Genomic DNA, 124,452 nt, shown 5'->3' with positions numbered 1-124,452 from the left:
GGGTAGCTTTTGCTCCGCGGTGACCTCCAACCGGAGTGTCGTGGGCGTAGGCAAGCATCACTCCTCTGTGGTCGAGTGGAACAACCCAGCGAGGCGGGCGGTGATCATCACGCATGTAAACTAACAAATCGTTTTGTAGTTTCAGGTGCGTGAGTTGACGATGCAGGTTTACCAAATCTTGGCTTGCACCAATAGGTGGTGATGGTTGTTTAGACATCGGGCCCTTTTGGAGAAGCTCGCGGATGAGCTTCAGGTCAGGATCTTGTTCCTGCATGGTGACTAGGTCCGCGTCATGTGGTTGTCTGCCTAGAAACACGGGTACCCCAATGTTCTGAGGTTCGTCTGCCTGTTTAGCATGGCGACGAGTAATCGCACAGACCTCGTGAACGGCCTTGGGAGGAAGCCACTCGTCTTTGAATTCCCAGCAGGTTCCCTGGTCAGCACCGAGCTTAGCAAGGTGGTCAGCTTCGTCATTACCATCTTTCTCCGGACCTATGGTCCTGGAGTGACCTTTGACCTTTTTCCAGTAGACCATTATGCCTTTCTCAGTGGTGAGCAGATCACACGCTAGGAATAACTCAGAGTGTTTCACGTCTCTGTTCCTGGCGTTTTTCATGTGATTCTCCTTCCACATGGGGAAGTGAGAGATGAAGCTGTGTCTAGCGTAGTTTGAATCAGAGCAAAGGACGATTTGAGTGATGTCCAAGGCTGCCGCCTGCTGGAGGGTTATCAACACTGCAGCAATTTCGGCGTACTGACTAGACTTTTGGCCCAACCGGTAGTGATTTGGTTGCTTAGTGTCACAGTCCACCCAAACGACTCCAACCCCGGCACGGAGCTGGCCTTCGTGAAGGTAGGCGCATCCGTCAGTGTAAACTTTCGGAAGCCCTTGGCAAACATTCTCATCAAAGTAGCGATGATTGGATGCGGTTGGGTAGACTGCGGCAGGTGTGTCCAGGGGGCCCATGACGGAGTCAGAGTCACAGTGCTGGCAGCCTGCTAGCCCTTGTCCTAGCGCTAGCTTGGTGTTCTGACCATACTTGACCTCAATGTTGTATCCTTGGAGCACCATCATCCACGTCGCAATGCGGCTGTTTAACACTCTTCCTTCGCGCAGACGCTGGCTGTTTAGGAAGGTGACAGGCTGATGACACGTTTCAATGATCACTTTCTGTCCACCAATGTAACTACGAAAGTGTTCGACGGCCCAGACTGTAGAGAGGAGAGCTCTCTCGCAGTCTGAGAACTGGAGTTCCACCTTGCTCAGAGGCTTGCTGGCGTATGCCACAACTCTCATGTCCTGATCGTGTTTCTGCTTCAAAGCAGCGCTCAGGCAGTGAGAGGAGAAAGTAGCCTCTATGTAGAACTCTTTATCCTTGTCTGGGTAAGCCAGACAGGGTGCGGACGCCAACTTCTGTTTTAGGAACTGGAAGGAGAGTTCTTGGGGTCTGTCCCACACGAAAGGTGTGTCGTTCCGAAGCAGCTCAGTGAGGGGCCTCGCTGTTTCAGCGTACTCCTCAATGAACTGCCTGGAGTAGTTGCAGACTCCGAGGAAGCTCCTGAGTTCAGTCAGATTAGCTGGGGCTTTGATGTCCTGAATGGCTCTAATGCGTCCCGCTTGGGGCTCGACTCCATTAGGGCCAACCAGCAGTCCAACATACTCCACTTTGGTTCGACACCACTGTCCCTTGAGAATCGCCAATTTAGCTCCGGCGTCAGCGAGCTGTTGCAGCACGTGACGGAGTTCGGCCAGGTGCTCCTCGAAGGTTCGACTCCTCATCAAGATGTCATCGACATATATGAGGTTCCCTCTAGAAGCAGCATCTGACATGGCTTTGTGGAGGAAGATGTTGAACTCTGCAGGTGAGTTAGAGTAGCCAAAGGGGCAGCGGTTCCAAGTATATTGGCGATTTCCAAAGGAGAAAGCCAGTTTATACTGGTCCGCCGGCTCAACCTTCATGGTCCAGAAGCCGTTGGCTACGTCAACCGTAGAGAAGAAACGAGCATCTCTGACTCTGGCTAGCTCCTGATCTAAATGGATCATAGGCCACCTGGAGAGAGGTACTTGTTTGTTCAGTGCACGATAGTCTATGGTGAGACGCCATTTCCCAGTCGGTTTCAGAACCGGCCAGATGGGAGAGTTGTGTTGAGGGTCTGACCTCATGAGGAAATTACTATGCAGTGATTTTCTCCAAAATGACTGTGCTTAAATTGCTCTGAAAAGCAAATAATCACATCAGCGCCAAGAAACTTCATTTCCCATGATGCTTTGCACACGGAAGCATTGTGATGACGTCACCGCCTAATACCAGAAACACGATCTGCGGGAGGCGGGAGCTTGGAGCTTTCCCGCGACTTCAAAGACTATAAATCATGAATGAGACAAAGAAACCTCGTTCTTTTGCCCAGGATACCTGGCGGTGAGGACACGCTTGTCGAACGCTCCGACTTCTTTGAGCACGCGGAAGCTCTAAGTGCCAAGTTGAGCCCACGGAACTGCTGGAAACTAAACTGCAAGCCCATCAGATCTGCTCGTTTCTGCTCCCCTCCAGCTGATGTTTGAGGACACAGAACTGCGGAGCCCGTGGAGAAACACTCGTGAACGCCAAACAACGGAGAAAGCATCAAACCGACGGATGACGCTGGAAACTGCGGAGAAAAACGGAGAACCGTCAAGTCATAACAGCGGGGGACGCCTTGCTGCTTTGGTGATCAGAAAACTCATTTTTTTCTCTCCTTTTCTTCTCCCGTTTCCTCTATAGTCTCGAATAAGCAATAAACCGCGTCTATTGCTTAAAAAGTAGCTTCGTGCTTTCCTCTTTCGTCCCAAACACGTCAGTCGGGTCATTTTGAAGAATAAACTGCTTATTGATCATTGTTTGGTATCTTAAAATGGTTTCTGTCATGGCCAGGCTGAAACTAAAAGATATTAATTTGTGATTAATCTTTTGTGTTGTTTCATGATCTTTTGAAATGTTTTGAGTGATTTAAGGTTAAGTTACTACTGATTCTAAGTGCTTTGGAAGTTAAAGTGCAAGTTGCCACCCACACTTTAGCCAGACAAAGGGGTCAGCCATCTTGTATTCAAGACTCCATTTTGAATCCATACACACGCACACACACACACACACACACACACACATACACACTACTCCTTTGTGAGAACAAAGGACCCCATTCATACATCCTCCATCACATGCAAACACATCCATCTTCAATCATATCACACGGTTATTATTCATCTATTCCACTGTTTATTCATTTGACAAATTGTTAATTAAATGTTATAAAATTCAGATTTTTGTGTCCAGTAGCTTTGTTGTGTCGAAGAGAAGTCTCTGCTCCAAGGATTCTACGAACTTCAAGAAAGACTGATAAGAGTTTTGGATTCAATTTTTCCCCGGAAAAAGGGGAATGGTGCCCCGTATATCTAAGAATATCTTAATTAATTAATAAATCAGTAAATATTCCCATATTTACAGAATTTATTGAAGAATCCAAAAGTAAGTTGAAGCTTACTAATTGTTCGCTCCTAATAACCCCAACATTTTATTGGTGCGGCCGTGTGAGGCTTGGATACACAGAGATTTCTATCCGGCACAAACAAACAAATAAATCCAAAGAGCTTGAATTAAAAATAATCAGTTGTTCAGCCTTGAACCAGCAACAGAGTGGTGCTGATTTCGCTGAGCAGGAAGCTGCATCGAACTCTCACCAGTAACTCAGTGCTTCTTTAAAGGTGCAACGTGTAAATTAATTCTGGTTGACCTTTTAGGTTAAAAATTAAGTTTTCCTTAAAGGTGCAACGTGTAATTAATTCTGGCTAACCTTTTAGGTTAAAATTCAGCTTTTCCTTAAAGGTGCAACGTGTAATTAATTCTGGCTAACCTTTTAGGTTAAAATTCAGTTTTCCTTAAAGGTGCAACGTGTAATTAATTCTGGCTAACCTTTTAGGTTAAAATTCAGTTCCTCATTAAAGGTGCAGCGTGTAAGTAATTCTGACTAACCCTTTTAGGCTAAAATTAACTGCTAATTTAGCGACTTTAACTCACAGTGGCTATTGTAACTAACTGAAACCTTCACTCAAAGACTGATAACACCTTGTTTGCTAATATTCTGAAGGAATAACTAGCATATTTAACACTGCAAGTGTTGTAAGACGTTGCTACGGCAACGCACCAGCTTTTGCTAAAATACTGAAAGGAATAGTATTTTAAGCGTCAGTCACGGCATTCCGTGCAATCTTAAAACGCTAAAACCTGTGCGCACAAAGGTTAATTTAGTGTTTTTCTGCTACAAAGCTAGCAGTTGCTGCCCAAAAGGTGCAGCTTGAGCTATCTGCAGAAGCTCTACTAGGCTATTTTGGTTCGGTTGTTAAAAATGGAGGGACAGAGTAGTGAACTGACCAACTCCCAGCAACCAGGTGGCGCTGCGGCCCACGACTATGAACCTGGCCTACTTTCTGGACAAATATTGTCCAAACTGGTCGCGGTTGCTCGAGAACCCGACTACCCTTCTAGGGATTTCACTGAAGAACAGCGTAGCGACGAGCTAGAAGCTGTAATCGATCAAATAGAAAACCCGGATGGTACAAAACCAATCCAGGTTCACTTAGCTAAGTTAGCCTTGATCCTCTATCAGAGAGAACTCCAACATGATCAAGAGATCATGAAGCTCCAGAGCATGCTAGCTGAAAGGCAGCAAAATGGAAGGCAGAAGGATGACGAGGAGGAAGACAACACCGATTCTGGGGAAGATGGGGAGGAGACCCCGCCCCCTTCTGCTGATGACAACAGACAGTGGGAAGGGGGGAAACACCAGGACTCTCTGGACGGACGCACGCCGCAGGGGAGAGATGAAGCTTATCTGTCCCAACCTTCGGCCCCGTTCCCTACACACACTATAGGGCATTCAGGACCACCTAGGGGCCGAGGGCAATTCGCCCTCGAACCCCAGGTTGGACCACCACCCTCATCTTCACGGCCTTCTCAATCTGTGAGAAGTCGACCAGCTGAGCGGCACCTCTATTTAGACCGCTCCCCCAGTCCACGAAGGGTGCAAGGTGCCGGCTGGGGTTATGCACAAGCCCAAGCTGCACCTCAACCATCCACCCATCCTAGCTACTCCGGTATTCGGCATGCCGATAACCAGCTGCATGACCAAGCATCATACGCCAGTCCGTACCCGGACAGAGCGTATTACGCAGAAGCCCCAGTTGAAAGACGCAGGCTGCACTACGCAGACGTGCTCCGGGAGGAGGACCTCCCAAGACACCCACGTGACGTGCCAGCAGCCTGCCACAACATGCCGAACCCCGATTTGGGCCCCAGGAGTCAACATTGGGAGCCCAGAGCACACCAGCGATATCCAGCGCACTCTGAGACAGACCGTGGGTCAGAGTCAGAGGATGACGCGCCGTACCGTGAGTCAGGGCTCCGTGTACGTCAAATTGAATCGCTAGCTAAAGACATAGAACGCTTTGATCCTAACACCAATGAATCCAACGTCGACGATTATCTCAGGGAGATAGAACGTTGTCTGCTTGATCTTCCAGCACCCTCTTCAAGGGAAAAGCTCAAGCTAATTTGGAAACCACATCTAGAACGGTGCACGGTTTCATGGAAACTCTACCACCTGACATTCGTGATCGGTACTCCTCGCTCTGCCGAGCGTTGAGAGATGAATACGCCACGTATGCAGACTCTGCGTCAGCTACAATGGGGGCCTTCTCCATCAAACACGGGAGGAACGAACCCCCCAGAGAGTATTATCGCCGACTCAAAAGTGCTTATTTCCAAGGTCGAAACGGCCCTGGGCTCGAGGAAGACCCTGCCTTCAGATCCCTGTTCATTCACAACCTGCACGAGTGTGTTCGCTCCGAAGTCTCAATGTATTGTCGGATGAAAAAACTGACAACTCAGGAGATTAGGAGATACGCTCAACAGGCTTGGGAAGCCGGCGGAAAGCCCCAAAAGCCTGACGCACATCACCGCGTCATGCACCTAGCTCCCAACGCCGAGCCGCGTTTGGAGCTTGAAGGCACAGAAGCTCCACCCACTAAGCCAAAATCTGCTAAACCTAGACCTGTTAAACCGCGAGAGCAGTCCCAATCTCCTCAACAGGGGAAGGGGGGTGCTGATTGGCCGCCTAGGTCTGGACAATCAGACAGGAAGTGGCCCAACCAAAACCAACGGCAGGCAGGTCGGAACAGTGGAAGGTTTAAGGAGCGCCGCCCACAGGTAAGTCCCGAACGCAAGTCTGCAGGTGAGTACTTGACCAAAGCCGACCTCCAGGAGATGTTTCAGCAGTTCCTAGCTAAACAGAAGGAACAGCTGAGATCTGCAGATGAGACCCCTGCACCAAAGTCTGCTTCTAAGAAGCCAGACCCAGAGCCAACGTCCGCATGACTAGGCGTGGCTCAACCTCCCAGCGTGGCCAGGACCTACCTGATCAGCTGGGGGAACACTACTGGTAGATCACAGGAGTCTCCTGAAATCTACCCCCCAGAGAAACCTGATACTAAATTTCTGAAGTTCCTTGGTGACTTAACAAACCATGATCATGCTCGCCGTTTGTACTGTAGCACCAACGTAGGTGGATGCATACAGGTTGATGCTCTGCTGGATACCGGCTCAGAAATCACCCTGATGTGCTCCACACTGTTCCATCGCGTGTCTGACACCATGCGGTCGCTCGGGAAACCAGTCCAGGTAGAACCCTGTGACCTGAAAATCACCAGCTACACCCAGACCCGGGAGTGTATCACTCACCGGGCGTGGCTGGACATCACCTTCCAAGACATGACTCTGGTTCACCCGTTTTATGTCTGCCAGCTAGACACTGAACCACTTCTCATTGGTCAGGACCTGCTTGAACGTCTAGCTCCCCTCATCGACTGCCAGAAGGGTCAACTGTGGGCCCAGGTGGAAACACCTAAGCCCTGGAACCCGGATAGCAGCCGACCATCCTCCATTCTTGAAGTCAGCATAAGTGAGCCGCAAAACCCTTGTTCCAAGGTCATGCCCCTCCCTACAGCTCCCACAGACGATGTCCGCCTGCAAAGGCATGAAACCGCTCCTGGAACTCCGTTCCGCACACATTCATCTTTTCTCTGCTCGCTGAAGAACGTCAGCCTGCAGCCATATGCACCACACATAGTTGGTGGTCTTACCATCAACTGCACCCACATCTCAGATGCTCGCCTTGCTCTTTGGTCTGAAAAGTCAGCCATCAGCCAGCAGACGTTTGAACACCTGCGTCAGAAGGACCCCCTTCTGGTCAGTGTGACACGTAGCCATCGGCTCTTGTCACCTACTTGGCCGCAGAGGCTCCTGAAAGCGCCAGAGGTCTGCTCTCTGACTATCCAACTTGGAGCAAGACAGCTCACACATACATTCAGCATCATACCACAGCTTGATCCACCTGCACTCATTGGAGCAGATCTGCTGGTTCGACTAGGTGCCCAGCTGGACACTTGCAATCAAGTCCTTTGGGCCCGGGCCACACCTTCCTCTGAGCCTCGCTCAGAAGGCCGTGAACACTTGCTGTCCGGACAGACCATTCCACAGGCCTGCCGTGCAGTGGTTGAGGCCAGCACGGTTCTGCCCCCACAGGTCAAAGGAGTGCCTGTTCGTCTGACTCTGATGAAGCATCAGAAGCTGCCAGGCACACAGGCCTTCTTCCAGCCATCACCACACTTCTTGGAGCTCAACTTAGCCGTCTGTGGCACGCCACTCTTGGAGCTGAACAATCGTTCTGCCTACTTGTTGGTCGAAAATCCGACCCGGAGTCCTATCCACATGCCGGCAGGAAAGCCCTTGGGCATGCTGATAGATAGCTCATTCCATGACTTCGAACTGTCAGTCCCCGTGATCGGACAACTTCCGTTGTTCTTGAACGACAGACAGGTTGGTGTAGACACATTCAGTACTTTCCCTTCACAAATGATTACCATCAAGCGACATGAAGCCCTTCCTGAGGAACCCATTTGCAGTGCAACCTTAGATACTGACAGCGGTCAGTGTCTAACGGTTTTTGCAATAAATACTCAACCCTCTGAGTCACCGGTTGAAAGCCCGGAACACCAGAGACCCTCCTCCTCTGAACCTTATGACGGCTTCGAGGCCGAAGTCAGCCAGCAGCTTGACAAAGCGGATGCGCTGGAGTCAGAGGAGCAGAGAGCAGAGCTTAGAAGCCTGTTCTATGAGTTTCAGTCCGTCTTATCCAGGGACTCCATGGACTGTGGACTCACAAACCTGCACACGGTTCGCATTCCAACGAACCCGAATGCCCCTCCTACTTTTGTACGTCAGTACAAGATTCCCCTCGCTGCTTATGAGTCGATCCAAGAGATCCTCGATCAGCTGAAGGAGAAAAACATCATCAGAGAGTGTAACTCCACTTACAACTCTCCCATCTGGCCGGTTCTGAAACCGACTGGGAAATGGCGTCTCACCATAGACTATCGTGCACTGAACAAACAAGTACCTCTCTCCAGGTGGCCTATGATCCATTTAGATCAGGAGCTAGCCAGAGTCAGAGATGCTCGTTTCTTCTCTACGGTTGACGTAGCCAACGGCTTCTGGACCATGAAGGTTGAGCCGGCGGACCAGTATAAACTGGCTTTCTCCTTTGGAAATCGCCAATATACTTGGATTCGCTGCCCCTTTGGCTACTCTAACTCACCTGCCGAGTTCAACATCTTCCTCCACAAAGCCATGTCAGATGCTGCTTCCAGAGGGAACCTCATATATGTCGATGACATCTTGATGAGGAGTCGAACCTTCGAGGAGCACCTGGCCGAACTCCGTCACGTGCTGCAACAGCTCGCTGACGCCGGAGCTAAATTGGCGATTCTCAAGGGACAGTGGTGTCGAACCAAAGTGGAGTATGTTGGACTGCTGGTTGGCCCTAATGGAGTCGAGCCCCAAGCGGGACGCATTAGAGCCATTCAGGACATCAAAGCCCCAGCTAATCTGACCGAACTCAGGAGCTTCCTCGGAGTCTGCAACTACTCCAGGCAGTTCATTGAGGAGTACGCTGAAACAGCGAGGCCCCTCACTGAGCTGCTTCGGAACGACACACCTTTCGTGTGGGACAGACCCCAAGAACTCTCCTTCCAGTTCCTAAAACAGAAGTTGGCGTCCGCACCCTGTCTGGCTTACCCAGACAAGGATAAAGAGTTCTACATAGAGGCGACTTTCTCCTCTCACTGCCTGAGCGCTGCTTTGAAGCAGAAACACGACCAGGACATGAGAGTTGTGGCATACGCCAGCAAGCCTCTGAGCAAGGTGGAACTCCAGTTCTCAGACTGTGAGAGAGCCCTCCTCTCTACAGTCTGGGCTGTCGAACACTTTCGTAGTTACATCGGTGGACAGAAAGTGATCATTGAAACGTGTCATCAGCCTGTCACCTTCCTAAACAGCCAGCGTCTGCGCGAAGGAAGAGTGTCAAACAGCCGCATTGCGACGTGGATGATGGTGCTCCAAGGATATAACATTGAGGTCAAGTATGGTCAGAACACCAAGCTAGCGCTAGGACAAGGGCTAGCAGGCTGCCAGCACTGTGACTCTGACTCCGTCATGGGCCCCCTGGACACACCTGCCGCAGTCTACCCAACCGCATCCAATCATCGCTACTTTGATGAGAATGTTTGCCAAGGGCTTCCGAAAGTTTACACTGATGGATGCTCCTACCTTCACGAAGGCCAGCTCCGTGCCGGGGTTGGAGTCGTTTGGGTGGACTGTGACACTAAGCAACCAAATCACTACCTGTTGGGCCAAAAGTCTAGTCAGTACGCCGAAATTGCTGCAGTGTTGATAACCCTCCAGCAGGCGGCAGCCTTGGACATCACTCAAATCGTCCTTTGCTCTGATTCAAACTACGCTAGACACAGCTTCATTTCTCACTTCCCCATGTGGAAGGAGAACCACATGAAAAACGCCAGGAACAGAGACGTGAAACACTCGGAGTTATTCCTAGCGTGTGATCTGCTCACCACTGAGAAAGGCATAATGGTCTACTGGAAAAAGGTCAAAGGTCACTCCAGGACCCTAGGTCCAGAGAAAGATGGTAATGACGAAGCGGACCGCCTTGCTAAGCTCGGTGCTGACCAGGGAACCTGCTGGGAATTCAAAGACGAGTGGCTTCCACCCAAGGCCGTTCACGAGGTCTGCGCGATTACTCGTCGCCATGCTAGCCAGGCAGACGAACCTCAGAACATTGGGGTACCCGTGTTTCTAGGCAGACGACCACATGACGCGGACCTAGTCACCATGCAGGAACAAGATCCTGACCTGAAGCTCATCCGCGAGCTTCTCCAAAAGGGCCCGATGTCCAAACAACCGTCACCACCTACTGGCGCAAGCCGAGATTTGGTAACCCTGCATCGTCAACTCGCGCATCTGGAACTACAAAACGATTTGTTAGTTTACATACGTGACGATCACAGCCCGCCGCGCTGGGTTGTTCCACTCGACCACAGAGGAGTGATGCTTGCCTACGCCCACGACACTCCGGTTGGAGGTCACCGCGGAGCAAAAGCTACCCTCGCGTCACTGACAGAAGTAGCATATTGGCCGTCGATGTCCAAGGACGTACACAGCTATGTCCAAGGCTGCCTCATCTGTGCCCAGTTTCAACCCTCCCAGCCGCTTGCTAGAGCACCACTGCAACGCAGGGGAATAACCTTCCCTTGGTCCCACCTGCAGATCGACTGGGTTGGACCGGTTCCCAAATCGGCAAGAGGAAACAAATATATGCTAACTGTAACTTGCAGTTTCACAAAGTGGGTTGAGTGCCTTCCAGCGCCAAACGATACAGCCGTCACAACCGCTGTACTGCTGATTAACCACGTTTTCAGTCGATGGGGACTTCCACTCTGCATTGACTCTGACCGAGGAACTCATTTCACATCCAGTGTAATGACGTCCCTGTTTGAACTTCTGGGAGTGGAAGTGAGATTCCACCTCCCCTATCACCCACAGTCATCCGGACAGGTCGAACGGATGAACCGCACGGTCGTCCCCATGCTCAAAAAGTACGTCTGCTCCACTGGGAAGGACTGGGACGTCAAGCTCCCTCTGGTCCTGATGGCCATACGGTCCACTCCACAGCGATCCACGGGGGTTACGCCCTTTGAGATGATGACCGGCAGACTGATGACTCTACCACTGCACCTCCTGTATCACCCAGAGGATGTCAGTGTTGCCACTGCCTATACCGCTCATCAGTATGTGGCAGACTTGAAAACACACCTCAGAGCTACGTTCGCGCACGCTCAGAAGAAACTGGAGACCAACGTAGAAGGCGCTAAGGCCTACTACGACCAAAAGACAACCAGCCGCGAATACGAGGTGGGTGACAAAGTATTCTACTTTCGGTTCGCCCAACCGGCACGCAAAGCTAAGAAGTTCCTGCCCTGCTGGTCAGGACCATTTGAGATCGTGGCAAAACTCTCTCCAGTTGCATACAGGTTACGCATCACCAAAGCGAGACAGGAGCCTGTCTACAAATGGGTGCATGCAAACCAAATCAAACCCTACGTCAAACCGTCCCCGCGGGTACAGAGACCAGACTCCCCGCAGGAGGTAGACGTAGTCGCTATATAGTTCTATGCATGGAAATGGAAAAGGGGGGGAAGTGCACGTTTAACCCACTAACATGTACTAACCGACAAAGAACCAAGCCCCCCCCCGCCGTTCTTTTCACTAACCACGAGTCTCTCCATTACAGGATGGAGTTCCTCTGGATCTTCTGCATCCTCTTTGGATCAACGGCAGCCACTCCATCAGCCATCATTAAACCGGGACCACCAACCGGGATGGTCCTCCAAGACAACCCCGGATTGTTGATCACACACTGCCGCATTCATACGCAACGTATCGTTGTCCGTTTGGACCCGTGGGACGTCTATCACAAACACGTGATACCGGCCCCTCCTCCTCACAAGTCCATTATTGGTACTGTTCAACATGCCAAGCGCACCACCGCTTACATGTTGGCACAACTTCAAAAATTTATAGTCACTGAAGATGACCTCGGAGAAAATAACCGCCCAAAAAGGTTTCTAGGTGGACTCATCGCTGCGGTGTCCGCGGTGGGTTCCCTCTTTTCAGTTGGACTTTCGGCGGCTAACACAATTAGTCTTAAGACTGTCCAACGACACATTGCCGAACTCCAGGATGAGATGCCAGAGATCCAGGGGAACCTCCTCCTCCTAGACCGCAAACAGGAAGCTCTTACTAAAACCTTACAGGGTACTCTTGTAACGGTCAACCTACATTCTGCTCTGATTAATGAATCTCTACGTGCAATCAAGACTTTGTCTGACACCATACATCAGGATATTGTGTACACACGAGTGGTGAGAGATTTGATGCAGGACCTGCTCAGGGAAATTGGTTCTACTCTGGACAGCCTGGTTGAAGGTCGCATTCCTGCGTATTTGGTACCAATGGATCTGCTCAAAGATGTTTTGACTGCTGCTACTCCCTCCACTGTACACACTTCACAAATCCACCTAGCGTACAGCCTAGGCAGTGCAATTCCCATTCACGTTGATGCAGAAAAATTAGAACTCGGTTTCCTGTTAAATGTTCCCATAATTGAGACACCTCACATCTATAGGCTTAAGTCCATGCTAAACGTTGGTTTTTGGAAAAACGGTAAACATTTCCACCTTAAAACTCCGAGCTTCCTTGCTTACCAAGATGCTGATAGCAAACTCTATCTAACTCCTAACTTAGATTTATGCACAAAAACCAAAGATATTCACTGGGTGTGTCTTGGTAACCCATTTGTCCGAGACGTTGCCAATTATCAATGCGGCCTCAGGAGCGATGCGCCCCTGCAGAATTGCCAAGCTACGGTCACGTTAAAAGATGTTGACATGGATACCAGAGTGGAACGTGCAGGCGACAGATGGCTTATCAGCACCCCAGTAGACTCGGCCCTTGTAACTTATGACCAGCATAACGTTGCCACTGAGTTACAACTGCCGAACCAAACCTTTTTCCTCTCAGTTCCGCCAGGTGCAATTGTACACCTGGAAAACCTGGCACTCCATCACCTCAACCTCGAACAGCATGATTCGGAGATTGAGATCATGGACGCTTTCCAGGGTTATAACTTTACCATCGATTTAGAAATTGACCAACAATTACTGATTGAAGGAACCAAACTTGTTAAGTTCACACAAACCCCGCGTGAACTTACTTTGACGCCCATGAATAGATACCCAAGACGCTACATTGACACAGATTATACCACCTTAATCTGCACATTGGTCGCCCTGGGGATGGGATGGCTCATCACGGCCGTGATAGCTTATTCCGCCTACAGGCGTGTTAAGAAACTCCAAGATAAGATGCACTTGCTCACCTACGGTGTGCCTCGTGACCGCGTTCGGGGAGAATCCAAGCGTGAATGTACCACACCTGTCTAAAGGGGGTGAGCAACATTTTCTTTATTATTTTGTAACCCTAAGAGTAGTTCTCATTTTAGTCTACCTCACATATTTATCTGAGTGTTGCAGTATGTCACATTCTTTATAAGCTACACACTGAATGTATGACCTAAGAATGTATTTTATGAGACCTCAAGGTTGCTATGAATTTTCTTGGATGTTATATGTTTTTTTTTTTTTTTTTTGGGTTTTCTGTATTTTTGTTTCTTACTTGGTCACATATTGACTAGTGGTTATGTGCCGGCCCAGCTCAGTCTGTCAATGACTCTGTCTGACACACCAGCACATTGTAGTACCTCTTAGTTTTATGGTCCTTGTTTTAGCCCAAAGACTGTCCTGATCCACCCTTTGGACCAAAAAGGGGGGAATCTTGGGACCACATAGGTCAATGCGCGTTTGCGAACTATGGACCTCGTACATCACCGCGTGCTCCATAAACTGAACTGTATGGCCGGCGGTGAGATGCCTTTGTGTCCACTCGTGGAGTTAACCGCCCACCGACCTTCCTCCTTCTACACTACTACCTCTCGCATGGACGACATCATCATTGCGTACCACTTGCGTGAGTGGCTTCTTCTCGTTATGCGCGTTGGGGACTATCCCGTTTCCTATCCTCTTTGTGCCTGACCAGGATCAAAGACCAAAGGCGCCAGGATCCAAGACAAAGACCAAAGACAAAGGCGTCCAAGGAGACCAACGTCCTAAGGGACAAACCCACCTGTGCTTCCGACAATCAAGTCGACCTACGTTCATGAGGAACAAACCCATCTGTGCTTCCGACGATCGAGCTTTGGGCGCGATTCCCGAAACCAAAAGGGGGAATGTTGAGGGTCTGACCTCATGAGGAAATTACTATGCAGTGATTTTCTCCAAAATGACTGTGCTTAAATTGCTCTGAAAAGCAAATAATCACATCAGCGCCAAGAAACTTCATTTCCCATGATGCTTTGCACACGGAAGCATTGTGATGACGTCACCGCCTAATACCAGAAACACGATCTGCGGGAGGCGGGAGCTTGGAGCTTTCCCGCGACTTCAAAGACTATAAATCATGAATGAGACAAAGAAACCTCGTTCTTTTGCCCAGGATACCTGGCGGTGAGGACACGCTTGTCGAACGCTCCGACTTCTTTGAGCACGCGGAAGCTCTAAGTGCCAAGTTGAGCCCACGGAACTGCTGGAAACTAAACTGCAAGCCCATCAGATCTGCTCGTTTCTGCTCCCCTCCAGCTGATGTTTGAGGACACAGAACTGCGGAGCCCGTGGAGAAACACTCGTGAACGCCAAACAACGGAGAAAGCATCAAACCGACGGATGACGCTGGAAACTGCGGAGAAAAACGGAGAACCGTCAAGTCATAACAGCGGGGGACGCCTTGCTGCTTTGGTGATCAGAAAACTCATTTTTTTCTCTCCTTTTCTTCTCCCGTTTCCTCTATAGTCTCGAATAAGCAATAAACCGCGTCTATTGCTTAAAAAGTAGCTTCGTGCTTTCCTCTTTCGTCCCAAACACGTCAGTCGGGTCATTTTGAAGAATAAACTGCTTATTGATCATTGTTTGGTATCTTAAAATGGTTTCTGTCATGGCCAGGCTGAAACTAAAAGATATTAATTTGTGATTAATCTTTTGTGTTGTTTCATGATCTTTTGAAATGTTTTGAGTGATTTAAGGTTAAGTTACTACTGATTCTAAGTGCTTTGGAAGTTAAAGTGCAAGTTGCCACCCACACTTTAGCCAGACAAAGGGGTCAGCCATCTTGTATTCAAGACTCCATTTTGAATCCATACACACGCACACACACACACACACACACACACACATACACACTACTCCTTTGTGAGAACAAAGGACCCCATTCATACATCCTCCATCACATGCAAACACATCCATCTTCAATCATATCACACGGTTATTATTCATCTATTCCACTGTTTATTCATTTGACAAATTGTTAATTAAATGTTATAAAATTCAGATTTTTGTGTCCAGTAGCTTTGTTGTGTCGAAGAGAAGTCTCTGCTCCAAGGATTCTACGAACTTCAAGAAAGACTGATAAGAGTTTTGGATTCAATTTTTCCCCGGAAAAAGGGGAATGGTGCCCCGTATATCTAAGAATATCTTAATTAATTAATAAATCAGTAAATATTCCCATATTTACAGAATTTATTGAAGAATCCAAAAGTAAGTTGAAGCTTACTAATTGTTCGCTCCTAATAACCCCAACAGTTGTAAGTGGAGTTACACTCTCTGATGATGTTTTTCTCCTTCAGCTGATCGAGGATCTCCTGGATCGACTCATACGCAGCGAGGGGAATCTTGTACTGACGTACAAAAGTAGGAGGGGCATTTGGGTTCGTCGGAATGCGAACCGTATGCAGGTTTGTGAGTCCACAGTCCAGGGAGTCCCTGGATAAAACGGACTGAAACTCATAGAACAGGCTTCTAAGCTGTGCTCTCTGCTCCTCTGATTCCAGCGCATCCGCTTTGTCAAGCTGCTGGCTGACTTCGGCTTCAAAGCCGTCATAAGGTTCAGAGGAGGAGGGTCTCTGGTGTTCCGGGCTTTCAACCGGTGACTCAGAGGGTTGAGTATTTATTGCAAAAACCGTTAGACACTGACCGCCGTCAGTATCTAAGGTTGCACTGCAAATGGGTTCCTCAGGAAGGGCTTCATGCCGCTTGATGGTAATCATTTGTGAGGGGAACGTACTGAATGTGTCTGCACCAACCTGTCTGTCATTCAAGAACAACGGAAGTTGTCCGATCACGGGGACTGAAAGTTCGAAGTCATGGAATGAGCTATCTATCAGCATGCCCAAGGGCTTTCCTTCCGGCATGTGGATAGGACTCCGGGTCGGATTTTCGACCAACAAGTAGGTAGAACGATTGTTCAGCTCCAAGAGTGGCGTGCCACAGACGGCTAAGTTGAGCTCCAAGAAGTGTGGTGATGGCTGGAAGAAGGCCTGTGTGCCTGTCAGCTTCTGATGCTTCATCAGAGTCAGACGAACAGGCACTCCTTTGACCAGTGGGGGCAGAACCGTGCTGGCCTCAACCACTGCACGGCAGGCCTGTGGAATGGTCTGACCGGACAGCAAGTGTTCAGGGCCTTCTGAGCCAGGCTCAGAGGATGGTGTGGTCCGGGCCCAAAGGACTTGATTGCAAGTGTCCAGCTGGGCACCGAGTCGAACCAGCAGATCTGCTCCAATGAGTGCAGGTGGATCAAGCTGTGGTATGATGCTGAATGTATGTGTGAGCTGTCTTGCTCCAAGTTGGATAGTCAGAGAGCAGACCTCTGGCGCTTTCAGGAGCCTCTGCGGCCAAGTAGGTGACAAGAGCCGATGGCTACGTGTCACACTGACCAGAAGGGGGTCCTTCTGACGCAGGTGTTCAAACGTCTGCTGGCTGATGGCTGACTTTTCAGACCAAAGAGCAAGGCGAGCATCTGAGATGTGGGTGCAGTTGATGGTAAGACCACCAACTATGTGTGGTGCATATGGCTGCAGGCTGACGTTCTTCAGCGAGCAGAGAAAAGATGAATGTGTGCGGAACGGAGTTCCAGGAGCGGTTTCATGCCTTTGCAGGCGGACATCGTCTGTGGGAGCTGTAGGGAGGGGCATGACCTTGGAACAAGGGTTTTGCTGCTCACTTATGCTGACTTCAAGAATGGAGGATGGTCGGCTGCTATCCGGGTTCCAGGGCTTAGGTGTGTCCACCTGGGCCCACAGTTGACCCTTCTGGCAGTCGATGAGGGGAGCTAGACGTTCAAGCAGGTCCTGACCAATGAGAAGTGGTTCAGTGTCTAGCTGGCAGACATAAAACGGGTGAACCAGAGTCATGTCTTGGAAGGTGATATCCAGCCACGCCCGGTGAGTGATACACTCCCGGGTCTGGGTGTAGCTGGTGATTTTCAGGTCACAGGGTTCTACCTGGACTGGTTTCCCGAGCGACCGCATGGTGTCAGACACGCGATGGAACAGTGTGGAGCACATCAGGGTGATTTCTGAGCCGGTATCCAGCAGAGCATCAACCTGTATGCATCCACCTACGTTGGTGCTACAGTACAAACGGTGAGCATTATCATGGTTTGTTAAGTCACCAAGGAACTTCAGAAATTTAGTATCAGGTTTCTCTGGGGGGTAGATTTCAGGAGACTCCTGTGATCTACCAGTAGTGTTCCCCCAGCTGATCAGGTAGGTCCTGGCCACGCTGGGGGTTTGAGACACACCTAGTCATGCGGACGTTGGCTCTGGGTCTGGCTTCTTAGAAGAAGACTTTGGTGCAGGGGTCTCTTCTGCAGATCTCAGCTGTTCCTTCTGTTTAGCTAGGAACTGCTGAAACATCTCCTGGAGGTCGGCTTTGGTCAAGTACTCCTCTGCGGACTTGCGTTCGGGACTTACCTGTTGGCGGCGCTCCTTAAACCTTCCACTGTTCCAACCTACCTGCCGTTGGTTTTGGTTGGGCCACTTCCTGTCTGATTGTCCAGACCTAGGCGGCCGATTAGCACCCCCCTTCCCCTGTTGAGGAGATTGGGACTGCTCTCGCGGTTTAGCAGGTCTAGGTTTAGCAGATTTTGGCTTAGTGGGTGGAGCTTCTGTGCCTTCAAGCTCCAAACGCGGCTCGGTGTCGGGAGCTAGGTGCATGACGCGGTGATGTGCGTCAGGCTTTTGGGGCTTTCCGCCAGCTTCCCAAGCCTGTTGGGCGTATCTCCTAACCTCCTGAGTTGTCAGTTTTTTCATCCGACAATACATTGAGACTTCGGAGCGAACACACTCGTGCAGGTTGTGAATGAACAGGGATCTGAAGGCAGGGTCTTCCTTGAGCCCAGGACCGTTTCGACCTTGGAAATAAGCACTTTTTAGTCGGCGATAATACTCTCTGGGGGGTTCGTTTCTCCAGTGTTTGATGGAGAAGGCCCCCATTGTAGCTGACGCAGAGTCTGCATACGTGGCGTATTCATCCCTCAACGCTCGGCAGAGCGAGGAGTACCGATCTCGAATGTCAGGTGGTAGAGTTTCCATGAAACCGTGCACCGTTCTAGATGTGGTTTTCCAAATTAGCTTGAGCTTTTCCCTTGAAGAGGGTGCTGGAAGATCAAGCAGACAACGTTCTATCTCCCTGAGATAATCGTCGACATTGGATTCATTGGTGTTAGGATCAAAGCGTTCTATGTCTTTAGCTAGCGATTCAATTTGACGTACACGGAGCCCTGACTCACGGTACGGCGCGTCATCCTCTGACTCTGACCCACCGTCTGTCTCAGAGGGCGCTGGATATCGCTGGTGTGCTCTGGGCTCCCAATGTTGACTCCTGGGGCCCAAATTGGGGTCCGGCATGCTGTGGCGGGCTGCTGGTACGTCACGTGGGTGTCTTGGGAGGTCCTCCTCCCGGGGCACGTCTGCGTAGTGCAGCCTGCGTCTTTCAACTGGGGCATCTGCGTAATACGCTCTGTCCGGGTACGGACTGGCGTATGATGCTTTGTCCTGCAGCTGGTTATCAGCATGCCAAATACCGGAGTAGCTAGGATGGGTGGATGGTTGAGGTGCAGCTTGGGGTGCATAACCCCAATCGGCACCTTGCACCCTTCGTGGACTGGGGGAGCGGTCTAAATAGAGGTGCCGCTCGGCTGGTCGGCTTCTCACTAATTGAGAAGGCCGTGAAGATGAGGGTGGTGGTCCAACCTGGGGTTCGAGGGCGAACTGCCCTCGGCCCCTAGGTGGTCCTGAATGCCCTATAGTGTGTGTAGGGAACGGGGCCGCAGGTTGGGACAGATGAGCTTCATCTCTCCCCTGCGGCGTGCGTCCGTCCAGAGAGTCATGGTGTTTCCCCCCTTCCCACTGTCTGTTGTCATCAGCAGAGGGGGGCGGGGTCTTCTCCCCATCTTCCCCAGAATCGGTGCTGGTGTTGTCTTCCTCGATCGGCCTTCCATTTCGCTGTTTTTCAGCTAGCATACTCTGGAGGTTCATGATCTTCTGACCACGTTGGAGTCCTCTCTGATAGAGGATCAGGGCTAACTTAGCTAAGTGAACCTGGATTGGTTTTGTACCATCCAGGTTTTCTATTTGGTCAATTACAGCTTCTAGCTCGTCGCTACGCTGTTCTTCAGTGAAATCCCTAGAAGGGTAGTCGGGTTCTCGAGCAACCGCGACCAGTTTGGACAATATTTGTCCAGAAAGTAGGCCAGGTTCACATTTGTGGGCCGCAGCGCCACCTGGTTGCTGGGAGTTGGTCAGTTCACTACTCTGTCCCTCCATTTTAACAACCGAACCAAAATAGCCTAGTAGAGCTTCTGCAGATAGCTCAAACTGCACCTTTTGGCAGCAAACTGCTAGCTTTGTAGCAGAAAAACACTAAATTAACCTTTGTGCGCACAGGTTTTAGCGTTTTAAGATTGCACGGAATGCCGTGACTGACGCTTAAAATACTATTCCTTTCAGTATTTTAGCAAAAGCTGGTGCGTTGCCGTAGCAACGTCTTACAACACTTGCAGTGTTAAATATGCTAGTTATTCCTTCAGAATATTAGCAAACAGGGTGTTATCAGTCTTTGAGTGAAGGTTTCAGTTAGTTATAATAGCCACTGTGAGTTAAAGTCGCTAAATTAGCAGTTAATTTTAGCCTAAAAGGGTTAGTCAGAATTACTTACACACTGCACCTTTAATGAAGAACTGAATTTTAACCTAAAAGGTTAACCAGAATTAATTACACGTTGCACCTTTAAGGAAAAACTGAATTTTAACCTAAAAGTCAACCAGAATTAATTTACACGTTGCACCTTTAAAGAAGCACTGAGTTACTGGTGAGAGTTCGATGCAGCTTCCTGCTCAGCGAAATCAGCACCACTCTGTTGCTGGTTCAAGGCTGAACAACTGATTATTTTTAATTCAAGCTCTTTGGATTTATTTGTTTGTTTGTGCCGGATAGAAATCTCTGTGTATCCAAGCCTCACGCGGGCTGCACCAATTAATGTTGGGGTTATTAGGAGCGAACAATTAGTAAGCTTCAACTTACTTTTGGATTCTTCAATAAATTCTGTAAATATGTAAATATTTACTGATTTATTAATTAATTAAGATATTCTTAGATATACGGGGCACCATTCCCCTTTAACCGGGGAAAAATTGAATCCAAAACTCTTATCAGTCTTTCTTGAAGTTCGTAGAATCCTTGGAGCAGAGACTTCTCTTCGACACAACAAAGCTACTGGAGACGAAAATCTGAATTTTATAACGTTTAATTAACAATTTGTCAAATGAATAGACAGTGGCATAAATGAATAATAACCATGTGATATAATAAAAGGATGTATATTCAAAATAATGTTCAAGGTGTTTTGTGTGTATGTATGTGTGTGTGTGTTTCTAAAATGGAGTCTGTATGCAAGATGGCTGACCCCTTTGTCTGGCTAAAGTGTGAGTGGCAACTTGCACTTTAACTTCCAAGGCACTTAGAATCATCAGTAACTTAACCTTAAATTCACTCAAAACATTTCAAAGGATCATGAAACAACACAAAGGATTAATCACGAATAATATCTTTTAGTTTAACCACGTGGCCAAGCAGAAAACATTTAAAGATACCAAACAATGATCAATAAGCAGTTTATTTATTCAAAATGACCCGAAGGACGAATTGGGAGCGAAAGAGGAAAACACGAAGCTACTTTTTAAGCAATAGCGCGGTTTTATTGCTTATTCTGGACTATAGAGGAAACGGGAGAAGAAAAGGAGAGAGAAAAAATGAGTTTTCTGATCACCAGAAGAGCAGCAAGGCGTCCCCCGCTGTTATGATTTGACGGTTCTCCGTTTTTCTCCACAGTTTTCAGCGTCATCCGTCGGTTTGATGCTTTCTCCGTTGTTTGGCTCCACGAGTGTTTCTCCACGGGCTGGACACAAAGAGAACGAAGTTTCTTTTGTGCTGAGTTTGACAACTTACAGCGTCTCTGAGAGCTGAATGGAGCTCCGCTCGTTCCCAGTCAGGTCCCGATGATGGTGGAGTGGTTTCCAGCGGTTGCGTGGCTCAACTTGGGCACTTAGAGCTTCCGCGTGCTCAAGTTGTCGGAGCGTTCGACAAGCGTGTCCTTACCGCCAGGTATCCTGGGCAAAAGAACGAGGTTTCTTTGTCTCTGCTGAAGATTTATGGTCTTAGTTCGCGGGAAAAGCTCCACGGCTTCCCGCACATGCGCAGAACGTGTTTCTGGTACTAGGCAGTGACATCACCCAATGCTTCCGTGTGCAAAGCATCATGGGAAATGAAGTTTCTTGGCGCTGATGTGATTATTTGCTTTTCAGAGCAATTTAAGCACAGTCATTTTGGAGAAAATCACTGCATAGTAATTTCCTCATGAGGTCAGACCCTCAACACCATAAAAATGTGAAGACGGCCTTGGCGAAAACAAGCCTACCGAAAGGACAGCTGACCATGAAACAAGCACTGACACCAACTCTACCTCCGTCAAGTCCACGTGCAAAACAGATAACCCGGCTCATTGGTGAGTTCATAGCGGACTACATGGCTCCATTTAACATAGTAGCGAACAGAAAATTCATCCAAATGTTCAAGGTGCTGGAGCCCAAGTTTAAGATGCCATGCCGGGGACATTTTTCAGAGAAGGTAATCCCGGAAATTTACAATGAAACGAAACAAAGCGTGAAAGAGTGTCTAAAAAATGCCGACCGCGTCGCTCTGACCACCGACAGCTGGACCTCGCGTGCAACACAGAGTTATGTCACCATTACGGCACAAGTCATCATCGAAAAATGGGAGAGTAAAAGCTTTGTGTTGCAAACTCGTGAGCTAAGTGAAAGTCATACTGGTGTTAACATAGCTCAAGTGTTGAGAAATTCACTGAGTGAGTGGGAGCTAACAAGGCCACACACAACCATTGCTTGTGTCACAGACAACGCGAGCAACATGGACATTGCTGTGAGAGAGAGCGGTCTCCACCCTCACATCAAGTGCTTGGCGCATGTTGTGAATCTGGCCAGTAAGAGAGGCTTGGCTGTATCCCGCGTTGCGCGCCTTCTTGGTCGTGTGTGAAGAATAACTACATTTTTTCACAAGAGCACCACGGCCACCGCAGTCCTGACCAACAAGCAAACCCAGTTAGAACTGCCTCGGCATAAACTCATCACCGATGTCCAGACCAGGTGGAACAGCACGTAGGAAATGCTGGCGCGCTACCTTGAGCAGCAAGCAGCTGTCTCAGCAGCGTTGAGCTGCCCAGAAATCCGAAGGAATGCGAGAGAAATCGACACTCTGGATCACACTGATATATCAGATGTAGAAGACATAGTGAAACTGCTTAAGCCACTGAAGACAGCCACAACTGTTGTCTGTGATGAAAAAGAGCCCACTGTTTCACTGATAATGCCACTGAAGTACATGATCGAGCAAAGCATGTCACCAAACGGAAATGACACACAGACCATCGCCAACATGAAAAGCGCCATCTTACTCGACATCTCGGACCGATGCACCGGGGACTGTAATGACGTGCTGCAGGAGTGCACAGCGCTTGACCCACGATTCAGAAGCCTGTCCCATCTGAATGATGAACAACGTGAGTCCATCTATGCCCGAATATGTGAAAAAGCTTCAGCACTTCATGAGCAGCGCAACCAGGTAGGCTAACTTTTATTGGGGAAAAAGAGGTTTCCTGCTGCATGTGTGTAACTGTATGTATGTGCAGGCCAGAGTCTGAAAACTTATTTCTCATGTTTTTTTATTAGTCCATCAGAGAGAGAGTGAATGAGAGTGAAGGACAGAAATGTTTAACTAGTTTTTCTATTTTATTTATTTTCAGACCAGTTACACTGATGAAAGAACCACTAGGGCCAGTGCTTCAACATCAGAGGCAGCAGCAGAGCAGGCCAGGGTCATGGTTGAGGCAGCACAGGGAGCAGAGCAGAGCCAGGAAGAGCCAGTAGAAGGAGAAAGGCAGATGCAGGATGCAACACAGCCTCCCCCACCAAAGAAGACAGCGTTGGAAGATCTCCTTGGGAGCTCCTACACTACTGTTGAGACAGTGCAGACCAGCAGAGGGATTGAAATGGAGATACTCTCCTACAGGAGTGGGATTCCCTTCCCACTCAACAGAAGTCCACTTGAGTGGTGGAAAGTTAATGCTTATGCTTACCCCATATTTGCCTCCCTTGCCAAAGCCTACCTTTGCATTCCTGCTACATCAGTGCCCAGTGAGCGTCTTTTCCACAGCAGGAGACATTGTGTCTGCTCAGAGATCACTGATTACACCAGAACATGTTGATATGTTAGTTTTTTTGAAGAAGAACCAGTCCTGAGATAAGACAACCAAGGCCTATAGCAGCACTAAGGGTGTTCCTGTTTGTGTTTGGCCTGTTAGGCCTTGTGTTTCCCTGTGTGCAACTGGAAAATAAATAAACAAGTTGTTATTATACAGTAATATTTTTTTCTTTTTTTTCTTATCTGATATCGTATCGTGACGTATCGTTTCGTGCCTCAGACATATCGAGGTGCATCGTATCGTGAGTTTAGGTAGATCGTCCCATTCCTAGTTTGTACTGTATTGTATAATAAATAATTTTATATTTGACGTGTTTGATTAGAAACTATAAATGTTTACTAAATATATTTGTATATGTCATAACCTGCCTTCATTTTATTTCTTAAGAGTAAAATCCCTCTACTGTGGATTTAGTTCTGTGTTATAATCCAACCCCTCCTCTTTAATCCGGGCTTGGGACCGGCAGAAGTGACCCAAAAGGGAAACTCTGGCAGAGTTAGTTGGATTTTTTTTTTTTTTTTTTTTTTGGTGCTGGACGAGAAGCTCGTCCATTTGCCCTTTTCTGTCTGCTGTTATCTTTTTAACGCGTAACAGATTTAGGTGTTACACCTCTGAGCCAGAATCTTCTCCAGAACAGAGTGAATGCTGCCCAGAAACAAGCTGTTTCCTCTCTTACTGAAATGCACTCTGTCTGGGAGAAAAAGGGTGTTGTTGAAGAACCTGAGCTCAGGATGCTCGATGACCAGGCCCCCAAAGCTCCTAACGGCCTTCCTCAGTAAAGAATTAACCTGTTTTCTGTTGCTGTTAATTCTTCCTGGTCGCCCGTATCGCCACGACTGCCGTTCGTTGATGGCGGAAAAGGCTATTCTCATTTCCGGAAAGTCCTTATGGAGGTGGGACAAATCCTTTTGGATCTGAGAAGCCAGTTCCACCGGGGAAACGAGACCCAGATCGTTTCCTCCGGCGTGGACGACCAGAATATCTGGAGGACCGTGTGTGGGAGCCTCGGAGTAAAACCTGGGAAGGACACCGCCCCAGCGCATGCCTCCTTTGCCAAACCATTGGACCTTAGCTCTGAGTCCAAAGTTTGTCCCAAACTGCCGCTGAGCCGCCTCTTCACCCCGTCTGATGTAACTGGATCCAATAATCCAGATTAATGGAGTTCGAGGCTGCTCAGACTTGATGGTAGATGCAGTTTTTGGGGGTTCGGAGACACTTTTGGGTCCTGAATCCGTCCCTTTCCTACGACCTTTGAGACGGATCATAGTGGGACGTTTCTGCTGAGGTGTGCCTTCTGACAGCCGCAGCCTTTTAGCAGCGCTGGGGAAGTCAGAGTTCTCGTGACCTCCGTCACTCAAACGCTTTCTTTTCCCCAACAGCTGAATGCGAGGAGTATCCTGGAGTTGGACAGAGGACGTCTGTCTTTTCTCCACTAAGGAAATTCCTCGGTACCTTGCCAGCGTTTTATATCTTTGGTCTTGTCGATTAGCCCGTAAAACAGAGGAGTTTTTGCTGGAGATGGATGTTAAACCTCCACTGGTGTCCACAGACGCGGCTGTCTTGAAAAAGACACTTGGTTCCTCAAAGGGCTGAATCTGACGAGCCTTGTCAGGTTTTGATGCAGACAGACACAGGTTTTGTGTTTCTGCAAAGCTAGTTCCTCTGTAGCTAGCCAGAAGCTCATATCTGCGTCGTTTGTGAAGCGACTGTAGCTCAGAGGACCTTAGCCCTGACTGGAAAGCTGGTTGGCTGTTTGACAGAACAAAGACCATTTTGCACTCTAGGATTTCCGAGCAGTGAATAATTTAGCTATAAATATTCACCAAATGCACCAGATTTCTCTGAAGGAAGCTGTTAAAAGATGTTGTTTACACAAAACCAACAAGTTTTCTGAGAGCAACAATCCGTCCAACCTCCTTCTTCAAAGCAAGTCTGATACTGACTGACCACTGACTGCAGACCTTTATGTATATGTCCATGCTGCCAGCGTCAGTCATAAAGGCTTTGTGACGTCATCACGCCACCTGCGCTTCTGTGCGTGCAGACGATTACAATTGTACTGCTGCGCATGCGTGAACGCTGTGGCCGTCTTGTGTGTCGGGTTTCTGTCTCCAGAGGGTCCGGTCCGGTCCAGTTGGGACAGAAAGAACGTTTAGCTGCTTCTGCAGGTTCTAATGAAACACTTTTAAACACTAAAGACTAGAAATGGCAGTCCTACCTGTAAATACGAGCTCAATGAAGCACGTAAAAGTAAATACGTGAACTTTGCGCACATGCAGCAAAAACAGTAGAATGTAACGAAGCACACGGCAGGTCTCCATGGCAACAAGGGCTCGCTTCCACGTTACGTAAAAGGGGTGGACAATGGTTTCCGGCGCTGAATCCAGGAAGTAGAGAAAACAAGACTGACCAAACAGAAAAACTGTCATTAGAAAATATCATTAACATGAAATCAGGCAGATGAAGTCAGTTGTCTTAACCACGGTGTTTCAGGTAAATGTAAACCGTCTGTTGGACCAATGTCGCCCTCCTGTGCCTGTTTGCTGGTACTGCACCTAAAATATTGACATTATTCTAATGGTTCTGAAAGAAAATGAAACAACTGTAATAAAACCAGAAAATACACCCATGCACCTAACATCTTCATCACGCTGTTGTAAAAACCATCTCTGACATTTCCTCTCCCTGGCTCGCACTGGTCAGCGAGGCGCTGTCTGCATTTTCACTGCTCATTAATGGCGCCCAGTCAGACGCAAGCACGTGCAGCATGGAACGAGACACGTGTGTTAAAATGTATTTGTACAGGATTTAAAAAGCTGACAGTGCTTCACAATAAATCTTAAGGCACCATAGATTAAATTAAGGACATAAATGCAAAAATAAAATAGATAAAACAAAAAGTCATACAGCCAAAATCTAGTTAAAACCATGATACATAAATCAGCTGCTGTTAAAAACAACATAGAGATGATTTTATTACCGGATGTAGTATGTTTGTGTCCCTGCTGCATAGTTCTGGAAACCCAGTTTTGTTATTGGTTGTTTTTAGTGGTTGAAGGTTACTATAATAGCTTACTGCCTTTGTGTGTTTACCTCTAATCTTATTAATTTCCCTTTTTCTTTTCTGTAAGTGTTTGTGCTGCTCTAGCAAATGAATTTCCCCACTGACATTACTGTTCTATTCTATTCATCCACCTGGGACCAGTGCTCTAAAACATCTCCTGTTGTGTGAAAAACGGGTGTGGGAGTTTCTACACCAGCCCACGACTAGAAGATCTTAGACTGTCCCCGTGTCCCCGTGATGGACTGACTGATGGAGTTCTGTAGCAGCTCCCTGAGACCACACTGAGAAATAAGCATGGGGGAGAGATAGTGGGTGGGTGGGGCTTATTTAGATTGAATTTATTATTTATTCATTTTATTTATTTATTTACTTACTTTTTAATCTTCTGAGTCTTCTGAGTGACGTCAGCGTGACGCGTAACTTCATGTTTTGCTGCACATCTCGACATGTCATGGCAACATAATTGGGGTGGCTCGCTCTTGGTCTCTTAGTCTAAGTTGAATTACTGAAAAAGATGGACTTTTACACAATATTTACATTTTTCCAGTTTCACTTGCATGTCCTCCATCAGATTTCTAGATGACCTGGTGTGACTTTTCCAAAGTGATGATTTGTGCTGGTTATTGTTATAAAATTTAACCTCACGGTTATTGTGACCAAAATTATCACGGTTTTCGGTATTATCGCGGTATTTTTTTAAACGTGTTACATTTTCAGACAACTAAATAATCCCTGTATACCAGGAAATTATTGTCCTCAGTTTGTGTCTAAGTTTTGCCTAAAGTTTGTCATTTTGTAATTATGTTGTTTATTCCTTTACATTTTTCCCCTTTAGTCTTTAAAATACCAATATTTGCCCATAACTTCTTAATGTTTGTCTGTTTGATGTCATCATTTTAAAAATATTAGATCAGATGATACTCAGGCCCTGTCCACACGTAGCCGGGGATCTGCCAAAACGTAGATATTTTTCTACGTTTTGGCCTGTCATCCACACGAAAACGGAGTTTTTTCACACGAAAACGGATCTTTTTAAAAACTCCGGCCAAAGTGAAGATCTGCGTTTTCTCCGTTTTGGGTGTCTGCGTGTGGACAGACAAAACCGGAGTTTTAAGGTCCGCAACGTCACTTTCCGTGACAAAAAAATGCTGACATCACGTGTGCGACCTGTGTTTACACTAGCCGACAGCATGGATGCCCTCAGAGCTGCGCTCGCTTTATCAATCGTCCAAGCGCTTTTTGCTTGTTTGTTTTTGCAAGCAGAATTACTGCTGCTTGCGGAAGACCACAGACGAAGGACGAGGTTAAGAACGGGGGAAGTACTGCCGCCTACAGGTCTGGCATGTCCTTAACAACGTATTTATCCGGGTACGTGTGGACAGAGTTTTTTTAAAACGAGGTGGTGTGGACGCAAGTTTTTGGAGGGGCGGATATTCGTTTTAAAAAGACCCGGCTACGTGTGGACTAGGCCTCAGTACGCCTTCTACTCAGATACCTTTTTACCTTTACTGTCATGAGCTGGGGTGAGTACTCTCTTCCTCTTAACCATCTGTGAGTCTCTTGCCAGGAGAGGGAGTGGCCCAGCTGTTCCTGATCAGCGGGGTGTTTTCCTATTTAAGGTGGATGGAGGACACAATTCGACGCCGGAAGATTGCCTCAGCGTGGTAGTAGCCAGCCACTCGAGTTATCTCTAGTATTTCTTGGATTAATGTTATTCGTAGTGTTTAGCTCTAGTATTTTTGGATGTTGACCTTTCTTGCTTCGCCTGGAACTGATTTGGATTTTTACCCTTCGTCAGGATTTCTGTCGGCCTCTTTAGATACTTACCTCTACTCCAGGATTTGGATTTTCAGCACGCGGACCATATCACCAACCTCCATAACCCACCTCTCATCTCAACCCAGTGCCCCATCCACCAGGACGCCCCGCTTCTCTCCACCTATGCTCCCTCTCCTGCGCTTCCCCCCGGCTCTCTACCTCTCCCTCCTCCAGCCAACATCTACACGCCCCACAGGATGTTCTGCTGAACACCTCTGCCTAGACCCCTGCACGGACCTAAAATCTGAGCCCCAGCCCGACCCGGCCCGAAAAGGTTTTCAGGATTGTCTGGCCCGACCCGAGCCTGACTTTTTTTAACCAACTAAATGAAAACAAAGTGCGTCAATCCTGACCAATGTGTTAAAAGACGAGCAGGATCCGATCAATTTGTTTTTCCCTCGTTTACCGCCACGGAGATAACGGCGCACTGGCTCTGGTGGTAATCAAGTTAAATTTGATCTCTTTCCAACAATTTTCACAAGCAAACAAAACAGTCTAAAGCAGGGCTTGTGTTGACCGGATAGTTACCGTGTTTGGCCGTTTATTTTGACAGAGAAAGAATAGAAAGAATTATCCCGACGCATGCAGACAAACTGACATTTTATTCGTTACACACATCGCAGATGTAGCTAAATCACCCAAGAAAAGATTCCCATCTGAACATCTGAGCTGCTCAGCGCATATGTGCACAGCGAGCTGAAGTTGTGGAGAGGGGCTTGGAGCGCATCGCAGAACCAGAGCGCATGCGGGAAGGTTCCTCCCACTGAAGCGAGTGTTTTCCAAACCCTGTCTCTCAGAGAGACTTGTCCCTTAGAAAATGTTCCCTGATTATGAAACTTTGGCTGAATAGTGCTTGTTCCTGTCTCCAATGTGTGACACATCCAGGAGGAGAATCCCAGAATCTCTTCAGCCCAGGAAGCGCCTATGATTACGCACAAGCGTGACCCGTCAACCCGGTCTCACAGTAAGACCGGGTTGGACCTGTTCAGGTTTACGCAGACAATCTTTACATAGAATTGACTTACAGATATAAAATTAATTCAGTAAAATATTATACATTTTATTTAAATATCCATTCATTATTTTACAAGCACAGAGAGCCGCATCAGAAGGATGGGAGAGCCGCGGGTTGTGACATGTTTTCTCCAGGACCAGAGAGGACGCAAACTCAATACATCTCTTTTATTGTGAGGTAATAGGAGCGATTTGTGGCAGCGGCAGCGCGAGTGGCACTTGCAGTGGCAGCTCTGACTCTTCCGGGTGGTGCCACGGCTTTTAGTGGCACCTGCCACTGCTGCCATGGCCGCTGCCACTGCTGCCACAGCTGCCACGGCCCATGCCACTGCTGCCAAGACACTTCCAGGTGGTGCCACGACTTTTAGTGGCACCTGCCACTGCTGCCACGGTACCTGCGGCTGCCACAGGCTGTAGTGACCTCAGTAATTGCAGCACTTATTGCATCATCGGCCTCATCATGCCAACGTTTTTATTTTTTACTTTATTAACAAAATCAAAACAAACAAGGCTGTCACCGAAAATATTTGAAATATTTCAAGCGGTTTACAAATGCATTTCCCAGTCACTCCAGGCATATACAGTGTAATGCAATCAGAAGCATCAATGCATTTATTTTTTCCATCATTTTTATTGCTCCCACAGACAAATCTGTGACAGCTCTAGTGGAAGATCCACAGACACTTCCGGGTTGAGGACCGGCGGGTCACCGGCCTCCGGTACGGAGTCAGGAAGCAGGGGATTACCAGAGGCAGATGGAGAGCGCCAGAGCAGTTCTCAATTTCTGAAATAATTTATGACAACTGCTACCAATGTGGATTGTGGAATAAAAAGAGATAAACTGTTAGTTTTCTCAATATTGTCATTGCAATCGCAGCAGATAACGCCATCTGCCGGCTTAAAATGGTTATTGCAGTACATTTTAAACAACTTTTTTGTAACTATTTCAATCTTCGTTTTCACATACATTCAGTTTAAAATGTAACCTACATTCAACGTACTGAAGAATAAAGCAAATACAAATGACCTCAGATGAGGAACATGAAAATTACATTTAGAACTTGCAACAATTACCACATGACACTACACCATAAAATAAATTATGATGCAAAATAATAATAAAATAAAAATAAAATATCATCAACAAACAAAAAATGTTCAGAGGTTGATATTTCAGCATTATATTTCAAACATGTTTGATTCATTGGACTGTAATTTAAAGAACAAGAAACTCAGACATTGTTTCGTACAACTCAGTTATAGATTGGTTATTTTCTGATACTACTTTTAGAGATGTTGTAAATTGTTTTATTTCATTTTTAAAATGGTTAATGTTAGGCTTGCTGTTTTTCCATTTAGTTTTATGTATATGGTATTTTCCCATGATGAAAATAATATTCACCATTTTGGATATCTTTTTTGGCAGAGCATCCATGTAGATCAACACTTTAGATTTGTTAAGCCATACATCATTTCTCTCAATATTTAATAATCGATAAACATCCTCCCAAAAACCAGTTGTTACTGAACACGAGAAGAAAAGGTGCTCAATGGTTTCACATTCTGTCATACAAAAGACACACTGGTTCACTTCAAAATTAAATCTTTTTCTTAATGTTTCGGCAGCTGGATTGATATTATGTATTATTTTGAATTGAATTTCTTTCAACTTGGGTGCAATTGGCCATTTAAGATAGCTGCATGGCTGTAGTTTCCTTTCCTGTGATTTTTATTTTCTTTGATTTGTCAATATCATAGAATAACTATTTTTAACATACTTCCAAGTACTTTGTTATTACATTTTTGTTCACCCAATTTAAATTTGCCAATTTTCAACTCAGGAAGTTTAATCACCACATTTGAATTAAGCAAGGTATTTTTAATCATGAATTTAAGGGAAGTGGAATAGCTCTACTGATTTGATTAAACTCTCTAACAGAGCATTTAAAATTAAATTTTTCGACAAAACATTCAAATTGTAACAAATTGCCATTTTTATCCATCAAATCTGTCACATATAAAATCTGTTTGTCATACCATTCTTCTTTGAATTTAGTCTTCCTATTAATTACAATGGCTCTATTATTCCACAAGGTGGAGCTATGCGGTGTAAAGTTGTGGCTGAATATCATTTTCCAGTAGAGCAGAATTTGTTTATGGAAGTCAGATAGTTTGATTGGTAATTTATATATTTCAAAGTCACATTTTAACAGGAATTCTAATCCTCCAACCTTTTGGAAAATATATTTTGGTTTGTGGAACCATATAGAATACCATATAGAATGTGTCTGTGAAGGTTCTCAGTCATCCAGGTCATTGTAGTCTAAGGAGCTTTGAAAGAAAAGCGTCTGGACTTAAAGCACCGTCCCTGTTACTCTCTAAATATGTACAGTAAATACAAATACAAATTTATACAATATTACTAAAAGAAGAATTACTAAACAGAGATTTATTCTACAGGATAAGGTGTAAATTGGCCATGGTAAAATTTATAAATAATGTGTTATTGACAAGAACGTACATTGGAAGTTATACAGAACTAAAGAATTTAATGACTTTCTCTCCAACCTCCCAATTAATTGTATAATTTTATTGTTCATTTATTATATTTATTACTTCCTGTTCCAGACTGAAACAATCATCCAGCGATTGGAAAGAGTCCTGTCACTTTCAGGAACTACATCTGTGGATCCTCATTTCATAACAGATGTTATTCTGCCCGAGGTATGTTTATATGACACTTATAAATATAAAAAAACACAACTTACTAGTATTTGTAATGTTTTGTAACACAAGCAGGAAGAAGTTGGATGCTAAAATTACATTTTCACCAACAGAAAATAGTGCCTTCACAATAATAATGTGGTCAAATATCTGCATAATGTAGATTCTAACTTTTTCCAAATTAATTTGATGTAAAATTGTTTTATAGGCTCTGATTCAGTGGGTGCAGACTACAAATGTCATCTTTGAACATCTTAGGTGTGTTCTTGCTGTGTCTTTGTAAATCCATGCTTTCGTTCTTTTTTAAACACAGAAACAGTTTTGTTTACCTGTTTGTAGCTACGGTTTCGCCGACAGCTGCCGGCTTCTTCAGGCTGACGCTGATGGTGGCGCGTCACTTCCTTCTCCGTTTATCTGCGGGCAGCAGAGGACGTTGTCGCCCTCTACTGCCCGCTCTCCCCTCTCCGACGATGCAGTCCTATGCGTGGTCCAGCGTGTAAACTCCGTCGTCCCTGTTCATGGTCCCACATCCACGTCTCCTTATCTCTATTGCTTCCTTGATCCATCTTTTGTATTTTTGTTGTTCAGTGGTTATGATCCGTGTGCTGTCCCAGTCCATTATATGGTTTTCTCAGCAATGATCTGTTACGGCTGACTTTTTTATTGTACTTTCTGCTTCTTCTTTTGCTGCTCTTGTGTGTTTACGATTTGCCTCTTTCTCGCACTCCTTTCTGTGTTCTATTGTCCGTGTATTGAGTTGGCGTCCGGTTTCTCCTATGTATGTTTTATTGATTATTTTGCATGGGATTTCGTAGATGACTCCACATTTTTGTCCAGCTGATATTTTGTCTTTTGGGTGTACTAATCTGTTTCTAACTGTTGTGTATGGCTTTGTTGGTGTGTTTATGTTGTGTTTTTTCATTGTTGCTCTTATTTTTTCCGTTATGCCTCTGATGTATGGTAGGGTTATCACTGGTTTTGGTTCTTGTCTTTCTGGGTTTCTGGTTCTTTTTTTGGGTTGTTCTTTGCTTTCTGTTTTTGTTTGTTGTTTTCCTTTGTTTATTGCCCATGTCGGGTATCTGCAGGTCTTTAAAGCGTGTTGTATGTGTTTGTCCTCTTGTTTACGGTCTCTCTCTTCTGTTATCATGTTTGCTCGGTGATATAATGTTCTGATTACTGACATTTTGTGTATGGTGGGGTGTTCTGATGTCCATAATAGATATTGGTCTGTGTGTGTTGGTTTCCTGTATGTGTTTATGTTTAGGGTCCCGTCGGTCTGCCTGGTGATTTTCATGTCCATAAATGCTATGCTGCCTTCTGTTTCTAACTCATAAGTGAATTTTATGTTGCCCGTGTCGTCAATATTGTTTAAGTGTTGTGTTAGTGTTTCTGTTTGACCTTTTGGTATGATTTCCAGTATGTCGTCTACGTAGCGTTTCCATAGTTTTATTTTGCAGTTTGGGGGGGGCGGCGGCTATGGCTTTTTGTTCCAGGTCTTCCATGAAAAACTCGCACAGGGTGGCTGATAACGGGTTACCCATGGCGAAGCCTTCCAGTTGTTTGTATATTGTGTTGTCGTATGTGAAGTAAGTGGAGTTAGCTACCAGTCCTATAAGTTGTGCTATGTCATCTGCTGTGAGGTTTGTCCTTTTATGTAAAGTTTTGTCTTGTCTGATTCTGTTAACTACTATGTCTATGGTTTTTTGGGTTGGTGTTTTTGTGAACAGAGATGTGACGTCATGTGAGATGAGTATGTCGTTGTCTTCTATTGTAATTTCCTTTAGTTCTTTTGCCAATTCTATGCTATTTTTGCAGTGTTGGTCTGTATTTCCTAATAACGGGCTGATGATTCTGCTGATATCTTTTGCCATGTTGTATGTTGGTGTACCTATGCTGTCAACTATTGGTCTAAGTGGGGTGTTTTGTTTATGTATTTTTGGTGTTCCATATATTCTTGGTGTTATGTTTTCTGTGGGAATCCAGTGTTTGTACATTTTTTCTGTTATTTTGCCTTTTTCGTGCAGTGGCTTCAGTAATTTTTTCATGTTTTTCTTAATGTTTTCTGTTGGATCTTTTTTAAGTATTTCATATGTATTTTTGTCTTCTAGCATCTGTTTCATCTGTTGTTTATATTTTTCTCTGTCCATAACTACTGTGGTTCTTCCTTTATCTGCCGGTAGAATAATTATCTGTTCATTTTTGGATAAAGCTGTCATGGCTGATTGTTCTTCTTTTGTAATATTGCTGTGTTGAATTTGGCTGTTTTTTAATATCCCAACTACGTTATTTCTGAGTTCTGCTTTCTTTCCCTCATCTGTGATCTGTTGACATGCTAGTTCTGTTGCTACAATAAATTCATCATATGGTATTTCTTTTGGTGTGACTGCAAAGTTTAAACCTTTCTTTAATATGCTCTCTTCTGCTTCTGTTAGTTTGTATTGTGAAATGTTACATACCCATGAGTTTGGTGTGGAGTTGCCTTGTATTTCTCCCCTCTTTTTCTTGTTTATGAGTCTGTTTAACTTCTTTATGTGTCTTTCTTTTACTTTTATGAACTCTTTTTCCTGTTTTTCCATCATGTGTCCTTTAATTAGTTCCTCCATTTGTTTATCAAGTTTGTAATTCCTTTTCAAGTCCAGGTGTCCTCTTTCCAGTTCGTCCTCCACACGCCTCTGTTTGGTTATGACGTTCCTTATCCTCTCCTTGAGCAGTGCTCTCTGTGCTCTTTCTATTATATTTTGTGCTGTCTGGGTCCGGATCGATGTTTTCAGCTGTAGGCTTGTGGGTGTGATGTTTTCGTCCCGGCATCTTAAACAGAAGCAAAGGTGGTTTCTTAGACGTGCGTGTTTCTGGTGTAATCGTTCCAAACGGCGGAAGTCCTTCGTTCCTTGTTGTCCGTATTTCTCTTTGAACATCTTAGGTGTGTTCTTGCTGTGTCTTTGTAAATCCATGCTTTCGTTCTTTTTTAAACACAGAAACAGTTTTGTTTACCTGTTTGTAGCTACCGTTTCGCCGACAGCTGCCGGCTTCTTCAGGCTGACGCTGATGGTGGCGCGTCACTTCCTTCTCCGTTTATCTGCGGGCAGCAGAGGACGTTGTCGCCCTCTACTGCCTCAATACACGGACAATAGAACACAGAAAGGAGTGCGAGAAAGAGGCAAATCGTAAACACACAAGAGCAGCAAAAGAAGAAGCAGAAAGTACAATAAAAAAGTCAGCCGTAACAGATCATTGCTTAAGAGAAAACCATATAATGGACTGGGACAGCACACGGATCATAACCACTGAACAACAAAAATACAAAAGATGGATCAAGGAAGCAATAGAGATAAGGAGACGTGGATGTGGGACCATGAACAGGGACGACGGAGTTTACACGCTGGACCACGCATGGGACTGCATCGTCGGAGAGGGGAGAGCGGGCAGTAGAGGGCGACAACGTCCTCTGCTGCCTGCAGATAAACGGAGAAGGAAGTGACGCGCCACCATCAGCGTCAGCCTGAAGAAGCCGGCAGCTGTCGGCGAAACGGTAGCTACAAACAGGTAAACAAAACTGTTTCTGTGTTTAAAAAAGAACGAAAGCATGGACAAATGTCATCTGCCGTTTTCAAGCAGAAGACTTGCTTATGAAGACCAAGCCATTCATTGACAATGAAGGGTATAGTAACATTTGGGTGCTGACTCCTGTTAGGAGCATGTATAATAAGCTGAAATTTTGAAACGCTATGATTTCTCTGACCTCACAGAAAAGCAGAACTGGCCATTAATGATGACACTCCAAAGGTAAAGCACACATAACAAGTATAGTATATAGTACATATGTATATATTTACAGTGAGGGCGGAGGGTGTTTGATGTCCCGGGAATTTTGCAACTTCTACTTCGAAATCAAAGAGGGGTTTTCAGCATACATGCATAAACATTGCATGTATATATATAAATGTGTGTGTGTGTGTGTGTGTGTGTGTGTGTGTGTCTGTCTGTCATTTTCACAGGAAAGCAGTATTTTGGCAGACACGCTGGCAGCAGCCGAGTGGGTAAAGGAAACACTGTTCGAGGGAATGGTTAAAGTGCCATCCGTTCTGTCCATGGATGAGGAAGAACAGCAGGAAGTCCTTGAGGCAGTTCAAAGCTGGAACGAGGACCATGATTATGACTCTCCAGCAGAACATTTGACTTTTGCTTTTGAAAATAAAAATGACTATGACAAGTTCTGTTCCTTTATCATAGATGAGAAGAACCTCAAAGTTTTCTCCAGATTTGAGGTACAAGACTAAACAGCATAGGTCTTGGTTTTAATAAAGTTTTATTGTGTTCTAAGTCTTCTTTATTGGAGTCCCTTCACATTACAGAGAGTGATAAATCTATATACACAATACAAAACTTTATTGTTGTAAAATCACAATATCTATTAACAATAAACTACATTCCCAAATCTGTTGTAGTGACAAACAGCCTTTTCACTTCCAAGTTGTTTAAAATGTACTGCAATAACCATTTTAAGCCGGCAGATGGCATTATCTGCTGCGATTGCAATGACAATATTGAGAAAACTAACAGTTTATCTCTTTTTATTCCACAATCCACATTGGTAGCAGTTGTCATAAATTATTTCAGAAATTGAGAACTGCTCTGGCGCTCTCCATCTGCCTCTGGTGCTCCCCTGCTTCCTGACTCCGCACCGGAGGCCGGTGACCCACCGGTCTTCAACCCGGAAGTGTCTGTGGATCTTCCACTAGAGCTGTCACGGATTCGTCTGTGGGAGCAATAAAAATGATGGAAAAAGGGTTGCCAAGATGGCGCTCTGAGCATTCACTTATCGTTGAGCTCTGCGAACCTAGCTTTACTTTAATATATTACACACAGTGAACAAAGACTTTTGTTGCTCCTATCCAATAATCATAATTTACTCTGAGTTTAAGTATTTTTTCAACCAAAATGAGTAAACCTGAGAAGAGAAAGACCGAAACTAAAAAGCTGCTAGCTAACAGCAGTTCCGTTAGCAAATACGCTAATGTTAGCCAAGCTACCCAGCCTCTTACTCTTGAGAAGCCCGCCGACACTAAAAATACTCTCATCGACTCCATGCACGATTATTTGGAGGCAGTTTCCGAGCCTCTTCAACTAACCGGATGGAGGAAGAGTTTCCCCCTCTCCCTATCACTCCATGTGCCTCTCCCGCTGGTAAGCTAAGAAAAGTTACGGATATGGAGACACCTACGGTTCTCTGCCAGCTCTCATCACTCACCATGCTGATTAACTCGAGGTCAGACACTCTTGAAAAAATGGTGAGTGGCAACTCTGTAGTCATCTCCGAGATGAAAAAAGCTGTCCAAGAGAACACCAAACACATCACGGCGGTGAAGGAGTCGTTTGATGCTGTCTGCGCTGAGCTAAATGATATGAAGGGCAGAATTGCTGATGTCGAATCACAGCTTGAACAATATAAAACAAATGCGGAAACACAGGAAAAGCGCATCTCCCACCTGGATAACTACTCACGACGCTGGAATTTGAAGCTCTACGGTTTGCCCGAGGGAGAGAAGCAGGACGTCCGACAGGAGGTCATCAAAGTCTGCAGAACAGTCCTGCCGGAGGAGCAGGTGAAATTCCCCGACGTCGTTGATACCGTCCACCGCATCGGCCCCAAGAAATCCAACAATAACAACCAACCCAGAGGAGTCATCATCCAGTTTACATCCAGGATCTACCGTGATGCTGTCTGGCGCGCTGCCAAGAAGTCTGCCTTCCGGAAAAATAATAACCTGAAGCTAGCTGAAGATCATTGGTTACGTATTGTAACCCCATATTCTATGAGTCTAGTCGCAGCCCTCAAGCTAGCTGCTATTGGAAGGATGATCTCCGCATCAGCCAATCATGAAGAGCTTAAATGTACGCCCACCAATAAGTGGGCCCCCTCGTGGTATATAACCGCAGTGACCCCACTGCTCACCTCCAATGGCTCTTATTCCCATCATAACCAGAGGGGCCAGTGGCTTAAGGGCTGCGACTAGACTCATAGAATCTGGGGTTACAATACGTAACCAACGTTCTATTTCGTCTAGTCTTAGCCCTTAAGCTAGCTGCTATTGGAATAAAGCGCAGCTGGATGGGCTTACGCCCCACTGGTTAACACAACCAATGGACACACCCAATAAAATCTCCTCTAGTGGGGGACGTTCAACCTCAGACCAGGCTTAAAGACTGAGGCAGGCACGATAAGAGAGGGGCCCCCACTAAAAAACATCATCCACAACAGGATGAAATCCATCTCAGCAAGGCCAATGAGGTGCCATAAGCATTCATTTAGCCTGCTGGGGTCCAAGCACTGAACGAGTGATGGATCCTGAAGACACATCTCGTAAATAATAACGAGTAAAGGAACAGGGTGAAGCCCATGAAGCAGCCCGACAAATGTCTTCCGTTGACACACCACTGAGGAGCGCCATAGAAGAGGAAATCCCTCTGGCTGAGTGAGCCCTGAGTGCCTCAGGGGGATCCTGCCCTGATGATGTGTAAGCGAGGGAAATGGCGTCACACAGCCAGCGTGAAAGGCACTGGGCCGACAGCGCCTGACCAAGGGAAGACTCCCTATAGTGCACAAACAGGTTTTGTGAGCGACGAATCCCTGAAGTGCGTGACACATATCGTGCAAGCGCGCGCACCGGGCAGAGAAGGTGAGAAGCCACCTCCTCCTCAGAATTATGGGGAGGAAGAAAAAGTCCAGCCAATGAAATTGACCTGGATTTGAAGGAAGCATTAATGCTTTTGGGCACAAAGGCTGGGTTGGGGCATAAAACAGCAGACCCGCCATCCTCCCGGATCCTGAGGCATGCGGGAGCCACTGAGAGGGCGGTTAGGTCACTCACTCTCTTAACTGATGCTAGTGCCAGCAGCAATGCAGTTTTAAGTGACAGGAACTTGAGTGAGACCTGGTCCAAGGGTTCAAATGGAGCTTCAGATAAGCCACGCAGATCCACCGTTAGATCCCATTGGGGAAAAAGCGGGCGGGACACAGGTCTGTTCCTCCTGACACCTTTTAGAAAACGTTTTGTGAGGGGATGATTGAAAACAGATCTATCTCCAAAACCCTGATGACATGATGAGATAGCTGCAGCATATGTCTTAACAGTGCTGAATGCGAGGCCCCTGTCCATCAGTATCTGCAGAAATGATAGGACATCCGCCAGCTGGCAGGAGAGCGCTTGAACATTCCGTTCTGTGCACCAGTTCTGGAAAGCTGCCCATTTAGCAGCGTAAGACGCAATGGTAGAGGGCGCCCGCGCACTCTGAATCGTGGCGACCACATCATGCGGCAGCCCAGAAGCCTCTAAGCGTGACCGCTCAGCGGCCAGACCCACAGCCGTTGGCCTATTTCCGGAGGATGTTTGATTATCCCATCCGCCTGGAGAAGGGCGTCCTCCCTCCACGGGAGCCTCCACGGGGAGCCGGACTCTAGCGCTTGCAGGTCCGGAAACCATGACGCGGACACGCGTCTGGGAGCCACCAGAATCAACAAGAGCTGTTCCGACCGAATTCGGTCCAGGAGACGGGGAATCAGAGGGACTGGTGGAAACGCATAAAGGAGCGTTCGAGGCCAGGGCTGAAGTGAGAAGGCGTCCGCCCCGAGCGGGGGTCCGTCCCGGGGACTCAGGGAAAACCAAAGGCGACACTGAGCGTTTTCGCGAGCCGCGAACAGATCCACAGATGGTTCCCTGAACCTGATCCAGATCTGTGATATCAGTGCAGGATGTAGACGCCAGTCGGAGTCGCGGGGTCCCCCTCTCGACAGGATGTCTGCTGCCACATTCAGGACCCCTGGAATGTAGGTGGCTTTGATGGACAGCAGGTGGACATGTGCCCAACACAGTAAATCTGTGGCTACGAGCAATAGTGGGAGGGATCGAACTCCCCCATGGCGATTTATGTAGGCTGCCGCCACCTGGTTGTCTGTGTGAACTTCGACATGACGGCCCTCGAGAAGGGCAGCGAAGTGTCTGATCACATTTCTCACTGTCATAAGCTCCAACACATTTATGTGCTCGTGCGTGTGGGAGGGCCAGCGATCTGCCATCGTATGGGACAAGCACGTGCCCCCCCACCCCGACAGTGACGCATCCGTAAACACAGATACGTGTTACGCAGGACGTCCGATGGGAACCCCGCGTGAGAGGATGCAGGGGTTCCCCCAGTGAGCGAGGTCCCCGCCCAATGAAGGGGGAATCCTCAACATACGTCTCTTCTGACGTATCGGGTGTACCCGGAGGCGGACGAACCAGCGTTGCAAGCGCCTCGTGCGCAGCAAACCTAGCGGCACCACCGAATGGGCTGCGGACATCATGCCCAGGAGTTTCATGACTAACCAGGCTCTCACGATCTTGCGGGGTTGAACACGGGAGATCACCGTGGAGAGATCTGCCGCTCTTGCAGGCGACAAACGTGCTCTCATTAGGGAGGCGTCCAACTCCACCCCAAGATACACAATCGACTGGGATGGAAGGATGGAGCTCTTTTCCCAGTTTATAGAAAACCCTAGGGTTGACAGATGCTCTGTCAACCTCCTGGTTTGCTGTGACGCCTCGTCCTTGGACCGAGCGCACAGGAGAAGATCGTCCAGGTAAAATAAGACCCTCATTCCCTCCATGCGCAGTGGCTGCAGCGCGGTCTCCAGACATATGGAGAAGGTGCGCGGGGCTAGCGAGTAGCCGAAAGGGAGGCGATTGAACTGATATTGAACTCCCTTGAACGAAAAACGCAGAAACTTCTGGTGGTTTGGAACTACTGGTATGTGGAAGTATGCGTCTTTCAGGTCGATTGACGTGAACCAATCCCCGGGGCGCACATATTCCAAGACTTGTCTCATCGTTAACATGCGGAAATGCATTACTGCTATGGAGCAGTTGAACAGGGACAGGTCGAGAATCGGCCTCATTCCTCCCGACTTCTTCGGTACTACGAAGTAGCGGGAGTAGAAACCCGAGAGTTCTTGTCCGCGAGGGACTCGGGAAATAGCGTCTTTGGACAGAAGTTCCCGCAGCTCCAGCTCTAGCGCCTGAGACTGTACTTGCGATGTGAACGTCGTCTCCACGATCCCGTTGAAGGGAGGTGGAGTGGCCTGAAAATGAAGTGTGTGGCCGCAATGAATGGTGTCCGAAATCCATTTACTCATGATGCAAAGGCGGCGCCACTCGTGCGCGCGTTCCGACAGTGGACGCGTGTGCGCGGTCACGTGAACAACGTCTGAGGGTTGTGCATGCGCCCTTACCGCCGTCGCCCGTACCAGAGACCTGGGGGCGACCCATGGAGGGCTGCGCTCGAAAGGGCGAGTGCGAAACAGCTGGAACAGGCTGGTCCACACCGCGGAGCATGGAGTCCGAGAGTGAAGGAAGAGTGGGAGCCGGGCCTGTGCACGGGGGTGACAGAGTGCTAGCAGATGGAGCAGCGCACTGTGCCGCCGCACGTGGTCGAGACAGCGAAATGACATCCCGCCCCACCCAACGGCATGGGGAGAGCGGGAAGAGTTGGGCCTGGCCGGATGCTGGGGCCGGAGCGCAAATGGAGCGCACCCTTACGGCTGGCCGTGTATTATGACTACCTGCAGGAACATGTGTGCATGCAGCAGTGCTTGGTGTGGGGAACATGTGTGAAAACTCGGCAGAGGATTCTGCGGAGGACTGTAGAATTGTGCTCTTTGAGTGACGTTTTTTGGGTTTTATTTCAAAACCAACAACATCAGAACAATCAGTAACACACACATTCCCCCCAAAGAGTCACTTCCGTGGCTGCTTTTGGCGAGGCTACTGCACCTGGGACTGCCAAGACGGCGTCTGCTGACCCCGCCGGAACCGTTGTCCGCCATCTCGCTGGTCCCGCTGATGTGGAGCTGAAGCGGGAGGCCGGCTCCGTGGAGCGGGCGGTGCAGCTGGACGTCTGAAGCTTCCGCGCCGTTCGTCCCATCCTCTGTCTGAACGGCCGGAGTGCGAGGCTGACCGAGGGTGGACCAGGTCTCTCACCGTAGCCAATAGTTCGGCCGTCTTCTGAGCCCTCTCAATGACGCCCCTAAGATGGGGACCAAACAGAACATCGGTGGTGATGGGGCCATCCAGGCCCGGAGTGGCTAATCGGGAGGGTCTGGAGAATTCCCGGTGGGCCGCGCGATGTTTGGGCCGCATGCGGCCGGTGCTCTCGTTTTTGTTTTTTATCATTTTATTTTTATTTTTTGGTGCCGGTGTTCAGTCATGGCACTGAGGCCGCCGGGCTGATCACATACGCTCCTCCCGGCTGTCTCTACCTGCAGGCTGCAGCTCGTTGTTTTTTTTCCCCCCGTATGCGCCTGTGCGCACCACGTGACCACGCAGTTGACGGAAAGATGGAAAGTAGAAAGAGCAAGGGTGGCGCGGAGAAGGCAAGAATTAAAAAGAGGAAAGCGCTGGAAACAGATGCAGCTAAATGTGCAAAAATGAGCACCTTTTTTTCTCAAACAAGCTTGCGGTCTTTAACTTCAAATGAAGATAAAACGGGTAAGGCAAGTCAAGATGTTAAACTTTACCGGCTGCAAATCACCATTCAAGTTAATTAAGCATCAATAATGAATTATATGGCGTCATGACATAACGTTATGTAATATAGTTAACAGTATGATGTGACTGATGCCACCAAACTGCCTTGTAGCCCCTCAGAGTCAAACACAAGATCCAGTAGGCCTAATAAGCACCAGGCAGAAGCCCACAATTCCAGAGCGGGCATGTACAGGTAGGATTACTTATTGAGTCAGTGAACTGAATATTATTAAAATTTATATGATGAAAACTATCCTGGCTCTATATGAAAGTGTTCTAAAATACTAGATGAATCAGCATTGATCAGAAAGTGTGTAAAAAAGGAAAATGAATGCTGAATTGTGACCATTTTCACACAATGTAGTGTCAGAAGAAGAGCCAGGAGCCAGCAGTGAGGGTATTGCTCCTGTTGGGATAGAAAGTGAGCCAACTCATGTGCAAACAAGCAAACATCAGTTTGATTATAATAATTTTAATGTCCAAATAATAGTAGGGACCTGTTGTATTTTTATTAGTAAATGCACAAAGCCCACAACAGATCGCTATTAGAATGAAAGTAAAATGAAATAAGCCTGCATATTTTGCCATAGAAAATATTTTAATTGGTTACAAAAAATGTGTTTTCCATATCAAATGTGCTAAAGCTTTACAGATGATTATTTTAATTGTGTGCAGGTGAGTCTAGGGAAACTGGAAAAAGTGTGAAAGGGAGTGCTGAGTCATTTCATTTTAAAGATTTGAAAATCTCAGAACAGCTGTTTGAACAGAAGGTAGATTGTTATATTGTTAGAGAATGTGTTGTAAAGAACAATGTTGGAGATGTGCACTGATGTTCAAATATGCATTGTAAAGCAACTCTTTCTTGCACTGAATTACAAGGCTTTACCGAGTAGTGTGCTTTTGTAGACTATACATATAAAGTTCTAACATGATTTTAATAATAATTCGTTAAGTGGGCCGGTCTGGGGTCTGAAACTCCAGGGCTGAAAATGTGTCCCACTCCGGCCCTGGGGCCATCCAGCATCTCCTTTTGCAGATGTTCCGGAATGGAGGGCAGGGCCTTCAGCCAGATCGCTCGCTGGATGAGGGTCTGCCAGGCAGCGATGCGAGCAGAACCGGTGAGCACAGCAGCACACAGATTGAGGATAGCATCAGCAGTCTTAGTTATGACGGCTTTCGACTCCTCGTGAGCTTCCAGCTCCTCCATCATCTTGGAGACGCCGAAGGCAAGAAGGGCGATGTTATTCCCTCTAGCGCCAGTCTGAAAGGCACACTGATGTGCGCGGTCGGTGAGCCGCGTCAGCAGCTGGTCATGTTTTGAAGCAGGAACAGCTCGCGGGCCAGCGAGGTGGTTCTTGGCACCGAACAGCGAGGCCAAATCCGGCTCTAGCGGAGGAACGGACGGCCAGCCTTGGTCGGAAAACCCCTCGACCTTGGTGATGGGCGCATACATGGAGACTGGCGCCTTGAGCTTGGCAGGCTCGGAGAAGGCGGCAGACCAGCAGCTCATAGCAGCGGGGAAGCGCGGCCAGATAGGGTCTGGACAGCGTGTCTGAGTTGCCCCGAAAATTCCCGCCAAATCATCCGCTTCAGGCAGGGCCGGTTCTGGCACAGCTAGCCCCTTGCGGGCTGCTGCCGCAGAAATGATGGCAGGCAGCTCCTGGAGCAGTGCTCTTACTGCTGGCAGGGAGGAGCGAGAAGCCACTGGGGCAGAAGGACCCGCTGAGCGAAGCTCATCGACCTCCGTTATGTCTAGGAGGGATGCCGCCTCATCGTAGTTTTCGCTGTCGGTGACGTCATCCAGCCGGTTGAAGCCAGCCGGCTCCTGACCGGCGTCGAAGAAAACCAAAGCCTTGTCCAGCGGGTAGGAGTCAGCCACCGGAAATTCTTCGTCGGCGGCGGGAGTGAAGTACTCGACCCGGCGAATCTTCTCCGCCACGGGCAGAGCGGCACAGAACGGGCACGAGGCCTGCGGGGTCAAGGCCAGGCCAGCGTGGTGAGCCCCGAGACAGACCTCACACTTAGCGTGCAGGTCGCCGCTGGAAATGGAGCCCGTCTGGCAGGTCGGGCAGGGTCTGGCGTCGCTGGACATGGCTGGTAAGTCGTCTTCGGATAATTTTGCTCTTTTGGGATAATATTTGCTCTTTAATAAAGCTCTCAAGCTTGGCATGAAGAGAAAAAGGAGGTGAGCAGTGGGGTCACTGCGGTTATATACCACGAGGGGGCCCACTATTGGTGGGCGTACATTTAAGCTCTTCATGATTGGCTGATGCGGAGATCATCCTTCCAATAGCAGCTAGCTTAAGAGCTAAGACTAGATGAAATAGAACCACTAGGGCCAGTGCTTCAACATCAGAGGCAGCAGCAGAGCAGGCCAGGGTCATGGTTGAGGCAGCACAGGGAGCAGAGCAGAGCCAGGAAGAGCCAGTAGAAGGAGAAAGGCAGATGCAGGATGCAACACAGCCTCCCCCACCAAAGAAGACAGCGTTGGAAGATCTCCTTGGGAGCTCCTACACTACTGTTGAGACAGTGCAGACCAGCAGAGGGATTGAAATGGAGATACTCTCCTACAGGAGTGGGATTCCCATCCCACTCAACAGAAGTCCACTTTAGTGGTGGAAAGTTAATGCTTATGCTTACCCCATACTTGCCTCCCTTGCCAAAGCCTACCTTTGCATTCCTGCTACATCAGTGCCCAGTGAGCGTCTTTTCCACAGCAGGAGACATTGTGTCTGCTCAGAGATCACTGATTACACCAGAACATGTTGATATGTTAGTTTTTTTGAAGAAGAACCAGTCCTGAGATAAGATAACCAAGGCCTATAGCAGCACTAAGGGTGTTCCTGTTTGTGTTTGGCCTGTTAGGCCTTGTGTTTCCCTGTGTGCAACTGGAAAAAAAATAAACAAGTTGTTATTATACAGTAATATTTTTTTCCTTTTTTTCTTATCTGATATCGTATCGTGACGTATCGTTTCGTGCCTCAGACATATCGAGGTGCATCGTATCTTGAGTTTAGGTAGATCGTCCCATTCCTAGTTTGTACTGTATTGTATAATAAATAGTTTTATATTTGACGTGTTTGATTAGAAACTATAAATGTTTACTAAATATATTTGTATATGTCATAACCTGCCTTCATTTTATTTCTTAAGAGTAAAATCCCTCTACTGTGGATTTAGTTCTGTGTTATAATCCAACCCCTCCTCTTTAATCCGGGCTTGGGACCGGCAGAAGTGACCCAAAAGGGAAACTCTGGCAGAGTTAGTTGGATTTTTTTTTTTTTTTTTGGTGCTGGACGAGAAGCTCGTCCATTTGCCCTTTTCTGTCAGCTGTTATCTTTTTAAGGCATAACAGATTTAGGTGTTACACCTCTGAGCCAGAATCTTCTCCAGAACAGAGTGAATGCTGCCCAGAAACAAGCTGTTTCCTCTCTTACTGAAATGCACTCTGTCTGGGAGAAAAAGGGTGTTGTTGAAGAACCTGAGCTCAGGATGCTCGATGACCAGGCCCCCAAAGCTCCTAACGGCCCTCCTCAGTAAAGAATTAACCTGTTTTCTGTTGCTTTTAATTCTTCCTGGTCGCCTGTATCGCCACGACTGGGTGGGTGGGGCTTATTTTGATTGAATTTATTATTTATTCATTTTATTTATTTATTTACTTACTTTTTAATCTTCTGAGTGATGTCAGCATGACGCGTAACTTCATGTTTTGCTGCACATCTCGACATGTCATGGCAACATAATTGGGGTGGCTCGCTCTTGGTCTCTCAGTCTAAGTTGAATTACTGAAAAAGATGGACTTTTACACAATATTTACATTTTTCCAGTTTCACTTGCATGTCCTCCATCAGATTTCTAGATGACCTGGTGTGACTTTTCCAAAGTGATGATTTGTGCTGGTTATTGTTATAAAATTTAACCTCACGGTTATTGTGACCAAAATTATCACGGTTTTCGGTATTATCGCGGTATTTTTTTAAACGTGTTACATTTTCAGACAACTAAATAATCCCTGTATACCAGGAAAATATTGTCCTCAGTTTGTGTCTAAATTTTGCCTAAAGTTTGTTATTTTGTGATTATGTTGTTTATTTGTTTACATTTCCCCCCTTTAGTCTTTAAAATACCAATATTTGCCCATAACTTCTTAATGTTTGTCTGTTTGATGTCATCATTTTAAAAATATTAGACCAGATGATATTCAGGCCCTGTCCACACGTAGCCGGGGATCTGCCAAAACATGGATATTTTTCTACGTTTTGACCTGTCATCCACACGAAAACGGAGATTTTTCACACGAAAACGGATCTTTTTAAAAACTCCGGCCAAAGTGAAGATCTGCGTTTTCTCCGTTTTGGGTGTCTGCATGTGGACAGACAAAACCGGAGTTTTAAGGTCCGCAACGTCACTTTCCGCGACAAAAAAATGCTGACATCACGTGTGCGACCTATGTTTACACTAGCCGACATCATGGAGTCCCTCAGAGCTGCGCTCGCTTTATCAATTGTCCAAGCGCTTTTTGCTTGTTTGTTTTTGCAAGTGGAATTACTGCTCCTTGCGGAAGACCACAGACAACGGACGAGGTTAAGAATGGGGGAAGTACTGCCGCTGTTACGTCCTGGCTATGCTAGGAAGGTAAGGAGGTAACATAAACCCATGACCAGATGGAATGGGAGGAGTACATGCATTTAATAAAGAAAAACAGTGGATAAATAAACTTACAATATAAAGATAAATACTAACTGAGACAAACCTTACCAAACAAACAGGGCATTCACAATATTAACTTAAAGCTCTCATAGCTGTGAATATACCAGACAAAAAACACAGGTTCAGAAGGACTTCAACTGAAAGAGGCAATAGCATTTACTATTCCTAAATCGAACCAGAGGAGCTTTAACTCTACACAAACCTTTAGGTCTAACCAAGCTTCTAAACAACAATATCTCACTAGTAATCCTTCACAGTAGTTTAACGGCACAAAGTTCCAACAAAGCTGACCAAGTGTGGGAAAAGCACACCATCAGCTGGTCTGACTGGGCCTGGGTCCAAGCTGGCGCACCGAGCAGGGGCAGCTGCGAGCTCGCGGCTCCGTCCTGGGACAAGGGGTGACGGTGGAGTCCGGCATCCTTCCCAACGGCGTGGGCCAACTCCGGGGGAGCACACAGCCAGTCTGGTGCCCACAAAACAGGAGCGGTCCATCTGCGCCTCCCCGTCCAAGTCTCCATCCAGCTCCGGGAGGGTGGAGAGGATCGCTGAGGCCCGGGATCGGTGGCGGCGGCGAGGCGATGGCGGAGGAAGAGGAGCCGGCCGGTGGTCCATGGAGAGAAACAGGAGCAGGTCCTCTCAAGGGATAACCTCCCCGCTGGATCCTTCTGTAGGTTGGCTCGTTCTGTCACGACGCGCTGGTGAGTGGAGCGGATGTAAGGACCCAAACGCTGGGGAGGAATCAGGCAAGCAGACAACCTGGGATAGGTAAAGTCTTTTAATGATAAATACGTGCAGTACATGGGAACAACGAGCCAACCAGGGACACAGAACTGGAGGGGTTTATATACAAGCGGGGTGGGAGCTTGGGTGATTGGAAAACGAGAGGCAGGTGGGAGCAATTAACAGAGACGCAGGTTGAACAAAATGGGGAAACAGGACAGGGTGTGACATCTTTCTTCTTTCAGGACAGGGTGTGACATCTTCCTACATTTTTACTGACTGATATATATATAATTATCATTATGTGGAAAAACAATGTGTTTATCACCAAAAATAGCCTTTTATATTCCTATTAAGAAGAGAGCCTTAAGTGATTCCCACAGACCCCCTTAAATGAGGCTGCTAGCTAACATGCAACATTGCTCACCTTCTTGAGGTTCAATGGGTTGTGAGGGGACAACTGCTGACATATCATCAGCTGCTGATTCTGGTAGGGACTGGGACAACAACCTATTTACCATAATTAGATGAAACATAGTTCTATTTCGTCTAGTCTTAGCCCTTAAGCTAGCTGCTATTGGAAGGATGATCTCAGCATCAGCCAATCATGAAGAGCTTAAATGTACGCCCACCAATGGTGGGCACCCCTTGTGGGTATATAAGTGGAGCAACTCCACTGTTCGCCTCCGTTATCTCTTCAAGCCAAGCTGAAGAGCTTTCTTTAAAGAGCAAATTATCTAGAAACAACATTCAACTCACTAGCCATGTCCAGCAACGCAAGGACCTGCCCGGCCTGCCAGACGGGCTCCATCTCCAGCCGCGACCTGCACGTCAAATGTGAGGTCTGTCTCGGGCTCATCACGCTGGCCTGGCCTTGAACCCCCAGGCCTCGTGCCCGTTTTGTGCTGCTCTGCCCATGGCTGAAAAGATCCGCCGGGTCGAGTACTTCACCCCCGCCGCTGACGAGGAATTTATGGTGGCTAACACGTAATCGCTGGATAAGGCCTTACAGTTCTTCAATGTCGGCCAAGAGCTGGCTGGCTCCTGCCGACTGGACGATGTCATTGACAGCGAGGAGTACGGCGAGGCTGGCTGCCATAGCCCTTCTTCCCTCCTGGACAACACGGAGGTTGACGAGCTTCCCTCAGCGGGCTACTCTGCTCCAGTGCCTTCTCGCTCCTCCCTGCCAGCAGTTAGAGCACTGCTCCAGGAGCTACATGCCATCATCTCTGCGGCTGCAGTCCGCAAGGGACTAGCCGTGGCAGAACCGTCTCCGCCTGAAGCAGATGATTTGGCGGGAATTTTCGGGGCACACAAACGCGCTGTCCAGACCCCATCTGGCCGTGCTTTCCCGCTGCCATGAGCTGCTGGTCCGCCGCTTTCTCCGAACCTGCTAAGCTAAAGGCGCCAATTTCCACATATGCGGCCATTAGCAAGGTCAAGTGCTTCTCCGACCAGGGCTGGCCATCTCAACTGGAGCCGGACTTGGCCTCGCTGTTTGGCGCCAAGAACCACCTCATTGGCCCGCGAGCAGTTCCCGCTTCTACGCATGACTAGCTGCTGACGCAGCTCACCGATCGCGCACACCAGTGTGCCTTCCAGACCGGCGCTGCAGGAAATAACATTGCCCTTCTTGCCTTTGGCATTTCCAAAATGGTGGAAGAGCTTGACGTTCCTGACGAGTCGAAAACCATCAATTACTAAAACTGCTGATTCCATTCTCAATCTGTGTGCTGCTGTACTCACCGGTTCTGCTCACATTGCTGCCTGGCAGACCCTTATCCAGCGGGCCTTGTGTCTCTCGGCCCTGCCCTCCATTCCTGAACACCTGCACAGAGAGATGCTGGAAGGCCCCATCACCTCTGACGTTCTGCTTGGTCTCTATCTTAGGAGCGTCATCCAGAGGGCTCAGAAGACAGCTGAACTGTCAGCCACGGTGCGAGACCTGGTCCACCCTCGATCCGCCTCTCACTCCGGCCGTTCCTCCAGAGGATTGGACGAATGGCGCGGAAACTTCAGACGCCCAGCTGCTCCGCCCGCCCCACGGAGCCGGCCTCCCGCTTCGGTTCCACCTCAGCGGGACCAGAGAGTTGGCAGCCAACGGTTTCGAAAGAGCCAGCAGATACCGTCTTGGCCGTCACAGTCGCAAGAACCTTGCCGAAAGCAACCACGAAAATGACTCGTCTGGGGGAATGTGTGTGCTTCTGACTAATATTAACTCTGTGAATGATTTTGGTTTTGAAATAAAACCCAAAAAACGTCACATTGAGAGCACAATCCTACAGTCCTCTGCAGAATCCTCTGCCGAATCCTCACACATGTTCCCCACACCAAGGACTGCGACACACCTGCATGTTCACGCAGTCAGTCATATTACACGAGCAGCTGTAAGGGTGCGCTCCATTTGCGCACGGGCCTTAGCTTCCAGCCAGGCCCAACACATCCCGCTCCCCCCACAACGTAGGGTGGGATGGGATGTCATGGCGCTATCACGACCACACGCGGTGACACAGTGAGCGGCTCCATCTGCTGGCACTTTGTCGTCCCCATACACGGGTCTGGCTCCCACTCCTCCTTTATCTTTGGACTCCACACTCTGCGGTGCGGTTTAGCCTCTTCCAGCTGTTTCACACTCGCCCTTTCGACCGCAGCCCTCCGTGGGTCGCTCCCAGTTCTCTGGTGCGAGCAACTGCGGTAAGGGTGCGAACCCAGTCCTCAGACGTTGTTCACTTGACCTCGAACCGCGTCCGCTGTCGGAACGCGCGCAAGAAAGGCACCGCTTTTGTCTCATGAGCAAATGGATATCGGACACCATTCAATGCGGTCACACACTCCATTTTCAGTCTGCTCCTCCTCCCTTCAACGGGATCGTGGAGACGACGTTCACGTCACAGGAACAGTCTCAGGCCCTGGAGCTGGAGCTACAGGAACTTCTGTCCATGGACGCCATTTCCCAAGTCCCTCGCGGACAAGAGCTCTCAGGCTTCTACTCCCGCTACTTTGTAGTACCGAAGAAGTCAGGAGGAATGAGACCAATTCTCGACTGTTACGACCCCAACCTGTTCTAGAATCCAGGGAGGTCTAACACAGAAACATGAGAATAAAAAGAAAATGATCGGACACCAAGTCACAACCAAAGAAGTTTTATTAACAAAAATTCAATTCAATTCAAGTTTATTTATAAAGCACCAAATCACGACAAGAGTCGTCTCAAGGCACTTCACATAATAAACATTCCAATACAGGAAAGTTCATTAAGCCAATCAGAAATAATGTTTCCTATATAAGGAACCCAGCAAATTGCATCAAGTCACTGACTGGTGTCAGTGACTATACAGCAATCCTCATACTAAGCAAGCATAAAGCGACAGTGGAGAGGAAAACTCCCTTTTAACAGGAAGAAACCTCCAGAGAATCCCAGCTCAGTATAAGCAGCCATCCTCCACAAATCACTGGGGATCGAGAAGACAGAGCAGACACACACACACACACACACACACACACACACACACACACACACACACACACACACACACACACACACGCGCACACACACGTGCACACACACACACGCACACACACAAAGACAAGTAATGTGTCTATAGTTATATTGTAATGTCTTAGTAAATATTCTATTTGGTGAAAGATAAACTTTATTGTATTTATCCTAGTGGATCTATAATTAAATGGATAAACTAGTAGTAGCACATACAACGTCAAGGAAAGCAAAAAGTTATTATCAGGAGAGTGATAATGTTTTAGTTGTTAGAAGCAATGTGCTAGTCGATGGCCCCCTCCATGAGGCCACCACAGCTCAGCAGAACATCGTTGTAGCTTCTTATGGGGAGAAAAACACTTACAGAGAAAATTAAGTTAACAGCTGAAGTTGCAGAAAATAGTACCGTTAAAGAGCAGACTGTAGAAGAAAGCAGGAGAGTGTGAAAAGTGGTCAGTGTATCCGCCAGCAGTCTAAGCCTATAGCAGCATAACTACAGAGATAACTCTGGATAATCTATCCTATTTAGATGGAGGCATGTTGGAGGCAGGGCAAGGGAGAGCCGTCTTTTCCGACTGTACACTCCACCTCCCTCTACTCCCCCACTTGTCCTGATTTAGGCTAACATCAGATTTTAACCATAGGCCCTATCAAATAAAAATGTTTTAAGCCTATTCTTAAAAGTAGACAAAGTGTCTGCCTCACAGACTAAAGCTGGGAGCTGGTTCCACAGGAGAGGAGCCTGATAACTAAAAGATCTGCCTCCCATCCTAATTTTAGATATTCTGGGAACCACCAGTAGACCTGCAGTCTGAGAGCGAAGTGCTTGGTTAGGAACGTATGGAACAATCAGATCATTGATGTATGATGGAGCTTGATTATTAAGAGCTTTATATGTGAGAAGAAGGATCTTAAAATCTATTCTGAATTTAACAGGTAGCCAATGTAGGGAAGCTAAGACAGGAGAGATATGATCTCTCTTTTTAATTCTCATCAGAACTCTAGCTGCAGCATTTTGGACAAGCTGAAGACTTTTAACTACATTCTGTGGACTTCCTGAGAGTAATGAATTACAGTAATCCAGTCTTGATGTAATAAATGCATGAACTAGTTTTTCAGCAACACTCCTGGAAAGTATGCTTCTAATCTTAGCAATATTCCGAAGGTGGAAAAAGGAAATCCGACAAACTTGTGAAACCTGGGATTTGAATGACATGTCCTGGTCAAAGATAACACCAAGGTTCCTTACTTTGTTCTCGGAGATTAATGCAATGCCATTCGGGTCAGGTGATTGACTAAGCAATTTCCTTTTCTGGATTTCTGGTCCAAAGATGAGAACTTCCGTCTTGTCTTGATTTAAAAGCAAAAAATTTAGAGTCATCCAATTTTTTATGTCCTGAAAACAAGCCTGTAATCTACCCAACCGATTAGGTTCATCAGGGTTAATGGATAAATATAACTGAGTATCGTCAGCATAACAGTGGAAGTTTATCCCATGCTGTCTAATGATTTTACCAATTGGGAGCATATGTATAGTAAAAAGAATTGATCCAAGCACTGAACCCTGTGGTACTCCGCAAGTAACCCTGGAGTATGAAGATGATTTGTCATGTACATTTACAAAATGAAATCTGTCAGACAGGTGGGATTTAAACCAGCCTAACACTGTTCCTTTGATCCCTACAACATGTTCAAGTCTTTCTAAAAGAACATTGTGATCAACTGTGTCAAAGGCAGCACTGAGATCTAACAAGACTAGAACAGACACAAGATTCTTATCTGAGGCCATAAGAATATCATTTGTAACTCTCACTAATGCAGTTTCAGTGCTGTGATACTCTCTAAAACCAGACTGAAATTCCTCAAACAGAGCATTGATGTTTAAATTCTCACATACTTGGATGGCCACTATTTTCTCCAGGACTTTGGATAAAAATGGAAGGTTAGATATTGGTCTGTAATTCATTGGGTCATCTGGATCCAGAGAAGGCTTCTTAAGTGATTATTAAGTGATAATCATTGATTATATCTAGAATGGGGGCAGTAACCAAAGGAAATGCTTCTTTAAAAAATTTGGTTGGGATTGGATCCAAAATGCAAGTTGAAGGTTTAGATTAAGCTAATATTTTTGATAACTCTGAAAGCTCAACTGGATCAAAACGGTTCAAGCACAGATGAGGTTCTACAGTCACCTCTGATGCTGCCTCACTTACTGAGGAAGAAGTAATCACGTAAGGGAGGATGCTAAAGATTTTGTTTCTAATAGAATTAATTTTACTTGTAAAAAATCCCATGAAGTCATTGCTGCTCAGGGCTAAGGGAATAGATGGCTCAGAGCTATGATTCTGTGTAAGTTTAGCAACTGTACTGAAAACAAATTTAGGATTATGCTTAGTCTCCTCAATTAGTGCTGAAAAATAAGCAGTTCTAGTTTGTCGAAGCTTATTTTTATAAAGCACAAGACTATTTTTCCAGGATAGGTAGGCCTCCTCATGGTACGCAGAGCGCCATGTTCTCTCCAATTTCCTGGAGTTTTGTTTTAAGGCTTGTAAATGACAATTAAACCAGGGAGCCAAAAAGCGTCCCTAAGGGAGAAGACCTGGTTAATAAACGAAGGGGAGTTTAACGTATGCTGCAGAGACCTAAAACTGAGGATTTAAGAAACTTAAAGAGCACTAAAATGAGAACTAAAACTCACTGGTTCCAAAAGTGAAACCAGGAACAACAGAAGCTTGCCCGGAGGCCTTACCAAGAAGTCCACTGGTGACTAACTCACCCACACAACCGACAGCTCTGTTAAGAGCAAAAGGAAAACGAATATCAGCCAGAATGTTTTCCCAAGCAGGTGGAAATTAGCCACCCGGGGGCAACTATGACTTCTACAACTTCTCAAACACAAGTCTCTTTAATCCTCTCCTCTGCAGTCCTCTCAAACTGTCCTTCTCCGTCCTCTCTGTGTCTCAATCTCTTCCTGTCTCAATCTGTCTGTCTCTCTCAGTCCTCTCTCTGTTCTCTCCTTCAGTCCTTCAGTGCAGCGCTGATTTTATCTGCTCCAGCCGGGGATATCCTGATGCGCATCAACTGCGCGAGTGTGGCTGGGCGCTCTCCAGGGTGCTGACCATGGTGCTGCAACAGAGCGGAGTAGAAGCTGGGCGCTGGGGAACTCAGGGATCGTAACATCGACCTTTCCCTGTTCAACTGCTCCATAGCAGTGATGCATCTGCGCATGTTAACAATGAGGCAAGTTCTAGAATACATGCGCTCCGGGGACTGGTTCAACTCAATGGACCTGAAAGATGCATACTTTCACACCCCAGTAATTCCTAAACACCGGAAGTTCCTGCGCTTTTCATTCAAGGGAGTTCAATACCAGTTCAATCGTCTCCCTTTCGGCTACTCGCTAGCCCCGCGCACCTTCTCCAAATGTCTGGAGACCGCTCTGCAGCCATTGCGCGGGGCGGGAATGAGGGTTTTATTTTACCTGGACGATCTGCTCCTATGCGCCCGGTCCAAGGACGAGGCGTCAGAGCAAACCAGGAAGTTAACAGAGCATCTGTCAACCCTGGGGTTTTCCATAAACTGGGATAAGGGCTCCATCCTTCCATCCCAGTCAATTGTGTTTCTTGGGGTGGAGCTGAACGTCTCCCTAATGAGAGCACATTTGTCTCTGGCGAGAGCAGCAGATCTCACCACGGTGATTTCCGCGTGCAACCCTGCAAGATTGGGAGTGCCCTGTTAGTCATGAAACTTCTGGGCATGATGGCTGCAGCCCACGCTGTTGTGCCGTCAGGATTACTGCACACGAGACACCTTCAGCGTTGATTCATCTGCCTCCGGGTACACCCGATACGTCAGAAGAGACGTATGTTGAGGGTTCCCCCTTCAGTGGGCAGGGGCCTCACTCACTGGGGGAATCCCTGCATCCTCTCACACGGGGTCCCCATCGGACGTCCTACGTCACACGTGTCTGTTTTTACGGATGCGTCACTGTTGGGGTGGGGTGGGGGGGCACGTGCTTGTCCCATATGGTGGCAGATCGCTGGCCCTCCCACACGCACGAGCACATAAATGTGTTGGAGCGTATGACAGTGAGAAATGTGATCAGACACTTCGCTGCCCTTCTCGAGGGCCATCATATCGAAGTTCACACAGTCAACCAGGTGGCGGCAGCCTACATAAATCGCCATGGGGGAGTTCGATCCCTCCCACTATTGCTCGTAGCCACAGATTTACTATGTTGGGCACATGTCCCCCTGCTGTCCATCAAAGCCACCTACATTCCAGGGGTCCTGAATGTGGCAGCAGACATCCTGTCGAGAGGGGGACCCAGCGACTCCGACTGGCGTCTGCATCCCGCACTGATATCACAGATTTGGATCAAGTTCGGGGAACCCTCTGTGGATCTGTTCGCGGCTCGCCAAAACGCTCAGTGTCGCCTGTGGTTTTCCCTGAGTCCCCGGGACCACCCCCCGCTTGGAGCGGACGCCTTCTCACGCCAGCCCTGGCCTCAGACGCTCCTGTATGCGTTTCCGCCGGTCCCACTGATTCCCCGTCTCCTGGACCGAGTTTGGTCGGAACAGCTCTCGGTAATTCTGGTAGCTCCCAGACGCTTCTCCGTGTCATGGTTTCCGGACCTGCAAGCGCTAGTGTCCGGCTCCCCGTGGAGGGCGGACGCCCTTCTCCAGGTGGATGGGATAATCAAACATCCTCCAGAAATAGGCCAATGGCTGTGGGTCTGGCCGCTGCGCGGTCACGCTTAGAGGCTTCTGGGCTGCCGCATGATGTGGTCGCCACGATTCAGAGTGCGCGGGCGCCTTCTACCGTCGCATCCTATGCTGCTAAATGGGCAGCTTTCCAAAAATGGTGCACAGAGCGGAATGTTCAAGCGCTCTCCTGCCAGCTGGCAGATGTCCTATCATTTCTGCAGATACTGGTGGACAGGGGCCTCGCATTCAGCACTATTAAATCATATGCTGCAGCTATCTCATCCTGTCACCAAGGTTTTGGAGATAGATCTGTTTTCAATCATCCCCTCACAAAACGTTTTCTAAAAGGTGTCAGAAGGAACAGACCTGTGTCCCGCCCACTATTTCCTCAGTGGGACCTAACGGTGGTTCTGCGCGGCTTATCTGAAGCCTCATTTGAACCCTTGGACCAGGTCTCACTCAAGTTCCTGTCACTCAAAACTGCCTTGCTGCTGGCGCTAGCATCAGTCAAGAGAGTGAGCGACCTAACCGCCCTCTCAGTGGCTGCCGCATGCCTCAGGATCTGGGAAGATGGCAGGTCCGCTGTTTTATGCCCCAACCCAGCCTTTGTGCCCAAAAACATTAACACTTCCTTCAAATCCAGGTCAATTTCATAGGCTGGACTTTTTCCTCCTCCCCAAAATTCTGATGAGGAGGCGGCTTCCCACCTTCTCTGCCCGGTGCGCGCGCTCGCACGATATGTGTCACGCACTTCAGGGATTTGCCACTCACAAAGCCTGTTTGTGCACTACAGAGACTCTTCCCTTGGGCAAGTGCTGTCGACCCAGCGTCTTTCACACTGGCTGTGTGACGCCATTTCACTCGCTTACACATCATCAGGGCGGGATCCTCCTGAGACACTCCGGGCTCACTCAACCAGAGGGATTTCCTCTTCTATGGCGCTCCACAGTGGTGTGTCGATGGAAGACATTTTTCAGGCTGCTTCATGGGCTTCCCCATGTCCCTTTACTCGTTATTCACGAGATGTGTCTTCAGGTTCCATCACTTGTTCAGTGCTTGGACCTCAGCAGGCTGAGTGAAAGCATTATGGCACCACATCAGCCCTACTTGAGTGAATTTCATCCTCTTGTGGATGATAATTTTAGTGGGGGCCCCACTCTTCTCTCTGGCTGCCTCAGCCTTTTAAGCCCTGGGCTGAGGCTGAGCGGCCCTAGCTAAAAGGAGACATGTTGGGTGTGTCCATTTGGTTGAGCTAACCAGTGTGGCGTAAACCCATCCAGCTGCGCATTATTCCAATAGCAGTTAGCTTAAGGGCTAAGACTAGACGAAATAGAACGTTGGTTACATATTGTAACCCCAGATTCTATGAGTCTAGTCGTAGCCTTTAAGCCACTGGCCCCACTGGTTCTGTTAGGACCAAGAGCCATCGGAGGTGAACAGTGGAGTCGCACACAAGGGGTGCCCACCATTGGTGGGCGTACATTTAAGCTCTTCATGATTGGCTGATGCTGAGATCATCCTTCCAATAGCAGCTAGCTTAAGGGCTGCGACTAGACTCTAAGAATCTGGGGTTACAATACGTAACCAACGTTCCTCTCACTATGGATATCAAAGCTAACAAACAGGTTGAATTTAACCACTCACTAACTAAACCCACCTTTCTTTGAGAAAAACTGTGTGACATACTGCTGCCCTCTCTTCTGCCTGTCCTCTTTCTCCTTTCTTTCTTTCCTTTTCCGTGACCCAGACATATTTTCACTGCAGCCTCTGCTGTCTGACTGCTGCGTGAAGCTGGCCTCGCCTGCTACGCGCCCCTTGGCCAGGTGGACTGTACCATTTTATGCCGTTGGGGGGGGGGGGGGGGGGGGGTTTCAAATTAATTAGTCAAAATAAAGTAGGGACCTCTGAATAAATATACATTTCATAAAGACTAAAAGATTGTTTGTTTGATGTCTTAAATGAGCAAAAATACTGCAAAGTAAAGTACTTGTGATTTTTAAACTTTATTTATTTTTTATTCAACTTTGAAACTTTTTTGGGCCCCTGATGTCAGATTGGTCAGCTGGATACGGGAGTTGAGCTTGTGGAGAGCGTTGTCTCACAGACGCGGAAGTGATAGCGTTGTTGAAACGCCGGCTCTCGGTTTAATCCCGAGAGACGTGCTTCAGCCCCCACTTCGCTACTGGGTGGAACGAAGGTCTTCCTGAGGGCGGCCACAAAAGCAGCATAGTCTTTGCAGGCAGGGGATTTAGAATTATAAAGAGCAGCGGCCCACTCCTGAGCGCGTCCAGAAAGCAGGGAGGTGAGGTGCGCAACCCGAGAGCGGGCAGTGGGGAAGCGTCCCGGTTGGCACTCGAATTGCATATCAAGGGAGGCGAGCAGACCATCTGGGCTCCCAACCTCTCCATTCCACCTCTCCGGTAGGCTGAACTGCGGCTCCTCCTTAGGTGGAGAGAGGACTTGCTGCCGGAGAGCATTCAGGGATGTGGTCAACTGAAGGGTGAGGTCGGTCAGGGAGTTCACCTTCGTGTTGAGCCGATCGACAAAGGCGTGGAGCTGAACTATCCCCTTCTTCATTTGCTCAAACTCTGCTGGGTTGATGGACTCAGTCATCCTGTCAGACTGGTCGGCTGGATACGGGAGTTGAGCTTGTAGAGAGCGTTGTCTCACAGACGCGGAAGTGATAGCGTCGTTGAAACGCCGGCTCTCGGTTTAATCTAGGAATCCCCGAGCGTTCGAGGATCAATGAAGTGACACGGAAATGCTGGGTTTTCCCGAAGTAAGAAAGAACATTTACTGTGAGCTGAGAGTTCGTACGATGGATCGGTTGCTTGGAAACTCTTATCATAGATCTGAAGAAACAATGACTGAGTGGTGAGCTGGGGAGGCGACTTCCGTATATAGTCACGGTTCGTGACGTAGGTGCGATGTGGAGGGAATCCCTGCGAGGGGCATGCTGGGAGTTGTACTCCATGGTGGATGCCGGCTAGCTGGGAGAGGTTGGTTTGGGGACTTGGGTTCTGACAGGACCCCCCCATCCAGGGACGGCTCCTGAAGTCCCAGGGCGGCCCCGGCGGTTCCAGAAGTCAGAGATCAGGGCATGGTCCAGGATGGAGCGGGCCGGTTCCCAGGAGCGTTCCTCTGGGCCGTAGTCCTCCCAGTCCATGAGGTACTGCCATCCGCGACCCCTGCGACGGATGTCCAGGATGCGCCAGATGTTGTAGATGGGCTTACTGTTGAGGAAGCGGGCAGGCGGAGGCGCCGGAGGCGGAAGCAGGGAGGATTCCACATAGGGCTTGAGTCGGGAGATGTGGAAGGTGGGATGAATGCAGAGAGTTGTCGGTAACCGCAGCCGGTACGAGACTGGGTTCATGACCTTCTGTATTGTGTAAGGCCCGAGGAACCAGGGAGCGAGCTTTTTGGACCCTGCACGGAAGCGGAGGTCCGCGGTGGACACCCAGACCTTAACCCCAGGGACATAGGAGGGACAAGGACGGTGTCGGCGGAGATGTTGGCGAGCGTAACGGCCGTTGACTCGGGTGATGGAAGCTCGTGCTTTGATCCAGGCATTCTTGCAGCGCCTCACTAGGGATTGCGCAGCAGGTACAGCAACTTCGGGCTGCTGGTGGGCGAAGACCGGGGGTTGATAGCCATAGCAGACCTCGAAAGGGAACATATGAGTGGTTGAAGAGGTGTGAAGGTTGTGGGACAGCTCTGCCCAGAGGAGGTTGTTTAGGCCATTGCGAGGGTTGGGCCGAGACAAAGCACCGGAGGTACCAACCTAGCTGTTGGTTAGCCCGCTCTGTCTGATCATTGGTCCGCGGGTGATAGCCTGAGGATAGGCTGACCGATGCTCACTGTCAGGGACCGAGCAGTAAAACTCCAGGACAATGGTATAAAAAGAATATCTTCTCCATTTATTTCATAAAGAATTAAACAAAATCAAAACAAAACCGGGCCCAAAGGAAAAAATGGCCACAAAAATAACCTTAACTAAAAGTAACAAGCAAGACTCTCAAACTGAGACACACAGGGGAATTTATACACACAGACTAGCCTACAGACAACGAGGGGGGGAGAGACAGGGGAAACACTAAGACAAACAGTAAATAAACCTAGGAAACTAAGTCAACAAAGTAGAACTACCACAAAAAAGCTTTAACTAATACATCCTAACAAAATCTGGTAAACTCAATAGAGCTTCAGAACGTCTGGTTTCTGGTTTCTTCATTATCAAGCTCCCTGCTTCCAGGAGCCAGATGGAATGTTCCACTTCCTGCATGGAGTTACACTGGGTGTGTCCCCTCTCTCTGCCAGTTCATCCAATCTCAGAATACAAATGATGATAGTTAATGATCAAAAAAACTATGTGCAAGATAAATTACTAAATGTGTGCACCCATTAGTAAACTTACAATATTGCAACAAAATGAAATAATAAACCAGCGTGTGGAAAAAATATATTTAAATAATACTGACACTGAGAAATGGCTGGAGGAACCTCCACACACTCCCCCTCCTCTGGAAACTCCATGGGCCAGCTGGACAGGTAGTCAGCAGTGGAGTTTTGCTTCCCAGGTATATGATGAATCTCAAACTGGAAGGCTTGCATCGCCAGGTACCAGCGAGTTATTCTGCTGTTCGAGTCCTTCATCCTCTCAAGCCACTTTAGAGCCTTGTGGTCCATTTCTAGGATGAATCTTCTCCCCAACAGGTAGTATTTGAATGAATCCAAAGCCCATTTAACAGCCAGGCACTCCTTTTCTACTGTTGAGTAGCGGGTTTCCCTTGGGAAAAGTTTCCTGCTTATGAAAGCAATCGGATGTCGTCTGTCTGGAGGCCCTTGAAGCAACACAGCCCCTAGGCCACGATCAGATGCGTCCGTCTGCAAAACAAATAGTTGTTTGAAGTCTGGACAATGTAACACTGGAGGTCCACTTAAGGCATGTTGGATGTCCTCAAATGCCATCTTCGCTTCGTCTGACCACTCGAGCTGGTTAGATCCTTTGAGGCTGGTCAGATCTGTAAGCAGAGCAGCTCTGGCAGAGAAATTAGGGATGAATATATGGTACCAACCCGACATGCCCAGAAATGATCTCAGTTGCTTTCTGGTTTGTGGCAAAGGGCATGACTGAATGGCTTGAACCTTTTCAATCTGAGGCTTAATGACTCCATTGCCAATAATGTGTCCCAGGTATTGTACTTCCTTCTTCGCCAGCATGCATTTAGCTGCATTCACAGTCAGACCTGCAGTGTGAAGACACTCAAACAAAACTGTGAGATGTTCAAGATGTTCCTCCCAGCTGTTACTGTAGATGACAATATCATCCAAGTAGGCAGATGCAAAGTGAGATTTTCCTTCCAATACCTTGTCCATAAGTCTCTGGAACGTTGCAGGTGCTCCATGCAGCCCAAACGGCATGACTGTAAACTGGTAAAGGCCCCAGGGTGTTCTGAAGGCAGTCAGCTCACGGGATCTAGTGGCAAGAGGAACCTGCCAATAACCCTTGGAGAGATCAATGGTGGTAAGATATTTTGCTCTGCCAAGACAACCAATTAGGTCATCAATACGAGGAGTTGGGTAAGAATCAAATTTAGAAACAGAGTTCAGGTATCGGAAGTCTATACAGAACCTCAAGGTGCCATCTTTTTTCAGTACCAGGACAACAGGATTGCACCATTCACTCTGGGAGTTCTCAATAATTCCCAGAGAAAGCATCAACTCAATTTCCTCCTTTAAAGGCCCCAAGAGGCGCTCAGGGATCCTGTAGCTCCTTCGTTTTACCACTGCATCTCCTTTCAAAAGAATTTCATGTTTGATATAGTCTGTACACCCAGGATTATCTTGAAAAATATTGGCATTACAGATGGCCCTCACCTGTGACTGCTGCTCAGGGGACAGATGGCTCAGGTCAAGCCTAGAAGTCACCTGTAGAGGGAGGTATTGTTCTTCCACCTCCTCTTCTGTCACACTTCTGATGAGAAAAACATCTTGTTTCTCCCTTTCCTCAGACCTTGAAATCCACTCCTTCAGGAGATTAATGTGGAGGACTCTGGTACTACGCCTCTCACCTGGACTACAGACTTTATAGGTCGTGGGACCGAGCTTTTGAATGTCCTTGCCACTGAGCCAAAAGCTTACTGTCTTCAGTGGGTAGTAGAACCAAAACTTTTTGACCTGGTTCAAAATGCCGCTCTCGAGCAGTTCTGTCATACCAGGTTTTTTGTTTTTGCTGGGAGACCTTCATATGCTCCTGAGCCAAGGTGGTCATCTTCTCCAGCTTGTCCCTCATCTGGAGAACATATGAAACTATGTTAACAGGCTCCTTTCCAGATTTCTCCTTCTCCCACCTTTCCTTTAAAAGCGCCAGTGGTCCTCGCACGTCATGCCCAAAGAGCAACTCAAAGGGGGAAAACCCAGTAGAAGTTTGGGGAATCTCTCGATAGGCAAACAAAAGGTATGGGAGCCACTGATCCCAATCAGACCTTTATTCATTGATGAACTTACGAAGCATGTTTTTAAGGGTCTGGTTAAATCTCTCTGTAAGGCCATCAGTTTGTGGATGATATGGCGTTGTTCTCAGCCTACTAATACCAATCAGCTTGTACACATCCTTGAGCAACTTGGACATGAAATTGGTCCCTTGATCTGTCAATATTTCTTTAGGGAACCCAACTCGTGCAAAAAACTGAACCAGGCAAAATGCAACAGTCTTGGCTTTAACAGACTTCAACGGAAACACTTCTGGATATTTTGTGGCATAATCAGTAATAACCAACATAAATCGGTTACCTGATTTGCTTTTCTCCACTGGGCCCACAACGTCCATCCCCAAACGTTCAAATGGTGTCATTATGATGAGAAGAGGCTGTAGGGGAGCTCTTGCTGCGAATCGGGCTGATGTTTTTTGACACTGAGGGCAACTCCTGCAAAAACTGGCAACATCTCTGTACAATCCCGGCCAGTAGAAATACTGTTGGATACGGGCTAAGGTCTTATTTTTCCCTAGGTGGCCAGCCCAAGGAATTGAATGGCCCAAAGATAAAACAGTTTCTCTGGCTGCTCTAGGTACCACAAGCTGTTTCAGTTCTCCATGTTGTCTATAAAGGATGCCATTTTGCAAACAGAATTCCTTTGCAGTCCCACCTTCTTCAGCTCCCTTAATAAGGTCAGCCAAGCCTGCATCCTGATGCTGCAGCTCAAGAATGTTGTCAGGAATTTCAAATCTTAGCTGTACCTCAGGTTCAGGTAACAGAGTGGACACTGTTGTGTTTTTAAATTTGTCCCGTTTGCGCTGCCTACGAGACTTTTGTTCTCTAGTTGGGCCAGCTTCAATCTCAGCCCCAAAAAATGGTAAAGCTCTTAAACTGCGATCATCTTCCCTTGGAGCTTTCAACTGAGACCGTGTTATTGCCACATTGCACATTTTAGGATCGTTAATCAAGTCAGTGAGAACTGGTAAATCATTCCCCAAGACAACAGGAAATGGTAATCTGTCCATGACACCCACATTTAATAGGTACACATGTCCTTGCACTTTCATATAGACGTCCGCTGTTGGATATTGTTTTTCATCACCATGCACACAGCAGATTGGTATTGTTTCAGAAGTGCAGATGTGAGCTGGTGAGACGTACCTGCGATGAACCAGTGACTGGGTGCTTCCTGTGTCAATCAGAGCCTTAACTTTCTGTCCATCTATCTCCACTGTGGTCTCCACCAACAGCTGGTTCATTGGGTTTGGGGCATGGTTCCCTCTGGGCACAAAATACATCTGGGAGAGTTTAGCTGGATTTTGTGGACACACCGGTTTTGTGTGGCCTTCTTTCCCACACAAATAACAGACAGGTTTCCGCCCCAGATTTTTTGTTTGACTGGGAAAATATTTCTCCCTTCCACATGGCTTACCAACATTCTCTGTCGGACTGGTGTTACCTGGCGCAGGGGTATAATCCTTTTTCATAGCCTTATAAGCCCATGATTGGTTCCTTCGACGGGCTGCCACAAACGCATCTGCCAAAGAAACTGCCTCTGCTGCGTCCCTTGGATTACGCTCCTTGATCCAAACTTGGAGTTCTGGCGATAGCATTCGGAAATACTGTTCAAGGATTATTGTTTCATTAATTTCATCAATGGTCTTACCTCTGGGTCTGACCCATCTCCCATAGAGCTCCTTTAGTCTCACAAAGAGTTCTCTGGGGGACTCATTTGGTTCAACTTGAAGAGAACGGAACCTCAGACGATAAGTCTCACTGCTTATTTCATATTTCTGCAAAATAGCAGCTTTAACATGATCATAGTCCATTGATGCATCCACATCCATATGTACATAAGCACTTCTGGCTTTACCCGTCAATAGTGGAATCAAATGGAATGCCCAGTCAGATCTCGGCCATCTACATGCACATGCTATTCTTTCAAAAGTTATAAGAAAATGCTCAATGTCATCCTCTTCACTTAGCTTTTGCAATCTTGGTTCTTTATCGGAAGGATGAACAGAAACTGAGTCACCTGATTTTGAACAGCGTGGTGCAGGCTCCGGTTCCACCTCATCCCAATCAGCATACTCATGAGGCCTCTCATGGTCTGCAGGCCCCAAACCTGCAGAGAAGCGGGCGTGGTCTTGCTCTCCAGGTAGCAAGCCAGCAGAGGTCTGGGCCTGAAACTCTTGCTGAAACAGACTGAACTGGTGTTGAAGATCTTTAAATCTTTGATCCTGGCGTACAATCACCTTCTCCCACTGTACCTCATGGGCTTCCTGTCGTCCAATGTGAGCTTGAAGGATGCCAGCCAGGTCTGATATTTTTGGCTCTCTGCCATGAACTTCCTCTTCAGCAGAAGCTCCACAGCCCTCACTCCCATCCTCTGTCTGTGCTTCTCTCTCTAAAGGGGCTGACTTGATTTTACCAGATTTGGTTCCCTTCATTGTAGATTCGTCAGGATAAAAGAAGAGAAAAAAAAATTGGGAGAATCTATTTACCAATGTCCTTTAACTGGAAGATCCCACCTCTGCCACCAACTGTCAGGGACCGAGCAGTAAAACTCCTCCATAGCTCTGGTTTCAGAGGGAGAGAGAGAGAAAAGGTGCCCACGGGGAGGACTGGTACCTGGTTGTAGCCTGATCTCCATGTCATATGGGCGGTGAGGCAGCAGTGTGGTGGCGCGTCGCTTATCGAAGACTGCAGCCAGGTCTCAATAGGGTAGTGGCGGATTGGGCGGTAGAGGACCAAGACCACCAGCCGGGCGGTCTGCCATGGACGGAGGAGGAGAGAGGTGGGCCTGGCACTGGGTCCCCCAGCCTAAAAGGCGGTTCTGGGACCAGGGAATCTGGGGGTCGTGGAGACGGAGCCAGGGGAACCCCAAGATTAGAGGAGAGGAGGGAGCAGAGATGATGAGAAAGTGGAGGGTTTCCCAGTGGCCTTGGAGGACCATCTGGAGAGACTGGGTTCGGTCTTGGACAGGATAGGGCTGGGGAGGTCTGCCGTCCACCGAGGTCACCGGAACAACTCATTCCAGGGGAGTCAGGGGGATCCGTAGGCGTTTAGCCAGATCCACATCCATGAAGTTGTCGGCGGCCCCCGAGTCCACCAGAGCATGTACCTGATGTGAGGTCTCATCGTGTAGGAGGGTGACAGGAAGGAGGAGTCAGTGGGAAGAGGTAGAGGCAGAGGGTGACCCGGGCTGAGCTACCCCGATACTCAGTGGGTTCCTCCGTTTCCCGGCCGTAATGGGCAGTCCAGGCGCCGGTGGTCGGGAGAGCCACAATAGGCACAGAGACCCTCGCACCACCGTCGCTGTCTCTCCTCCGGGGGAAGGTGGCCTAGCTGCATAGACTCCTCAGTAGAAGTGGGTCTGGAAGCTGGAGTTGGTGAACGAGGAAGAGGTCCGTGCACTCTGAGTGGGCGAGTGGATGATCTGGCTCGAACCAGAACCTGCTGGTCGATGCACAAAGCCAGGTCGGCAACCTCATCCAGGGTCTGGGGTAGTTCTCTTCCCACCATCTCGTCTCGGATGTAGGGCGCCAACCCCTCCAAAAAAACAGCTCGAAGGGCAGAGTCATCCCACTGTAGTTTGGCCGCGATGGTGCAAAACTCTGACGCATAGGCGCACACAGAGCGTTCACGTTGGCGGAGCTTTAAGAGACGTGCTTCAGCCCCCACTTCGCTACTGGGTGGAACGAAGGTCTTCCTGAGGGCGGCCACAAAAGCAGCATAGTCATTGCAGGTAGGGGATTTAGAATTATAAAGAGCAGCGGCCCACTCCTGAGCGCGTCCAGAAAGCAGGGAGGTGAGGTGCGCAACCCGAGAGCGGGCAGTGGGGAAGCGTCCCGGTTGGCACTCGAATTGCATATCGAGGGAGGTGAGCAGACCATCTGGGCTCCCAACCTCTCCATTCCACCTCTCCGGTAGGCTGAACTGCGGCTCCTCCTTAGGTGGAGCGAGGGCTTGCTGCCGGAGAGCATTGAGGGATGTAGTCAACTGAAGGGTGAGGTCGGTCAGGGAGTTCACCTTGGTGTTGAGCCGATCGACCAAGGCGTGGAGCTGAACTATCTCCTTCTTCATTTGCTCAAACTCCGCTGGGTTAACGGACTCAGTCATCCTGTCAGACTGGTCGGCTGGATACGGGAGTTGAGCTTGTAGAGAGCGTTGTCTCACAGACGCGGAAGTGATAGCGTTGGTGAAACGCCGGCTCTCGGTTTAATCTAGGAATCCCCGAGCGTTCGAGCGTCAATGAAGTGACACGGAACCACACACACACTTACAACCACAATCCCTACGCACACGCACATCAAAAGTGAATGATTCTACATTTTATATATCCATAAGGGTTGTAACTCTAATACACAGTGTTAATTGTACAATTGTTTGTGTCCTGAGCAGTTTATAAATTTAATTTTGAAAAATATCATCTTTAGAACCTCACAACTTCATCACAGACACAAGTGTGTGGACCCCCTGCAATCTTGTGGAGAACCCATTAGGGTGCCAGGTACCCAGGGTTGGGAAACACTGCTATATATGGTTTAATGGAAATAGAAGCCGTTTACTGTTTGCCCCTCTACTCATTTATTTGGTAGTACCTATGTAAAAAAAGATCCATTCCATCGGTATGTGACATGAGAAGATCTAAACACGTGTACTGATAATACCAATGATGTAAATTTTAACTGATCATTTGTAGTAAAGATTAACAGTTATGGCATGAAATTGATCACAAATATTGTAATGAAGTGCTCTGTAACAAAGGATATGTGGATGCATTTCTTTGTCCTTGTTAGATTCAACGTGGAAGTTGTTCAACATGGTTTCACACGCTCTGCCTTGGAATGACTGCCTTCCAGATGCCAAGCAAAAAGACACCTTGGTGTTGTGACATGTGCAAACAGCAGCATGTAAACAACATGTAGGTGTTTGGTTGGAAGTGTGAACATGGAGTTGTACTGGACAAGACAGCACAGCTTCAAATTTATGAGCCGAGGACTTGATTGTCCTTTGTTTACATAAGAATGATGATGCACATTAAGGAAAGCAGCGCAAACGTTTCTTTCATATGCAAAGTACTTGTATTTTGGAATGGATAATTTATTATTTACAATTAGTGTCATTGTTCTCTATGTCACTTTTTTACTCATATCTGTCAAGTACTTGTATGTGTGTGAGGGAGGCCTATATGCGGGTCTTTGTTTTGTAAGTCTTAACACTGAGGTGTACTCTACACCACAGCATGACTGAAATGTTGTGAGACTATTACTTTACTCTGTCTACATCATCTGTTTACATAAGCGTGATGATGGATACACTGACTGTCCCACAAACTAGGTACAGGTCTAGAGGTGATCGGGCTTTCTCGGTCTTGGCTCCTTCTCTCTGGAATGAGCTTCCACTTGATATTAAACTGTCACCGTTGCTGCATGTTTTTAAGAGTCGTTCGAAAACTCATTTTTATCGTTTAGCTTTTATGTGACTTGTATGCTTTTATGCTCCCTGTTTACATTTTGTATGGTGCTTTTATGTCTGTATGTTGTTTTTATCTCTTTTTTATTCTATCTGTGTTTTTACTGTATTTTATGTTCAGCGCCTTGGGCTCCTGCAAAGGCAGTGGAAGGTGCTGTACAAATAAAGATTGATTGATGATGCACATTATGGAAAACAGTTTTCACTTTTGATTCATAAGCAACGTATTACTATTTTGGGAGAGTTGAGTTTGTATTTTAAATCTTTTTCATTGCTCAGTCAACTATTTGTGTGTGTGTGTGTGTGTGTGTGTGTGTGTGTGTGTGTGTGTGTGTGTGTGTGTGTGTGTGTGTGTGTGTGTGTGTGTGTGTGTGTGTGTGTGTGTGTGTGTGTGTGTGTGTGTGTAGTACATTTTAGTGTATGGTGCCTTTTCAGTTGACATATTTGATTTGTGATTTGTTTTTGGAGAAGCAGAGATGAGCAGGTGCATTGTTTTGATCAAATTATTTAACCTCGTAAAAACGTTCATATGCAAATGACCAAGTGTTAATGATCCAAAAATAAAAACTTTGACTGTTACATTTTGAAAGTATTGATAAAGAGTACTAGGAAATTGGTTATCAGCAGGGGCCATTTGTGTGTCACTACAGTTTACAGTAAAATAAATGAAAAATCAGAGATGTATTTTTTTCACAAACGTGCTTGTTGGAGTATGTAGAGCCGGTTACTGTTGACCAGCAGGCATGATTTTGTGACAACAACTTTTACAGTGTAGGAGCTACAAACATTTCAATGATTTAAAAATTCAACAAAAATCAGACAAGTATGTTTTCTAAAAAGTAAATGCTGTAAATGCACAGTTAGAGATTATTTTTTAAATATTCTGCAGAAAAAATACTGAGGTCCAGACCTCAATGTCCTCATTGGTAGATATGGCCATGGTGGTGTCTAGTAGTGGGTAAATGTTTTGTTTTTACTCACGCAGCTCTACACAGATTTCCATGGGATCAGAAATCAAAACCTGCAACACTCCTTTTCTTGACTGGACCTGTAGGGTACAGGGTCCTAACAGCCCGTACCCTCTGGGGGGTACTTCAGGAGTATGGGGTACCAGGCCCTCTGATACGGGCTGTTAGGACCCTGTACGACTGGTGTCAGAGCTCGGTCCGCATTGCCGGCAGTTAGTCGAGCTCATTTCTGGTGAGAGTTGGCTGCCCTGATGCAACTGGGTTTGTACTAGGGATGTGACAAAATATCGTTTGGCGAAAACTCGCGATACAAAATGTGACGAAATGCATCGAGGTAAAAAAATATGGACCACGAAATTAGGCTAGGCGGCACTGCTGCATGATTTGTGTAGTAGTAGGGCAGGCCTACAGTCTATGGTGACAGGCTGATAGCACCATCTCTGCTGATAAAGCAGGGTAAAACTAAACAAAATAAAATAAATAAAAAAAAAACATCCGGGGAACGGCGCAGTGCGTCGTGACGTTAAGTCACAGCGCATGTTGTAACAACAACACTGCAGGCTACAGCGAGCGAACAAATATTAGCATTAGCACCAAGTTGGTGCCACCAACTGCCTTGCCCCGAAAGAGCAGAACAATGGAGTCAAATGAGGTCAAAATTGAGGATGCTCCTCCTGGATACAGGTCATCTGTCTGGCAGTATTTTGGCTTTCCGGTTAAAAAAGACAATAACGGCAACAGAGTGACGGAAAAGACCAAGACTGTGTGTAAGCTATGCTATGCTGTCATTCCGTACACCACCTCCAACACAACAAACATGAACCACCACCTTCAACGTTACCATAAAAATGTGAAGACGGCCTTGGCGAAAACAAGCCTACCGAAAGGACAGCTGACCATGAAACAAGCACTGACACCAACTCTACCTCCGTCAAGTCCACGTGCAAAGCAGATAACCCGGCTCATTGGTGAGTTCATAGCGGACTACATGGCTCCATTTAACATAGAAGCGAACAGAAAATTCATCCAAATGTTCAAGGTGCTGGAGCCCAAGTTTAAGATGCCATGCCGGGGACATTTTTCAGAGAAGGTAATCCCGGGAATTTACAATGAAACGAAACAAAGCGTGAAAGAGTGTCTAAAAAATGCCGACCGCGTCGCTCTGACCACCGACAGCTGGACCTCGCGTGCAACACAGAGTTATGTCACCATTACGGCACAAGTCATCATTGAAAAATGGGAGAGTAAAAGCTTTGTGTTGCAAACTCGTGAGCTAAGTGAAAGTCATACTGGTGTTAACATAGCTCAAGTGTTGAGAAATTCACTGAGTGAGTGGGAGCTAACAAGGCCACACACAACCATTGCTTGTGTCACAGACAACGCGAGCAACATGGACATTGCTGTGAGAGAGAGCGGTCTCCACCCTCACATCAAGTGCTTGGCGCATGTTGTGAATCTGGCCAGTAAGAGAGGCTTGGCTGTATCCCGCGTTGCGCGCCTTCTTGGTCGTGTGCGAAGAATAACTACATTTTTTCACAAGAGCACCACGGCCACCGCAGTCCTGACCAACAAGCAAACCCAGTTGGAACTGCCTCGGCATAAACTCATCACCGATGTCCAGACCAGGTGGAACAGCACGTAGGAAATGCTGGCGCGCTACCTGGAGCAGCAAGCAGCTGTCTCAGCAGCGTTGAGCTGCCCAGAAATCCGAAGGAATGCGAGAGAAATCGACACTCTGGATCACACTGATATATCAGATGTAGAAGACATAGTGAAACTGCTGAAGCCACTGAAGACAGCAGCAACTGTTGTCTGTGATGAAAAAGAGCCCACTGTTTCACTGATAATGCCACTGAAGTACATGATCGAGCAAAGCATGTCACCAAACGAAAATGACACACAGACCATCGCCAACATGAAATCTTACTCGACATCTCGGACCGATGCACCGGGGACTGTAATGATGTGCTGCAGGAGTGCACAGCGCTTGACCCACGATTCAGAAGCCTGTCCCATCTGAATGATGAACAACGTGAGTGCATCTATGCCCGAATATGTGAAAAAGCTTCAGCACTTCATGAGCAGCGCAACCAGGTAGGCTAACTTTTATTGGGGAAAAAGAGGTTTCCTGCTGCATGTGTGTAACTGTATGTATGTGCAGGCCAGAGTCTGAAAACTTATTTCTCATGTTTTTTTATTAGTCCATCAGAGAGAGAGTGAATGAGAGTGAAGGACAGAAATGTTTAACTAGTTTTTCTATTTTATTTATTTTCAGACCAGTTACACTGATGAAAGAACCACTAGGGCCAGTGCTTCAACATCAGAGGCAGCAGCAGAGCAGGCCAGGGTCATGGTTGAGGCAGCACAGGGAGCAGAGCAGAGCCAGGAAGAGCCAGTAGAAGGAGAAAGGCAGATGCAGGATGCAACACAGCCTCCCCCACCAAAGAAGACAGCGTTGGAAGATCTCCTTGGGAGCTCCTACACTACTGTTGAGACAGTGCAGACCAGCAGAGGGATTGAAATGGAGATACTCTCCTACAGGAGTGGGATTCCCATCCCACTCAACAGAAGTCCACTTGAGTGGTGGAAAGTTAATGCTTATGCTTACCCCATACTTGCCTCCCTTGCCAAAGCCTACCTTTGCATTCCTGCTACATCAGTGCCCAGTGAGCGTCTTTTCCACAGCAGGAGACATTGTGTCTGCTCAGAGATCACTGATTACACCAGAACATGTTGATATGTTAGTTTTTTTGAAGAAGAACCAGTCCTGAGATAAGATAACCAAGGCCTACAGCAGCACTAAGGGTGTTCCTGTTTGTGTTTGGCCTGTTAGGCCTTGTGTTTCCCTGTGTGCAACTGGAAAATAAATAAACAAGTTGTTATTATACAGTAATATTTTTTTCCTTTTTTTTCTTATCTGATATCGTATCGTGACGTATCGTTTCGTGCCTCAGACATATCGAGGTGCATCGTATCGTGAGTTTAGGTAGATCGTCCCATTCCTAGTTTGTACTGTATTGTATAATAAATAATTTTATATTTGACGTGTTTGATTAGAAACTATAAATGTTTACTAAATATATTTGTATATGTCATAACCTGCCTTCATTTTATTTCTTAAGAGTAAAATCCCTCTACTGTGGATTTAGTTCTGTGTTATAATCCAACCCCTCCTCTTTAATCCGGGCTTGGGACCGGCAGAAGTGACCCAAAAGGGAAACTCTGGCAGAGTTAGTTGGAATTTTTTTTTTTTTTTTTTTTTTGGTGCTGGACGAGAAGCTCGTCCATTTGCCCTTTTCTGTCTGCTGTTATCTTTTTAACGCGTAACACATTCAGGTGTTACACCTCTGAGCCAGAATCTTCTCCAGAACAGAGTGAATGCTGCCCAGAAACAAGCTGTTTCCTCTCTTACTGAAATGCACTCTGTCTGGGAGAAAAAGGGTGTTGTTGAAGAACCTGAGCTCAGGATGCTCGATGACCAGGCCCCCAAAGCTCCTAACGGCCTTCCTCAGTAAAGAATTAACCTGTTTTCTGTTGCTGTTAATTCTTCCTGGTCGCCCGTATCGCCACGACTGCCGTTCGTTGATGGCGGAAAAGGCTATTCTCATTTCCGGAAAGTCCTTATGGAGGTGGGACAAATCCTTTTGGATCTGAGAAGCCAGTTCCACCGGGGAAACGAGACCCAGATCGTTTCCTCCGGCGTGGACGACCAGAATATCTGGAGGACCGTGTGTGGGAGCCTCGGAGTAAAACCTGGGAAGGACACCGCCCCAGTGCATGCCTCCTTTGCCAAACCATTGGACCTTAGCTCTGAGTCCAAAGTTTGTCCCAAACTGCCGCTGAGCCGCCTCTTCACCCCGTCTGATGTAACTGGATCCAATAATCCAGATTACTGGAGTTCGAGGCTGCTCAGACTTGATGGTAGATGCAGTTTTTGGGGGTTCGGAGACACTTTTGGGTCCTGAATCCGTCCCTTTCCTACGACCTTTGAGGCGGATCATAGTGGGACGTTTCTGCTGAGGTGTGCCTTCTGACAGCCGCAGCCTTTTAGCAGCGCTGGGGAAGTCAGAGTTCTCGTGATCTACGTCACTCAAACGCTTTCTTTTCCCCAACAGCTGAATGCGAGGAGTATCCTGGAGTTGGACAGAGGACGTCTGTCTTTTCTCCACTAAGGAAATTCCTCGGTACCTTGCCAGCGTTTTATATCTTTGGTCTTGTCGATTAGCCTGTAAAACAGAGGAGTTTTTGCTGGAGATGGATGTTAAACCTCCACTGGTGTCCACAGACACGGCTGTCTTGAAAAGGACACTTGGTTCCTCAAAGGGCTGAATCTGACGAGACTTGTCAGGTTTTGATGCAGACAGACACAGGTTTTGTGTTTCTGCGAAGCTAGTTCCTCTGTAGCTAGCCAGAAGTTCATATCTGCGTCGTTTGTGAAGCGACTGTAGCTCAGAGGACCTTAGCCCTGACTGGAAAGCTGGTTGGCTGTTTGACAGAACAAAGACCATTTTGCACTCTAGGATTTCCGAGCAGTGAATAATTTAGCTATAAATATTCACCAAATGCACCAGATTTCTCTGAAGGAAGCTGTTAAAAGATGTTGTTTACACAAAACCAACAAGTTTTCTGAGAGCAACAATCCGTCCAACCACCTTCTTCAAAGCAAGTCTGATACTGACTGACCACTGACTGCAGACCTTTATGTATATGTCCATGCTGCCAGCGTCAGTCATAAAGGCTTTGTGACGTCATCACGCCACCTGCGCTTCCGTGCGTGCAGACCATTACAATTGTACTGCTGCGCATGCGTGAACGCTGTGGCCGTCTTGTGTGTCGGGTTTCTGTCTCCAGAGGGTCCGGTCCGGTCCAGTTGGGACAGAAAGAACGTTTAGCTGCTTCTGCAGGTTCTAATGAAACACTTTTAAACACTAAAGACTAGAAATGTCAGTCCTACCTGTAAATACGAGCTCAATGAAGCACGTAAAAGTAAATACGTGAACTTTGCGCACATGCAGCAAAAACAGTAGAGGGAGAACAGCAGTTAACGTAGCACACGGCAGGTCTCCATGGCAACAAGGGCTTGCTTCCACGTTACGTAAAAGGGGTGGACAATGGTTTCTGGCGCTGAATCCAGGAAGTAGAGAAAACAAGACTGACCAAACAGAAAAACTGTGATTAGAAAATATCAGGAACATGAAATCAGGCAGATGAAGTCAGTTGTCTTAACCACGGTGTTTCAGGTAAATGTAAACCGTCTGTTGGACCAATGTCGCCCTCCTGTGCCTGTTTGCTGGTACTGCACCTAAAATATTGACATTATTCTAATGGTTCTGAAAGAAAATGAAACAACTGTAATAAAACCAGAAAATACACCCATGCACCTAACATCTTCATCACGCTGTTGTAAAAACCATCTCTGACATTTCCTCTCCCTGGCTCGCACTGGTCAGCGAGGCGCTGTCTGCATTTTCACTGCTCATTAATGGCGCCCAGTCAGACGCAAGCACGTGCAGCATGGAACAAGACATGTGTGTTAAAATGTATTTGTACAGGATTTAAAAAGCTGACATTGCTTCACAATAAATCTTAAGGCGCCATATATTAAATTGAGGACATAAAAGCAAAAATAAAATAGATAAAACAAAAAGTCATACAGCCAAAATCTAGTTAAAACCATGATACATAAATCAGCTGCTGTTAAAAACAACATAGAGATGATTTTATTACCGGATGTAGTATGTTTGTGTCCCTGCTGCATAGTTCTGGATACCCAGTTTTGTTATTGGTTGTTTTTAGTGGTTGAAGGTTACTATAATAGCTTACTGCCTTTGTGTGTTTACCTCTAATCTTATTAATTTTCCTTTTTCTTTTCTGTAAGTGTTTGTGCTGCTCTAGCAAATGGATTTCCCCACTGACATTACTGTTCTATTCTATTCATCCACCTGGGACCAGTGCTCTAAAACATCTCCTGTTGTGTGAAAAACGGGTGTGGGAGTTTCTACACCAGCCCACGACTAGAAGATCTTAGACTGTCCCCGTGTCCCCGTGATGGACTGACTGATGGAGTTCTGTAGCAGCTCCCTGAGACCACACTGAGAAATAAGCATGGGAGAGAGATAGTGGGTGGGTGGGGCTTATTTTGATTGAATTTATTATTTATTCATTTTATTTATTTATTTACTTACTTTTTAATCTTCTGAGTCTTCTGAGTGACGTCAGCGTGACGCGTAACTTCATGTTTTGCTGCACATCTCGACATGTCATGGCAACATAATTGGGGTGGCTCGCTCTTGGTCTCTCAGTCTAAGTTGAATTACTGAAAAAGGTGGACTTTTACACAATATTTACATTTTTCCAGTTTCACTTGCATGTCCTCCATCAGATTTCTAGATGACCTGGTGTGACTTTTCCAAAGTGATGATTTGTGCTGGTTATTGTTATAAAATTTAACCTCACGGTTATTGTGACCAAAATTATCACGGTTTTCGGTATTATCGCGGTATTTTTTTAAACGTGTTACATTTTCAGACAACTAAATAATACCTGTATACCAGGAATTTATTGTCCTCAGTTTGTGTCTAAGTTTTGCCTAAAGTTTGTCATTTTGTAATTATGTTGTTTATTCCTTTACATTTTCCCCCTTTAGACTTTAAAATACCAATATTTGCCCATAACTTCTTAATGTTTGTCTGTTTGATGTCATCATTTTAAAAATATTAGATCAGATGATACTCAGGCCCTGTCCACACGTAGCCGGGGATCTGCCAAAACGTAGATATTTTTCTACGTTTTGGCCTGTCATCCACACGAAAACGGATCTTTTTAAAAACTCCGGCCAAAGTGAAGATCTGCGTTTTCTCCGTTTTGGGTGTCTGCGTGTGGACAGACAAAACCGGAGTTTTAAGGTCCGCAACGTCACTTTCCATGACAAAAAAATGCTGACATCACGTGTGCGACCTGTGTTTACACTAGCCGACAGCATGGATGCCCTCAGAGCTGCGCTCGCTTTCTCAATCGTCCAAGCGCTTTTTGCTTGTTTGTTTTTGCAAGCGGAATTACTGCTGCTTGCGGAAGACCACAGACGAAGGACGAGGTTAAGAACGGGGGAAGTACTGCCGCCTACAGGTCTGGCATGTCCTTAACAACGTATTTATCCGGGTACGTGTGGACAGAGTTTTTTTAAAACGAGGTGGTGTGGACGCAAGTTTTTGGAGGGGCGGATATTCGTTTTAAAAAGACCCGGCTACGTGTGGACTAGGCCTCAGTACGCCTTCTACTCAGATACCTTTTTACCCTTACTGTCATGAGCTGGGGTGAGTACTCTCTTCCTCTTAACCATCTGTGAGTCTCTTGCCAGGAGAGGGAGTGGCCCAGCTGTTCCTGATCAGCGGGGTGTTTTCCTATTTAAGGTGGATGGAGGACACAATTCGACGCCGGAAGATTGCCTCAGTGTGGTAGTAGCCAGCCACTCGAGTTATCTCTAGTATTTCTTGGATTAATGTTATTCGTAGTGTTTAGCTCTAGTATTTTTGGATGTTGACCTTTCTTGCTTCGCCTGGAACTGATTTGGATTTTTACCCTTCGTCAGGATTTCTGTCGGCCTCTTTAGATACTTACCTCTACTGCAGGATTTGGATTTTCAGCACGCGGACCATATCACCAACCTCCATAACCCACCTCTCATCTCAACCCAGTGCCCCATCCACCAGGACGCCCCGCTTCTCTCCACCTATGCTCCCTCTCCTGCGCTTCCCCCCGGCTCTCTACCTCTCCCTCCTCCAGCCAACATCTACACGCCCCACAGGATGTTCTGCTGAACACCTCTGCCTAGACCCCTGCACGGACCTAAAATCTGAGCCCCAGCCCGACCCGGCCCGAAAAGGTTTTCAGGATTCTCTGGCCCGACCCGAGCCTGACTTTTTTTAACCAACTAAATGAAAACAAAGTGCGTCAATCCTGACCAATGTGTTAAAAGACGAGCAGGATCCGATCAATTTGTTTTTCCCTCGTTTACCGTCACGGAGATAACGGCGCACTGGCTCTGGTGGTAATCAAGTTAAATTTGATCTCTTTCCAACAATTTTCACAAGCAAACAAAACAGTCTAAAGCAGGGCTTGTGTCGACCGGATAGTTACCGTGTTTGGCCGTTTATTTTGACAGAGAAAGAATAGAAAGAATTATCCCGACGCATGCAGACAAACTGACAATTTATTCGTTACACACATCGCAGATGTAGCTAAATCACCCAAGAAAAGATTCCCATCTGAACATCTGAGCTGCTCAGCGCATATGTGCACAGCGAGCTGAAGTTGTGGAGAGGGGCTTGGAGCGCATCGCAGAACCAGAGCGCATGCGGGAAGGTTCCTCCCACTGAAGCGAGTGTTTTCCAAACCCTGTCTCTCAGAGAGACTTGTCCCTTAGAAAATGTTCCCTGATTATGAAACTTTGGCTGAATAGTGCTTGTTCCTGTCTCCAATGTGCGACACATCCAGGAGGAGAATCCCAGAATCTCTTCAGCCCAGGAAGCGCCTATGATTACGCACAAGGGTGACCCGTCAACCCGGTCTCACAGTAAGACCGGGTTGGACCTGTTCAGGTTTACGCAGACAATCTTTACATAGAATTGACTTACAGATATAAAATTAATTCAGTAAAATATAAAACATTTTATTTAAATATCCATTCATTATTTTACAAGCACAGAGAGCCGCATCAGAAGGATGGGAGAGCCGCGGGTTGTGACATGTTTTCTCCAGGACCAGAGAGGACGCAAAGTCAATACATCTCTTTTATTGTGAGGTAATAGGAGCGATTTGTGGCAGCGGCAGCACGAGTGGCACTTGCAGTGGCAGCTCTGACTCTTCCGGGTGGTGCCACGGCTTTTAGTGGCACCTGCCACTGCTGCCATGGCCGCTGCCACTGCTGCCACAGCTGCCACGGCCCATGCCACTGCTGCCAAGACACTTCCAGGTGGTGCCACGGCTTTTAGTGGCACTAGCCACGCCCCCTGCCTCTAAAAGTCGTGGCACCACCCGGAACTGGTGGTGCCACGACTTTTAGTGGCACCTGCCACTGCTGCCACGGTACCTGCGGCTGCCACAGGCTGTAGTGACCTCAGTAATTGCAGCACTTATTGCATCATCGGCCTCATCATGCCAACGTTTTTATTTTTTACTTTATTAACAAAATCAAAACAAACAAGGCTGTCACCGAAAATATTTGAAATATTTCAAGCGGTTTACAAATGCATTTCCCAGTCACTCCAGGCATATACAGTGTAATGCAATCAGAAGCGTTAATGCATTTATTTTTTCCATCATTTTTATTGCTCCCCCAGACAAATCTGTGACAGCTCTAGTGGAAGATCCACAGACACTTCCGGGTTGAGGACCGGCGGGTCACCGGCCTCCGGTACGGAGTCAGGAAGCAGGGGATTACCAGAGGCAGATGGAGAGCGCCAGAGCAGTTCTCAATTTCTGAAATAATTTATGACAACTGCTACCAATGTGGATTGTGGAATAAAAAGAGATAATCTGTTAGTTTTCTCAATATTGTCATTGCAATCGCAGCAGATAACGCCATCTGCCGGCTTAAAATGGTTATTGCAGTACATTTTAAACAACTTTTTTGTAACTATTTCAATCTTTGTTTTCACATACATTCAGTTTAAAATGTAACCTACATTCAACGTACTGAAGAATAAAGCAAATACAAATGACCTCAGATGAGGAACATGAAAATTACATTTAGAACTTGCAACAATTACCACATGACACTACACCGTAAAATAAATTATGATGCAAAATAATAATAAAATAAAAATAAAATATCATCAACAAACAAAAAATGTTCAGAGGTTGATATTTCAGCATTATATTTCAAACATGTTTGATTCATTGGACTGTAATTTAAAGAACAAGAAACTCAGACATTGTTTCGTACAACTCAGTTATAGATTGGTTATTTTCTGATACTACTTTTAGAGATGTTGTAAATTGTTTTATTTCATTTTTAAAATGGTTAATGTTAGGCTTGCTGTTTTTCCATTTAGTTTTATGTATATGGTATTTTCCCATGATGAAAATAATATTCACCATTTTGGATATCTTTTTTGGCAGAGCATCCATGTAGATCAACACTTTAGATTTGTTAAGCCATACATCATTTCTCTCAATATTTAATAATCGATAAACATCCTCCCAAAAACCAGTTGTTACTGAACACGAGAAGAAAAGGTGCTCAATGGTTTCACATTCTGTCATACAAAAGACACACCGGTTCACTTCAAAATTAAATCTTTTTCTTAATGTTTCGGCAGCTGGATTGATATTATGTATTATTTTGAATTGAATTTCTTTCAACTTGGGTGCAATTGGCCATTTAAGATAGCTGCATGGCTGTAGTTTCCTTTCCTGTGATTTTTATTTTCTTTGATTTGTCAATATCATAGAATAACTATTTTTAACATACTTCCAAGTACTTTGTTTTTACATTTTTGTTCACCTTATTTAAATTTGCCAATTTTCAACTCAGGAAGTTTAATCACCACATTTGAATTAAGCAAGGTATTTTTAATCATGAATTTAAGGGAAGTGGAATAGCTCTACTGATTTGATTAAACTCTCTAACAGAGCATTTAAAATTAAATTTTTCGACAAAACATTCAAATTGTAACAAATTGCCATTTTTATCCATCAAATCTGTCACATATAAAATCTGTTTGTCATACCATTCTTCTTTGAATTTAGTCTTCCTATTAATTACAATGGCTCTATTATTCCACAAGGTGGAGCTATGCAGTGTAAAGTTGTGGCTGAATATCATTTTCCAGTAGAGCAGAATTTGTTTATGGAAGTCAGATAGTTTGATTGGTAATTTATATATTTCAAAGTCACATTTTAACAGGAATTCTAATCCTCCAACCTTTTGGAAAATATATTTTGGTTTGTGGAACCATATAGAATACCATATAGAATGTGTCTGTGAAGGTTCTCAGTCATCCAGGTCATTGTAGTCTAAGGAGCTTTGAAAGAAAAGCGTCTGGACTTAAAGCACCGTCCCTGTTACTCTCTAAATATGTACAGTAAATACAAATACAAATTTATACAATATTACTAAAAGAAGAATTACTAAACAGAGATTTATTCTACAGGATAAGGTGTAAATTGGCCATGGTAAAATTTATAAATAATGTGTTATTGACAAGAACGTACATTGGAAGTTTTCAATGATACATTCAATGATACATTAATGAAATATTGGCCATTAAAAACAGTTGTAAGGACCAGTTCCTCTCCAAGAATGTTAAGTGTTTCCAGTGTTTTCTAGGACATCATTAAATTCAGATGTTAGGAATTCAGCCAAAAGCTATTGCTGTTGAAAGCAAATGCCATTTTTATTCAGATAAGTTTAACCATATGAAAAAAGATATTATTTGCCAGTGCAAATGTAAACAGAAGCAGAAAGCTTAAAATTAACGGCTTTCGTTTTACTTTATGCAAATAGAAATTAAAAGGTACAGAACCTTAAACAACTGTTTCACAGTCTTGTGCAAAAACTTACACACTTCAAGTATCCAGAAACATTCAAATGCAGTTAATGTATCATTGAATGTCAATATTATCAATATACTGCACAACTATGCAGTCATGGAATTATGGTAACTGCAAAAATGTTTTTAAATTGATGACCTGAATTGAATCAATATCGGATCGGAATCGATCGGATTAGATATTGATAATCGATTTTGCTCCAGGAGCTACCTGCCATCATCTCCGCGGCTGCAGTCCGCAAGGGGCTAGCCGTGCCAGAACCGGCTCCGCCTGAAGCAGATGATTTGGCGGGAATTTTCGGGGCAACACAAACGCGCTGTCCAGACCCCATCTGGCCGCGCTTCCCCGCTGCCATGAGCTGCTGGTCCGCCGCATTCTCCGAACCTGCTAAGGTCAAAGTGCCAATTTCCACATATGCGCCCATTACCAAGGTCAAGTGCTTCTCCGACCAGGGCTGGCCATCCGTTCCTCCACTGGAGCCGGACTTGGCCTCGCTGTTTGGTGCCAAGAACTACCTCACTGGCCCGCGAGCAGTTCCCGCTTCTAAGCATGACCAGCTGCTGACGCAGCTCACTGATCGCGCACACCAGTGTGCCTTCCAGACCGGCGCTGCAGGAAATAACATTGCCCTTCTTGCCTTTGTCATTTCCAAAATGGTGGAAGAGCTTGACGTTCCTGACGAGTCGAAAACCATCATTACTAAAACTGCTGATTCCATTCTCAATCTGTGTGCTGCTGTACTCAGCGGTTCTGCTCACATTGCTGCCTGGCAGACCCTTATCCAGTGGGCCTTGTGTCTCACGGCCCTGCCCTCCATTCCTGAACACCTGCACAGAGAGATGCTGGAAGGCCCCATCAGCTCTGATGTTCTGTTTGGTCCCCATCTTAGGAGTGTCATAGAGAGGGCTCAGAAGACAGCTGAACTGTCAGCCACGGTGTGAGACCTGGTCCACCCTCGGTCCGCCTCTCACTCCGGCCGTTCCTCCAGAGGATTGGACGAATGGCGCGGAAACTTCAGACACCCAGCTGCTCCGCCCACCCCACCGAGCCGGCCTCCTGCTTAGGTTCCATCTCAGCGGGACCAGAGAGTTGGCAGCCAACAGTTTCGAAAGAGCCAGCAGATACCATCTTGGCCGTCACAGTCGCAAGAACCTCGCTGAAAGCAACCACGAAAATGACTCGTTGGGGGGGGAATGTGTGTGCTTCTGACTGTAATGTTAACTCTGTGAATGATTTTGATTTTGAAAAAAAACCCAAAAAACGTCACATTGAGAGCACAATCCTACAGTCCTCTGCCGAATCCTCACACATGTTCCCCACACCAAGCACTGCGACACACCTGCATGTTCACGCAGTCAGTCATATTACACGAGCAGCTGTAAGGGTGCGCTCCATTTGCGCACTGGCCTTAGCTTCCAGCCAGGCCCAACACATCCCGCTCCCCCCACAACGTAGGGTGGGACGGGATGTCATGGCGCTATCATGACCACACGCAGCGACACAGTGAGCGGCTCCATCTGCTGGCACTTTGTCGTCCCCATGCATGGGTCTGGCTCCCACTCGTCCTTTATCTTTGGAATCCACGCTCTACGGTGCGGTTTAGCCTCTTCCAGCTGTTTCACACTCGCCCTTTCGAGCGCAGCCCTTTGTGGGTCGCTCCCAGTTCTCTGGTGCGAGCGACGGCGATAAGGGCGCGAACCCAGTCCTCAGACGTTGTTCACGTGACTTCGAACACGCGTCCGCTGTCGGAACGCGCGCAAGAATGGCGCCGCTTTTGTCTCATGAGCAAATGGATATCGGACACCATTCAATGCAGTCACACACTCCATTTTCAGTCCGCTCCTCCTCCCTTCAACGGGATCGTGGAGACGACGTTCACATCACAGGAACAATCTCAGGCCCTGGAGCTGGAGCTACAGGAACTTCTGTCCATGAACGCCATTTCCCAAGTCCCTCGCGGACAAGAGCTCTCAGGCTTCTACTCCCGCTACTTTGTAGTACCGAAGAAGTCAGGAGGAATGAGACCAATTCTCGACCTTTCCCTGTTTCATAGCAGTGATGCATTTCCGCATGTTAACAATGAGGCAAGTCCTAGAATACGTGCGCTCCGGGGACTGGTTCAAGTCGATTGACCTGAAAGACCCATACTTTCACGTCCCAGTAATACCCAAACACCGGAAGTTCCAGTGCTTTTCAATCAAGGGAGTTCAATACCAGTTCAATCGTCTCCCTTTCGGCTACTCGCTAGCCCCGCGCACCTTCTCCAAATGTCTGGAGACCGCTCTGCAGCCATTGCGCACGGCGGGAATGAGGGTTTTATTTTACCTGGACGATCTGCTCCTATGCGCCCGGTCCAAGGACAAGGCGTCAGAGCAAACCAGGAAGTTAATAGAGCATCTGTCAACCCTGGGGTTTTCCATAAACTGGGAAAAGAGCTCCATCCTTCCATCCCAGTCGATTGTGTTTCTTGGGGTGGAGCCTCCCTAATGAGAGCACGTTTGTCTCCAACGAGAGCAGCAGATCTCACCACGGTGATCTCCCGCGTGCAACCCTGCAAGATTGGGAGAGCCCTGTTAGTCATGAAACTTCTGGGCATGATGGCTGCAGCCCACGCTGTGGTGCCGTTAGGTTTACTACACACGAGACACCTACAGCGTTGGTTCATCTGCCTCCGGGTACACCCGATACGTCAGAAGACACAGATGTTGAGGGTTCCCCAACTTCCTGTCCCTAATTACCTTCTTTTTTAAAGGGGCAACATCATCTAATGCCACACGTAAAGAGGAATTCACATGATGAACTAAGGCATCAATATCTGTTTTTCTGGATGCGTCACTGTTGGGATGGGGGGGGGGCACGTGCTTGTCCCATATGGTGGCAGATCGCTGGCCCTCCCACACGCACGAGCACATAAATGTGTTGGAGCTTATGACAGTGAGAAATGTGATCAAACACTTCGCTGCCCTTCTCGAGGGCCGTCATGTCGAAGTTCACACAGACAACCAGGTGGCGGCATCCTACATAAATCGCCATGGGGGAGTTCGATCCCTCCCACTATTGCTCGTAGCCACAGATTTACTGTGTTGGGCACATGTCCACCTGCTGTCCATCAAAGCCACCTACATTCCAGGGGTCCTGAATGTGGCAGCAGACATCCTGTCGAGAGGGGGACCCCGCGACTCCGACTGGCATCTGCATCCCGCACTGATATCACAGATCTAGATCAAATTTGGGGAACCCTCTGTGGATCTGTTCGCGGCTCGCGAAAACGCTCAGTGTCGCCTGTGGTTTTCCCTGAGTCCCCGGGACCACCCCCCACTTGGAGCGGACGCCTTCTTACGCCAGCCCTGGCCTCAGACGCTCCTGTATGTGTTTCCGCCGGTCCCACTGATTCCCCGTCTCCTGGACCGAGTTCGATCAGAACAGCTCTCGGTAATTCTGGTAGCTCCCAGACGCTTGTCCACGTCATGGTTTCCGGACCTGCAAGCGCTAGTGTCTGGCTCCCCGTGGAGGGCGGACGCCCTTCTCCAGGTGGATGGGATAATCAAACATCCTCCAGAAATAGGCCAACGGCTGTGGGTCTGGCCGCTGAGCGGTCACTCTTAGAGGCTTCTGGGCTGCCGCATGATGTGGTCGCCACGATTCAGAGTGCGCGGGCGCCCTCTACCATCGCATCCTATGCTGCTAAATGGTCAGCTTTCCAAAAATGGTGCACAGAGCGGAATGTTCAAGCACTTTCCTGCCAGCTGGCGGATGTCCTATCGTTTCTGCAGATACTGGTGGACAGGGGCCTCGCATTCAGCACTATTAAAACATATGCTGCAGCTATCTCATCCTGTCACCAAGGTTTTGGAGATCAATCAATCAATCAATCAATCAATCAAAGTTTTATCTATAAAGCGCCTTCCGCAACCCTGTCAGGAAGCCCAAAGCGCTGAACATGGTACAGTTGTATGTAAATATATTGAATAAATCAACAATAAAAGAAATTCAAATTACAAAATACAAATTACAAAATACAAAATGGAAATTACAAGATAGATGAAACATTCTGGTAAAGGACAAATGTGTGAAACACATTTGGATTGAGTGGATGGATTGAGTGTACCAATGAAAACTGTGGAATGGATTCAACATAAAAGAGGGCCAAAATCATACATGTTCTGGAAACGCCAAGCGGAGGAGGTGTGTTTTTAGGTGATTCTTAAAGACTGGCAGAGATGGGGACAGCCTAACTGAGGGTGGCAACTGGTTCCAGAGTAGATCTGTTTTCAATCATCCCCTCACAAAACGTTTTCTAAAAGGTGTCAGAAGGAACAGACCTGTGTCCCGCCCGCTATTTCCAATGTGGGACCTAACGGTGGTTCTGCGCGGCTTATCTGAAGCCTCATTTGAACCCTTGGACCAGGTCTCACTCAAGTTCCAGTCACTCAAAACTGCCTTGCTGCTGGCGCTAGCATCAGTCAAGAGAGGGAGCGACCTAACCGCCCTCTCAGTGGCTCCCGCATGCCTCAGGATCCGGGAAGATGGCGGAGCTGCTGTTTTATGCCCCAACCCAGCCTTTGTGCCCAAAAACATTAATACTTCTTTCAAATCCAGGTCAATTTCATTGGCTGGACTTTTTCCTCCTCCCCATAATTCTGATGAGGGGGCGGCTTCCCACCTTCTGTGCCCGGTGCGTGAGTGAAAGCATTATGGCACCACATCAGCCCTACTTGAATGAAATTCATCCTCTTGTGGATGATAATTTTAGTGGGGGCCCCACTCTTCTCTCTGGCTGCCTCAGCCTTTTAAGCCCTGGGCTGAGGCTGAGCGGCCCCGCTAAAAGGAGACATGTTGGGTGTGTCCATTTGGTTGACCAGTGTGGCGTAAACCCATCCAGCTGTGCATTATTCCAATAGCAGTTAGCTTAAGGGCTAAGACTAGACAAAATAGAACATTGGTTACGTATTGTAACCCCAGATTCTATGAGTCTAGTCGCAGCCCTTAAGCCAATGGCCCCACTGGTTCTGTTAGGACCAAGAGCCATCGGAGGCGAACAGTGGAGTCGCTCCACTTATATACCCACAAGGGGTGCCCTCCATTGGTGGGCGTACATTTAAGCTCTTCATGATTGACTGATGCTGAGATCATCCTTCCAATAGCAGCTAGCTTAAGGGTTGCGACTAGACTCATAGAATCTGGGGTTACAATACGTAACCAACGTTCCTCTCACTATGGATATCAAAGCTAACAGGTTGAATTTAACCACTCACTAACTAAACCCACCTTTCTCTGAGAAAAACTGTGTGACATACTGACACCCTCTCTTCTGCCTGTCCTCTTTCTCCTTTCTTTCTTTCCTTTTCCGTGACTCAGACATATTTTTCCTGATGCCTCTGCTGTCTGACTGCTGCGTGAAATTAATTAGTCAAAATAAAGTAGGGACCTCTGAATAAATATACATTTCATTAAGATTAAAAGATTGTTTAATGTCTTAAATGAGCAAAAATACTGCAAAGTAAAGTACTTGTGATTTTTAAACTTTATTTATTTTTTATTCAACTTTGAAACTTTTTTGGGCCCCTTATGTCAGACTGGTCGGCTGGATACGGGAGTTGAGCTTGTAGAGAGCGTTGCCTCACAGACGCATAAGTGATAGCGTTGGTGAAACGCCGGCTCTCGGTTTAATCTAGGAATCCCCGAGCGTTCGAGCGTCAATAAAGTGACAAGGAAATGCTGGGTTTTCCCGAAGTAAGTAAGAACACTTACTGTGAGCTGAGAGTTCGTACGATGGATCGGTTGCTTGGAAACTCTGATCATACATCCAAAGAAACTATGACTGAGAGGTGAGCTGGGGAGGCAACTTCTGTATATAGTCGCGGTTCGTGACGTAGGTGCGACGTGGAGGGAATCACCGCAAGGGGTATACTGGGAGTTGTGGTCCATGGTGGAGGCTGGCTAGCTGGGAGAGGCTGGTTTGGGGACTTGGGTTCTGACAGGACCCCCCCCCCCCCCCCCCATCCAGGGACGGCTTCTGAAGTCCCAGGGCAGCCCCGGCGGTTCCAGAAGTTAGAGATCAGGGCAGGGTCCAGGATGGAGTGGGCCGGTTCCCAGGAGCGTTCCTCTGGGCCGTAGTCCGCCCAGTCCACGAGGTACTGCCATCCCCGACCCCTGCAACAGGCGTCCAGGATGCGCCGGATGGTGTAGATGGACTCACCGTCGAGGAAGCGGGCAGGCGGAGGTGCCGGAGCCAGAGGTGGAAGCAGGGAGGATTCCACATAGGGCTTGAGTCGGGAGATGTGGAAGGTGGGATGAATGCAGAAAGTCGCCGGTAACCGCAGCCGGTACGAGACTGTGTTGATGACCTTCTGTATTGTGTAAGGCCCGAGGAACCAGGGAGCGAGCTTTTTGGACCCTGTACGGAAGCGGAGGTCTGCGGTGGACTCCCAGACCTTATCCCCAGGGACATAGGAGGGACGAGGACGATGTCGGCTGAGTTGGTGGCGAGCGCAACGGCCGTTGGCTCGGGTAATGGAAGCTCGTGCTTTGATCCAGGCATTCTTGCAGCACCTCACTAGGGATTGCGCGGCAGGTACAGCAACGTCGGTCTGCTGGTGGGCGAAGACCAGGGGTTGGTAGCCATAGCAGACCTCGAAAGGAGACATATGAGTGGTTGAAGAGGTGTGAAGGTTGTGGGACAGCTCTGCCCAGAGGACGTATTTAGGCCATTGCGAGGGTTGGGCCGAGACAAAGCACCGGAGGTACCGATCTAGCTGTTGGTTAGCCCGCTCCGTCTGACCATTGGTCTGCGGGTGATAGCCTGAGGATAGGCTGACCGATGCTCCCATTAGGTGGCAAAAGACTTTCCAGAATCGGGCCGTAAACTGGGGACCCCAGTCGGAGACCACATCAACAGGGAAGCCGTGCAGGCGCACCACGTTCTCCAGGAATATTTCCGCCATGCGTCAGGCCAAAGGGAGACCCGGAAGGGCGATGAAGTGGACCGCCTTAGAAAACCAGTCAGTGACTGTGAGGACTGTGTTGAGGTTGTTGACCGGGGGGGAGTCCTGTCACGAAATCCAGACCCACCTGGGACCACGGACGGCTGGGCACCGGAAGAGGTCTGAGGACACCAACAGGGGCCTGGCTGGGTGTTTTGGAGCAGGCGCAGATGTCACAGGCGCTAGTGTATTCCGTAACATCTCTTGCCATGCAAGGCCACCAGAGTGCTCGTTGGAGGAACCTCAGAGTTCGAGAGAACCCCGTGTGGCCAGACAGGCGTGACGAGTGGGTCCAGGAGAGCGCCTCGCTGCAACATGATGTAGGGACATAGAGATGACCCGCGGGGGTCTCTGGAGGTGCGGGGTCTTCCCGGAGGGCGTTCTGGATAGCCTCCTCCAACGGCCACCTTAGGTGGGCCAGGAAACGGTGCTCTGGGAGAATTGGTGCGGGCTCGGACGTGGGCGTGGAGTGTGTGAACTGGCAGGAGAGGGCATCAGCCTTCTGGTTCTTAGTCCCAGGGCGGTAGGCAAGATGGAACTCATAGGGCTCGAAGAAGAGGGCCCAGCGGGCCTGGCGAGGATTGAGCTGCTTGACTGATCGGATGTGAGTCAGGTTCTGGTGGACCGTCCAGATAGTGAAAAGCTGGGTGGTGCCTAGAAGCCACATTCTCCACTCCTCCAGCACCCATTTTCTGGCCAGCAGTTCCCGATCACCCATGCTATACTTCTGCTGGGTGGCGGAAAACTTCCTAGAGAAGTAGGTGCAGGGATGGAGTCTGTCATCAGGATGGCACCGGCACCGACGTCCGAGGCATCGACTTCGACCATGAAGGGCTCCGTAGTCTCTGGATGGCGGAGGATAGGGGCCGACGTGAACCGGGTGACCAGGTGGCGGAAGCCCGAATGACGTCTGGTGTCAGACGGAACGGTTGGCCGGGAGGGCTTGGTTGGTTGAGGAAGGTGAGCGGTGCCACAATGGTGCTGAAGTTCTTAATAAAACGGTGGTAAAAATTGCAGAAGCACAGAAAACTCTGTAGATGTTTTAGGCTCGTAGGAAGGGGCCAGTCAGCGACCGCCTGGACCTTCTGAGGGTCCATGGTTATGACCTGATCCGAGATCATGAAGCCCAGGAATGAGATAGCCCGCTGTTGGAAAGAGCATTTCTCGGGCTTGCAGTATAGGTTGTTGCTCAGAAGCCGGGTCAGGACGGCACGAACATGGTGGAGGTGTTCGGCCTCGGAGTAAATCAAGATGTCATCCAGGTAGGCAAACACCCACCGGCCCAGCATGTAGCGGAGAACATCGTTAATGACGCGTTGGAATACGGCGGGGCTATTGCACAACCCGAAGGGCGTGACCTGGTACTCCCAATGACCGGTGGGGGTGATGAATGTGGTCTTCCACTCATCCCCAGCTTTGATGCGGACCAGATTGTAGGCGCTCCGGAGGTCCAATTTTGTGAACATCCACGCCTAGGAGATGGAGTCCAGAGCAGTCGTGAGGAGTGGCAGGGGATGGCGGCCCCGATAGTGATTTTGTTTAGACCCCGGTAGTCTATACAGGGACGAAGGTCACCTTCCTTTTTCTTCACAAAGAAGAAGCCTGCAGCACCCAGGGAAGAGGAGTGAAACCCTGCTGGAGGGCCTGGTTTATATACTCCTCCATAGCTCTGGTTTCGGAGGGAGAGAGAGAGAAAAGGCGTCCATGGGGAGGACTGGTACCTGGTTGTAGCCTGATCTCCATGTCATATGGGCGGTGAGGCGGCAGTGTGGTGGCGCATCGCTTATCGAAGACTGCAGCCAGGTCTCGATAGGGTAGTGGCGGATTGGGCGGTAGAGGACCAAGACCACCAGCCGGGCGGTCTGCCATGGACGGAGGAGGAGAGAGGTGGGCCTGGCACTGGGTCCCCCAGCCTAAAAGGCGGTTCTGTGACCAGGAAATCTGGGGGTCGTGGAGACGGAGCCAGGGGAACCCCAAGATGGGGGTCGTGGAGACGGAGCCAGGGGAACCCCAAGATTAGAGGAGAGGAGGGAGCAGAGATGATGAGAAAGTGGAGGGTTTCCCAGTGGCCTTGGAGGACCATCTGGAGTGACTGGGTTCATTCTTGGACAGGATAGGGCTGGAGAGGTCTGCCGTTCACCGAGGTCACCAAAACAACTCATTCCAGGGGAGTCAGGGGGATCCGTAGGCGTTTAGCCAGATCCACATCCATGAAGTTGTCGGCGGCCCCTGAGTCCATGAGAGCATGCACCTGATGTGAGGTCTCATTGTGTAAGAGGGTGACAGGAAGGAGGAGTCAGTGGGAAGAGGTAGAGGCATAGGGTGACCCAGGCTGAGCTACCCCGATACTCAGTGGGTTCCTCCGTTTCCCGGCCGTAATGGGCAGTCCAGGCGCCGGTGGTCGGGAGAGCCACAATAGGCACAGAGACCCTCGCGCCACCGTCGCTGTCTCTCCTCCGGGGAAAGGTGGCCTAGCTGCCTAGGCTCCTCAGTAGAAGTGGGTCTGGAAGCTGGCGTTGGTGAACAAGGAAGAGGTCCGGGCGCTCTGAGTGGGCGAGTGGATGATCTGGGTCGAACCAGAACCTGCTGGTCGATGCGCAACGCCAGGTCGGCAACCTCATCCAGGGTCTGGGGTAGTTCTCTTCACGCCATCTCGTCACGGATGTAGGGCGCCAACCCCTCCAAAAAAAACAGCTCGAAGGGCAGAGTCATCCCACTGTAGTTTGGCCGCGATGGTGCAAAACTCTGACGCATAGGCGCACACAGAGCGTTCACGTTGGCGGAGCTTTAAGAGACGTGCTTCAGCCCCCACTTCGCTACTGGGTGGAACGAAGGTCTTCCTGAGGGCGGCCACAAAAGCAGCATAGTCATTGCAGGTAGGGTATTTTGAATTATAAAGAGCAGCGGCCCACTCCTGAGCGCGTCCAGAAAGCAGGGAGGTGAGGTGCGCAACCCGAGAGCGGGCAGTGGGGAAGCGTCCCGGTTGGCATTCGAATTGCATATCGAGGGAGGCGAGCAGACCATCTGGGCTCCCAACCTCTCCATTCCACCTCTCCGGTAGGCTGAACTGCGGCTCCTCCTTAGGTGGAGCGAGGGCTTGCTGCCGGAGAGCATTGAGGGATGTGGTCAACTGAAGGGTGAGGTCGGTCAGAGAGTTCACCTTGGTGTTGAGCCGATCGACCAAGGTGTGTAGCTGAACTATCTCCTTCTTCATTTGCTCAAACTCCGCTGGGTTAACGGACTTAGTCATCCTGTCAGACTGGTCGGCTGGATACGGGAGTTGAGCTTGTAGAGAGCGTTGTCTCACAGATGCGGAAGTGATAGCGTCTGTGAAACGCCGGCTCTCTGTTTAATCTAGGAATCCCCGAGCGTTCGAGCGTCAATGAAGTGACACGGAAATGCTGGGTTTTCCCGAAGTAAGTAAGAACACTTACTGTGAGCTGAGAGTTCGTACGATGGATCGGTTGCTTGGAAACTCTGATCATAGATCCGAAGAAACGATGACTGAGTGGTGAGCTGGCGAGGCGACTTCCGTATATAGTCGCGGTTCGTGACGTAGGTGCGACGTGGAGGGAATCCCCGCGAGGGGCATGCTGGGAGTTGTGGTCCATGGTGGAGGCCGGCTAGCTGGGAGAGGCTGGTTTGCGGACTTGGGTTCTGACACCTGACAGCTGTGGGCCCTTAGAATCTTCCTATTCTTTCACCGCTTTACGGCGCCCCGGACGTTACTATTGTCTAACATCATTTTTTTTGAAAAATAACCGTGTGACCAACACAGAAGGAAGACACTGAGATAAAAGCTGTGTTGTGACCACAGGTAAACATCTGTTGAATGTCAGCAAAAACAAGCCCTGAAGTCCTATGAATCCATGAAAACAGACATGCACGTTACTCATACTTTGTTGTGGCCTTATATGATGCTTGGAAGTGTTCTTTTTGTTTTTAAGGGATAGTGAAAATGATGTTGAAAAAATCAAAAAGTTAATTATTGTGCATTTAATGGAGGTGTAAGAAACTGTAAGGGAATAGAGTGATGTAACTATCTAGAGTTGTATTTTAATACACTGTAAGTAGATCACTTTTTATAATCAGAAGAATAGGCTATTTTTATCATCAGGGAGTTTAATTAAACACTCTGTATTGACTTTGAGACAAGAAAAGAGAGAGAGATGGGATCGTTTGAGAATCTTTAATTTCTTAATTATAAATTCTAAACAATCTACCAGGACTAACTCTGTGATGGATGAAAATGGATTTGGATGTTGTGTTGGTGCGTGTGTGTGTGTGGTTGGTTCAGACTCCTTAGGCTGACGTCATTGAATCTGGTAGTCTTTGTTATGACTAGATATCAGGAGGCTTATAAAGTGATGACATGAGCCGCTATTTTGCCGTGTACGTACCCAGAGGGGGCCTCCCAGGTAGATCCGGAAATGCCAGGTCTGGAGACCTCGGATGTGTACTGGAGCTGTCGGAGCAGCGGTCGCAGCACGTCAAAGCCCGTCTGAAGGGTCGACCCCGGTACCGATCGGCAGCGTCAGCAGGTGCTCTTATTTTGAAAGGATGTCGTCTGGTTGTTAAACGACGAAAATCTCCAACTTCACAGTTCTTAGTTTAAAGAAGAAAACACATCTGGCCAGGCTGTGCTTTTCTTTAGGATGACGGTGAATAGAACTGAAGTCAAAATGGAACTGAGCTTAAAATGGCGTTGCCTTGTTTTATATCTCTGAATTGTTTTAAGTTTCAGTAAACGGGATTGGACACTTTAAGTCAACAAGCTAGATTCTCCTGCGGCAGCCGAAAGCTCTGATTGGTTGGAACAATGTGTCATGCGTTTCTATGGAGATGAGGATCAGTCTGTCTGTGCAATAGTCCTGTTTTCATTAAACATAAATCATGACATATTTATTTCACAGATCATTCACTTGATTATTATTGATCAACATCTGTTTCGAATAGCTTTAATCACAAATTAAGTACTTTGATTATTGAAAAGCGTTCTTCTTCTCCTTCGGACTCTTCTCCTGGAATGTAAACAGTCTGAGGAAGACCCGACCTTGGCGTTTTCAACACGGGTGTTACTGTGTACAGGGGCAGCTGTGTGGAGCTGAAAATGATGAACTTCATAACCTTACATATCCCCCCTTTTCAAGGTCAATGTGGTCCTTCAAGAGACCACTTGGTCGTTGAACAAACCCAAGTTATGAAGAATCTTGACAACATAACCGGATGCGATCCCAAGGGAACAGCCATCTGTGGTGAGGTACGAACCCCACGCCGGAGAACAGTCTCGCATACTCCTCAGGAAGAACACAAGTCAGCAGGTTATTAATTATTCCCCATGGAAGCCATAAACGAAGCAACAGCAACTTCATATCCTCACGGGCAATAAAGCAAAGCAGGAGCATATCTTGTACGTATCCACGAACAGGGTAGTATTCCAATTAAAAATCGATTGTTGTATCCGCAGGCAGGGTAATATTCCAAATAAAAATTGAACTTTGAAAGAGTACTTATCGTAATCCACAAAAAGGGAAGAGCAGTTGACAGTAATCCCAACGAATGAGGTGTCCCAGCAGCCATGCCGGAACCACAGTCGTCCAAGGCCAACGAGCTGGTGCACCCTCAGGAGTAGTCGATGCAGAGAACGAGTCACGGATCCACCCCCAGGAAGCAGGATCCTCACAAGCTCAGCAGAGGAGAGAGAGCACAGTGTAGGCACTTCAATGTAGACACGACAAAAGTGCATTTCATGTCATCAAAGAAATAAAAAATAATAAAAACCTAACTCTATGAGTGCCTTTTGTACTATGTGTTAGTTTTAAGTGTAATTACCCATTAAGTGAAGAAATGGATGCAGCCCTGTCTGTGTTAGATGCAAAAAGGGATGATGCGAGAAGCAGAAAAATGAAAGAAACCCTAACCGGTATCAGTGAATCCTCACTGTAAATACACACTGTCAGGACAGGGGCAAAATTGGTTATAGCCCCGTAGGATAAATCAAAGAATTGATAATCACAAACATAATATTCACTGTAAAAATCAACTGGTCAAAGGTACTATAAAAAAACAGAAATGTAAATCAGTACTAAAATGTAAATCAGTGGTTAGTAATCATGTTCATGTTAATGTACCCCTAAGGAATTGTGATTAGTAAAGATAAAAAAAAAAAAAAATTTTGAACAACAGTACTATGTGGCCTAACCCACTCACTGTTACCTGGCCGTTTACCTGACTCCAGGAGCCCACAGCACGTCCGTCTCAACACACCTTAAGTCTGCACGTGACGTATAACATGGAAGACAACCATGCACTCTCACAAACAAACAAATTTGTGTAATCAGAGATATAAATCTGTGGAACCAACGGGACGTATTTATCACCCCCCTTTTGAAGTCGGTGGATTGTTGTTGTCGGTATCGGCCAAATCTGTGGGACCCTTGTATAGTTTGATATGGTCCCTGTGTAACCATTTGTAGACGGGCGCCTTGTTTTTGTCGGCGATCTTGATCTGATACACGACCGGAGAGATCTTATCTGTAATCAGGTATGGACCCGACCATTTGGGCAAAAGTTTCTTAGCCAGCTTCCCCGAGGTCGCATTATTGTTACCCGTTTTGGGAGCGAAAATGTAGTACCAGGCCTGATCACCTACATCGAGTTCGGAATGTGAGGCTTTCTTATCGTAATAAGTTTTTCTGCCTTCAGCTGACTTTTCCAGAGATGCCTGTGCGAACGAGAATGCTGCAAGCAGGTGAGTTCTCAGGTCCTGCAAGTATTGGCCGCTCGTACAAGCCGGGGCTGTGTCGGACCGAACCGGTCGTTGATACAGCAGGTGAAGCGGTAGAGTCATTTGTCTGCCCGTCATCATTTCAAACGGGGAGACTCCTGTAGACTCATGGGGGGTAGCCCGTATGGCCATAAGGACCAACGGAAGTTTCACATCCCAATCTCGGTGGTTAGCTTTCACGTACTTTTTTAACATGCTGATAACCGTGCGGTTCACCCTTTCGACCTGTCCAGAGGACTGGGGCCGGTGGCTAATGTGGAACTTAGCCTTGACACCCAACAGTTCCCAAAGATGTTTCATCACGTCAGAGGTGAAATGGGTACCCCTGTCCGAGTCGACCCTTGTGGGCAAACCGAAGCGGGCAAAAACGTGATTCAGCAAGAGGATCGCTGTAGTCTTAGCCGTGTCATCAGGTGCTGGCAAACATTCAACCCATTCGGTGATTGCGCAGGTGACAGTCAGTATGTACTTACTTCCTCTGGTTGATTTGGTCAGAGGCCCCACCCAATCGAATTGCAAGTCCGACCATGGAGTGGTCGGCCCTTTTTCTTGTAGGGGAGCTCTGTGCGTAGGGTTGGACGGCTGAAACTGACAACAGACCAAGCAACGCTCGACGTGGTCTGAGATGTCACGACGCATCCCCGGCCAATAAGCAACCTGGCACAGGGCACCGAACGTGGCCTTGACGCCTTTGTGACCGGCGGATGGAGAGTCATGAGCCTGCGAGATCATGCCCCTCCTCAGCGGTTTTGGAGTAAAAAGGACAGGCGGCAAAGGAGGCTTGGCGGCGTGCATCAGCAGCCCTTTGACGATCCTCAGTGTGGACCGCACACGAAAGAGAGAGCGAAGCTCAGGAACGGAGTCAAGCTCGACGGAAGTTGGTAGCTGGGTTTTAGGATCAGAAATGTACTTGATCATCCTGCTGATAGCAGGGTCTTGGGATTGAAGACTGACAAGATCGGTATCCGAATAGGCAGGTTGAATGGCCACCGCACCTTTGGGTGGTTCCGAGGCGGACGCTTTAGCAGCCCGAGCTCGAGTAACAACACACACCTGGTTTTCATCAGGGAAAGACCACACATGTCCCTCAAGCCACCCGGGGTCAAAAACCCACAGGGGACCATCGGTCGCGCCCTGTTTGGCCAAAGAGTCTGCAAGATCGTTCAACTCCTTTTCAGGACCGGGTGCGCGAGAGTGACCTTTGACTTTACGCCAGTAAATGTGCATGTCAAGTGCAGTCACCAGAATGTCACATGCTCTGAAGAGTGCCTGATTTTTGACGGGCTTCCGGTTAGCGGTCTGGTACCCATTACTCTTCCACGTTGGTAGATGACATAAGAAACTGAGACGCGCGTAGTCCGAGTCAGTGCAAATCACCAGTTCACGGAAGCCACGGTCCCTAGCGCTACGTAGCGCTATCACGATCCCCGCTACTTCAGCATACTGTGAGGTCTTCTCACCCAGAGAGTAACATCGGGACTCCCTGTGGTCACCGTCTACCCAGACGACACCCACGCCCGCACTAGGCGCAGAACCGTGCCGAAAAGCACTGCCATCCACGTATACGGTCGGTAAACCCACACAGTATGACTGGTCGTAGTAGTGGTGGTTGTGGTTTAGAAGAGCCTGAGGGGGCCTGGCTGGCGGGACTGACGCGATGGCGTCGTCCGAGCAGTGTTGGCACGCAGCCAAACCCATGCCAAGAGGGCTACGTCGGTTCTGGGCGTAGCGCACCTCGATATTGAAGCTTTGAAGAGCCAGCAGCCACGAAGCGATTCGAGAATTGGTCACCACACCATCTCTGATGCGCTGACTGTTAAGGAAGGTCACCGGCTGGTGCTGTGTCTCAATGATGATTTTCTGTCCGCCAATGTAGTTCGCAAAGTACTTAACGGCCCACATGGTGGAAAGCAAAGTCTTTTCACAGTCCGAGTATTTCAACTCAGGTCCAGTCAAGAGCTTACCAGCATAGGCCACGACACGCCTGTCGCAGTCATGAATCTGGTAGAGACCAGCACTCAAACAGTGAGCTGAGAAACCAACCTCAAGGTGGAACTCCTTGTCACAGTCGGGGAGCGCCAAGCACGGAGCCGAGCACATGGCGGCCTTCAGGTCATCCATGGCCTGCTGGTGCTGCTCCGCCCACTCGAACGCCACATCCTTCTTCAACAGATTAGTCAGAGGTCGTGCCAACTCAGCGTAATGTTCCACGAACTGACGCGAGTAGTTGCAGACCCCCAAGAAGCTGCGAAGTTCAGACACATTCGTCGGAGGTGTGATGGTGGCAACACCCTGAATCCTGCCAAGCTGAGGCTGCACTCCCTGTGGTCCCACAAGGAGGCCAACGTACTGAACTCGCGACCTGCACCACTGTCCTTTGGCGAGAGAGATCTTTGCACCTGCCGCCGCGAGTTGACCCATGACATGGTCCAGCTCGGCCAGGTGGTCATCCAATGTACGCCGACGAATAAGAATGTCGTCGACATAGATGAGGGTCCCACGCTCTCGAGCATCGGGGCAGGCCTTGTTCAAGAAGATGTTGAACTCAGCTGGCGAGTTGGAATAACCAAAAGGACACCGGGTGAAGGTGTACTGCCGGTTGGCAAAGGAGAAAGCAAGTTTGTGTTGGTCCAATTCGTGGACGGGAATCGTCCAAAATCCAGATGCAATGTCAAGGGTGGAAAAGTACTTAGCATCTTTCACTTTTGGAAGCTCCTGCTCCAGGCGTGCCATAGGCCACCTAGACAAGGGGACCTGTTTGTTGAGTTGCCGGTAGTCAATGGTAAGTCTCTACTTACCATTAGGCTTCAGTACCGGCCACAACGGAGCCGAGTAGGTGCTGTTGCAGGGTCGAATGACCCTGTTAGCCAAGAGGCTGTCAATGATTTCCTGGACCGGTTCTATGGATGCCAGGGGAATCTTGTATTGCCGCACAAAGGACGGCGGTGCATCTGGCCAGGTAGGAATCCGGACTTCATGGATAGTGGTCAGACCACAGTCCAAGGAGTCAAGTGAAAGAAAATCCTGGTACTTCAGCAAAAGTTGTCGTAGCTTGTCTCGCTCGACCTCGTTTGTGAGAGCATCTGCTTGGTCTATTACCTTCTCAATCTGGGACAGAAGTTCCGGGGGTCTACCCGGTGGCTTCGAGAGTGGTGGTGCGGTCAAAATCGCGTCCCCCCGCGAAAGACTTGCCACAGAAAGGCGTCCGCCTGTGTCAGGCCACGGTTTGTACGGCTTTGGCTTCCTCATATGTGCAAACAGTTGTCCGGACGCGCAGCTGATTCTAGCGTCAAGGCGTTGGAGACAGTCCAACCCTATGAGCATGGGCATCCGCATCTCCTCGCTGATGTACACGAGGTGTTTAAAGGACATGCCTCCTATCGAGATGTTGACCTCAGTCGTCGCAGCCGCGGACGAGGGAGCGCCATAGAAATCATCAAAATCCTTTGGGCCCGAAATGAGTGTGGGGGATGAGATGTCCTCCCCCCTTTGTTCGCACATGCTGCTGTAAAGAGCTCCGCTGATGAGCGAGATGTCCGCTCCTGTGTCTAATAATGCGACACAGCGATGTCTCTGATTTACAGTGACCTCCACTGCGGGCCTATTAGATCCCTTTCTCACGACCAGAGGTGCAAGCAAAATTTTTTCAGTCACGGCGGTAGCAGTAGTGGTACTGGGGTCGTCATCTGCGGGTTCGTCGCCTAACATCGCCACGGATGGAACGACCGGTGAGGTGTTGTTGCTTTCCTTTGAGGTGTTGGTGGTTTCCTGTGAATCAGAACCTGTGAAAACATCAGCCTGCAGCATTTCAGTCTCACTTTGCGTCTTCTCAGGCAAACACGGAGTCGCTGACCGGGTCGCCTGAGAATCACGCACAAATTTTTTGACGCCCTCGACGTCTGTCTGAAGATTGCAGATCATGTTCATCATGTTAGTCATCATTGGAAGGAAAGTGTTTTGCATCATTGGCAGGAGAGCGCTTTGCATCGCCGCCTGAATTTGGGATGTTAATTGCATCGTTTCCTCTGAGTCCATTTTCCAAAATAGTAATTAGTCTTCTAATTCACCAATTTTCTCTTTGAATTTGTTTCAGTTTAGATGTTTATTTAGAAACAACCGTACCTGTAGACTTATTAAAGAATTAGTTACAGGGAAGCTTGGCTGTTGAATGAATATTTTGGGCAAAATTGTTCAATAATGCCAAAAATAACATTGTCATTTGACCTGCCCAAGATGGCGGGTCAAGCTACGTGTCGGGCACCTAAGATGGCGGATTGTCGCGCATGCGCAGTCCGGCACTCGGTGTTTGTCCGTCGTAGCAGAATCACGATTCTACACACCGGAACGTTATTTAGAACCGCCGCTAACGTTATCCAAAAGTACTCCGTACCGGAAGGTTTAGCGGATTAAAGGACGCAGAATCGCTGCGTCGGAACGGCTTGAAAGCTTCGCGGGACGCGTTCCCGAGCTTCCCACCGAGAGTGGCTAGTTAGCTCATCGGCTAATGCTAGCGAACGCCCTGGAGCGACCAGGGTCTTAAAATTGCCCGATCAACCAACGGGCCTCCCGCTCCGTGGTTAAAAGGGTTTCAACAGCGTACGCAATCTGGATGCAGTATCGCTCTACGGTAATAACCCGACTTACAGCGTTTACCTAGCAAGTTAAGCTACGGTAGGTGCTAACGAGTATTCCGACAAGGAACAGCGCGGATCAGGCGCTTATTGAACGGAAATAAATTTCCGACGGAGTCTTCTGTCTCCGATTACACAAATGGATGCACACAGTGTCACAAACACCGCGACAAACAATAAACAGACGGTTCCAACGTAGTAACACAGGAGAAATGTTTACCCTCAGATGTAGGCCTCAAAATGGCCGTCAGCACACGTCAGCACTTAAGGTGTTTTGATGAAACAGCGCCTCCTGTTGGAGGGTGATGAATGTGCACCCCCCCTTTTTGAGAAGCTGAATGAGGGAAATGCTCGCCTTTCCTCTCTCTGAACTCACACTGAACCAAAAATCCCAAAATATGTCTCAAAATCGGCACAAAGTGTAATGAACTGTGCAGATATCATGCATGGCTCGCCACTTGTAACAGAATAGAGTGATGTAACTATCTAGAGTTGTATTTTAATACACTGTAAGTAGATCACTTTTTATAATCAGAAGAATAGGCTGTTTTTATCATCAGGGAGTTTAATTAAACACTCTGTATTGACTTTGAGACAAGAAAAGAGAGAGAGTTGGGATCGTTTGAGAATCTTTAATTTCTTAATTATAAATTCTTAACAATCTACCAGGACTAACTCTGTGATGGATGAAAATGGATTTGGATGTTGTGTTGGTGCGTGTGTGTATGTGTGTGTGTGTGGTTGGTTCAGACTCCTTAGGCTGACGTCATTGAATCTGGTAGTCTTTGTTATGACTAGATATCACGAGGCTTATAAAGTGATGACATGAGCCGCTATTTTGCCGTGTACGTACCCAGTGGGGGCCTCCCAGGTAGATCAGGAAATGCCAGGTCTGGAGACCTCGGATGTGTACTGGAGCTGTCGGAGCAGCGGTCGCAGCACGTCAAAGCCCGTCTGAAGGGTCGACCCCGGTACCGATCGGCAGCGTCAGCAGGTGCTCTTATTTTGAAAGGATGTCGTCTGGTTGTTAAACGACGAAAATCTCCAACTTCACAGTTCTTAGTTTAAAGAAGAAAACACATCTGGCCAGGCTGTGCTTTTCTTTAGGATGACGGTGAATAGAACTGAAGTCAAAATGGAACTGAGCTTAAAATGGCGTTGCCTTGTTTTATATCTCTGAATTGTTTTAAGTTTCAGTAAACGGGATTGGACACTTTAAGTCAACAAGCTAGATTCTCCTGCGGCAGCCGAAAGCTCTGATTGGTTGGAACAATGTGTCATGCGTTTCTATGGAGATGAGGATCAGTCTGTCTGTGCAATAGTCCTGTTTTCATTAAACATAAATCATGACATATTTATTTCACAGATCATTCACTTGATTATTATTGATCAACATCTGTTTCGAATAGCTTTAATCACAAATTAAGTACTTTGATTATTGAAAAGCGTTCTTCTTCTCCTTCTGACTCTTCTCCTGGAATGTAAACAGTCTGAGGAACACCCGACCTTGGCGTTTTCAACACGGGTGTTACTGTGCACAGGGGGCAGCTGTGTGGAGCTGAAAATGATGAACTTCATAACCTAGTCCTGGAGAGCTGCTACCCAGCATGTTTAGAGGCTACACAGTGTAACGGAATTGAAGTGATGTAACTATCTGGAGTTGTATTTTAATACACTGTAAGTAGATCACTTTTTATAGACAGAAGAATAGGCTGTTTTTATCATCAGGGAGTTTAATTAAACACTCTGTATTGACTTTGAGACAAGAAAAGAGAGAGAGTTGGGATCGTTTGAGAATCTTTAATATCTTAATTATAAATTCTAAACAATCTACCAGGACTAACTCTGTGATGGATGAAAATGGATTTGGATGTTGTGTTGGTGCATGTGTGTGTGTGTGTGGTTGCTTCAGACTCTTTAGGCTGACGTAATTGAATCTGGTAGTCTTTGTTATGACTAGATATCACGAGGCTTATAAAGTGATGACATGAGCCGCTATTTTGCCGTGTACGTACCCAGTGGGGGGTCTCCCAGGTAGATCAGGAAATGTCAGGTCCAAGAACCTCGGATGTACGCTGGAGCTGTCGGTGCAGCGGTCACAACGTTTTAAAGCCCGTCTGGAGGGTTGACCCCGGTACCGTTCGGCGGCGCGTCAGCAGGTGCTCTTATTTTGAAAAGGATGTCGTCTGGTTGTTAAACGACGAAAATCTCCAGCTTCACAGTTCTTAGTTTAAAGAAGAAAACACATCTGGCCAGTCTGTGCTTATCTTTAGGATGACGATGACTAGAACTGAAGTCAAAATGGAACTGACTTTAAAATGGCGTTGCCTTGTTTTATATCTCTGAATTGTTTTAAGTTTCAGTAAAGTGGATTGGACACTTGAAGTCAACACCAGATTCTCCTGCGGCAGCCGAAAGCTCTGATTGGTTGTAACAATGTGTCATGCGTTTCTATGGAGATGAGGATCAGTATGTCTGTGCCGTAGTCCTGTTTTCATTAAACATAATTCATGACATATTTATTTCACAGATCATTCACTTGATTATTGTTGATCAACATCTGTTTTGCTTAATAATTTTAATCACAAAGAAAGTACTTTGATTAAGTAAAGTTTCTTCTTCTCCTTCGGACTCTTCTCCTGGAATGTAAACAGTCTGAGGAACACCCGACCTTGGTTTTTCTACACGGGTGTTATTGTGCACAGGGGGCAGCTGTATGGAGTTGAAAACAATGAACTTCATAACCTTACATATCCCCCCTTTTCAAGGTCAATGTGGTCCTTCAAGAGACCACTTGGTCGTTGAACAAACCCAAGTTATGAAGAATCTTGACAACAGAACCGGATGCGATCCCAAGGGAACAGCCATCTGTGGTGAGGTACGAACCCCACGCCGGAGAACAGTCTCGCATACTCCTCAGGAAGAACACAAGTCAGCAGGTTATTAATTATTCCCCATGGAAGCCATAAACGAAGCAACAGCAACTTCATATCCCCACGGGCAATAAAGCAAAGCAGGAGCAAATCTTGAACGTATCCACGAACAGGGTAGTATTCCAATTAAAAATCGATTGTTGTATCCGCAGGCAAGGTAATATTCCAAATAAAAAATTGAACTTTGAAAGAGTACTTATCGTAATCCACAAAAAGGGAAGAGCAGTTGACAATTCAATTCAATTCAATTCAAGTTTATTTATACAGCGCCAAATCACGACAAGAGTCGTCTCAAGGCACTTCACATAATAAACATTCCAATTCACAGTTCATTAAGCCAATCAGAAATAATGTTTCCTATATAAGGAACCCAGCAAATTGCATCAAGTCACTGACTAGTGTCAGTGACTATACAGCAATCCTCATACTAAGCAAGCATGCAGCGACAGTGGAGAGGAAAACTCCCTTTTAACAGGAAGAAACCTCCAGAGAATCCTGGCTCAGTATAAGCAGCCATCCTCCACGACTCACTGGGGATCGAGAAGACAGAGCAGGCAGACACACACACACACACACACACACACACACACACACACACACACACACACACACACACACACACACACACACACACACACAAGTAATGAGTCTATAGTTATATTGTGATGTCTTAGTAAATATTGTATTTGGTGAAAGATAAACTTTATTGTATTTATCCTAGTGGATCTATAATTAAACGGATAAACTAGTATTAGCACATCAAAAGTCAATGAAAACAAAAAGTTATTATCAGGAGAGAGAGAATGTATTAGTGGTTAGCAGTAGTGTGCTAGTCGATGGCCCCCTCCATGAGGCCACCACAGCTCAGCAGAACGTCATCGCAGCTTCTTCTGGGGAGAAAAACACTCACAGAGAAAATAAAGTTAACAGCTGAAATTGCACAAAATAGTACAGTTAAAGAGCAGACTGTAGAAGAAAGCAGTAGAGTGTGAAAAGTGGTCAGTGTGTCCTCCAGCAGTCTAAGCCTATAGCAGCATAACTACAGAGTTAACTCTGGATAACCTATCCTATTTAGATGGAAGCATGTTGGAGGCAGGGCAAGGGAGAGCCGTCTTTACCGACTGTACACTCCACCTCCCTGTAATCCCCCACTTGTCCAGATTTAGGCTAACATCAGATTTTAACTATAAGCCCTATCAAATAAAAATGTTTTAAGCCTATTCTTAAAAGTAGACAAAGTGTCTGCCTCACGGACTAAAGCTGGGAGCTGGTTCCACAGGAGAGGAGCCTGATAACTAAAAGATCTGCCTCCCATCCTAAGTTTAGATATTCTTGGAACCACCAGTAGACCTGCAGTCTGAGAGCGAAGTGCTCGGTTAGGAACATATGGAACAATCAGATTACTGATGTATGATGGACCTTGATTATTAAGAGCTTTATATGTGAGAAGAAGGATCTTAAAATCTATTCTGAATTTAACAGGTAGCCAATGTAGGGAAGCTAAGACAGGAGAGATATGATCTCTCTTTTTAATTCTCATCAGAACTCTAGCTGCAGCATTTTGGACAAGCTGAAGACTTTTAACTACATTCTGTGGACTTCCTGAGAGTAATGAATTACAGCAATCCAGTCTTGATGTAATAAAAGCATGAACTAGTTTTTCAGCATCACTCCTGGAAAGTATGCTTCTAATCTTAGCAATATTCCAAAGGTGGAAAAAGGAAATCCGACAAACTTGTGAAACCTGGGATTTGAATGACATGTCCTGGTCAAAGATAACACCAAGGTTCCTTGCTTTGTTCTCGGAGATTAATGTAATGCCATTAAGGTCAGGCGATTGGCTAAGCAATTTCCTTTTCTGGATTTCTGGTCCAAAGATGAGAACTTCCGTCTTGTCTTGATTTAAAAGCAAGAAGTTAAGAGTCATCCAATTTTTTATGTCCTCAAGACAAGCCTGTAATCTACCCAACCGATTAGGTTCATCAGGGTTAATGGATAAATATAACTGAGTATCGTCAGCATAACAGTGGAAGTTTATCCCATGCTGTCTAATTATTTTACCAATCGGGAGCATATATATAGTAAAAATAATTGGTCCAAGCACTGAACCCTGTGGTACTCTGCAAGTAACCCTGGAGTATGAAGAAGATTTGTCATGTACATTTACAAAATGAAATCTGTCAGACAGGTAGGATTTAAACCAGCCTAACGCTGCTCCTTTGATCCCTACAACATGTTCAAGTCTTTCTAAAAGAACATTGTGATCAACTGTGTCAAAGGCAGCACTGAGATCTAACAAGACTAGAACAGACACAAGATTCTTATCTGAGGCCATAAGAATATCATTTGTAACTCTCACTAATGCAGTTTCAGTGCTGTGATACTCTCTAAAACCAGACTGAAATTCCTCAAACAGAGCATTAGTGTTTAAATGGTGACATACTTGGATGGCCACTATTTTCTCCAGGACTTTGGATAAAAATGGAAGGTTAGATATTGGTCTGTAATTCATTGGGTCATCTGGATCCAGAGAAGGCTTCTTAAGTGAAGGTTTGATTACAGCAACCTTAAAATCTCGTGGTACATACCCATTTACTAAGGATGGATCGATTATATCTAGAATGGGGGCAGTAACCAAAGGAAATGCATCTTTAAATAATTTGGTTGGGATTGGATCCAAAATGCAAGTTGAAGGTTTAGATGAAGCTAATATTTTGATAACTCTGAAAGCTCAACTGGATCAAAACGGTTCAAGCACAGATGAGGTTCTAGAGTCACCTCTGAAGCTGCCTCACTTACTGAGGAAGAAGAAATCGCATTAGGGAGGATGCTAAAGATTTTGTTTCTAATAGAATTAATTTTACTTGTAAAAAATCCCATGAAGTCATTGCTGCTGAGGGCTAAGGGAATAGATGGCTCAGAGCTACGATTCTGTGTAAGTTTAGCAACTGTACTGAAAAGAAATTTAGGATTATGCTTATTCTCCTCAATTAATGCTGAAAAATAAGCAGTTCTAGTTTGTTGAAGCTTATTTTTATAAAGCAAAAGACTATTTTTCCAGGACAGGTAGGCCTCCTCATGGTGCGTAGAGCGCCATGTTCTCTCCAATTTCCTAGAGTTTTGTTTTAAGGCTCGTAGATGAGAGTTAAACCAGGGAGCCAACTTCCTGTCCCTAATTACCTTCTTTTTTAAAGGGGCAACATCATCTAATGCCACACGTAAAGAGGAATTCACATGATGAACTAAGGCATCAATTTGTGAGGGGCTAGAACTGAAAATATTGCCCTCTGCTACATGCCTCTGAGATGCTGAGGACAGTAAAGATGGAACAGTTGCTTTAAAAGACGCAACTGCGTTGTCAGATAGAGACCGACTATAATGAAATTTACTTTCATGTCTCGAGAACTCAGTTATAAAAAACTCAAAGGTTATCAGAAAGTGGTCCGAGAGGACTGGATTATGTGGAAAGATTGTTATTTCCTCACACTCAATGCCATAAGTCAGAACAAGATCCAATGTATGATGGCAGGAGTGGGTGGAGCTATGTATTCTTTGAGTAAAACCAATTGAGTCTAAGATATTACTAAAGGCTACATTGAGGCAATCATTTTCGATGTCCACATGAATGTTGAAATCCCCCACTACAATGACTTTATCAGTATTTAGCACCAAATCAGATAAAAAAATCAGAGATCTGATCCAAAAACTCAGAGTAAGGGCCTGGTGGACGATATAAAACTACAAACAAGAGTGGTTTTACAGTTTTGCAATCTGGATTAGGAAAACTAAGAATAAGATGTTCAAACGAACTGTAGCTATTAATCTGTAAGGGACTGATTAATAAGTCCGAATGAAAAATGGTTGTCACTCCTCCTCCTCGCCCTGTACTTCGAGCAATGTGATGATTTAAATAATTTGAAGGAGTCGACTCGTTTAAGCTAACATAGTCCTCTTGCTGCAGCCAGGATTCTGTGAGAGAGAGCAAAGAGATCTGATTATCACAAATCAACTCATTAACTAACAAAGTCTTAGAAAAAATGGATCTAATGTTCAACAACCCACATTTAATTTTTCTAGTTTTCTGCTCAGTTGAATTTGTTCTAATATTTATGAGATTTCCATGATTTGCTTTATTAAGCCTGATATTTAATCTGTGTGATTTTGGCCGTGGGCAGGACACTGTCTCTATGGGGTAGTGGGTGGGTAACAGTACAGAAGCTGCAGAGGGGTGGGTTAAACTACGACTCTGCTTCCTGGTCTGGACCCTGGGTTGTCATGGAGGACTGATAAAACTGGCTATATTCCTAGAAAGAAGAGCTGCACCATCCAAAGAGGGATGGATGCCGTCTCTCCGCATCAGACCAGGTTTTCCCCAAAAAGTTTTCCAATTATCAATATAGCCCACGTTGTTTTCAGGACACCACCTAGACAACCAGCGGTTGAAGGACAGCATGCGGCTAAACATGTCGTCACTGGTCCGATCAGGCAGGGGGCCAGAGAAAATTACGGAGTCTGACATTGTTTTGGCAAACTTACACACCGAAGCAAATTTAATTTTAGTGACCTCCGATTGGCGTAACCGGGTGTCGTTAACGCCAGCGTGAATAACAATCTTACTGTATTTACGCTTATGCTTAGCCAGCAATTTCAGATAAGATTTAATGTCGCCCGCTCTGGCCCCAGGTAAACATTTAACTATGGTTGCTGGAGTCTCTAATGCCACGTTTCTGACTATGGAGCTGCCAATGATCAGAGTCGGCTTGTCAGTGGGTGCGTCACTGAGCGGGGAAAATCTATTAGAAACGTGGACGGGTTGGTGGTGGCCCACGGGCTGGGTTCTATGCTTCCTGCGTACCGTCACCCAGCCGGCCTGAGGTCCCGGCTGCTCGGGTTCCACTGGAGGGTCGCTACGGGGTTGTTCTGAGCTAGTTAGCCCCGCGCTAGCTAAGTAACTACGGCTGTTTACAGGTTTTTCAACAGCGCGGAGCCGGGACTCCAATTCTGACACCCTCGCCTCCAAAGCTACAAAAATGCTACATTTATTACACGTACCATTATCACTAAAGGAGGCAGAGGAGTAACTAAACATCTGACACAGAGAGCAAGAGATAGGAGACGGAGAAGCAGAGACAGAAGTAGCCATAGCCGTGCTGAGGCTAAGCTAACTGGACGAGCAGCAAACTGTTCAGTACCAAATAACCTGCGTGCAGACTCAAATGGTTCCCTAAAAGCTAGGTGGAACAACAGAAAATGTGCGTTTTAGCGTGCTTTTGTGCTACAATAACTCAGAGATATCCAAGTACAGAGAAATTAAATCAGCTTTAGCGAGCCCCAAACACCAAACAGCTACACGGAGTGCAACACTGAAAACAGGAAACAGGAAACGCCTTACCGCCAGGTGCAGCCTGTAATCCCAACGAATGAGGTGTCCCAGCAGCCATGCCGGAACCACAGTCGTCCAAGGCCAACGAGCCGGAGCACCACCCAGGAGTAGTCGATGCAGATGACGAGTCACGGATCCACCCCCAGGAAGCAGGATCCACACAAGCTCAGCAGAGGAGAGAGAGCACAGTGTAGGCACTTCAATGTAGACACGACAAAAGTGCATTTCATGTCATCAAAGAAATAAAAAATAATAAAAACCTAACTCTATGAGTGCCTTTTGTACTATGTGTTAGTTTTATGTGTAATTACCCATGAAGTGAAGAAATGGATGCAGCCCTGACTGTGTATGATGCAAAAAGGAATGATGCGAGAAGCAGAAAAATGAAAGAAACCCTAACTGGTATCAGTGAATCCTCACTGTAAATACTTGTGTCAGGACAGGGGCAAAATTGGTTATAGCCCCGTAGGATAAATCAAAGAATTGATAATCACAAACATAATTTTCACTGTAAAAATCAACTGGTCAAAGGTACTATAAAAAAACAGAAATGTAAATCAGTACTAAAATGTAAATCAGTGGTTAGTAATCATGTTCATGTTAATGTACCCTTAAGGAATTGTGATTAGTAAAGATTAAAAAAAAAACAAAATTTTGGACAACAGTACTATGTGACCTAACCCACTCACTGTTACCTGGCCTTCTACCTGACTCCAGGAGCCCACAGCACGTCCGTCTCAACACACCTTAAGTCTGCACGTGACGTATAACAGGAAAGACAACCATGTACACTCACAAACAAACAAATTTGTGTAACCAGAGATAGAAATCTGTGGAACCAACGGGACGTATTTATCACCCCCCTTTTGAAGTCGGTGGATTGTTGTTGTTGGTATCGGCCAAATCTGTGGGACCCTTGTGCAGTTTGATATGGTCCCTGTGTACCCATTTGTAGACGGGCGCCTTGTTTTTGTCGGCGATCTTGATCTGATACACGACCGGAGAGATCTTATCTGTAATCAGGTATGGACCCGACCATCTGGGCAAAAGTTTCTTAGCCAGCTTCCCCGAGGTCGCATTGTTGTTACCCGTTTTGGGAGCGAAAATGTAGTACCAGGCCTGGTCACCTACATCGAGTTCGGAATGTGAGGCTTTCTTATCGTAATAAGTTTTTCTGCCTACAGATGACTTTTCCAGAGATGCCTGTGCGAACGAGAATGCTGCAAGCAGGGGAGTTTGCAGGTTCTGGTCGTAGAAGTGATGGTTTAGAAGAGTCTGAGGGGGCCTGGCTGGCGGGACTGACGCGATGGCGTCGTCCGAGCAATGTTGGCACGAAGCCAAACCCATGCCAAGAGGGCTACGTCGGTTCTGGGCGTAGCGCACCTCGATATCGAAGCTTTGAAGAGCCAGCAGCCACGAAGCAATTTGCGAATTGGTCACCACACCATCTCTGATGCGCTGACTGTTAAGGAAGGTCACCGGCTGGTGCTGTGTCTCAATGATGATTTTCTGTCCGCCAATGTAGTTCGCAAAGTACTTAACGGCCCACATGGTGGAAAGCAAAGCCTTTTCACAGTCCGAGTATTTCAACTCAGGTCCAGTCAAGAGCTTACTAGCATAGGCCACGACACGCCTGTCGCAGTCATGAATCTGGTAGAGACCAGCACTCAAACAGTGAGCTGAGAAACCAACCTCAAGATGGAACTCCTTGTCACAGTCGGGGAGCGCCAAGCACGGAGCCGAGCACATGGCGGCCTTCAGGTCATCCATGGCCTGCTGGTGCTGCTCCGCCCACTCGAACGCCACATCCTTCTTCAACAGATTAGTCAGAGGTCGTGCCAACTCAGCGTAATGTTCCACGAACTGACGCGAGTAGTTGCAGACCCCCAAGAAGCTGCGAAGTTCGGAGACGTTTGTCGGAGGTGTGATGGTGGCAACACCCTGAATCCTGCCAAGCTGAGGCTGCACTCCCTGTGGTCCCACAAGGAGGCCAACATACTGAACTTGTGACCTGCACCACTGTCCCTTGGCGAGAGAGATCTTAGCACCCGCCGCCGCGAGCTGACCCATGACATGGTCCAGTTCGGCCAGGTGGTCATCCAACTTACGCCGACGAATAAGAATGTCGTCGACATAGATGAGTGTCCCACGCTCTCGAGCATCGGGGCAGGCCTTGTTCAAGAAGATGTTGAACTCAGCTGGCGAGTTGGAATAACCAAAAGGACACCGGGTGAAGGTGTACTGCCGGTTGGCGAAGGAGAAAGCAAGTTTGTGTTGGTCCGATTCGTGGAGGGGAATCGTCCAGAATCCAGACGCAATGTCAAGGGTGGAAAAGTACTTAACATCTTTCACTTTTGGAAGCTCCTGCTCCAGGCGTGCCATAGGCCACCTAGACAAGGGGACCTGTTTGTTGAGTTGCCGGTAGTCAATGGTAAGTCGCCACTTACCATTAGGCTTCAGTACCGGCCACAACGGAGCCGAGTATGTGCTGTTGCAGGGTCGAATGACCCCGTTAGCCAAGAGGCTGTCTAGTCTTGGCCCTTAAGCTAGCTGCTATTGGAAGGATGATCTCAGCATCAGCCAATCATGAAGAGCTTAAATGTACGCCCACCAATGGTGGGCACCCCTTGTGGGTATATAAGTGGAGCAACTCCACTGGTCGCCTCCGTTATCTCTTCAAGCCAAGCTTAAGAGCTTTCTTTAAAGAGCAAATTATCTAGAAACAACATTCAACTCACCAGCCATGTCCAGCAATGCAAGGACCTGCCCGGCCTGCCAGACGGGCTCCATCTCCAGCGGCGACCTGCACGTCAAATGTGAGGTCTGTCTCGGGCTCATCACGCTGGCCTGGCCTTGACCCCCCAGGCCTCGTGCCCGTTTTGTGCTGCTCTGCCCATGGCTGAAAAGATCCGCCGGGTCGAGTACTTCACCCCCGCCGCTGACGAGGAATTTATGGTGGCTAACACATACTCGCTGGATAAGGCCTTACAGTTCTTCAATGTCGGCCAGGAGCCGGCTGGCTCCTGCCGACAAAACGATGTCATCGACAGTGAGGAGTACGGCGAGGCTGGCTGCCATAGCCCCTCTTCCCTCCTGGACAACACAGAGGTTGATGAGCTTCCCTCAGCGGGCTCCTCTGCTCCAGTTCCTTCTCGCTCCTCCCTGCCAGCAGTTAGAGCACTGCTCCAGGAGCTACCTGCCATCATTTTTGCGGCTGCAGTCCGCAAGGGGCTAGCTGTGGCAGAACCGTCTATGCCTGAAGCAGATGATTTGGCGGGAATTTTCGGGGCAACACAAATGCGCTGTCCAGACCACATCTGGCCCCGCTTCCCCGCTGCCATGAGCTGCTGGTCCGCCGCCTTCTCCGAACCTGCTAAGGTCAAAGCGCCAATTTCCACATATGCGCCCATTACCAAGGTCAAGTGCTTCTCCGACCAGGGCTGGCCATCCATTCCTCCACTGGAGCCCTTCTTGCCTTTGGCATTTCCAAAATGGTGGAAGAGCTTGACGTTCCTGACGAGTCGAAAACCATCATTACTAAAACTGCTGATGCCATTCTCTGGGGGGTACTTCAGGATTATGGGGTACCAGGCCCTCTGATACGGGCTGTTAGGACCCTGTACGACTGGTGTCAGAGCTCGGTCCGCATTGCCGGCAGTTAGTCGAGCTCATTTCTGGTGAGAGTTGGCTGCCCTGATGCAACTGGGTTTGTACTAGGGATGTGACAAAATATCGCGATACAAAACATGACGAAATGCATCGAGGTAAAAAAATATGGACCACGAAATTAGGCTAGGCGGCACTGCTGCATGATTTGTGTAGTAGTAGGGCAGGCCTACAGTCTATGGTGACAGGCTGATAGCACCATCTCTGCTGATAAAGCAGGGTAAAACTAAACAAAATAAAATAAATAAATAAAAAACATCCGGGGAACGGTGCAGTGCGTCGTGACGTTAAGTCACAGCGCATGTTGTAACAACAACACTGCAGGCTACAGCGAGCGAACAAATATTAGCATTAGCACCAAGTTGGTGCCACCAACTGCCTTGCCCCGAAAGAGCAGAACAATGGAGTAAAATGAGGTCAAAACTGAGGATGCTCCTCCTGGATACAGGTCATCTGTCTGGCAGTATTTTGGCTTTCCGGTTAAAAAAGACAATAACGGCAACAGAGTAACGGAAAAGACCAAGACTGTGTGTAAGCTATGCTATGCTGTCATTCCGTACACCACCTCCAACACAACAAACATGAACCACCACCTTCAACGTTACCATAAAAATGTGAAGACGGCCTTGGCGAAAACAAGCCTACCGAAAGGACAGCTGACCATGAAACAAGCACTGACACCAACTCTACCTCCGTCAAGTCCACGTGCAAAGCAGATAACCCGGCTCATTGGTGAGTTCATAGCGGACTACATGGCTCCATTTAACATAGAAGCGAACAGAAAATTCATCCAAATGTTCAAGGTGCTGGAGCCCAAGTTTAAGATGCCATGCCGGGGACATTTTTCAGAGAAGGTAATCCCGGAAATTTACAATGAAACGAAACAAAGCGTGAAAGAGTGTCTAAAAAATGCCGACCGCGTCGCTCTGACCACCGACAGCTGGACCTCGCGTGCAACACAGAGTTATGTCACCATTACGGCACAAGTCATCATCGAAAAATGGGAGAGTAAAAGCTTTGTGTTGCAAACTCGTGAGCTAAGTGAAAGTCATACTGGTGTTAACATAGCTCAAGTGTTGAGAAATTCACTGAGTGAGTGGGAGCTAACAAGGCCACACACAACAATTGCTTGTGTCACAGACAACGCGAGCAACATGGACATTGCTGTGAGAGAGAGCGGTCTCCACCCTCACATCAAGTGCTTGGCGCATGTTGTGAATCTGGCCAGTAAGAGAGGCTTGGCTGTATCCCGCGTTGCGCGCCTTCTTGGTCGTGTGCGAAGAATAACTACATTTTTTCACAAGAGCACCACGGCCACCGCAGTCCTGACCAACAAGCAAACCCAGTTGTAACTGCCTCGGCATAAACTCATCACCGATGTCCAGACCAGGTGGAACAGCACGTAGGAAATGCTGGCGCGCTACCTGGAGCAGCAAGCAGCTGTCTCAGCAGCGTTGAGCTGCCCAGAAATCCGAAGGAATGCGAGAGAAATCGACACTCTGGATCACACTGATATATCAGATGTAGAAGACATAGTGAAACTGCTTAAGCCACTGAAGACAGCAGCAACTGTTGTCTGTGATGAAAAAGAGCCCACTGTTTCACTGATAATGCCACTGAAGTACATGATCGAGCAAAGCATGTCACCAAACGGAAATGACACACAGACCATCGCCAACATGAAAAGCGCCATCTTACTCGACATCTCGGACCGATGCACCGGGGACTGTAATGATGTGCTGCAGGAGTGCACAGCGCTTGACCCACGATTCAGAAGCCTGTCCCATCTGAATGATGAACAACGTGAGTCCATCTATGCCCGAATATGTGAAAAAGCTTCAGCACTTCATGAGCAGCGCAACCAGGTAGGCTAACTTTTATTGGGGAAAAAGAGGTTTCCTGCTGCATGTGTGTAACTGTATGTATGTGCAGGCCAGAGTCTGAAAACTTAGTTCTCATGTTTTTTTATTAGTCCATCAGAGAGAGAGTGAATGAGAGTGAAGGACAGAAATGTTTAACTAGTTTTTCTATTTTATTTATTTTCAGACCAGTTACACTGATGAAAGAACCACTAGGGCCAGTGCTTCAACATCAGAGGCAGCACAGGGAGCAGAGCAGAGCCAGGAAGAGCCAGTAGAAGGAGAAAGGCAGATGCAGGATGCAACACAGCCTCCCCCACCAAAGAAGACAGCGTTGGAAGATCTCCTTGGGAGCTCCTACACTACTGTTGAGACAGTGCAGACCAGCAGAGGGATTGAAATGGAGATACTCTCCTACAGGAGTGGGATTCCCATCCCACTCAACAGAAGTCCACTTGAGTGGTGGAAAGTTAATGCTTATGCTTACCCCATACTTGCCTCCCTTGCCAAAGCCTACCTTTGCATTCCTGCTACATCAGTGCCCAGTGAGCGTCTTTTCCACAGCAGGAGACATTGTGTCTGCTCAGAGATCACTGATTACACCAGAACATGTTGATATGTTAGTTTTTTTGAAGAAGAACCAGTCCTGAGATAAGATAACCAAGGCCTATAGCAGCACTAAGGGTGTTCCTGTTTGTGTTTGGCCTGTTAGGCCTTGTGTTTCCCTGTGTGCAACTGGAAAAAAAATAAACAAGTTGTTATTATACAGTAATATTTTTTTTCTTTTTTTTCTTATCTGATATCGTATCGTGACGTATCGTTTCGTGCCTCAGACATATCGAGGTGCATCGTATCGTGAGTTTAGGTAGATCGTCCCATTCCTAGTTTGTACTGTATTGTATAATAAATAATTTTATATTTGACGTGTTTGATTAGAAACTATAAATGTTTACTAAATATATTTGTATATGTCATAACCTGCCTTCATTTTATTTCTTAAGAGTAAAATCCCTCTACTGTGGATTTAGTTCTGTGTTATAATCCAACCCCTCCTCTTTAATCCGGGCTTGGGACCGGCAGAAGTGACCCAAAAGGGAAACTCTGGCAGAGTTAGTTGGATTTTTTTTTTTTTTTTTTTTGGTGCTGGACGAGAAGCTCGTCCATTTGCCCTTTTCTGTCTGCTGTTATCTTTTTAACGCGTAACAGATTTAGGTGTTACACCTCTGAGCCAGAATCTTCTCCAGAACAGAGTGAATGCTGCCCAGAAACAAGCTGTTTCCTCTCTTACTGAAATGCACTCTGTCTGGGAGAAAAAGGGTGTTGTTGAAGAACCTGAGCTCAGGATGCTCGATGACCAGGCCCCCAAAGCTCCTAACGGCCGTCCTCAGTAAAGAATTAACCTGTTTTCTGTTGCTGTTAATTCTTCCTGGTCGCCCGTATCGCCACGACTGCCGTTCGTTGATGGCGGAAAAGGCTATTCTCATTTCCGGAAAGTCCTTATGGAGGTGGGACAAATCCTTTTGGATCTGAGAAGCCAGTTCCACCGGGGAAACGAGACCCAGATCGTTTCCTCCGGCGTGGACGACCAGAATATCTGGAGGACCGTGTGTGGGAGCCTCGGAGTAAAACCTGGGAAGGACACCGCCCCAGCGCATGCCTCCTTTGCCAAACCATTGGACCTTAGCTCTGAGTCCAAAGTTTGTCCCAAACTGCCGCTGAGCCGCCTCTTCACCCCGTCTGATGTAACTGGATCCAATAATCCAGATTACTGGAGTTCGAGGCTGCTCAGACTTGATGGTAGATGCAGTTTTTGGGGGTTCGGAGACACTTTTGGGTCCTGAATCCGTCCCTTTCCTACGACCTTTGAGACGGATCATAGTGGGACGTTTCTGCTGAGGTGTGCCTTCTGACAGCCGCAGCCTTTTAGCAGCGCTGGGGAAGTCAGAGTTCTCGTGACCTCCGTCACTCAAACGCTTTCTTTTCCCCAACAGCTGAATGCGAGGAGTATCCTGGAGTTGGACAGAGGACGTCTGTCTTTTCTCCACTAAGGAAATTCCTTGGTACCTTGCCAGCGTTTTATATCTTTGGTCTTGTCGATTAGCCCGTAAAACAGAGGAGTTTTTGCTGGAGATGGATGTTAAACCTCCACTGGTGTCCACAGACGCGGCTGTCTTGAAAAAGACACTTGGTTCCTCAAAGGGCTGAATCTGACGAGCCTTGTCAGGTTTTGATGCAGACAGACACAGGTTTTGTGTTTCTGCAAAGCTAGTTCCTCTGTAGCTAGCCAGAAGCTCATATCTGCGTCGTTTGTGAAGCGACTGTAGCTCAGAGGACCTTAGCCCTGACTGGAAAGCTGGTTGGCTGTTTGACAGAACAAAGACCATTTTGCACTCTAGGATTTCCGAGCAGTGAATAATTTAGCTATAAATATTCACCAAATGCACCAGATTTCTCTGAAGGAAGCTGTTAAAAGATGTTGTTTACACAAAACCAACAAGTTTTCTGAGAGCAACAATCCGTCCAACCTCCTTCTTCAAAGCAAGTCTGATACTGACTGACCACTGACTGCAGACCTTTATGTATATGTCCATGCTGCCAGCGTCAGTCATAAAGGCTTTGTGACGTCATCACGCCACCTGCGCTTCTGTGCGTGCAGACGATTACAATTGTACTGCTGCGCATGCGTGAACGCTGTGGCCGTCTTTTTTTTTTTTTTTTTTATTGCAGAAAAGCATATTTACATTACAAATAAGGCGAACATGCCAATGTATTCAGATGAGAATTGAACAGTCAGTGAAAAGGGGGAGGACAAAAACAAACAACAAAAAAAAAAAAACAACACAAAAACAATGCAAGGGACCACTACACAGTTCCAGGAAGTCTACAAAAAAGTCTATACATATCTTCATAGCTGTTATTATTGATACATTTAAGGGATCTTAGATACAATCTAAAATCATGTACAAATGCATTGAACACAGGGGGTGATTTCAGTATTTTTTGTTTATGTATGAAGAATTTTGCCAGACAGAGAAGTAGATTGTAGCAGAGTTCTTGGTTGTTTGTTTGAAGGAGAGTTCCAAAGGTGACGACATCTCTTGAAATGGGACATGGGATTCCAATCTGAGGTTGAATCCAGTTTTCAAAACAGTTCCAAAACGTCCGTGTCTTGTTGCATTCAAAGAAAATATGATCAGTTGTTTCAACATCCTTCCCACAAAAGGAACATGAATTATCATCAATGTTAAAACGTTTTCTGAGCAGATCCTTTGAGGGATAGACATTGTTTAGAATTTTAAAATGCGTTTCTTTGACTTTAGGTTGAACAGGAAGTTTTAAATAAAGAGTCCTTAGTTTAATAATGGAGCTTTTACCAAATTTGTAAATTATGTTGTTCTTGTTGACTTTACAAGGGTATAGTTGATCAGTAAAACACCGTCTAATAAATTGGTTGGTACACTTTTTATCCGTAAGGGGAATACCTTGGATGGAGATAGAACCATACTGTGGATTTATAGGTTGGTGTTGAATAATGTTTCTGTACTGGAAGACCACCTCTTTAGGAAGTGCTATTAATAATTTTATAAAATCAGATTTAGGAGGGCTAAAGTTATATTTAAGACAAAATTCATCGTACCCTAGTAGTTCACCATTATCTTTCATCAAGTGTACAACAGACCAAATTTTCCTATTCATCCAATCTTCATAAAATAGTGACCTATTACGGCATAATACATATCTATTGTTCCAAATTATAGAAGAGTGAGGGGAATAATTATGTACATACAACAACTTCCAATACATTAGTACTTGTTTGTGGAACTCTGATAATTTTGTGGGCAGTTTGTTTATATCAAAATCTGATAACAGTAAAATTTTTAGACCACCCATTTTGTTAAATATATGACTGGGGATAGAATACCAGAAAGCGTTCGGATTCTTGAGCCAAGATTTTAGCCAATTAATTTTGAGTGTTCCGTTAAGGCAATTGAAATCTATTACTTTTAAGCCTCCATCTTTAATTTCTTTGACCATTTCATCTTTCTTTATATAGTGTGGCTTATTTCTCCAAATGAAGTTAAAATTGATGGTGTTAATCTTTTTAATTAGGTTGTTTGAAATTGCAGTACTGCAGGTTGGATAAACTAATCGAGATATACTCTCCATTTTGGTTAAATAAATGTGCCCTAATATGGAGAGATCCCTCTGAAGCCAAATATTTAGTTTGGCTTTAATTTCATCAAGTTTATTTGTTATGTTTGTCCTTAGGTTAAATTGTTGGTCTTTAGAAATATATGTTCCTAGATATTTAATTTCAGATTTGATGGGAATGTTACAAATTTCTTTTAGAGGGGAGTCATGAATAGCCAATAGTTCACATTTTTTCAAATTTAGCTTAAGTCCACATGCTGCAGAGAATAGCTTTATTTTATCAATAGCAATAGGAATTTGTTTATAATCTTTTAAGAAAAGCGTGGTGTCATCCGCTAATTGACTTATGATCAACTCTGTGCCAAGGACATTTAACTTTTTTAGATCCACACAGTTTTTTAAGTAGATTGCTAACATTTCACTAACTAATATGAAAAGGCAAGGAGAAATTGGGCAGCCTTGTGGTATGCCCACAGAGACATTGAACCTGGGGGTGGAACCTCTGGGTAATGAAACACAGCTGCTAATATTCCGATACAAACCTCTGATTAGATTAGTAAACTTAACGCCAAAGCCAAGATGTTCTAGAACTGAGAAGATAAATTGGTGTTCCACTGAATCAAATGCTTTATAGAAATCTAAAAATAATATGAAACCGTCATCATTTATCATATCACTATATTCAATAATATCCATTACCAATCTTATATTGTTGTGAATAGATCTTCCTTTTAAAAATCCTGACTGTGTTTCCGAAACAATATCTGAAATTCCAGATTGAACACGTATCTTGAAAATGTAAGTCAGAAGTTTATAATCTGTATTTCTTAGGGTAATTGGTCTTCTGTTTTCGATAATCCTATGGTCTTTATCTGCTTTTGGAATTGATATTATTACACCATGTCGCATTGTAGGAGGGAGATCGCAGGATTCAAAAATCTCTGAGAAAACACCAAACAGTAAATCTTTTATTTCTTCCCAGAAATGATGGTAGAAGTTGGCTGTAAGTCCATCTGGACCGGGAGCTTTGTTCAGGGATAGTCGCTTCACAGCTTTATCCAGCTCTAAGCTTGTTATATTGTCATCACATAAAAGTCTGAAGTCATCATTGATTTTAGGAATATGCATTTCAATACTGTTCAGGAAGTTATTACAATTTTCTTCAGAGAATTTTGAGGAGTACAAATTGTCATAAAATTTAAGAATTTCCTTTGAAATTATCTCGTCATCTGTAATTTCTATATTATTTATCAATATTGATTTTATACTGTTCTGTTTTTGTCTCCTTTTTTCCAGATTACAGAAGTATGCATTATTCTTTTCACCCTCCTCAATCCACTTTGCCCTAGACCTAATAAATGCACCTTTTGCTTTTTGAGTATACATTTCATCTAAAGTGGATTGAAGATTCCGAATCTTTTGTTTGTCATCCTCCGTAGGGCTAGAATTGCTGCAGTAAAAATTCAGTTCTTTAACAAGATCTATCTCTTTCTTCTGAGATTCTCTTAAAATTGTTTTGCTAAATGAGATTGAAAATTGTCTAACTTTATATTTGAAAAATTCCCATTTCCTTACTGAAGTGTCTAGTTCTTCTGACGTAATAACACCTGACAGAATAGATCTTATCCCGTCACAATAAGAATCATAATTTAGTAGAGTGGAGTTCAATTTCCAATATTTAGTTGTCCCCCGAGTGGAAACCTTTGGTTTTAATTGTAGATAAATAAGACAGTGATCTGTCAGAGGTGCAGCGGAGATATCAGTATTGATCTCATATGATAGTAAATCATTAGCCACAAGCCAGTGGTCAATTCTGGATTTATAATTTGTGTTGAACCATGTGAATCTAATTGTATTTGGGTTAAGATGACGCCAAGCATCCACTAAATTCTGTTCATAGCAAAAGTTATTAAGGATGGAGTTTGGGTGACTTGAGGAATATTTAGAGGGCCATTTATCCAAAAAATCATCCTGAACCATATTAATGTCTCCCCCAACAATGACATTGTTGGTGGAGTATGATACTTTAAGATGCTCAAGCTGTGAGGCTATTACTTCTAACAGTAGTTTATTTTGGTGTATAGTATTGTACCCATACAGATTTGTTAAAATAAATTTTGCATTATCAATATCAATAACAAGGATTAACCAGTGACCATGTTCATCTTTGTGTTGAGCGATAACTTGGCCCTGGAAGTTTTTTAGTAAAACAGCGACCCCTGCTGACCTCGAAGTTCCGTGGCAGAAGTAAGCTCCGTCGCCCCACTGTTTAGACCAAAAAGTGTTGTCCTCAGGCTTGGAGTGAGTTTCTTGAAGTAATACTATATTAGCATTTTTCCCTTTGCAAAACAGGAAAAGACTTTTCCTTTTAGTTATGTTTCTTAATCCCCTTGCATTAATTGAAATTAAAGAAAGGTTGCTTTTCAAAAACATGTAACACAAATAACAGAACAAATTATGTGCGTGTTACCTTAGAAGAACGTAACAAGTAGCAGAACCCTGAGATAGAAATGAACATTTTAGCTCACATATATGGATTTAAAACCCATTTCCAGTGCTAATTAAGGAGTTATCTTTTGACCGTTGATGTATGCATGACGACCCCTGTAGATCGCCTTCAGCCCCGCCTTGCGTGCTTGCTCCACCTTTGGCCATACGGCCAGCCGTGCCTCTCTCTCTTCCTTGGTGAGATCCTCAGCAAATTTGATGTTCAGCTCCCTGCAGATCGGGTGGCCCTTGGTGGCACGCCAGAGTTCCTCCTTGTAGGTTCTCAGCGAGAATTGTAGGATGATCTGTCGGGGACGGCCGTTGAGGGGGGTACCGAGGCGGTGGACGGTGTCCAGGATCAGTTCCACTTTTTCAGCCCAGTGTGGCAGAATCTTTATTAAAACGCCAGCTACCTTTTTTCGTGTGTCTTCATCCTTTTCTTCTTTAAGATCGTTGAGTCGCAGATTCCATCGTCGCTTGTAAGACTCTTGGTCTTCCGTCATTTTTTCAACACGGAGCAATTTGGCTGTCAGATCTAGATTTGTAGCCTTTAACAATTTAATCTCTTCAGTCAATCCTTTGTTCTTTTCTTTGAGATCTTTTATTTCACCGCTGTTGAAGTCAACCGCTTTCACAATGCTGGCAATGGTGAGAGTGTTTTGTTTTAAATCGCCTCGGAGCTCTTCAATTGAATTTTTGAGACTTTCAACTGCAGCCAAAATGACACTTGCTTCAGCGCTGATAGCAGCCTCTTCATGTCCTCTTTGTTTTTTTAAGGGCAGTGCAGCTTTACCTGGTGAAGTTAAGAGATTCTTGGTCCCCCTCAAATTGGTCTCCATAGCCTCTTGGCACGCATAGTCGTGGGGTAGCAAGGCTTTGATAGCTTTACCGTTAGCTTTGCTGTTAGCCATTCTTCAGCATGCAACCGGAGTAACTTCCAAAGTTTTCCAATGACGGTCAAAGGCGCGTTTGAGAGTAATTATTGCTTAGGAAATAGGTATTAGGTAGTTTTGTGAGTTACATAGAGCTACATCTGCTATAAATTCAGGGTTAGCTACTCAGAGCACGCTACTTCTCGGCTACCCGCTCCACCATCTTCCCTCTCGCTTCGCTGTGGCCGTCTTGTGTGTCGGGTTTCTGTCTCCAGAGGGTCCGGTCCGGTCCAGTTGGGACAGAAAGAACGTTTAGCTGCTTCTGCAGGTTCTAATGAAACACTTTTAAACACTAAAGACTAGAAATGGCAGTCCTACCTGTAAATACGAGCTCAATGAAGCACGTAAAAGTAAATACGTGAACTTTGCGCACATGCAGCAAAAACAGTAGAATTTAACGAAGCACACGGCAGGTCTCCATGGCAACAAGGGCTCGCTTCCACGTTACGTAAAAGGGGTGGACAATGGTTTCCGGCGCTGAATCCAGGAAGTAGAGAAAACAAGACTGACCAAACAGAAAAACTGTCATTAGAAAATATCATTAACATGAAATCAGGCAGATGAAGTCAGTTGTCTTAACCACGGTGTTTCAGGTAAATGTAAACCGTCTGTTGGACCAATGTCGCCCTCCTGTGCCTGTTTGCTGGTACTGCACCTAAAATATTGACATTATTCTAATGGTTCTGAAAGAAAATGAAACAACTGTAATAAAACCAGAAAATACACCCATGCACCAAACATCTTCATCACGCTGTTGTAAAAACCATCTCTGACATTTCCTCTCCCTGGCTCGCACTGGTCAGCGAGGCGCTGTCTGCATTTTCACTGCTCATTAATGGCGCCCAGTCAGACGCAAGCACGTGCAGCATGGAACGAGACACGTGTGTTAAAATGTATTTGTACAGGATTTAAAAAGCTGACAGTGCTTCACAATAAATCTTAAGGCACCATAGATTAAATTAAGGACATAAATGCAAAAATAAAATAGATAAAACAAAAAGTCATACAGCCAAAATCTAGTTAAAACCATGATACATAAATCAGCTGCTGTTAAAAACAACATAGAGATGATTTTATTACCGGATGTAGTATGTTTGTGTCCCTGCTGCATAGTTCTGGAAACCCAGTTTTGTTATTGGTTGTTTTTAGTGGTTGAAGGTTACTATAATAGCTTACTGCCTTTGTGTGTTTACCTCTAATCTTATTAATTTCCCTTTTTCTTTTCTGTAAGTGTTTGTGCTGCTCTAGCAAATGAATTTCCCCACTGACATTACTGTTCTATTCTATTCATCCACCTGGGACCAGTGCTCTAAAACATCTCCTGTTGTGTGAAAAACGGGTGTGGGAGTTTCTACACCAGCCCACGACTAGAAGATCTTAGACTGTCCCTGTGTCCCCGTGATGGACTGACTGATGGAGTTCTGTAGCAGCTCCCTGAGACCACACTGAGAAATAAGCATGGGGGAGAGATAGTGGGTGGGTGGGGCTTATTTAGATTGAATTTATTATTTATTCATTTTATTTATTTATTTACTTACTTTTTAATCTTCTGAGTCTTCTGAGTGACGTCAGCGTGACGCGTAACTTCATGTTTTGCTGCACATCTCGACATGTCATGGCAACATAATTGGGGTGGCTCGCTCTTGGTCTCTTAGTCTAAGTTGAATTACTGAAAAAGATGGACTTTTACACAATATTTACATTTTTCCAGTTTCACTTGCATGTCCTCCATCAGATTTCTAGATGACCTGGTGTGACTTTTCCAAAGTGATGATTTGTGCTGGTTATTGTTATAAAATTTAACCTCACGGTTATTGTGACCAAAATTATCACGGTTTTCGGTATTATCGCGGTATTTTTTTAAACGTGTTACATTTTCAGACAACTAAATAATCCCTGTATACCAGGAAATTATTGTCCTCAGTTTGTGTCTAAGTTTTGCCTAAAGTTTGTCATTTTGTAATTATGTTGTTTATTCCTTTACATTTTTCCCCTTTAGTCTTTAAAATACCAATATTTGCCCATAACTTCTTAATGTTTGTCTGTTTGATGTCATCATTTTAAAAATATTAGATCAGATGATACTCAGGCCCTGTCCACACGTAGCCGGGGATCTGCCAAAACGTAGATATTTTTCTACGTTTTGGCCTGTCATCCACACGAAAACGGAGTTTTTTCACACGAAAACGGATCTTTTTAAAAACTCCGGCCAAAGTGAAGATCTGCGTTTTCTCCGTTTTGGGTGTCTGCGTGTGGACAGACAAAACCGGAGTTTTAAGGTCCGCAACGTCACTTTCCGTGACAAAAAAATGCTGACATCACGTGTGCGACCTGTGTTTACACTAGCCGACAGCATGGATGCCCTCAGAGCTGCGCTCGCTTTATCAATCGTCCAAGCGCTTTTTGCTTGTTTGTTTTTGCAAGCAGAATTACTGCTGCTTGCGGAAGACCACAGACGAAGGACGAGGTTAAGAACGGGGGAAGTACTGCCGCCTACAGGTCTGGCATGTCCTTAACAACGTATTTATCCGGGTACGTGTGGACAGAGTTTTTTTAAAACGAGGTGGTGTGGACGCAAGTTTTTGGAGGGGCGGATATTCGTTTTAAAAAGACCCGGCTACGTGTGGACTAGGCCTCAGTACGCCTTCTACTCAGATACCTTTTTACCCTTACTGTCATGAGCTGGGGTGAGTACTCTCTTCCTCTTAACCATCTGTGAGTCTCTTGCCAGGAGAGGGAGTGGCCCAGCTGTTCCTGATCAGTGGGGTGTTTTCCTATTTAAGGTGGATGGAGGACACAATTCGACGCCGGAAGATTGCCTCAGCGTGGTAGTAGCCAGCCACTCGAGTTATCTCTAGTATTTCTTGGATTAATGTTATTCGTAGTGTTTAGCTCTAGTATTTTTGGATGTTGACCTTTCTTGCTTCGCCTGGATCTGATTTGGATTTTTACCCTTCGTCAGGATTCCTGTCGGCCTCTTTAGATACTTACCTCTACTCCAGGATTTGGATTTTCAGCACGCGGACCATATCACCAACCTCCATAACCCACCTCTCATCTCAACCCAGTGCCCCATCCACCAGGACGCCCCGCTTCTCTCCACCTATGCTCCCTCTCCTGCGCTTCCCCCCGGCTCTCTACCTCTCCCTCCTCCAGCCAACATCTACACGCCCCACAGGATGTTCTGCTGAACACCTCTGCCTAGACCCCTGCACGGACCTAAAATCTGAGCCCCAGCCCGACCCGGCCCGAAAAGGTTTTCAGGATTCTCTGGCCCGACCCGAGCCTGACTTTTTTAACCAACTAAATGAAAACAAAGTGCGTCAATCCTGACCAATGTGTTAAAAGACGAGCAGGATCCGATCAATTTGTTTTTCCCTCGTTTACCGCCACGGAGATAACGGCGCACTGGCTCTGGTGGTAATCAAGTTAAATTTGATCTCTTTCCAACAATTTTCACAAGCAAACAAAACAGTCTAAAGCAGGGCTTGTGTTGACCGGATAGTTACCGTGTTTGGCTGTTTATTTTGACAGAGAAAAAATAGAAAGAATTATCCCGACGCATGCAGACAAACTGACAATTTATTCGTTACACACATCGCAGATGTAGCTAAATCACCCAAGAAAAGAT

At 46.8% G+C, this 124,452-nt stretch overlaps 2 protein-coding genes across 2 annotated transcripts; both read right to left on the bottom strand.

Annotated features, from left to right (window-relative positions):
- Nucleotides 1–39,672: 39,672 nt before the first annotated feature.
- On the bottom strand, nucleotides 39,673–85,940 carry LOC139064986 (uncharacterized). The gene is made up of 2 exons (XM_070547871.1): nucleotides 84,128–85,940; nucleotides 39,673–40,223 (listed from the first exon to the last, which is right to left on the bottom strand). The coding sequence occupies exons 1-2, from the start codon at nucleotides 84,204–84,206 to the stop codon at nucleotides 39,673–39,675; spliced, it is 630 nt and encodes a 209-aa protein (XP_070403972.1). The 5' UTR covers nucleotides 84,207–85,940.
- Nucleotides 62,739–65,462, bottom strand: LOC129160858 (uncharacterized). The gene is made up of 2 exons (XM_054737927.2): nucleotides 64,171–65,462; nucleotides 62,739–62,825 (listed from the first exon to the last, which is right to left on the bottom strand). Exons 1-2 carry the CDS (start codon nucleotides 65,457–65,459, stop codon nucleotides 62,822–62,824), a joined length of 1,293 nt encoding a protein of 430 aa, XP_054593902.2. The 5' UTR covers nucleotides 65,460–65,462; the 3' UTR covers nucleotides 62,739–62,821.
- Nucleotides 85,941–124,452: the final 38,512 nt, after the last annotated feature.

The sequence above is a fragment of the Nothobranchius furzeri genome, unplaced genomic scaffold, assembly GCF_043380555.1.
Source record: "Nothobranchius furzeri strain GRZ-AD unplaced genomic scaffold, NfurGRZ-RIMD1 Scf071, whole genome shotgun sequence".
Lineage (NCBI taxonomy): Eukaryota > Metazoa > Chordata > Actinopteri > Cyprinodontiformes > Nothobranchiidae > Nothobranchius > Nothobranchius furzeri.
This window is presented reverse-complemented; position numbering and strand designations above follow the sequence as displayed.

Excerpts from the sequence above, each read along its gene's own strand:
- LOC139064986 (XM_070547871.1), bottom strand. The coding sequence starts at position 84,206 with ATGCAGATGCCAGTCGGAGTCGCGGGGTCCCCCTCTCGACAGGATGTC. Across the intron at positions 40,224-84,127 it reads TCAGGACCCCTGGAATGTAG|CCACAGATTTACTGTGTTGG; the intron begins GTGGCTTTGATG and ends TATTGCTCGTAG.
- LOC129160858 (XM_054737927.2), bottom strand. The coding sequence starts at position 65,459 with ATGAAGGGAACCAAATCTGGTAAAATCAAGTCAGCCCCTTTAGAGAGA.